The sequence below is a fragment of the Staurois parvus genome, unplaced genomic scaffold (assembly GCF_062004578.1).
Source record: "Staurois parvus isolate SC_StPar_1 unplaced genomic scaffold, SC_StPar_1.0 ptg001051l, whole genome shotgun sequence".
Classification (NCBI taxonomy): domain Eukaryota; kingdom Metazoa; phylum Chordata; class Amphibia; order Anura; family Ranidae; genus Staurois; species Staurois parvus.
Genome location: NW_028318847.1, coordinates 2,133,316 through 2,277,494, shown reverse-complemented (window position 1 = coordinate 2,277,494; position 144,179 = coordinate 2,133,316). Strand labels below are relative to the sequence as shown.

The window sequence follows — 144,179 nt, the reverse complement described above, 5'->3', positions numbered from 1 at the left end:
GCCCACAACCCTATGTGACACCCTCTGGTCAATGGCTAGCAGCAGAATAATCATTTGGCTGGGCTCATTTCTCCCAGCGGATAGCTGTGATTTTCTTCTGAGATGAGCCAGAACTGGAGGTACTGGGAGGTGCTTCCTCTTTCTCCTCCATAAGTCTGAGAATGAATTCTCTGGTAATACAAGTGTACGAGTAGATCTTTGCATGATCATATTGCACCTGCACATTTGACAAACACCTAGGGGTTTATTTACTAAAGCTGGAGAGTCCAAAATCAGACTCCCTTCTGCATAGAAACCAATCAGCTTCCAGGTTTCATTGCCAAAGCTTCATTGAACAAGCTGAGGTTAGAAGCTGATTGGTTTCTATGCAGAAGGGAGTCTGATTTTGGACTCTCCAGCTTTAGTAAATAAACCCCCTAGTGTCTTTGGCCAGCTTTGGGCTCACTACAACATTACACTGCTTATTATGGTGTGTGAAAACTAGCATCAAATGCTGGAGCTTTAAAGGACACCGCCACTAGTTTTTGTTCTTTTTTAACAGCTTTTCTTGCCCATTTCTATTAAAACAAACAGACTTTCAGAAAAGAAAATCAATGAGTTTCCTTTACAGGGGTTTTCAGAATTTCCATTCAAAGAAATACACATTCAGCCTCCAGGCTTTTACATGCAGCACTCCTGCTCTGGCCTTACCCTTTAGGTCCTTTGTCTGCCTCCCACAGTCTTCATACATAGCTCTATGCACATAATTTGCAGCCCCTTGCTGCTTTGGCTGGAAGCAAGCATCTGGTCATATTGTAACACTTTAATACATTTATTTTGTCTACTTCCCATCCATCTCTCCGTTTATTATTTTTTTCTGGAACATAGCAGCAGTAGTAAAGGAAACTCTTTTAGTATCTCCAGGGTAAGAATAATATTGTTTGATCCCTCCTTCTTACCATGATTTATGGTAGGAACAGTTGTTTTTATTTAAACTAAGAAAATAATTGGTAACCGTAACCCTTTACATAGTTTTTTGTATAGCTAAGGGGAAAAAAATTTATTGCTAGCATTGCTTTGTCTGCCTCTGTTGGCAAGTATGTAAATTTTCTTATTTAAAGGACTTCTATGGTCACAGCATGATCTCTGTGTATCCCACACAATTTGTGTCACATGTGACTCTCCTGCACGTCATGTAGGGTGGGTCAAGGGGTTGATTATTGACAGAGGAACAGATCCCCTTCATTCTTATCCTCATCCTGCATACATGATGTCAATCACAATCATTGAGCTGTCCCACATGACGTGGAGTGTCTCAAGGAGCAGCTCTGATAGCTGTAAATAAAGTTTAGTTTTTTCATGGTTAATCTTCAAATATTAAAAAGACTAGTCCTTTCATTAGTTATTTTTTCTAAGAATAGTATTAACATTAGGATTTTTTTTCAATATGTCACATATATGACATGCCACCAATCACCTCTGGCCGGACCAAGGCTAAAGGGGTTAACACATTGTTGTGACATGTACATGATATGGCACAGGCTAGAAATGTGCATCACCCACAGATTTATCTTAAGCACAGAAATACAAGCCTAGGATCACATGGTCAATTAACTTGAGAAAGAAAATAAGGTATTTAAAATTATTTATATTCAACAATATACTGTATGTACTATCTGTTTAATGACAGCATACACTAAATTTAGACCAAAAAGAGACCTGAAAATGGGGATTTTTGAGGCACAACATAAGTATAAAAACATGATTTATTTCATGTAAAAATCCAATGTATAAGACAACATTCTATTTCACATCAACAGTACTAAAACGTATAGAAAATGAAAAGTTTACAATATCAAGGAACAGCGAATCTCTTCTCATGTAATCCAATTCTTTGTAAACTTTAGGCTCATTTTTTCGGCTTAAGCTCAATGCGTTTCATGGACTTGATCCACTTCTTCAGGAGCCATCACCTTATAGACATTTGACTACTGATATAAGAATAAATACAAACAATAAAAAAAATCAAACATATTTTCTCACTCTGGTACAATAGAGCATCATATTGCAGGTGCACCGGAGAGGGGGGTCGAGGAGGTTGTTGTCGTTTAGGTAAGAGCTTAGGCAATTATAGACTAAGCGCTCAAGGAGTTTGGATGTAAATGGCAGCAGGGAGATGGGTCTAAGGTTGTTCGGGTCGGTGGGGTCCAGGGAGGGTTTTTTAAGTATGGGAGTGATGTGCTCATGCTTCAGAGGGGAAGGGAATGCGCCAGAAGAGAGGGAGAGATTAAAGATGTGGGTGAGGGAGCGTAGGATGGAGGAGGGAGATCGTAGTTGTGAGGGGACAGGGTCGAGGGGGCAGGTGGTGAGGCGGGCTTCAGAGAAAACCTTAGTGACCTCCTCAGTGGTAGTAAGGTCGAAGGAGTGGAGTGTTGAGGGGGCTTCAGAGTGAAGGATGTTAGGTGGGGTGGAGGTCTGGACCGTGGTGAGGCCAAGGGAGAGGGGTGTTGAGGGGGTTACCGTGTGAGAGGTGATAGGTGCTGTGGAACTCTGAGCAGTGGCGATGTCCTTGCAAATTGTGCCAATCTTGTTTTTGAAGTAATTGGCAATCTCGTGGGCGGAGAGTAAGGTACTGGGTGGAGGTGGGGACGGAGAGAGTAGAGATTTGAAAGTAGAGAAGAGCCGGCGAGGATTGGAGGAGAGGATATTGATGAGGGTCAGAAAGTAGGCTTGTTTGGCAGCGTGGAGGGAGGAGGTGTAGGTGTGGAAGGCAGATTTATAACGGGTGAACGCTAGTTGGGATCTGGTTTTGTGCCATACTCGCTCCAGCGCACGACTGCGTCGTTTGAGAGTTTTGGTGTGATCAGTCTGCCAGGGCTAAAGCGGTCGGGGTCTGATGCTTCGTGTGGTTAAAGGCGCTAGCGACTCTAGAGCGGTTAACAGCGAGTTGTTATAGGCAGTCGTGGCCAGGTCGGGGCAGGACAGGGGAAGGATGCTGTCGTAAAGTTGATCAGCTGCAGAGTGGAAGGGGGCAGGGTTCAGGTTGCGGAGGTTTCGGCTGGTAATAGTTTGACATTTAGAGGGGTAGGTGTTTGAGGACTAGGAGACAGAGAAAGTAATAAGGTTGTGGTCAGAGAGAGGGAAGGGGGTGTTTGTGAGGTTGTCGGGAGTGCAGAGATGGGAGAAGACAAATTCCAGGATGTTCCCGTCGGAGTGGGTGGAGGATTGTATGCACTGTGCGAGTGCAAAAAAGGAGGTTAAGTGGAGGAGTTGGGATGTAGCCAGGTTATTTATTGTTGGGATAGCAGACACGTGCAGGTCCCATCTAGAGGGGAGACTCTCAGGATGAAGTTGACGCGTTTCGAGGGTGATCCCTTCTTCCTCAGAGCTACTGAGGAGTATACATCTCAATTTAATAAAATCACCCTTTACTCACTGAGGTAATGCGCAAGGTTGGTGCATTTTTGTTTTTGTTCTTTGTTACAAGTGGCTGTAATGAGACCAGGGAGCCAGCAACATCTAAAGGTGAACATTTAGCCTCAGTCACAGTCATGGGAAGAAAGGTTAGAGCTGGGCGCCAGTGCCTCTATGGAAACCCTGAACAGCATCCTAGTCAGGAAGCGCAGCTACAACTCCAAGGACCTCCTTCGCTTGACATGTGCAGTTGGGAATGCGTTTTGAGGCATACACATCCTTTTGTCAGCCTGACTACACAGAGCTACCCAATGACACAAAATAGCTGCATCAAAGAAGGTAAAAAAATTGTGAGTTGGAGGCAGACCCCCAGTGGCTGAACATTATGTAGAATTAACCAGCAAAAGACACATGAACACTGACGGCCCACAGGACTGAATTCATATTGAAAATTAATAATACTATAACTTGATAAAGTCCATTTTGTAAAACAGGCCCTTCTTATAATCCAATACAACTGTACAGAAAAAGACCTGCATTGTCAATCAATAAGAAAAGAAATTAAACATTTTTTTTTTATAATAATAAAAAACAATGATATTTAGACACTAAATTGAAAGCCTCATATTCAAAAGAACCACACTCCAAGATGATGCATGGCATATACTAAAATATAATTATCTGCATATATACAGTATGAATATACAGAATGTGTCATTGTACTCGTAACACAGATAGCCCATAAAAATAACAATAATATAATTTCCGGGTCTTGGATGCTGTTCAGCCTGCAATGTTTCTTCCTTTCTGGATGAGTGGGAACCTTCACAGATATCTTATTTAATTGTTAAGAACCTACAGTAACTTTAGAGTATGATGCCCATTGTACTTGTTCCCATGCAAAAAAATGTGGGACATTTATGAAAGGAGTTGTGTACCGATGTGTAATTCCTGTGCAAAACTGTTATCATTGACCTTTAGGTCTATTTTATAATGCACACGCACCCGAACAACCACATGATTCATCAGACCACAATTCGTAATGAGATCTCCAGTGTCAAGCTTCCTCCTCCAACCAACATACCAGGCCCAACACCAAACTCAACACTCTCCTCCTTCGACCCTGTTACCACCAAGGAAGTTACCGAACTCCTTTCCAAGGCACACTTCACCACTTGTCCCCTGGGTCCTGTCCCCTCACAACTGTTGCAGCCTGCTTCCTGCTCTATCCTAAACTCTCTAACCCACATCTTCAACCTCTCACTCTCCATGGGCACCTTTCCCTCCCCACTCAAACATGCACTGGTTACCCCCATCCTCAAAAAACCCTCGCTGGACCCCACCTGTTTGAATAACTTAAGACCCATCTCCCTGCTCCCGTTTGCCTCCAAGCTTCTCGAGCACCTTGTTCACAACCATATGAACTGCTACCTCATTGACAACAACCTTCTTGATCCCCAACAGTCTGGCTTCCGCCCACAACATTCCACAGAAACTGCCCTACTAAAACTCACTAATGACCTACTAACTGCTAAAAACAACAGCCATTACTCCATACTCGTACTCCTTGACCTTTCCACTGCCACAGTTGACCACCCGCTCCACCTCAGTAAACTCCACTCCATCGGCCTCCGTGACTCTGCTCTCTCTTGGTTCTCCTCTTACCTTTCTCAGTGCACTTTCAGTGTCACATACAACTCCTCCTCCGTTCCGCTTCCTCTTTCTGTTGGGGTACCCCAAGGTTCTGTTCTTGGGCCTTTCCTTTTCTCTCTCTATACCTCCTCCCTGGGCCAACTGATAACCTCCCATGGCTTCCAATACCACCTCTATGCTGATGACACCCAGATCTATCTCTCCACTCCCCAGCTCACCCCCTCAATCTCCTCACGTATCACAAATCTACTAAGCGACATATCAGCATGGATGTCACATCACTACCTCAAACTCAATCTTTCAAAAACTGAGCTTGTAATATTTCCTCCTCCATGATCCCCCACTCACGACTTTACCATTAAGGTCAACAGCACAACCATTGGTCCTTCCCTTCATGCCAGGGTGCTAGCCGTAATCCTAGATTCTGACCTCTCCTTTGGACCCCACATCCACTCGCTGACTAAATCCTTCTGCCTTAACCTCCGGAACATTTCCAAAATCCGCCCCTTCCTGACCAATGACACCACAAAACAACGTATCCACGGCTTGGTTATATCCCGCCTCGATTACTGCAACTCCCTCCTCACTGGTCTACCGTTACACAGGCTATCCCCACTTCAGTCTATTATGAATGCTGCTGCTAGACTCATACACCTTACCAACTGATCAGCGGCTGCTGCCCCTCTCTGCCAATCCCTTCACTGGCTTCCACTAACCCAACGTATAAAATTCAAAATACTAACCACAGCTTACAAAGCCATCCACAACACTGCTCCTAGCTACATTGCCAGCCTCATCCATAGATACCACCCAAATCGCCCACTCTGCTCCTCCCATGATATCCTCCTCTCTAGCTCCCTCATCACCTCCTCCCTAGCTCCCTCATCACCTCCTCCCTTTAGATTGTAAGCTCCACGAGCAGGGCCTTCACATTCCTTCTGTACTGAAAGTATTGTAATTGTACTGTCACCTTATATTGTAAAGCGCTGCACAAACTGTTGGCACTATATAAATCCTGAATAATAATAATAATAATCAGACCAGGCCACCTTCTATTGCTGCTTGGTCCAGTTTTGACGCTCATGTACCCATTGGAGGTGCTTTTGGCTGTGGACACAGGTCAGCATGGGCACCCTGACCAGTCTGCGGCTATGCAATCTCATACACAACATATTGCAACGCCCATTTTTTCTGCCTTCAACACATCAACTTCAGGGACAACATGCTTACTTGCTGCCTAATATATCTCATGGACTTTCAAATGCCATTGTAACAAGATAATCAACACTATTTATTTAACCTGTCAGTGATCATAGAGTTATGGCTGATTAGTGTATACGCCAATCCAATCATTCACTTTCAAAGTCTTGTACGCAGTTGATAGTGCTAGTGAACGGTAAACATGTTGGTAATTTTCCTCTCCTTGCTTCCTGATGAAACTTGATATGGGAAATGCACAGAGAAAGGAGACTGCTGTGAATATTTAAGCAAAGTGAAACCCCTGAACTACTTGATACATGTTTTGGGGTTGTCCATTTAGTAGTAGTCTCACCAAGGAGGAGGAGCATTGGTTGTATTCATTTATCAAGTAATGCTTTGATAAAGTGGTTATAGATTTGTGTATATTTTAAACAAATGTGTCATAGCAAATAACAAATGTATTATAGAAGACATTACAATATTTGAATCTTTAGACTCTAGAGTAAATGTAAGCATCCTGAAAAACCCAATAAGCCAGTTTGGAATTTGAATTTGGTTAAGCCTTGAATGCAGTTCAGCCAAAATCCCAAAAGCTTTTAACCTCCTCCATGCCATAAGCTCAGCACTAGGAAGAGGACCGGGCCCTCGGCAGAGAAGATTTTTATACAAAGCAAGAGCCTCCACAATCTGGGACACAAAGGTAAATGATGTGATTGCAACTATAGGAAAAAAAATTTCAACTAAACCTCAGCTTTTACTATTGACAGTCCTAAAGTTCAATTTCGAGCACACTAACCTTACCATGGTTAAAGCAGTTAAACATTCTTAGTTACATAGTTAGTCTGGCTGAAAATAGACAAAAGTTCATCCAGTTCAACCATTAAAAACAAAAAGAAGTTGGGGGCGTGTCCAAGATGGAGCCGGGTGCGGACGTTTCTCCCTGAGCTCCGGTACCCTGACCTTCCATCCGCTGCCATCCAGAGCACAGTGGCCACTCACGGCTGATCCCCGGCTGCCCGGACCTCATCTGACACCTGAGGAGGAGTGTAGAGTTATTCTGCCCCCTTTCTGAGCATCTGGGGCGCAGGGCGGTTTGAGGCCTACCGCGGCGTGTGAAGCCGCGGTGTTTCCTAAATCCGCGGCTGGAGCGGATCACTGCCGCGGACGGATCGCCGCATAGCCGCACCACCGCCCTTGTACATCCGACCCTGGCATAAAGGTCAGTTTTTGAGATAGGTTGGGGGGACCCCCCCCCTGATCCTCCTGGTGGCCCTGTGGATCGCATCATATCCCTGCAGGATCCCAGTGTGACCCCAGGGATCTGAATTGCTGCAGCAGCAGCACTGGATGGAGGAAGATGTTTTTGTTTTTTTTTTCATAACCCCCTTCCCAAGTGGATAAATCAGGGGTGTCGGGGATACATTTCGGTAGCCTCTATACAGTCTGCACACTCGGCCTAGTGATTATAACCATCTACATTTCACTGGCTACAGCGTCATGTTGAACCTTCTGTGAACACCTCCCCGATGGGGGACGCGCACACGAGCCAGGGGGAAAATGCCAGAGTGACCTCCCTGTGCCGTGCCACCGCGACAATTTCCTTGGCCATTAGGCTTCTACACCCTAACGTATCACTTCAATAATCTGACAGTGCTTTGGAATCCTGTGGACTACTCCCGGCTATGCACCGCACTCCCCGCACTAAACCTAAACATCGGGCCCAACAGCACTTCCCTCCGCAGGGCCACGTCGCTAAGTTGATACCTAGCCCGCCTGAGCCGGATGACAATACCCAGCTTCCAGGTGACTCTGAGTCGGATGGCGATAGCCAGCGGCAATTTCCATCAGGGATGGCTGATTCTCTGGATCACAATCCCGAAGACTTGCTACACAAATTCCGTGCTATAGTGCGAGAGGAGATTACAACTGCCTCACGTAAATTATCTTCTGATTTGGCAAAGGGCCTAAAGGAGTTGGGCCTTCGCGCCCATCAATTGGAACAACGTATGGATCTGGCGACTACAGTCTTGGAGGGTCATGAACAGGAAGTTGAGGACCTGCATGCTGAACTGGATACTTTAAAAGATAAGCTGGAGGATGCCGAGAATAGAGCACGCAGGGATAACCTCCGCGTCCGCGGAATCCCAGAGGCAATCACTGATTTACAGGGTACTGCCACTGCTCTTTTTCAGGAATTGGCTCCTGAGATTCCCATGGAGCGTCTGGAGTTTGACCGTATTCATAGAGCTTTAGCACCCAAGCCCATGGAGGGTCCTCCCAGAGACATTATTATTAAATTCCACTTTTATCGCACTAAAGAACGTCTACTGCAGGCGGCCTGGAGCTGTTCGGTTCTGGAATTTCAAGGTCATTCTGTTCATCTGTTCGCGGATTTGTCCCCAGTCATGATTGCCAAACGTCGTACCTTAAAACCCTATCTTCAAATTCTTCAATCGGCTGATATCAAGTACAGATGGGGCTTCCCTTTCAAGCTTTTATTCTCCTTTCAAGGTCGTCAATTCCAAGCCTCTTCACCAGCGGATCTTCGGCGTCACTTTCGGGAGCTTAAACTGAAACTGCCACAATCCCAGAGTGAGGAGACTCCAATCCCTACGCGTCTTCGAAATTCCCAGTCTTCGCGTAAATCTCCTTCTAGTCAAAATGGTCCACAGGCCCTCCAATCCCTACGGGCCCAACGTTTCAGGAAGTCTCCGCGACTTGATGTTTAGAGGCTGGCCGTCAGTATGTATTATTATTATTATTATTATTACTACGAGTTTATATAGCGCCAAAGGGTTTGCTCAGCGCTGTACAATAGGGGGGACAATACATGGCACAGTACAACAACAACAAACAATGTACGAGGGGTAAGAGGGCCCTACTCTTACGAGCTTACAATCTAGGAGGGAGGGGGTAAAAGGTACAGTAGGAAGTGGCTGAGGGGGATGAAGTGGTGGGGGGAATGAGGGAGGGTGGCCGTTAGGTGAGGGTGGGGTAGGCTTCCCTGAAGAGATGGGTTTTGAGGGAGCGCCTGAATGTGAATAGGGAAGGCGACAGTCTGATGGATTGGGGCAGTGAGTTCCAGAGGATGGGGGAGGACCTGGAGAAGTCCTGCAGTCGTGCATGGGAGGAGGAGACCAGGGAACAGGATAGAAGGAGGTCCTGTGAGGAGCGAAGGGTACGGGTAGGGTGGTACTTGGTGATAAGGTTGGTGAGGTAGTCAGGGGCAGTGTTGTGAACGGCTTTGTAGGTCAGGGTTAGGAGTTTAAATTTGATGCGTTGGGCAATCGGGAGCCAGTGGAGGGAGAGGCAGAGGGGGGTGGCAGAGGTGGAGCGGGTGGTGAGGTGGATGAGTCTGGCAGCTGAGTTCAGGATGGTCTGGAGCGGGGAGAGCCTGCACTTGGGTAGGCCAGTGAGGAGGGAGTTGCAGTAGTCAAGGCGTGAGATGATGAGGGAGTGTACTAGAAGTTTGGTGGTGTCTGGGGTGAGGAAGGAGCGTATCTTGGCAATGTTGCGAAGATGGAGCCTGCATGTGTTTGTGAGTGATTTGACATGCGGTTGGAGGGAGAGGTTCGCGTCAAGAATGACGCCAAGGACTTTGGCTTGCGGGGCGGAAGTGATAGTGGAGTTGTTGGTGATGATGGATAGGATGGGGGGGGGGGGTGTTGGCAGGGGGAAAGACGAGAAGCTCGGTTTTGGAGAGGTTGAGCTTGAGGAAGTGTAGCGACATCCAGTCTGAGATGTCAGTATGTAGCTTAGTCCCATGTGGATTTTTGCTGCCACCTTCTGGACTTGATTCTGGATCTGTCCAGGGATTCTATATCTCCGTGTGTTTTATCTCTTCCAATCCAGAGTAGATGTTTCTTTTTTCTGCACTGATTGGCTGAGATCTCTATAGTTCTGCGAGTTTCGGATTGCTTATTTACGGGTGTATTAGCCTCAGTTGTTTGTATAATATTTTTGTATTTTATATCAAGGCCGAGTTGTTCCGGTGGATGGTCGTGTCCCCCACCGAGCTGGCTAGCGGTCTGGTCTTCTCTTCTGTCCCGCCCGCTACCTAGCCTTTATGTGGGTGTTTTACCCACAGTTGATAACTATATTGTTTGAATCAACCTCCATGCTTCACAAATATCCTGCTTGTATATCAGATGTCTTCTTGTCTTCTCTTTTCTTTTTTGTCTCTTTCTCTTTGTCCTTTGTCATGTGTGTTTTGTGTTTTTGTAAATTTTTTTCCAGGGCTCCCGGGGACCGTGGTGGATTTATTCTTCCTTTTTTTAGATCACCATGTCGTTGAACTGGTTATCACTGAATGTCCAGGGGATGAACTCTCCACAGAAACGGGTAAAGATATTTAAGTTTCTCCGGGCTCGCCAAGTTGACATTGCTTGTTTGCAAGAAACTCACTTCTCCACTAATTCTGCCCCAAAATATTTTGATGCACGTTACCCTCAGATATTTCAAGCTAATGGCCCAACTAAACAGAGAGACGTATTGGTCGCCTTTCATAATAAAACTCCATTTGTCTGTGTGAGGCGTATTGCTGATCCCAGTGGCAGATACCTTCTGCTCCAGGGCACGATTCATGGAATAGATGTTACCATACTGTCCTACTACGCTCCTAACGTTAACCCTGGGCCTTTTCTGTCGCACCTATGTTCCCTTCTGGCTACACACCAACGGGGTACGCTTTTGATGGCAGGGGATTCAAACTTAGTGCTAAACCCTGTATTAGATAAATATCCAGTAGAGCGCTCTGACCCTTCTGCATCAGCGAAGTCCTTTGTACGCATGTTAAATACCCATGATCTGGTAGATTTATGGCGTGAATTTCATCCTCGGGGGAAAGACTACACTTATTATACACACCCTCATCATTCTCATTCCAGAATCGACCATGCCTTCGTTTCACGTAAGCACCTCCCTTTAGTTCGCTCTATTTCTATTTTAACGGTCCCATGGTCAGATCATGAGCCTATTTTGGTAGTCTGCCGATCTCTCCTATGTAGGCCGGCCTCCTCTTCGTGGATAATGAATGACTCCTTGCTTTCGCTGAAGGAGATTCAGACGGAGCTACATCGTAAGTCTCAGGAATATTTCCAATTAAACTCGGGTTCTGTCTCTTCTTCAGTGACATTATGGGAAGCATACAAGGCGGTTCTTAGGGGACATATTATCCACATAGCTTCAAGGCGAAAGAAGGAAAGACAGTTTAAACAACGTCAGTTGGAATCGAAGTTAGCTTCTGTGTCGGCCCAATTTAAACAGTCACCTTCCCCGTCAAATCGTAGACTGTTGGATAAGGCTCGTTTGGAATTGGATCTGTGCTTAACAGATGAAGCTGAGCGCTCCTTACGTTGGACTCGCCAGAAATGGTATAGCAAAGCAAACAAACCAGACTCTATGTTGGCCCGTAGATTGCGTTCTTTCGCGCAACATCCCAAACCGATATCTTTACGTACTCGTCACAATACCATTACCAGCAACCCTGTAGCAGTCTTAGAGGAGTTCCGGCACCGACTAGCTAAACTTTACTCTGATCCCACTAGGGCTGACCCTCAGTCCATTTCTGACTTTTTAGCTCGTCTGCCCCTGCTTACTTTAACGCCGGCCCATAAGGATTTGATGGACCGTAATATCCAAGTATCTGAGGTTTTGCAATGCATAGCAGACCTGAAAACGGGCAAACGCCCAGGTCCTGACGGATATAAGGCACTATATTATAAGAAATTAGCTGACGTGCTCACTCCCCACCTTGCCGCTATGTTTAACGCGGTGAAGGGAGGTTCGAATTTTTCCCCGGACTCCTTAACTGCTAATGTGGTTATGATCCCTAAACAGGATCGAGATCACTCTTCTTGGGCAAATTATAGGCCTCTTTTCAACATCGACATGAAGATTCTTACTAAGATCTTGGCTACTCGATTGAATTCCTTCCTTTCTCGTCTGATCAAAAAGGACCAGGTGGGATTTGTTCCCCACAGGCAGGCTGGAGATGCCATCAGATGTATTTTACAATTGCAACATTTGGCCCATACTCGTAAACTCGATATGATGCTCTTATCCTTAGATATCAATAAGGCCTTTGACACTTTATCCTGGCCGTATCTCTTATCGGTCCTTCACCGCTTTGGCTTTGGCCCTTCCTTCTTACGATGGATCTCTTCGCTATACACATCTCCTCAAGCGAAGCTTAGATACTACAGATTTGAGTCTTCTACGTTCTCGGTTGCCAGAGGCACTAGAGAAGGTTGCCCGCTTTCCCCTTTACTTTTTATCTTAGCCTTGGAACCGTTGGCTGAAGCCATCTGTTTACATCCTGATATTAAGGGGATTGATGTGGCAGGTTCCCAACATAAACTGTCTTTGTTTGCGGATGACATATTATTGTCAATCTCGAACCCGGGGATTACTTTGCCCAATTTTCATGAGCTGACTGAGTTATTGTCCTCTTGGTCTCATTTCCCGCTTTCATGGTTCGGCAGAATTAATGCAATCCGTATGACCTACAGTCATGGCCGAAATTGTTGGCACCCTTGATATTTTTCCTGAAAATCAAGTATTTCACACAAAAAAGGTATTGCATTAACACATGTTTTGCTATACACATGTTTATTCCCTTTGTATGTATTGGAACAAATATAAAACAGAGGCAGAAAAGCAAATATGACATAATGTCACACAAAACCCCAAAAATGGGCTGGACAAAAGTATTGGCACCCTTAACTTAATATTTGGTTGCACACCCTTTGGAAAACATAACTGAAATCAGTCGCTTCCTATAACCATCAATAAGCTTCTGACACCTCTCACCCGGAATTTTGGACCACTCTTCCTTTGCAAACAGCTCCAGGTCTCTCTTATTGGAAGGACACCTTTTCCCAACAGCAATTTTAAGATCTCTCCACAGGTGTTCAATGGGATTTAGATCTGGGCTCATTGCTGGCCACTTCAGAACTCTCCAGCGCTTCTTTGCCATCCATTTCTGAGTGCTTTTTGACGTATGTTTGGGGTCATTGTCCTGCTGGAAGACCCAGGATCTTGGACGCAAACCCAGCTTTCTGACACTGGGCCCTACAGTGCGACCCAAAATCCTTTGGTAATCCTCAGATTTCATGATGCCTTGCACACAGTCAAGGCACCCAGTGCCAGAGGCAGCAAAACAACCCCAAAACATCATTGAACCTCCACCATATTTTACCGTAGGTACTGTGTTTTGTTCTTTGTAGGCCTCATTCCGTTTTCGGTAAACAGTAGAATGATGTGCTTTACCGAAAAGCTCTATCTTGGTCTCATCTGTCCACAAGACGTTTTCCCAGAAGGCTTTTGGCTTACTCAAGTACATTTTGGCAAACTGTAGTCTTGCTTTTTTATGTCTGTGTCAGCAGTGGGGTCCTCCTGGGTCTCCTGCCATAGCGTTTCATTTCATTTAAATGTCGACGGATAGTTCGCGCTGACACTGATGCTCCCTGAGCCTGCAGGACAGCTTGAATGTCTTTGGAACATGTTTGGGGCTGCTTATCCACCATCCGGACTATTCTGCGTTGCAATCTTTCATCAATTTTCCTCATCCGTCCACGACCAGGGAGATTAGCTACAGTTCCATGGGTTGCAAACTTCTTGATAATGTTGCGCACTGTGGACAAAGGCAAATCTAGTTCTCTGGAGATGGACTTGTAACCTTGAGATTGTTGATATTTTGCCACAATTTTGGTTCTCAGGTCCTCAGACAGTTCTCGTCTCCTCTTTCTGTTGTCCATGCTTAGTGTGGCACAGACAGACACACAATGCAAAGGTTAAGTGAACGTCTCTCCTTTTTATCTGCTTTCAGGTGTGATTTCTATATTGCCCACACCTGTTACTTGCCCCAGGTGAGTTTACAGGAGCATCACATGCTTGTAACATTCTTATTTATCCGCAGTTGTGAAAGGGTGCCAATACTTTTGTCCAGCCCATTTTTGGAGGTTTGTGTGACATTATGTCGAATTTGCTTTCTTTCCTCCCTTTTTTTGTTTTGTCCCAATACACACAAAGGGAATAAACATGTGTATAGCAAAACATGTGTTAATGCAATACGTTTCGTGAGAAATACATGATTTCCTGGAGAAATATCAAGGGTGCCAACAATTTCGGCCATGACTGTATCTCCCAAAACTACTTTACCTATTTCGTGTTTTGCCAGTTCCAGTACCTTCGCATATACTGCGTATCCATCAGCGAAAACTTTTGTCCTTTATTTGGAGCTCTTCTCGACCCAGAATTAGCAAACATATCTTATTCGAGCGACGGAGTGCGGGCGGGTTATCTGTTCCGAATCTCCAGTCTTATTATTTGGCGGCTAACATTGCCCCCTTGGCTCATGTTCATGCATCTCACCACTTCCCTCTGTGGGCTGTTGTAGATATGATGGACTCTCACCCGATACCGCTCTCCTCCTTACCATGGCTTCCTATTTCTCAACGTCCATCTACCCTTAGCCCAACGATGACGCTTTCGCTACGTCTTTGGGATTCTATCAAATATTCCGAGGGCCTTATCTCTCCTCACCTGCCGCTGTTACATCTGTTGCATAACCCATTATTCCCTCCGGGTAGGGATAATCCTAGACAGTTTGCATGGTGGCAGGCGCATGGTTTTTATGATGTTCACTCACTCCTATCTCCCACTAGAATAATGACCTTTGACGCTCTGCGCTCTTCTTATAATATCCCCCTTCGAGAACATTTTGGTTATCTTCAACTTCGTCACTTCCTAAAAACACTAACACGTACGCATTCGGGACCTTATCGTCTGTCCCCCTTTGAAAGCCAGTGCAGACATAGACCTCATGCCCCCGGGTTTGATCTCTTTGATTTATTCTTCCATTATATCTTATAGAACCCCTCCGGTTCGTTCCTATCATCAGCGTTGGCAGTCTGAATTAGGGGGGACCCTGGATCAACAGGACTGGCAGAACATGACCCAAACACTATCTAAATGTTCTAGGAATGTCATTATCCTTGAGAATGCCTACAAAATTCTATACCGATGGTATTATACACCTGCTCGTCTAGTTAGTTTTATCCCTACCTATTCCCCGGTCTGTTTTCGGGGTTGCCAACAATTGGGCACCATGGCTCACATCTGGTGGACTTGCCCTAAAGTAAGCAGATTATGGATTAGGGTGTATGCTCTCCTCCGCACTATCCTTCACACAGACATTAAGCGTAACCCGTATGAAGCGCTTCTATTTAAACCACTGGAGGGTCTTCTCCGTTCTGAACGGCAGCTGGCATCACACTTATTTATGGCAACTAAATTGACAATTGCAAGGGCTTGGAAGACTCCTGTCCTTAGTTTTGAGGCTGTCAAAAACCGGATGAATTTCATCATGGTTAATGAAAAATTGACGACCATATTGTTGGATACCCATACAAAATTTTTGCAGATATGGCGTCCCTGGTTGGATATAGCTCAACCCTCGAGATTCGACCAGTCCCTTCTGTCGATATGAGGATGGATTTTGCTGTGATCCCCTTGGAGCCCCAACCTCCCCCCCTTCTTTTTTTTTTTTTTTGTTGTTGTTTGTGTTGTCCATGTCTCTCTACTGTATGTCTTTTCCTACCCTGTTGTTCAATCTGTCCTTAAATATATTTTACGGATTGTGCTTGCTGTTTTCTGCGCTACATCCGCAATATTATCTACGCAAATTTAGATTTCTTTATACACTCTAGGATATGAACATGTACAGTTTTTTGGAGAGGCCTCTTCTCGTGCCTCTCCCGTTTTCTATAATGTTGATGTAGCAAAAATTCTCTTTGGAGTTTACATTATCATTGACCCACAAAGGTTTGTTAATCATTCCCTTATAACCCCTTCCCCCATCCTTTCCTACAGGGCTCCTATGTAAACTCTTCAGCTTATGCCTTTATTGATGCATGCCTTGAACCAGCTAATCGTCATTTAATATGATTTATAATTGTTGGTCATTGAATTTATGCTTGGACTGTCTGTTTATCTTTGCTTAATATTCAATAAAGCTCTTTGTAAAAGAAAAACAAAAAGAAGTTATAATCCTATACCCACAGTTGATCCAGAGGAAGGGAATAAAATCCAGCAAAGCATGATCCAATTTGCTCCTGCAGGGGAAAAAATTCCTTCCTGATCCCCCGAGAGCCAATCGGATATTCCCTGGATCAAATTTACCTATAAATGTTAGTATCCAGTTATATTCTGTGTATCTAGGAAATAATCCAGGCCTTTTTTAAAGCAATCCACTGAGCTGGCCAGAACCAACTCTTGATGGAGTCTATTTCACATTCTCACAGCTCTTACTGTGAAGAAACCTTTCAGTGTTTGGAGATTAAACCTATTTTCCTCCAGACATAAAGAGTGCCCCGTTGTCCTCTGTGATGACCTCAGGGTGAATAGCTCTACACCGAGTTCATTATATGAACCACTGATGTATTTATACATGTTGATCATATCCCCTCTTAATCTCCTCTTCTCAAAAGAGAATAAATTCAGTTCCTGTAATCTTTCCTCATAGCTGAGCTCCTCCATGCCTCTATAGATAATTCTATTGCCTCAAAATCAACCTTTCCGTCATTTAAGCTTTCTCCTATGTCCAGTAAATCTACTTGTTTACATGCTGGGATTTGGACAGCTCCTGCTACACTTCCAGGTTACTTGGATGTCAGTACTGGAAGTCTCATAGATCCCAGCACTGCAGCCACACCTTCTCCTCCTTGCCATTCACAAAACAAAGCCTTGGAGCCAGAAAGCAGAGACAGTTGTGTGATTGCTGGAATGAAGGAAAAATTCAGGTATTTCAAGGCTAATGTTTTAAAACTTTGCACACGTGGGTGTATTTACAAAACATTTGCATTACAATTTGCTCTGTGAAAATGCATCTACATTTATTTTGTGTGAATTTAAAAAAATAAATGTTATTAGGTTATTTCCTGTGCTGTCATAAATGATTTTCAGTGGTTTAAAAAGGGAAAAAAGATTTGGCCACTAGACGGTGTCACATGTCATAGCAAACTCCTATGATGCTAAGCATCACTAGTGGTCAAATGCAATATTTTGAAATCAATGAAAAACATTCGACCACCATAGGAAATAGCTTACTAATAATCATTTCTTTTTCCCTCTCCTACAAAATATACATGCACTTTGCTGGGCAAATTGCTATGCAGATTTGTTTATACATCCCATAGTATGCAGACTATATAGTTGTAGAATATCTTGCAAGAACCTTACCATTTTCTTTTAGATCTGCGCCTGTCTTCCTCCCTAGGCACCTGCTGACAGTCAACTTTGTCTCTCCCAACACCCCCCCCCCCCAATGTAATCAACCCTGCATGTTCTTACCCTTTTTCTTCTCCAATCTTCCTCTTCTCTTTTCCAACAGCGATATTTTTCTGGTAGCTTGGATGGTAAAAATCCAGTGCCAGGCTGCCCACACCTGTGATCTCTTAAATGGAACAAAGAGATGTAGGTATATAAGAACCAGAAGGGGAATTACACAGATTACTGTATTGCAGGGGCCGCAAAGGGGGGCTGGGAGATTTTTTTTTTGTATTAATGAACTTCTTTAACAGTACCCTAGCAAAGATTTCAATCTTTGGCAAAGAAACCATTTCATAGTTACTTGTAAGAGAAATGTTTAGCATTGTTTACATTTTATACACTTTCTGGATAGGTCCAAATGAAGACCTAAACATGCACACTTTTTTGTAATACATTAGAAGATTTTATTGTAGAATATAAAATGTATTATTCATTTATCCAATAGATGGCACACATCAACAGAGTTTCCTTAATGTTGGGTTCCATCTAGTGGCCATCTTGATCTTTGCAGTTTTGTATATAAATTTGTTTTAATTATTTTTATGTGTGTTAATTTATTTATTTCAGGTACTTATATAGCGCCGTCAATTTACACAGCACTTTACATATATATTGTACATTCATATCAGTCCCTAACCCTCAAGGGGCGTACAATCTAAGATCCCTAACTCACATTCATATACAAGGGCCAATTTAGACAGGATCCAATTAACCTACCAGCATGTCTTTGGAGTGTGGGAGGAAACTGGAGTTCCCGGAGGAAACCCATGCAGGCACAGGGAGAACATGCAAACTCCAGGCAGGAGGTGCCGTGGTTGGGATTCAAACCAACGACCCTAGTACTGCCAGGCGGAAGTGTTATCCATTTAGCCACTGTGCTGCCCGTGTTGTATTATCATATACAATAGAAGAGGGAAGCATTTTAGATTTGTATTTTTTGTGTGTGCTTACCTTCTAGGGCCCATTCACAGCTATGCATTTGGGTAAAACCCGCATAGTAACATAACACATGGTATTTGTATCATCAGTAATTTTTACTACCCAACCAGTGCACATAAGCAAACAAAGGCCTACAGCATAATGAACAAGAACATACAGATGTGAATGTTCTGTGCATTGTAGTGTGCTGCCAAAAAAACAATTTTTCATGTGCATAAATGCATACAAAATGCACATTAACATCTGTAGCCATCAACATTAACAGCTGCAGCCATGATCCTGGTATCAAAATCTGCAGCTGGCGAAGGTTTTTCCTGTAGAAGTGATCCAAGTCTCTTCAGCCGCCTGATCACTTCTACAGGGTGTGGTTTGATCAAATGTTTTTGATATCTCAGTAAAGAGTACCTGTCATTGCCCGTCCTATCACAAGAAATGCTGTGATAGCAAGAATGCTGATCTAAAAAAAAAAAAAATAAAGAAATGGTGTATAAAAATAAATGTACATAAAATAAATAAGATAATTTAAAAAAAAAGGAGAAAGCGCCCCCTTGCTCATACACAAATGCAAACACATATGTAAGTAGGTCTGGCATGCATTTATAAATGGCGAGGGATGTTGTGATAACAATAAAGTTGATCCAAAAAAATTAAAGAAACAGTGTATAAAAACAAACGTAAAAACAAATAATATAATAAAAAGCGCCTCCGTGCTCAAGCGCAAGTGTGCATGCAGAGTTAGGTCCTGCATGCATATGTAAACAGTGATCGCACCACACATGTGAGGTATCGCTGTAAATGTCGGAGTCAGAACATTAATTCTTGTGCCAGAACACCTGTTTAACTCTAAACTGGTAATCTGTAAATGCTTTTAAAAGGCTGCTAATGGATAATTTAATGAAACATAGTTTGTCGCCATTCCATGGGCATGCACAATTTACTCGGCGTAACATCATCTTATATGATGAGTGCTATAGTGCAGCTTGCTATAGTGGGCACTCAGCAGGGGGAGGAGCACTGGCGGGGGATCCGAGAAGAGGAGGATGGGGCTGCTCTGTGCAAAACCATTGTACAGAGCAGTGAAGTATGACATGTTTGTTATTTTAAAAAAATGTGTTTACAAGAACATGCTGATAGCACTTAAACTGAGGGTTTCATTTTTTTTTTAAACTGACAATGTTTTCTCAATTTTTCACAGTAAGTACAGGGTGACTGTATATATCTTGGTACAACTGTACTTATCATTTAAAGCAGGACAGTTGCATAACATGTAGTCATACTTAAAAAAAATCAGTGCAATGACATCAAAAGTTAAATGTACATCCCTTTACATACAGAGGGGAAAATACTTGCTTGATCCCCTTCAGATTTTGTAAGTTTGCCCACTTACAAAGAAATGAAGGGTCTATAATTTTTATCATAGGTGTATTTTAACCACTTGCCCTCCCGAGGATTTACCCCCCTTAATGACCAGGCCTCTTTTTGCTACTCGGCGCTGCACTAATTCAACTGATAATTGCGCGGTCATGCAATGCTGTTACCAAACGAAATTACGTCCTTTTTTTCACACAAATAGAGCTTTCTTTTGGTGGTATTTGATCACCTGTGCGTTTTGTATTTTTCATGCTATAATCAAAAAAAAGACTGAAAATTTTGAAGAAGAAGAATTTTTTTTATATTCTGCTATAAAAAAAAATATAGTAAACTCAAAGTTAGTTATAAACTTAGGCCAAAATGTATTCTGCGACATGTCAACTCTGTATAGATACTGCAATTTACGCCATTTTTTTACTATACAGCGTGCTCTGTTTTGTTACTGTATTGTCTCATGTACTGTCTCCATCTATAATGTACAGCGCTGAGCAAACCTTTTAGCGCTATATAAATACTGTATAATATTAATAATAATAATTAGAGATGAGCGAATTTCTCAAAAATTCGATTCGGCTGATTCGGCGAATTCCAGTGTGAAATTCGATTCGATGCGAATTTCTTCGCTACGAAGATGACTTATAAAAAGGGTTTCTAGGCTTCAGAGAGCCTTTAAATTAGTGCAGAACACTGTACCTTTAATTTAAATGCCCTTGGAGATGAGGAAAGAGAAGGAGAAGGAGAAGGAGAAGGATGAGAAGAAGGAGAAGGATGAGAAGAAGGAGAAGGAGAAGGATGAGAAGAAGGAGAAGGATGAGAAGAAGGAGAAGGATGAGAAGAAGGAGAAGGAGAAGGAGAAGAAGGATGAGAAGAAGGAGAAGGAGAAGGATGAGAAGAAGGAGAAGGATGAGAAGAAAGAGAAGGATGAGAAGGAGAAGGATGAGAAGAAGGAGAAGGAGAAGGATGAGAAGAAGGAGAAGGATGAGAAGAAGGAGAAGGATGAGAAGAAGGATGAGAAGAAGGAGAAGGATGAGAAGAAGGAGAAGGATGAGAAGAAGGATGAGAAGAAGGAAGAGAAGAAGGAGAAGGATGAGAAGAAGGAGAAGGAGAAGGATGAGAAGGAGAAGGATGAGAAGAAGGAGAAGGATGAGAAGAAGGAGAAGGAGAAGGATGAGAAGAAGGAGAAGGAGAAGGATGAGAAGAAGGAGAAGGATGAGAAGAAGGATGAGAAGAAGGATGAGAAGAAGGAGAAGGATGAGAAGAAGGAGAAGGATGAGAAGAAGGAGAAGGAGAAGGATGAGAAGAAGGAGAAGGATGAGAAGAAGGAGAAGGAGAAGGATGAGAAGATGGAGAAGGAGAAGGATGAGAAGAAGGAGAAGGAGAAGGATGAGAAGAAGGAGAAGGAGAAGGATGAGAAGAAGGAGAAGGATGAGGAGAAGGATGAGAAGAAGGAGAAGGATGAGAAGAAGGAGAAGGATGAGAAGAAGGAGAAGGAGAAGGATGAGAAGAAGGAGAAGGAGAAGGATGAGAAGAAGGAGAAGGATGAGAAGAAGGAGAAGGAGAAGGATGAGAAGAAGGAGAAGGAGAAGGATGAGAAGAAGGAGAAGGATGAGAAGAAGAAGGATGAGAAGAAGGATGAGAAGAAGAATGAGAAGAAGGATGAGAAGAAGGAGAAGGATGAGAAGAAGGACAGTTCTGTGACAGTTTCTGTCTATTTCTGACAGTTCTGGGACATTCACTCCATACAGCTGTTTCAACCGCTGTATGGAGGGAATGTCATGGAACTGTCAGAAATAGACTATTAATGACAGTTCTGGGACTGTCCTTCCATGCAGCGGTTGAAACATTGTATGTATTTGTTTCCATAAATGGATCCATTTATGGAAACAAATACATACAATGTTTCAACCGCTGTATGGAAGGACAGTCCCAGAACTGTCATTAATAGTCTATTTCTGACAGTTCTATGACATTCCCTCCATACAGCGGTTGAAACAGCTGTATGGAGTGAATGTCCCAGAACTGTCAGAAATAGACTATTTATGACAGTTCTGGGACTGTCCTTCCATACAGCGGTTGAAACATTGTATCTATTTTTTTCCATAAATGACATTCTGCAAATACACTTAGAGGAGCGCTGCAGATACACTTTTTGCCGCCGGCTTGGAATTAATCTTATTTTCATCCTACTTCTTCTTCTTCATCCTCATCCTCATAAGAAGAAAAAGAAGAAGTAGGATGAAAATAGGAATAATTCCAAGCCGGCAAAAAGTGTATCTGCAGCGCTCCTCTAAGTGTATCTGCAGAATGTCATTTATGGAAAAAAATAGATACAATGTTTCAACCGCTGTATGGAGTGAATGTCCCAGAACTGTCAGAAATAGTCTATTTCTGACAGTTCTGGGACATTCACTCCATACAGCTGTTTCAACCGCTGTATGGAGGGAATGTCATAGAACTGTCAGAAATAGACTATTTATGACAGTTCTGGGACTGTCCTTCCATACAGCGGTTGAAACATTGTATGTATTTGTTTCCATAAATGGATCCATTTATGGAAACAAATACATACAATGTTTCAACCGCTGTATGGAAGGACAGTCCCAGAACTGTCATAAATAGTCTATTTCTGACAGTTGTGGGACATTCACTCCATACAGCTGTTTCAACCGCTGTATGGAGGGAATGTCATAGAACTGTCAGAAATAGACTATTAATGACAGTTCTGGGACTGTCCTTCCATACAGCGGTTGAAACATTGTATGTATTTGTTTCCATAAATGGATCCATTTATGGAAACAAATACATACAATGTTTCAACCGCTGTATGGAAGGACAGTCCCAGAACTGTCATTAATAGTCTATTTCTGACAGTTCCATGACATTCCCTCCATACAGCGGTTGAAACAGCTGTATGGAGTGATTGTCCCAGAACTGTCAGAAATAGTCTATTTCTGACAGTTCTGGGACATTCACTCCATACAGCTGTTTCAACCGCTGTATGGAGGGAATGTCATGGAACTGTCAGAAATAGACTATTAATGACAGTTCTGGGACTGTCCTTCCATACAGCGGTTGAAACATTGTATGTATTTGTTTCCATAAATGGATCCATTTATGGAAACAAATACATACAATGTTTCAACCGCTGTATGGAAGGACAGTCCCAGAACTGTCATTAATAGTCTATTTCTGACAGTTCCATGACATTCCCTCCATACAGCGGTTGAAACAGCTGTATGGAGTGATTGTCCCAGAACTGTCAGAAATAGTCTATTTCTGACAGTTCTGGGACATTCACTCCATACAGCTGTTTCAACCGCTGTATGGAGGGAATGTCATGGAACTGTCAGAAATAGACTATTAATGACAGTTCTGGGACTGTCCTTCCATACAGCGGTTGAAACATTGTATGTATTTGTTTCCATAAATGGATCCATTTATGGAAACAAATACATACAATGTTTCAACCGCTGTATGGAAGGACAGTCCCAGAACTGTCATTAATAGTCTATTTCTGACAGTTCTATGACATTCCCTCCATACAGCGGTTGAAACAGCTGTATGGAGTGAATGTCCCACAACTGTCAGAAATAGACTATTTATGACAGTTCTGGGACTGTCCTTCCATACAGCGGTTGAAACGTATCTATTTTTTTCCATAAATGACATTCTGCAAATACACTTAGAGGAGCGCTGCAGATACACTTTTTGCCGCCGGCTTGGAATTAATCTTATTTTCATCCTACTTCTGCTTCTTCATCCTCATCCTCATAAGAAGAAAAAGAAGAAGTAGGATGAAAATAAGAATAATTCCAAGCCGGCAAAAAGTGTATCTGCAGCGCTCCTCTAAGTGTATCTGCAGAATGTCATTTATGGAAAAAAATAGATACAATGTTTCAACCGCTGTATGGAGTGAATGTCCCAGAACTGTCATAAATAGTCTATTTCTGACAGTTCTGGGACATTCACTCCATACAGCTGTTTCAACCGCTGTATGGAGGGAATGTCATAGAACTGTCAGGAATAGACTATTTATGACAGTTCTTGGACTGTCCTTCCATACAGCGGTTGAAACATTGTATGTATTTGTTTCCATAAATGGATCCATTTATGGAAACAAATACATACAATGTTTCAACCGCTGTATGGAAGGACAGTCCCAGAACTGTCATTAATAGTCTATTTCTGACAGTTCTATGACATTCCCTCCATACAGCGGTTGAAACAGCTGTATGGAGTGAATGTCCCAGAACTGTCAGAAATAGACTATTTATGACAGTTCTGGGACTGTCCTTCCATACAGCGGTTGAAACATTGTATCTATTTTTTTCCATAAATGACATTCTGCAAATACACTTAGAGGAGCGCTGCAGATACACTTTTTGCCGCCGGCTTGGAATTAATCTTATTTTCATCCTACTTCTTCTTCTTCATCCTCATCCTCATAAGAAGAAAAAGAAGAAGTAGGATGAAAATAAGAATATTTCCAAGCCGGCAAAAAGTGTATCTGCAGCGCTCCTCTAAGTGTATCTGCAGAATGTCATTTATGGAAAAAAATAGATACAATGTTTCAACCGCTGTATGGAGTGAATGTCCCAGAACTGTCATAAATAGTCTATTTCTGACAGTTGTGGGACATTCACTCCATACAGCTGTTTCAACCGCTGTATGGAGGGAATGTCATAGAACTGTCAGAAATAGACTATTAATGACAGTTCTGGGACTGTCCTTCCATACAGCAGTTGAAACATTGTATCTATTTGTTTCCATAAATGGATCCATTTGTACAGCGGTTGAAACATCTGTATCCTAAATGGAAACTAATAGATACAAATTTCTGTCAGAGAACTGTCAGAAATAGCGGAGCTCACTGCAGGGACACTTTTGCCGGCTGATCGGGAAATGTTCGATTCGCGCACCCGAAGTAGGCAAAATTTCGGTTTCGCCGCGAATCGAATATTTCCTGAAATTCGACTCGAATTCCGGTTCGCCTGGTTCGATTCGCTCATCTCTAATAATAATATTGAGTCCATGGAAGAGTAATGTTTTTTTTCCACAAATTTCAGGAAAATGACAAAAACATTTTTTTTTTTTTACACAAAGTTGTCATTTAAATTATATTTTTCTCGCAAAAGCCAAGGGTATATGTGGAATTACACCCAAAAATACATTCTGCTACTTCTCCCGAGTGTGGGGATACCACGTGTGTGAGACTAGCCACATACAGGAGCCTGAAATCCAATGACCACTTTGGAAGCCTGAAGGTGCGTAACTTCCTCATTTCACTTCCTCACTACCTGAAATGCCAGGATATCACCAACTCCCACCCACCCCAATGACCACTTTTTGGAAAGTAGATACCCAAGGAATTTAAAAAGAAGCATGGTGAGTATTTTGCAGATCTCATTTTTTCTCAAAAAATGTTTTTGTTTATTTTTTCTTAATTTTCCAAAAACTTGTGGTAACAAACGAGATCTGCAAAATACTCACCATGCTTCTTATTAAATTTCTTCAGGTGTCTACTTTCCAAAAAGGGGTCATGGGGGGGGGGTGCTATCCTGGCATTTCTGGGCCTCAGAAACTGTGATAGGTAGTCAGGAAGTGTAATGAGGTAATAAAGCCCTTTAAAAGCCTTAATGTGCTTTTTGGATTTTGGGGTCTTGTACTTGGCAAGACTGCCAAAACGTCTCTCACATGTGGTACCCCCATACTCGGGAGAAGTAGCAGAATGTATTTTGGGGAGTAATTCCACATATACCCATGGTATGTGTGAGCAATAAATCATTTAAGTGACAATTTTGTGTTAAAAAAAAAAACATTTTATTTTTTGTCATTTTCCTAAAACTTGTGGTAAAAAAATAAATTCTTCTATTGATTCAACATGCCTCTCAGCAAATAGTTTGGGGTGTCTACTTTCCAAAAAGGGGCCATTTTGGAGGGTGGGGGCATTTTATGCCCAGCATTAGAAGTTTATACCACGCATCATTCACTCTTCTAACCACCTGAAGATCAAACCTTTTTTTGACACTTTCTGTTCACATGAAAAAAATCTGTATTTTTTGCTAGGAAATTAATTTAAACCCCCAAACATTATATATTTTTTTAAAGCAAACACCCTAGTGAATAAAATGGTGGGTGCTGTAATTTTTTTATGTCACATAGTACTCACACAGCGATTTTTCAAACACAATTTTTTTTTTGAAAAAGTACACTTTTTTTACTTTTAGTTAACAAAAACACAATGTATTGGCCAATTATTTGGTATCATATAAAAGATGATGGAATGCTGAGTAAATAGATACCAAATATGACATGCTTTAAAACTGCACATGCCCTGTGCAATGGCGACAAACTGCATACGTTTTAATATCCATAGGCAACGTTTTAAGATCATTTACAAGCTACCATTTTAGATTTACAGAGGAGGTCTAGTGTTATCATTACTGCCCTTGCTCTGACGTTCATGGCGATACCTCACATGCATGGTTCAACCGCTGTTTACATACCGGCACAGGGTCAACCCTCGTGCACACAGGTGTGCGAGCGCGGGGGGGTGAGGGTGCTTTTTTTTATTATTTTTTTAATCACTTTTAATGCTATCACAGGGAATACAAATATCCCCTATAACTTCAATGGGCATTTTCATATATTCTTTTTGAGAAATCTGGGGTCTATCAGACTCTAGATATCTCCTCTGCCCTTACATTATCTAATCAAATCAAAATCAGTGTGATCAGATGCTTTCCCAATTTACAAATGGTGCTGTTTATATCCTGCAAAACTGAAGTGATGAAATGCTCATAGCTTCTGATTTCTTAGGCTATAGAGATGATTGGCACCATTCTGGTCTCCAGTCAGCTCTAAGGTCAGCTGGCAGAAACCTGCATTCTCACGTTCCCCTGATGGCATGGGACTGCCCGAGAAGGCCATGGAAGGCAGCAGGGGAGGGGGTCATCATCTTCCGCTGCTTGTAAAAGCAATCCTGCAGCTAATTAGCCACTAGGATTGCTTTTGCATGAAGACCGATCACTGGCTGAAAAAATTATACCAGGATGATACCTGCAGCTGTAGGCGTCATCCTGGTATACCCATTCAAAGACCAGTGATGTACCGGTACATCGCTGGTCCTTGTTGGGTATATATGCGATGTTCTTTTTTTTTTGTATGCAGCCTGTGGGCTGAATGAAAAAAAGAGAAGAAATCTCTGCCAGAAAAAGGGTGTGGTATGCCCACCATTAGAATATACCGCCCTGTATCCACCCACTTCTAATGGTAGACACACATTTGGTCACACTTTGCCACAAGCGCCAGTTCCAAGATTGTACAAATGTCTAAATAGTGGCATGCTTGAATAAAAATTGTCCACGTATAAGTGGTACCCCATATGGAAAAAGGATGAAACCAAGTCCCAAACTATTTTGCCACTACTCCCCATGTAGTCTGGGCATCCGGGGGGCTCCACGTGACTATTTTTCCCTCATAAATCTGAAACTTATATGTATAGCCTGTTGCCCTCTCACAGGTCTTCTACATCTTGACCCCATATCTGGCACGCTTGCTGGCGAGAAATTGTTTGAATGAGGTTAAGGTGATTTATGAGGGGCTGAATTTTGTGAAGCCGGTCAAATTCAGGGTCACCTCGAGGACAACAGAGTGTATTGTCATTGAAATGCATAAAACACATTATACTTTCATATCTATGCCTGGCCATGGCAGCAGAGAACACGGGCATATGATGAATCGGGTCTGTGGACCAATACAACCCCAATTAATTTCTTTTAGTAATGCCCATATTGAGGGTAAGGTCCAAAAAAAAATTTAATTCAGAAGCCGTAATGGGTTTCCATGCAAATGGTCTGGCAAGGTTTGAATTTGGGTTGGCAGCGATAAATTGTTGTGCATATAAATTGCTTTGATCCACAATCAATGCATACAAATATTCCATGAAAAACAGCTACAAAAAAATCAAGGGGAATAGTTAAATTTGCTGTTTCCACCAGAATTCCGGGGTGGGCAGTGAATGGGGGAAGTACGTGTGCTGCAGAATTTGTGGACTGCCAGCCGGGATTTGCAAACACATCCGGAAAGATACTAGGGGCTCTACAGGCCTGTGTGCAAATTCTTGGTGGTTGTGGGACAATACTTGTGCTCGCCACTCCACCAGCTTGTACTGCACTTATGGGACTCGCCATATCACCAAGTGATACTGCAGTGCTGGTGGGGGGGGGAAGCGTAGGGGCTAAACGCAGGTACTGGCAGGTGCTGGGGCTGATCCCACTAATGCTGTGTTTTTGGGGACGCTATACTAATGTGAACGCTGGTATAGTGCTGATCTGATCAAAGATATTGATCCGTTCAGAGGTTTATTGTGTATGAGCGTGTTCCTGGCAATCAAGGGATTAAATGTGATGACGGGTAATCTGAGCTATCTGGGAAGGATGTGAAAACCATGGGAGCGCGAATCACGTATATATACGTGATTTTGCGCACCCATGCCGCACTGTAGCAGTATTTCTGCTATAGAGCGGTCAGGAAGCGGTTACATAAGCGGTTTGTGTTACGGTGCTGCGTTACTTTGACTGACAATTGTGTGGTCATGCAATGCTGCACCATTTACAGCCTTTTTTCCCCATGAATTGAGCTTTCTTTTGGTGGTATTTGATCGCCTGTGTGTTTTTTGTGCTATAAAAAAAACAACTTTGAGAAAAACAATATTTTGGACTTTTTGCTATAAAACATGTCCAGTAAAAAAATTTCAGAATCAAATTTTGTCATAAATATCAGTCAAAATGTATTCTGTGACATGTCTTTGCTGAAAAAAATCTCAATACATGTAAATTAATTGGTTTACGTGAAAGTTATAGAGTTTACAAATGGCAGTATAGATACTGGATTTTTATTTTTTTTTATACTAATAATAGCGGTGATCAGTGACTTATGGCAGCAATCAGTGACTTATGGCGGCGATCAGCGACTGTGGCGAATATTCTGACACTGGGGGGGGGGGGGGACTAACTTGGGATCACTGACATCCCCAGTGACACCAATACAGTGATCAGCGCAAAAAAAAAGCACTGACACTGTACTAATGGCACTGGGGAGGAAGGGGTTAACATTACAAAGCAATCAAAGGGTTAACTGTGTGATGGGAGTGTTTCACTAGGGGGCCGGGGGTCTGAGCTCATCCATCCGGATCAGTATGCTCAAACTGACAGGGAAGAGAGCTGCATTGGAAACAATGCAGCCTTCTTCCCTGTCAGTGTTTGCCGGCAATCACCGGGCTCCGGTGGGTAATCACTGGCCGGGACCCGGTGATTGACTCCCAGGGCCGCGATCGGCGCCATGGGTAGGACGGACGCGCGCCCCCTACCCCGAAATGCAGGATGATGTTTATAAACCTGATCCTGCGCACAGAGGCCGCCTTTCTGCAGTATATGTACTGTGGGCGATCCCCTAGTGGTTAAATGATAAAGACAGAATATTAACCAAATATCCAGGAAAAAACACATTATACAAATGTTATAAATTGAGTTGCAGTTCAGTGAGTAAAATAAATATTGATCCCCTACCAACCAACAATAATTCTGGCTCCCACAGGCTGGCTATGTGCTCATGTGGCACACAGATTAGTCCTGTCAATTTAAGACGGGGTTCCTAACAACAAGTCGTTATGTGTATAAAGGACACCTGTCCACAGAGTCTCTTTCTTCCACTTAAATCTCACTACTATGGGTAAATGACAGAGCTGTCAAAGGACGCCAGGGTCAATATTGTAGACATGCACAAGGCTGGAATGGTCTACAAGACCATCAGCAATAAGCTTGCTGAGAAGGAGACAACTGTTGGAATAATTATTTGCAAATGGAAGAAATATAAAATAACCATCAATCGCCCTCGGTCTGGAGCTCCATGCAAGATTTTGCCTGGTGTAAGGATCATGAGAAAAGTGACGGATCAGCCCAGAACTACATGGGAGGAGCTTGTGAATGATTTCAAGGCAGTTGGGACCACAGTCACCAAACAAACCATTGAAACACAATACACCCCCATAGATTGAAATCCTGCAGCTCCCGCAAGGTCCCCTCCTCAAGAAGGCACATGTACAGGCACATCTGAAGTTTGCAAATGATCTAAATGATGCAGAGAAGGATTGGGAGAGAGTGCTGTTTTTAGATGAGATCAAAATTGAGCTTCTTGGCACTTGACTCGCTGTGTTTGGAGGAAGAAGAATGCTGACTTTGACCCCAAGAACACCATCTCTACAGTTAAGCATGGAGGTTGAAACATTATGCTTTGGGGCTGTTTCTCTGCTAAAGGTACAGGCCAATAGACTGGGCCATTTATTATAAAAGCTTGGATGAGAACCTTTTTCCCTCAGCCAGAACACTGAAGATGGGTCGTGGATGGGTCTTCCAGCATGACAATGACCCAAAACATATCGCCAAGGCAACAAAGGAGTGGCTCAAGAAGAAGCACATTATGGTCATGGAGTGGCCTAGCCAGTCTCCGGACCTTAATCCTATAGAAAATGTATGGAGGGAGCTGAAACCTCAAGTTGCCAAGCAACAGCCAAGAAACCTTTTGCTTGGAGATCAAATACTTATTTTATTCACTGAACTGCAACTCTATTTCTAACATTTGTATCATGTAGTTGTTCTGGATTTTTGCTTCATATTCTGTCTCTATCATTTAAAATACACCTATAATAAAAAATATAAACCCTTCATTTATTTGTAAGTGGGCAAACTTACAAAATATGCAGGGGATCAAATAATTATTTTACTCACTGTAAGATTATAGAAGGAAGAGGGAAAATGAGAAAAAAATAAGGGGAGAGAAAAAATTAAAGTAGAATAAAATAGGTATAGAGACAACATGAGTAGAGATAAAAAAAAAAGCTTGGGGGGGGGAGTGCATAAATACAACAGCTCCCAACCAAAATTCAGAGTTGACCATAGCCATGTGGCCCAAGTGGTTAAGAGTTGATTAAATGAGGGAAGGTTTCTAGAAAATCCCACAATTCCCAGGCCTGTTTGTAGTTGTCTAAAGAGCTGTTAAGAGAGGCAGTAAGGTATGCCATCCTCTAAGTCCCATATCCTCGTCTGACCATGTGACCCACAACAAGGGGTTCTAGAAGATCCCACAATTCCCGGACCTGTTTGTAGTTACCTAAGGAGTTAATAAAAGAGGCAGTAAAGTATTCCATCCTTTTTACATCGTGGATCCTTGCAGGAAGTTCAGCCAAAGAGGCAGGCTCCAATATTTTCCCATTTAAGGGTGACTAGGCATCTCGTTGCTGTCAGTACATGTGCTAACAATTTTTTGGAGGTTTTAGGAGCAAGTCACAAGAGGGAAGTTTAAAGAGTAAAGGGGATCCAGGATCCAAAAAAAAGCATTGAGTAGGGTGTGAACAGCTTGCCAACAGGATTTGCTTAATAGATAACTCCAATATATGTGCTGTAACGTGCCTAATTCCTTCCTATACTGACAATAGCGATTATTATCTGCAGAGGGATATATTGAGTATAGCAGTGCTGGGGTGTGATACCAATGGAAAAAGGTTTTATACTGATTTTCTTTATATAGGAAACAAATTGAGCTTTTAGAAGCTTGCAACCACATGGTTTGCCACATTTCCAGAGAGATTACTTTACCCAGAATCCGCTCCCACTTTTTCATACATAGGTTCTTATAATTAACACTTTTCTTTCAAATCTTTTTTATTGAATTTTAACAAATATACAGTATCAAAATAGAAATTATAACAAGGTAGAAATTAGTACAAACAAAACTAAAAAGCATTCACGTATTAGGTCTAATCCCCCAACTTTGGTATGCGTGGGCATAACAAATCAGCAAATGCATAGTTAATGTTAAACAATATTAATAGCAATTTAGATTTATAATACCGGCATATTGTACACAGTGCCATCACAAATATCTCAGGAGCGTAGACCAGGTTATAGTCCAGCTCCCAGATAATATCAACTCAATGAACAATAAACAATAAAAAACACAAGAAAGAGAGGGAAGAAAAAGTGAGGAAAGGAAAAAGAATATAGAAAGTTAAGAGTTAACAGAGCACAAATTCGAAGAGATATTAATTCTGACTAATACGCAATCATCTGTGGTTGTATGCATGTTGTAATACAATCTTATATATTTACATTATGTAGCATAAACATATCTTTCCAGCAAGACCATCTTAATTCAAATAGCCCCATGTTCTGGGAGGAAATGGCAACGGCCTTCTCTCAGATGAAATGAAAATGCACTCTGTGGATAACGTCAGATATGGTAAAAGTTTTAGATGATTTCCAAACAGCAGTAATTAAAAGCCTGGCTGCAATTAGTATATGGCCGATTATCATTCTGAATTTCATGGGAAAAAGATTTAAGGTGAGATTTAGTAGCGCCAGGTGGGGAGCTGGTCTTGTAATCATCCCAGACACCCGAGAAATTAGCGCAAAACGTCTTGCCAGAATTTATGTAAATAACTGCATTCCCACAAAATTTGTAGTAGATTGCCCTCTTTGCCACAGTTCCTCCAACATAATGGTGATGCGTTAGAATACATCCTAGATAGTTTATATGGGGTAAGGTAGCTACAGTGCAGGATTTTTAGAGAACAATCCCAATGATTTGTGCATTTGGTAGTACTCATATTATGGCTCATAGCTGCGTTCAATTCATCTCTGGTGAACGATCTTTGTAGATCCCTTTCCCATCTACCTATGCAGTTCAGGGTAGATATGTTGTTTTCGTCTTGAAGAAACTTATAAAACCATGACATACCTTTTTTTAACCTAATAGGGTTGGATAATGCATGCCACATTTTGAAATCTATTTCTACCCACTTCCTCGGATTTGCTAGGTGGTAATCTCTAATTTGTAAAAATGGGTACATGCCACCTCCCAGCACTGTATCACCTATCTCAGTAAATGTACTATATCCCAAGTTCCTTAAAGGACTTGTATTAATATTTGGAATAAAGTGTTCATATGCTAATAAAGGGATATCCATTCTAAGCTTAGGAGAGGAAGGGTTTCTTTTGTTCAGGCTGATTGTCAACACTTCAAGCATTACTGAAACAGAGGGGAGAAATGTATTTAAAAGTTTAGGTGTAATGGTTCTGGCTAACAATAGGGTTTGAAGGTCTCTATTTGGGACTGTATTCTGTTCTATTTGTACTCATAATCTATCCGAAGGGATGAATCACGCTGGAAGTTGATCTAGAAAAGCTGCATAGTAGTAGGTAGAGAGTACTGGTAAACCGATACCTCCGTTAGATTTATGTTTGGCGAAAGACAGAAATGGGATCCGCGTTTTTTTCCCTTTCCAAATATAAATTTTAATGTCGCTTCCAGCTTCCTGAAATAGGTATGAGGTATAATAAACGGGATCGTTCTGAAATAATACTTTATTTTTGGAAATATCAACATTTTGAAAGCTGCTATTCTATCTATCTAAGAGATTTCAAATTTTTCAAGTCGCTGCAATTCCACTAGGATCGACTGGTACAATTTTTCATAGTTATCTTTAAATGAGTTAGAAGACGGGGCAGAAATACATACAGTCAAGTCCATAAATATTGGGACAGCGACACAATTCTAACATTTTTGGCTCTATACACCACCACAATGGATTTGAAATGAACAAGATGTGCTTTAACTGCAGACTGTCAGCTTTAATTTGAGGGTATTTACATCCAAATCAGGTGAACGGTGTAGGAAGTACAACAGTTTGCATATGTGCCTCCCACTTGTTAAGGGACCAAAAGTAATGGGACTGTAATGGACCACCTGACAGCACCTCTATCAGTCCCCTGATAGAGCCTCCCCAGAGTGCGGAGTCTAAGTACCGGAGCACTTGTTCACCAGGGCCCCTGATGGTGGGGATGGACTTGGAGCGCTCCGGGACCAGGTCGCAGCTACCGGGTATCTCTACCAGAGGTAGAGGAGTCTGCCAGAGGCTCCTGTGGGTTAAGAGTCTGATGTGAGGGAGCCCGGGGATCCCTGAGGGATGGATGAGCAAGATCAAACAGGCCGTGTCGGTAACTAGCGGGTCGGTGCGGTACAAGACGATAGGCAAAGGATAGTCGGGTCACATGCAGGGTCAATACCAGAAGATCAGATCTATAAGGGAGCATCCAGGAGCAGAGTCAGGCAAGCCAAGGGGTCAGGACAGGAGAAGGCAACAAGGTCAGACAATCCAGATCAGAGTACTCACAACACAGGCAACAGGATACGCAAAGACCATTTGGCAACAAGTGTCTGTTCAGGGCTGGTTTAAGTAGCCCGCCCTGCACCTGACAGGGGCAGCCTAGGTCCTAGTGCCTGCCCAGTACTGTCATAGACGACGGGTGCGCCTGGGTCCTAGTGCCCTGCTGCCTGCATGTCTTGACAGACACCTACGCATGTGTAGACCCATGCGTCGCGATGGTCCCTGACAGGGACAATTGGCTTCTCAGCTGTTCCATGGCCAGGTGTGTGTTATTCCCTCATTATCCCAAGTACAATGAGCAGATAAAAGGTCCAGAGTTCATTTCAAGTGTGCTATTTGCATTTGGAATCTGTTGCTGTCAACTCTCAAGATGAGATCCAAAGAGCTTTCACTATCAGTGAAGCAAGCCATCATTAGGCTGAAAAAACAAAACAAACCCATCAGAGAGATAGCAAAAACATTAGGCGTGGCCAAAACAACTGTTTGGAACATTCTTAAAAAGAAGGAATGCACCGGTGAGCTCAGCAACACCAAAAGACCCGGAAGACCACGGAAAACAACTGTGTTGGATGACCGAAGAATTCTTTCCCTGGTGAAGAAAACACCCTTCACAACAGTTGGCCAGATCAAGAACACTCTCCAGGAGGTAGGTGTATGTGTGTCAAAGTCAACAATCAAGAGAACACTTCACCAGAGTGAATACAGAGGGTTCACCACAAGATGTAAACCATTGGTGAGCCTCAAAAACAGGAAGGCCAGATTAGAATTTGCCAAATGACATCTAAAAAAGCCTTCACAGTTCTGAAACAACATCCTATGGACAGATGAGACCAAGATCAACTTGTACCAGAGTGATGGGAAGAGAAGAGTATGGAAAAGGAAAGGAACTGCTCATGATCCTAAGCATACCACCTCATCAGTGAAGCATGGTGGTGGTAGTGTCATGGCGTGGACATGTATGGCTGCCAATGGAACTGGTTCTCTTGTATTTATTGATGATATGACTGTTGACAAAAGCAGCAGGATGAATTCTGAAGTGTTAAGGGCAATATTATCTGCTCATATTCAGCCAAATGCTTCAGAACTCATTGGATACCGCTTCACAGTGCAGATGGACAATGACCCAAAGCATACTGCAAAAGCAACCAAAGAGTTTTTTAAGGGAAAGAAGTGGAATGTTATGCAATGGCCAAGTCAATCACCTGACCTGATTCCGATTGAGCATGCATTTCACTTGCTGAAGACAAAACTGAAGGGAAAATGCCCCAAGAACAAGCAGGAACTGAAGACAGTTGCAGTAGAGGCCTGGCAGAGCATCACCAGGGATGAAACCCAGCGTCTGGTGATGTCTATGCATTCCAGACTTCAGGCTGTAATTGACTGCAAAGGATTTGCAACCAAGTATTAAAAAATCCCATTACTTTTGGTCCCTTAACAAGTGGGAGGCACATATGCAAACTGTTGTAATTCCTACACCGTTCACTTGATTTGGATGTAAATACCCTCAAATTAAAGCTGACAGTCTGCAGTTAAAGCACATCTTGTTCGTTTCATTTCAAATTCATTGTGGTGGTGTATAGAGCCAAAAATGTTAGAATTGTGTCGATGTCCCAATCTTTATGGACCTGACTGTATACCCAAATAATCTAATTTCTTATAGGTCTAGCTATAAGGAAATTTATCTTTGAGATATTTCAGAGGGCCTCTTGCCACTGCTACTGGTAAGGTGCAGGATTTTGTTATGTTGAGTTTATAGTAAGAAACAGCACTAAATGCCTGCAAAGTAGCTGACATTTCTGTTAATGAATTTAAGATATCCGTGACAGTAAGTATGACGTCATCTGCAAATAATCCTATTTTGTGAGAATAATTTGCTATTTGGATGCCAGAGATCAGTGGGTTGATTCTAATTGCTGCCGCCAAAGGTTCCATCACCAACGAAAAAATAATAGGAGACAAGGGGCAACCCTGTCTTGTTCCATTGGTGATACTGAAGGCTTCCGATAGGGCGTTAGATGTAAACACTTGAGCGGTGGAACTGTGTATTAAGGCCGTAATGGCCGATTTAATATATTCACAGATACCAAAATTATGTAGAGTAGCATACTTCCAGTGATCTCTATCAAAGGCTTTTTCAGCATCCAAGTCTAAGAATCTACGAGCCTGCGATCTACGGGTTTCAACAATCCTCATCAAATTAAGTATTCTACGGGTGCCATCTGCTGCTTGTCTACCCTTAATAAAGCCTACTTGATCTGCTTTAATGAGAACGGGGGTTATACTTAATAGGCGGGTTCCTAAAATTTTGGCATAGATTTTAAGGTCCATGTTTAATAGAGATATGGGCCTGAAATTTTGTGGGCGGTCCAGTCTTCCCTGGTTTAGGTAAAGTGACAATGATTGCCTTTAACATCTCAGGGGGAAAGGACGCCGTGGTCACTGCTTCATCATAAGTATTTTTAAGGTGAGGTAGTAACGTATCTTGAAATTCTTTATAATATTCAGCAGAGAAACCGTCCGCACCCGGCGATTTCCCTACTGGTTGGGCTTTAATAGCGGCTATTATCTCACGCTCCATAATAGGTTGATTAAGCTCCTCTAACTTTTGGTGGTCTAGTTTAGGCAATGGTAGATTCTCAAAGAAATGGTTAATCAGGTCTAAAGTAGGTTGAGGGGTATTTGGGTAGTCTTTAAGATTATATAGTTGAGAATAGTAGGAACGGAAGGCGTCCACTATTTTGCTGGTGTGATAAGTTGGTTTATTCGATAAAGGATCCAACATCGAGGATAATTTAGATTTAGATTGTCTAGCATTAAGGTAGTTCACCAGCATTTTACCCGCCTTATTTCCTTGAGTGTAATATTTACGTTTTTTCCTATGTCTTAGCAATAAGAGATTCCTAAGCGCTAGTCTATTAGTTTGTAGTTCCTGTAAAATATTAGGTGATAAAGATTGTTTGTGTTGGGATTCCAGCCTAGCTATTTTATCCATAATTTCAGAAAAGGCTCAATTCCTTTGTCTTTTTTCCTGAGAAGCCAATTTCAACAACAAACCCCTACAATAGGCTTTGTGGGTGCACCACGTGCTAAAAACATTTGTATCGGGAGAAGAATTAATGTCAAAGAATTCCTGCAAGGATTTAGTGAGAGTAGAGTGGAAGGCAGAATTAATAAACATAGAGGTATCATTATGCCATAAAAACACTGGAGAGAATTTTAAAGTCTCTTCTATAGTCAAAGATATAGGAGCGTGGTCCGACCACGTCATTGGATGTATTTCTTCTTTAGAAACATTTTGCAGTAAGTGGATATCCGTGAGAAAAAAATCAATTCTTGAATATGATTTGTGAGGGGCCGAATAGTATGTAAAGTCTTTTTCAAATGCGTGAAGACATCTCCAAGGGCCGTATATATTAGCTTCTTTTAAGCCAGGAGCCAAAGAATGCCTCAGGCTTCTGAAAGGGTTCGAGATGTCTAACGATTTGTTTATGATAGCATTACAGTCACCACAGAACAGCAGAAACCACCTCTGGACTTTCGCAACTTTTTTCCTTAGAGAGTTCAAAAAAGGAATTTGGTTGACATTGGGAGCATAGACGTTTACAATAGTATATAGAATATTGTTTAGGTCAAAACTATAATTAAGTATCTGCCTTTACTATCCGTCACCTGTGAAACCAGCGAAAAAGCAACAGAATGTCTAACCACAATAAGAACTCCACATTTCTGCTCCGGACCGTTAGCTGTATAAATATGTGGGAACAGTCTATGTGAGCAACGCGGTGCTTTAAGAGAGGAAAAATGCATTTCCTGTACGCAAATCACATCCCCACAAAGCCGCTGTGTGTCCTTCCACACCATCTGGTGTTTGAAAGGGCTATTGAGACCAATCTTCAGTACCATATTAGAATTAACAGATCAAATGCTTTGTCGCCCTACATAGTGACATAAGTAGGAATTGCCTATCAGTGTACACAGACGGTATAGATTCACTCACAGTATTCAGGTTCATCCAGCGAAAATAGAGAGACCTCGGCCATCCTGAATGGACAGGGAACATCATAGCAGTTCCGGAGACGAAGCGGGCATTGTTGCTCTGTTAAAACAGCTAGAAAAAAAGTATAGTGAAAACTGGAGAAAAACAAACAGTAAATAAACAAGGTCATGTGAACCAAATCACTTCAGCTGGTGGGGGGGGGGGGGGGGGTGTAAATACCGAGAGTCACTGGCTATGAAATATGCAATCCGAGTAAATCGCAAAATACTATAGAAAACAGTGCGTAAGCGTAGACATTTATCCACATCATCCTGCTGCTTGTTCCCATTTACACAATTTTTTCCTAGGGGAAGCTTTATTGGATACAGGCTCCTCCTCTGCGGGCAGAATTCCCCATTTTTTGGCTAATTGGAAATCCTCCTCTTCAGAGCTAACAGTTATCTTTTGTGATCAGCAATTTGGTAGGGAAACCCCATTGATATTTCATGTTATTATTCCGCAGTAATTTCGTGAATTAGATCAATTTGTTGCGGGCAAGAATGGTATGTTGAGACAGATCAGTGAAGAGGGAGACCCCATTATAGGAAGCTAGGAGCAGATTGTTCTTCCGAGCAAACAGCATTAATTCTTCCTTGACATGGTAGAAGTGAATTTTTGCTATTATATCCCGAGGGATATGGTCAGGAAGAAAGGACGGTTTTGGCAATCTGGGCGCCCTATCCACTATCACCTCTCTATTCGGCATGTGTGGTAGCAGGGTGGATATAATTTGTTGTACATATCTTCTGAGGTCTGCGATAGGGACAGTTTCACTGACCCCCTAAATTTGATATTATTTTTGCAGGAGCGGTCCTCCAAATCTGCCATTTTCAATTTTAAAGCTTTCGTCTTCCACGTCATTATGGGCATCAACTAATTCGTTATGAGCTGTGGCGAATTCACCCATTTTTGATTCCACGTGTCACCCACTCACCCAGATTTTCAACCTCTGAATTGAGTATTGTGAATAGGATCTGCAGAGCTGGAAGTTTGCGGAGGGGAGCTGTGTTTGTCTCTCTCCACTTGTCCCTGCTGGTCCGGAGAAGAGCAGGGACCGGCGCCATTTTGGGAGGAGGGGACACCCGCCGGAGTAAAGAACTCCGTCAATTTGTGGGGTATCTACTTTATTTTACGCTTCCCAATGCCTCCGGTTTTGTGCCCCACACTCTCCGGGTGCAGGGGATGATGTGGGATGTGTTTCCCGCTGCCCCCTGTCACTGTGCTCCGCTGTGATAGTCGGCGGTTCCCAGAGCTCTCCTTCTAAGCGGCCATCACAGTCTGCTGCCGGCCAAGCCCCCCCATAATTAACACTTTTAAGTGTGACATCAGTAAACTGCATCTGAACGATACAGTATGTGTTTACAGAACTTAACCTTGCCCTGCTTACAATGTTGGCAATCATAATACTTGTCTTTAATTAAAGGTTAACACTCAGCAATGGAAAACAGACTAATGTATTCACGGCTGCCAGGCAAAGTCTAGGTTTTTCTGGATTTACACAGTAGAACAGTAATAAAATGTAGTATAAAGACACAATGGGGTTGATTTACTAAAGACAAATAGTCTGTGCAAGGCAAATGCCCTTCAAGTGCAGTTGCTCTAGATCTGAGGGGAAGCGCTGCTGATTTCTATCATCCAGTCATGTGCAAGCAAAAATTTGTTTTTTTTCCTTGCATGTGATTGGGTATTCTTTGCCAAGTGAAGTTTTGCCTCATTTACTACAGTTGCAAGAAAAAGTATGTGAACCCCTTGGGATTACATGGAGTTTTGCATGAATTGGGCACAAAATGTGCTCTGATCGTCATCTAAGTCACAACAATAGAAGAACACAGTCTGCTGAACATAATACTACACAAAGATTAGATGTTGCCATGGTTTAATTGCACATAACATGTAAACATTCACAGTGCAGGGAGGAAAAAGTATGTGAACCTTTGGACTTAATAACTTGTTGACCCTCCTTTGGCAGCAATAACCTCAACCAAACGTTTCCTGTAGTTGCAGATCAGACCTGCACAACGATCAGGAGTCATTTTGGACCACTCCTCTTCACAAAACTGTTTCAGTGTAGCAATATTCTTGGGATGTCTGGTGTGAATCGCTCTCTTAAGGTCATGCCACAGCATTTCAATGGGGTTGAGGTCAGGACTCTGACCGGGCCACTCCAGAAGGCGTATTCTGTGCTGTTGCAGCCATTGTTTTGTTGAATTACTTGTACGCTTTGGGTCATTGTCTTGTTGCATCACCCATCCTCTGCGGAGCTTCAGTTGGCGGACAGATGGTCGTACGTTTTCCTGCAAAATGTCTTGATAAACTCTGGAATTCATTTTCCCATCAATGACAACAATCCGTCCAGGCCCTGAGGCAGCAAAGCAGCCCCAAACCATGATGCTCCCTCCGCCATGCTTCACAGTGGGGATGAGGTTTTGATGTTGGTGTGCTGTGCCTTTTTTTCTCCACACATAGTGTTGTGTGTTCTTCCCAAACAACTCAATCTTGGTTTCATCTGTCCACAGTATATTTTGCCAGTAGTGCTGTGGAACATCCAGGTGCTCTTTTGCAAACTTCAAACGTGCTGCAATCTTCTTTTTGGACAGCAATGGCTTCCTCCGTTGTGTCCTCCCATGTACTCCATTCTTGTTTAATGTTTTCCTTATTGTAGATGTGTCAACAAAAATGTTAGCATGTGCCAGAGATTTCTGTAGGTCTTTAGCTGACACTCTGGGATTCTTCTTTACCTCATGCAGCATTCTGCGCTGTGCTCTTGCAGTCATTTTTACAGGACGACCATGCCTAGGGAGAGTAGCAACAGTGCTAAACTTTCTCCATTTGTAGACAGTCTGTCTTATCGTGGACACATGAACATCAAGGCTTTTGGAGATACTTTTGTAACCCTTTCCAGCTTCATGCAAGTCAACAATTCTTGATCGTAGGTCTTCTGAGAGCTTTTTTCTGCGAGGCATGGTTCACATCAGACAGTGCTTCTTGAAACCAGTAAACCCAAAACAGGTGTGTGTTTTTTAAGGGCAGGACAGCTGTCAGCAATACATCCAATATCATCACACTGATTGGAGTCAAGGTTGGCTCACTCCTGGCTCCAATTAGCTCTGGGAGAAGTCATTAAGCTAGGGCATCACATACTTTTTCCTCCCTGCACTGTGAATGTTTACATGTTATGTGCAATCAAACCATGGCAACATCTAATGTTTGTGTAGTATTATGTTCAGCAGACTGCGTTCTTCTATTGTTGTGACTTAGATGACGTTCAGAGCACATTTTATGACCAATTCATGCAAAACTCCACCTAATCCCAAGGGGTTCACATACTTTTTCTTGCAACTGTAAGCTCTGGAGCAACTGCACTTGCAGTGCACAGTATATTTGCTTTTAGCAAATCAACCCCAAAATGATATCACAATCGCATACATCAGTTTTTAATGAACATAAAATATGAACAATTCAATACAAATGGTTACACAGATTCGTGTTTTTATTAAAACAATAAAAACATGCACAGATTGCCTTGTTTTACAGTTTAGTTCTGTCACACCTGAACTCCAGGCAGATATAAAAACTGGCATTTTATCAAACTAAATATTGATTAAAAAAAACAATGCAATTAACATAGAGAAAACTGTTCTTTTATCATCTGTGACAAGCTAAGGCGGGTACTGGATCAAACTATGTTACTTAAACTAGACGTCAACCCAGCCATCAAAACCTGATAAAATTTTTAACATATTAACCATTTAGCCTTCACCCCCTCTAACAGCTTTGAGTTCTGGGACATTTGTAGTCTACTCTAAATATATTTTATTTAGAATTTCCGTCAAAACAGATAGGGCTATCATTTTATAGCAGATTTGGATACATGTATTTACACTCACTGGCCACTTTATTAGGTACACCTGTTCAAATGTTTAGTAACACATATTGCAAATCAGCCAATTACATGGTAGCAACTCAATGCATTTAGGCATCTGGTTGTGGTGAAAACAACTTGCTGAAGTTCAAACCAAGCATCAGAATGGGGAAGAAAGGGGATTTAAGTGACTGAACGTGGCATGGTTGTTGGTGCCAGATGGGTTGATCTGAGCATTTCAAAAACTGCTTATCTACTGGGATTTTCACGCACAACCATCTTGAGGGTTTACAAAAATATAAAATATCCAGTGAGCCGCAGTTGTGTGGAGAAAAATGCCTTGTTGATGTCAGAGGATAATGAGCAGACTGCTTTGAGATGATAGAAAGGCAACAGTAACTCATGTCAATAAGGACCAAAATCTTTGATGAATTTTTTCAACACCTTGTTGAATCTATGCCATAAAGAATTAAGGCAGTTCTGAAGGCAAAAGAGGTCCAACCTGGTACTAGCAAGGTACCTAATAAAGTGGCCAGTGAGGATCTAATTAGGAAAAATGCATTTTCCTATTTTTACTGGCTGCTGATGCTCACTGTGCAAGCCTACCCTGGGCAATGACATGCAATGGCTGTTGAGCACACACGTGTTAAAAGAATGTGGCTGTGAAGGTGATGCAGAAGATCACCAGTGCTGCAATACAAAAAGGATGAAAAAAGTGAAAATGGAATTTTTAGCAAAAATAAAACAAGATACAGTGCCTGGGTACACTAGTAAAAAACTAAGGCCTGCTGGGTACAGTGTGCTCGAGCAAACTAAATGTCATCCAATTTATATACAGTTTACTTTATTGTAGTCCGAAGGGACATCAAATACCAAACTGTGCTGCTAGGCACAATAAATAAATAGTAAAAAGAGTAGTAAGAATGTAAAGTTAGTAAACATCATAGATTTGAAAGTCAGTTAGTTTGAAAAGACCTTTTGGGCATAATGGTAAACGTTAGTAACAGCTGTACAAGGTTTTTAATGCCATAATTGAGCATATTTAAAATAATTCCCTTGTCAAAAAGATGTGTGGATTATGCTGGAAATAATGTAATACTATGTACAAGAATTAACAGGCCTCTAACGTTGGCACATGTAACGTCAGCTGGAGACCTCAGTGTACCTGACCAACTACTCTTGCTATTCCTTGCTTAAGCTAAGTGGCCCATTTTGTAGAACTTAAAGTACAACTGTACCTATTTAAGGTATGATCACTTACTCTAACATTTACCTTTTCCCCTATTCTACCCAGGAAGGGATAGGCAGAGATTAAGGTATATTGCAACCTCAGACTGATGCATATGAATACCAGAACAACAAGAAAATGAGCAAAGCCCTCCATATCAACACCTGAATGTGTTTCTTTGGTCTGACAGAGAGACTCTGCAGGACCTGCCTAACCTTGATCCAGAATATCCACCCCAGTAAAGGTAAGCATCCACAGTTAGTGAAGGGACCATCTGCTCTAGAGAACCAAACTTATGGCCCAAGTATGGGAACACCATGGCAAGTACAGTCCACCCAGGGCAGGGGAGAGAGGCCACCAATTCACTTGAAGAGACTGGTGGGTAACATCAGGGGCTATGTGAAGACTTGTGTCCAACCCTGTGTCCAGGAACAGAGGAAAAGGCTGAAAAAAGAACAAGATTTAATGAGAAAAGGGAAGACTAAGTTAAGAGAGTATTTCGCCAACATCCTACAAACTCCCCTGATGGGGAAGAAGGGGAGAAATCCCTGACAGCAAAGGAAGGGTAGACTGACACACAGGATGTAGATTTTTTTTTTACTGAGGATTTAAGCTGAGTAGCCTTTTGCGCTGATGAAACAAAAATACTCATCAGTAGATCATTACCGGATCAAAGCTTGCAAGTGTTATGCCTTCAGGGATCTGACTACAAGGGTCCAAAAAACTGACCCTCTTTAGAGAAAGTCACTGAGCATTCCACAATGGAGATGCCAGGAAAAGGCACTAGGGTAACCACAATATACACCACTATGAGAAGTAGCTGATGCCTTCGAAGTACACTAAAAAGGCCAAGTCCATGTTAGGGTAGGAAACTGCAGGGATACTTGAGAGTACCAGGTACCATGAGGGATTTAACAGTACCTATGGATATAAGATTCTACTGGAAAGGGGAGTGGGAGTCTAGATAGAGTACAATGTAAGACAAGGTCAAAGGATCCCAGAGTACTGGGAGCTCAGGAATACCTGGAAGGTTGCACTGCTTAATGCAGTAGCACAAGAAAGACAATAAGGGGTAAATAAAAAAGGTGGCAGACATATAGGGTTAAACTGTAGGCTAAAAGGCTATGGCGCTATATAAGTACCTGAAAAAAATAAAATAAATCTCAGCACCCAAATGCTCTAGAAGTAAACTACCAAATGACCAGGCTGGATGTACAAACAACCCACCCACTTGTGGAAGTTGGAGCACACCTTCATGCTGAAAGGCTTTTCAGTGTTAACTAACCTCTGGCTTTGAGTAATGCAGCCTGAGTGAGAGTTAGGCTTTGACGCCCTATAAGCACCTGCTGCCAAGGTAGATGAAAAAGCAGGGTGGAAGGGCAGACCTTCTGTGTTGAGGTAAGACCACATTCTCTCCAACTGTGGCATTGCTAATAATTGAGTTAGATACTTCTTGTATACAGCATCAGTGGGAGGGCAGAGGTTCCTCCTGGGTATACAAAGAAAACTCCCCCAGAGAGGTCACCTATGGTAGTGGGTCTTTGTTTTCTATATGGTGTAGAAGTAATTTGCACCTGCATGGTGGTATGTAAATAAGCCCAAAGTGAGGCAAAGCCTCAGGCACTCACAAACCTAGGCAACTGATGCTAATGAAGGTTCTTTTGCAAGTAATTGTGACCAGATCACTGTAGTTGGGCAGTGTAAGACTGAAGACCAACATGGTACTATAGGAACAGGAGCGGCATGGTGCTCTCTCCATGCCGAAAGGCAGAAAAGAGCATGGAGAGAGTGTACACACAGCCTCCACTCAGCTCATGTGAAACTTTAACCACTGTAATAATGGAGGTGGCACACATTAGGAAAAGGTGTCTAGCAGTGCATCAGTGAGGCAGCTCTAAGCACATCATGTTCTGATAGACCACTTCAGGCTGGCCCCTTTTGTATAGCAATGTAAAACAAATAAGTAACTATATTGTTTAAAATCCAGTAATACACTGTCTCACGCTGCTCTGCACATGCTCAGTTGCTCGCTATTTTTCGGCACTGTGTCAAAAATGTAGAGGCCGATCTGCTGACAGCCTAAAGATTTACTGCTGCTCAGGGCATCAGGGCTTCAGCAAAATACCAGCTTCTGGCAAGAAGTAACAATGGCAATTTACAGCACACGCTAATTTTGGCAGCCTAATTATTAATGTGTAATGTATGTTCCTTGCTAATGAACATTATTTTTTATTACGTTGTTATGGGTAACTTTCTGCTTTAAGCCTGAAAAGGCATTAGCCACAAAATGAGTCTTCGCAGGTACCAGGGGTTGTGCCATAATAATTCTAGACCTTGAAATGCACCATGGCTAGAAGTGGTCTGGAAAGTGCCACAATGCAGAGACCATTGCCTGAAGGTCACATTCCAGGCTAGCCCTGCACATCTAGTACAGTGGGGTCCAGGTATACCCTCCCAAGCTAGGTTGAGAAAATGCTGATCCTGATGGCTGATATATAGAGACCATCTCAAGCAGTGGTGTCAGTAAGGAATCTTGATTGAAGTCACTGAGGAAAAGATTCCACAAATTATAAAAGGCTACCAGCAGAGCTGAAGAAAAGGCTGTGGCTTACAGTTTTAAAATTTGCCATGCCCGAACCTCCTTTGGTATAATCTGACTGTTTCTGAATTCCTATGTCCCTCAATGGACAAGAAATAAATATATATTTTGAGCCAAGTGCATGTGCCTTTCTATGTGTTTCAATTTTGCCTGGGGGAACTGTTTTTCCCTGCCTATATGTAACTTTAAAGCACATGTTGTAGAAGACATTTTTTGTGTACACAGGACAAGCATTATAGTAATCCATCAGAGAATGCATTCCTCTGTTTTCCTCCTGAGACATCTATGTTAGTTGAGGCATTTAGGTTTAGCATCCATCATCAACAACTGTCATAGAAGAACTGATGGCTGTATCTAGAAGTTTTGAGATATCTTGGACATGGTGAATGGACATGACAGTAGTATACTAGAAATCCAGTGCCAAATAGAAACAAAAATCTGAGCACATAAAACACAAATGAGAGCAGGACAGTAGCAGACAGAGTTCCAGTACACAGTGACAGACAGTTCTAACCAAGAAGAACAGAAAGCACGTACAAATAAACAGCAAAAGAAGCCAAAGCCAATACAGACAACAAGGCAGATCAGATGCCTAAGCCAATATAGGTTAGTCCAGGATATACAAGGCAGAAGTGCCTAAGGAGATCATTGCAACAGAGGGCCCGTGTTCTGTATTGTACTCAAAGAAACACATTTTAGTGATAAGTCAAAAATCCTGATTCTTAGTCGTGCAGGACATGGGACCTTCAGTCTTTAACCAAGGGATGTTATGAATGGGGTAAAGGGGGGAGAGCAACACAGCACACAATGCCAGCAGGCCCACATAACAAAGGGTCAAAAAGGGCTCGATAGGACATCTTACACCTGAAACTAGAATCAGAAGAATCCTGAACATCAACCTGGCAAAATTTAACAAATGTAAGAACAGATGACTAGGTGACAGCCTTGCAAATCTGAGAAACCAATGTCTGATGCTGAAAAAAGCCCATTAGGTGCTAACAGATCAGGTAGAGTGCCTTTTAGGAAAAGTGAGCAACTCTATCCTTTAGACCAGGGGTCTCCAAACTTTCTAAAAGGGGGCCAGTTTACTGTCCTTAAGATTTTAGGGGGGCCAGACTGTGGACAGTGGGGGTAGATAATGCCTCAGGCTTGGTGGTCAGTGGTAGTAAAGAAAATACATAGCACTCCTGTTGTTAGGTGGAGGAGGAATAGTTCACAATCACTGGTATTAGTGGGAGGAATACAGTCCCCATCATTTGTGTCAATTTGAGGAATAGCGCCCCATTAATGGTGTCAATGGGAGGGATAGTGCCCATCATTGGTGTCAGTGGGAGGAATAGTACCCTATCATTGGTATCAGATGAAGATTTAATGCTCATTCATCATTGGGCTGAGATTCTGCACATGAAATCAGGCATTTTGGCAGAAAGCTTATCTCTGGACAGAAAGGAGGAAGGCTGTGTGCATTTACCTGAACAGAGGGTACTAGGGCCCTGTGGTTAGAGACTACCAACCCTTCTCGAAGCCATGTACTGAGTTGACCTGCTCTGCTTTGTGCCATGCAAACTGTCCCCAGAGGGAGCCAGGGCAGTATGGTGCTGGCAGAGGGATGCACGCCAAGGGAAATAAACTGACCTGAGTACCTGCAATACGCAGTAGTGGTACACTCAACAAGACTTGCGCCACACCACAGAAAAAAATGGTGCCAAATCTGAATGGACAGTGAACCTGTTCCATGTTCTGAGTAACATTCAGTCTTGGGTATCTGAATAGCTGATAAAACTAGCACTTTTTTAGGTATATTAAATAAATAAGGTGTTCATCCTGCTCTCCTTTGTAGCCCACCATTATAAACTATTGTATCCATTTAGTTATATAAACCACAACATCAAAATACCCAGTTACATGTATCAACAAGTGATATGCAAAAAGCCAACATGTCCATGTGGGTTATTTTTCAGTTTAATAGTTTTTAAAATTAAACTTCAAAAACATATAATACTTATACATAGATATATTTTCAATAGGTATATAGTACATACAGTTGTGTTCAAAATCATAGCAGTGTGTTGAAAAAAGTGAATAAAGCTTAAAATCCCTCTAATAGCTTTTATTCCATACACAGAAATGCATAGGGAACAATACACGTTCTATTCCAAATCACAATGAAGAAAAATATATCAAATTTGTGTAGTTCATCTAAACAAATTGAAGAAAAGTGAATATTAGACTTCAAAAAAATAGCAGTGTTTGTATTCTTCTTTACAAACTCAAACATTTACTATATAAACTGAAAAATGTTTGAAGATTTTGCTTTCCTTTGAATCACTTAATTAATATTTAGTTGTATAACCATTGTTTCTGAGAACTGCTGTACATCTGTGTTGCATGGAGTCAACCAACTTCTGGCACCTGTGAAGAGGTATTCCAGCCCAGGATGCTTGGACTACATTCCACAGTTCTTCTCTATTTCTTGGTTTTGCTCAGAAACTGCATTTTTGATATCATCCCACAAGTTTTCTATTGGATTAAGATCCGGGGATTGGGCTGGCCACTCCACAACGTCAATCTTGTTGGTCTGGAACCAAGATGTTGCACATTTACTGGTGTGTTTGGGGTCGTTGTCTTGTTGGAACACTCATTTCAAGGGCATTTCCTCTTCAGCATAAGGCAGCATGACCTCTTCAAGTATTCTGATTTATTCAAACTGATCCATGATCCCTGGTATGCGATAAATAGGCCCAACACCGTAGTATGAGAAACATCCCCATATCATGATGCTTGCGCAACCATGCTTCACTGTCTTCACAGTGTACTGTGGCTTGAATTCAGTGTTTGAGGGTCATCTGACAAACTGTCTCTGGCCACTAGACCCAAAAAGAACAATCTTACTTTCATCAGTCCACAATATGTTGCGCCATTTCTCTTTAAGCCAGTCAATGTGCTCTTTGGCAAATTGTAACCTCTTCAGCACGTCTTTTTTTCAACAGTGGGACTTTTCGGGGGCTTCTTGCAGATAGCTTGGCTTCACATAGGCGTCTTCTAATTGTAACAGTACTCACAGGTAACTTTAGACCTTCTTTGATCTTCCTGGAGCTGATTGTTGAGTCCTTGCCATTTTGACTATTCTTCTATCCATTCGAATGGTAGTTTTTCACTTTCTTCCACATCTTTCAGGTTTTGGTTGCCATTTTAAAGCATTTGCAATAATTTTAACTGAGCAGCCTATCGTTTTCTGCACTTCTTTATGTTTTCCCCTCTGCAATCAACTTTTTAATCAAGGTACGCTGTTCTTCTGAACAATGTCTGGAACAACCCATTTTCCTCAGAATTTCAGAGAGAAATGCACTGTAACCAGCATGTATAACATTTGCTGCCTTCCTTCCTTAAATAAGGGCAATAAGAATGAATGACCTCACTAATAGAACTCCACACTGCTATTATTTTGAACATGCCCCTTTCAATTTGTGATTTAATTACACAAAATCAGCAGCATGCATGTCATGACTGTTGGGTCTGTTGGATTTCTGTTGGATTTCTATTACTCTACTACACCTGCTAGTAAATTATTTGCCATGTAGAAAGATCATTTCTACCAAAAACAGTGATTGATCAGGTTAGTGATGTCTGACTGCTATTATTTTGAACACAACTGTATATTCAAAGAACAATAAAGCCAAGTATAATGATACAGCTCTGCTTTCAGTTGTTTACAGCAGAATTTTTTCATCTTTTGCCATTAGTCAAAGAAATAAAAAAATACTGAATAACTTAAATTAGTAGCTGCATAGCTTTTCACATTTTAATATAATTCTTTCTATGTGCTCCTAATCCTTTATACACTATATACAATACAGTATGTCAAGCTCTGTGGCACAGATTCATACATTTCTAATTTATACCAGTATACTGACTGTTAAGTTTTCTAAGAGAATTTCCATTAAGGAAAGGAATATCTCACATCAACTTTGCATATATCTTGATGGCCTTAGATCCAGCTGAGTGCAAGTGGTTAGGCCCCTCACATAGAGTGACTCAAAGTTCAAACCATTCACTAGGGTTTTTTTTTACTTCTGAATGAATGGATATATGAATGGAGATCATGTTATGTTTGTGGGGAAGGAGGAGGGCCAGATTGGGAGGATTTTGAAGAAGTGTTGCACCAAGCAGGCAACACATTGAAGATCTCGGAACAGTAAGTAACCATGTGGTTACATATGGTAATTGGAGGAAAGTTCCAGAGTTGCCGTGGGCTTAGGTCAACCCATTCCTCCAGATCCATAGGACTGCACTTTCTTTTGTGAATCATCCCAAACACACAAGTTAGCATGGTGGCAGTGAGATACATAGCAATTTGATGTTAAAATGTTAAAAGTTGCATTGCAATATTTGACATAAGGGCAGTCAAAAATCCTTTTGTATGTAGCAGATAAATTATGAGTAGACCATGGTGAAAAATCATTTATTATCTGTATTGATGGTTTCTATAGTCATCTTCAATGCAAATGTAACTTCAGATTATCAAAGAAACCTATTTTGATTTCTTAACATTCTTTATGGCCTGGTGAATGAATATGCCATTGGTTATTCAAAATAATTTCATCACTTAGAATGAATACGTTTATAACTTAAAATGAAGGAAAAAAACAATGTTCTTGACAACCTCCCTGCTTGTTTTATTTCAGAGCTTCTTCATCTTCTGGAGAGTGGTTCCTGACAGAAGTTTCGGTATCTGCACCTGCCACCTGAAAAGAGAGTAAAGTTTAATTCATTAATGCAGAAATGTAAGGGGATGGCAATAGTTAAGGTTTTTAAATTACCTACAGAACTTCATCTTTGGAAAGTTACAACTAAATATAACTTGGGCTTGCTGGGGTTGGACTCCTGATAATGTTTTGAGCATTCTCTAACTATCTTTGGCTACATCCTAGAGGATAACTATTGTAAACTACTTTGGGTTCTTTTGCACTTTTTATGTTATTCCAGATGCTTTACTCAATTACGTATTTAGGGCAACATAAAATATGTTATTGAAATACTAAAAGCAGGATTTACTTAGGTTTGTTTTGTAGACTGACATGGCTGAGTGCTGGAAACATTTTTTATTTGCTCTATAAATTAAACTGGCTTAATGCATTTCAGAAAGGATGATAGGATGCTGCAAAGCTTCCGAACAAGTGGTTGCCATTGCATTGCATGGCCTTGAATCACTGCAATTTTGTGAACATACCCAAATTCCAAAAACGTTAGGATGCTGTGTAAAATCTACATGAAAACAGAATGCAATGATTTGCAAATCTTATAAACCCATATTTTATTCACAGAAGAAAACATCAAAATGTTTAAACTGAGAAAATGTACCAATTAAAAAAAAAAGGTAATTTTGATATTGATGCAGCAAAATGTCTCAAAAAGTTGGCAAAGTAAGTGGTATTAACAAGGAAGCGCTGGAAGAACATTTTGCAACTAATTAGGTTAATTGGTGAAGATCAGTAACATGACTGGATATAAAAAGAGAATTTTTGAGGGTCAGAGTGTCTCAGAAGGCTTAGTTCACACCTTTGCAGCTCTGCAAGCTGCGTTCATATGGACACATTCAAATGAATGGGCTGCTGTGCCTGTGTTCCTGCACCTTTTTTAAAATGCAGCGGCAGGGAAATCACATGGTGCTTTTGCACCATGCAATTTCATGCACGTTCCTGCATTTTTAGATGCCAGAATGAATAGAAGCCCTGTACGTCTGTTAACATCAGCACTTTTGGCTATGGGTGGTTGTTGGTGTGGGAACAGGTGCAATTCTTGCACCCGCAAACACTAGCCAAAGTATAGATGGGCGGGTTGAACAATCTGTGAAAATCTGCATCTAAAAATTCAAACAATTTCAGAATAATATTCCTCAACAAAAAGACTTTAAATATATAATCATCTACAATACATAGCATCATCAAAAGATTGCAAGAATCTGGAGTAATCTCTGTGCGCAAGGGACTAGGCTGAAGAGCAATATTGGATGCCCAATATCTTCAGGCCTTCAGATGGCACTGCATTAAAAACAGGCATGATTCTGTGTTGGACATCACTGCATGGGCTCAGGAACACTTCCAAAAATCACTGTCTGAACACAGTTTGCCATGCCATCCAAAAATGCAAGTTAATGCTCTTTAGTGAAAAGAAGAAGCCCTATTTGAACATGATTCAGAAACACCACCATCTTCTCTGGGTCAAAGCTCATTTAAAATGGTCTGTTACAAAGTGGAAAACTGTTCTGTGATCACACAAATCTAAATTTGACATTCTTTTTGGCAACTATGGATGCCACATCCTCCAGACTAGAGAGGCGAGGGATTTTCTGGCTTGTTATCAGCTCAGTTCAAAAGCCTGCATCTCTGATGGTAAGGGACTGCATTAGTGCGTATAGAATGGGCAACTTGCACATCTGGAAAGGCCCCATCAATGCTGAAAGATACATCCAGGTTTTAGAGCAGCTAGGGGACCTATTTGCCAGTCCTTGATACATCAGCTGAGCCTGATAACTGCGCTGTTTGACCAGTCCTTTGGGTGGTCAAACTTTCTGGTAAGAGCTCAGACAGGTGCTACTAAGTTAGATTAATGAGTGGAGTAGAGGTGGTCTTTTTAAAGGCACAGTAACAGGTCTTTGAGAGCCAGAATTCTTGCTGTTTCTTAGGTGTTCAAATACTTATGTTCAGCAGTGTGAGACAAATAAATTCTTTAAAAATCATACAATGTGATTTCCTGAATTTTTTTTCAAATTCTGTCTCTCAGAGTGGGAATGCACCTACAATGTGAATTTCAGACCCCTCCATGATTTCTAAGTGGGAGAACTTGCAAAATCGCAGGGTGTTCAAATACTTCTGTTCCTCACTGTATATACCACAGTACCTGGCTTTAGTGGTGTTTTGTCCTGCATTCTAGGGCTATCTGAGGGATTAAATAAGATAAGTATAGATACCTCTTTTTAGCTTTTAGTAACTACCATTGACAGGTTTACTTAAGGGTACCAATAAAGACATTGGCTCAATTTTATTTTTTTAACAGTTATTTTATATCTATCTTTCATATTTAAAGAAAATATTTGTTTTGCAAATAAATATTTATTACAGGGTACACCATAACACAGGGTTTACAAACCATTATGGTTTTCAAAAGTGAATGTACATCATTAACAGTTTTATATAACAAAATTGTGCACCGCTAAAAAGTGAGTACATAAATAACAAAAAACATAAATGACAAAAAGTCCATAAGATGTGGATGACTGCCACACAGTGCATGAAATAATGAGTAAATCGATGATCCTCTTCCACAATCTCGTGTAAATGGAATCACCACGTGCGAATCACCAATTAATCAAATGGCTTACCAAAAGCCCTGTGACCCTCATAAGAGAAGTCAACAAAAGCTTTCATGGACTGAAGCAACAGCCGCCAACCGATCATCAGCAGATAAGAGACTTAATACCAACTCTTCTCCCATGAACGCATAATATTGACATAACATTCAGTCCCTGGTGGCTCAGTCAGCAGCTTCTGAAGCTTTTGTTGACTTCTCTTATGAGTGTCACAGGGCTTCTGGTAAGCCTTTTGATTTATTGGTGATTCGCACATGGTGATTCCATTTACACAAGACTAGGGAAGAGGACCATGGATTTACTCATTATTTCATGCACTGGGTGGCAGTCATCCACATCCTATGGACTTTTTGTCATTTGTGTTTTTCATTATTTATGTACTCACTTTTTAGTGCTGCTGCGTTATATATTTGCCGAATATAGTGTATAGTCCTATATTTGGTGCTGGCAGCTACGTTTTTTGCAAATTTTTTATATTGTTAGTCACATTTTTTCATTATTAGCATGGCTTTCTTATTCCATATTTGATCATTAACAATTTGCCTTCAGGTTCCTTTATACTTATACAGTGGTGAAATTAATTCACATAAAACACTCTGCATTACTCCGTGTGATCCCCTCACCCAAGGATTTTAGCAGCTGAGCGAGCTTATATTTAAAGTATTTGACATAATCATTATATATCCCCATTTGCCTAGCGCTTGCACAGTATAACAGTGACAAACAGATAATGCTATATGTAACCATCTGATATAAATATATACAGTCAGGTCCATAAATATTGGGACATCGACACAATTCTAACATTTTTGGCTCTATAAAACACCACAATGGATTTGAAATGAAACGAACAAGATGTGCTTTAACTGCAGACTCTCAGCTTTAATTTGAGGGTATTTACATCCAAATCAGGTGAACGGTGTAGGAATTACAACAGTTTGCATATGTGCCTCCCACTTATTAAGGGACCAAAAGTAATGGGACAATTGGCTTCTCAGCTATTCCATGGCCAGGTGTGTGTTATTCCCTCATTATCCCAATTACAATGAGCAGATAAAAGGTCCAGAGTTCATTTCAAGTGTGCTATTTGCATTTGGAATCTGTTGCTTTCAACTCTCAAGATGAGATCCAAAGAGCTGTCACTATCAGTGAAGCAAGCCATCATTAGGCTGAAAAAACAAAACAAACCCATCAGAGAGATAACAAAAACATTAGGCATGGCCAAAACAACTGTTTGGAACATTCTTAAAAGGAAGGAACGCACCAGTGAGCTCAGCAACACCAAAAGACCCGGAAGACCACGGAAAACAACTGTGGTGGATGACCAAAGAATTCTTTCCCTGGTGAAGAAAATACCCTTCACAACAGTTGGCCAGATCAAGAACACTCACCAGGAGGTAGGTGTATGTGTGTCAAAGTCAACAATCAAGAGAACACTTCACCAGAGTGAATACAGAGGGTTCACCACAAGATGTAAACCATTGGTGAGCCTCAAAAACAGGAAGGCCAGATTAGAATTTGCCAAACAACATCTAAAAAAGCCTTCACAGTTCTGGAACAACATCCTGTGGACAGATGAGACCGAGATCAACTTGTACCAGAGTGATGGGAAGAGAAGAGTATGGAGAAGGAAAGGAACTGCTCATGATCCTAAGCATACCACCTCATCAGTGAAGCATGGTGGTGGTAGTGTCATGGCGTGGGCATGTATGGCTGCCAATGGAACTGGTTCTCTTGTATTTATTGATGATGTGACTGCTGACAAAAGCAGCAGGATGAATTCTGAAGTGTTTCGGGCAATATTATCTGCTCATATTCAGCCAAATGCTTCAGAACTCATTGGACGCCGCTTCACAGTGCAGATGGACAATGACCCAAAGCATACTGCAAAAGCAACCAAAGAGTTTTTTAAGGGAAAGAAGTGGAATGTTATGCAACGGCCAAGTCAATCACCTGACCTGAATCCGATTGAGCATGCATTTCACTTGCTGAAGACAAAACTGAAGGGAAAATGCCCCAAGAACAAGCAGGAACTGAAGACAGTTGCAGTAGAGGCCTGGCAGAGCATCACCAGGGATGAAACCCAGCGTCTGGTGATGTCTATGTGTTCCAGACTTCAGGCTGTAATTGACTGCAAAGGATTTGCAACCAAGTATTAAAAAGTGAAAGTTTGATTTATGATTATTATTCTGTCCCATTACTTTTGGTTCCTTAACAAGTGGGAGGCACATATGCAAACTGTTGTAATTCCTACACCGTTCACCTGATTTGGATGTAAATACCCTCAAATTAAAGCTGAGAGTCTGCAGTTAAAGCACATCTTGTTCGTTTCATTTCAAATCCATTGTGGTGTTGTATAGAGCCAAAAATGTTAGAATTGTGTCGATGTCCCAATATTTATGGACCTGACTGTAAATTAAACAAAATTGTAAAATTAAACAGACAAAACATGAAGCCCATGAACTTATTCTTAGGTGCAATGACATGAAGAAGTAACCTGGTAATAACTGAGCATGTACAGCTTTGATGTTATCATATTAGGAAAATTCTCCGGAGATCTGCAAGGCGTGGGCTGCACACATGCTGTTTAAACTGTGTTCCTAAAGCACCATCCAATGGGAGTTTTAGTTCTGTTTTAATAAGCAAAAATATTTTAAGGATTTCATTTTATGTACATTTTCTTGCCTTCTTTATGCTTAACTGCACAAATGCTTTTTGACCTTTTTTTGGGGCCTTTGCACAAGTTCCATTATTTTTAATGGCACCCCAAATACATCTGCAGTATCATGCCATTTCCTGCAATGTGATCTGAAAAAGTAGTGATTGCACTACACTTTTTGTGTATTCCCCAATGTCTTCCAGCCCATTCAAATGAATGGACTGTCCAAACTGGATGGCATGCGAATGCACATGTTCCAGTGTGAACCTGCCCTTAGGAATTCACAGGCTCAGTATTTTGTTTGTTTTAATTTACTGTTTATATAGAGCTGTGAAAATGTGGAATAGACTCCCTCAAGAGTTGGTTCTGGCCAGCCCAGTATATTGCTTTAACAAAGGCCTGGATTATTTCCTGGATTCACATAACATAACTGGACACTAACATTTATAGGTAAAGTTGATCCAGGGAATATCCGATTGCTTCTCGGTGGATCAGGAAGGATTTTTTTCTCCTGCAGGAGCAAATTGGATCATGTTTTGCTAACTTTTTTGTCTTCCTCTGGACCAACTGTGAGTATAGGATTATAACTTTTTTTATGGTTGAACTAGATGGACTTTTGTCTTTTTTCAGCCAGACTAACTAACTATATATATATATATATATATATATATATATATAGTGTATATATAAAAGGGGCTGACTACAAATACACGCCACACTTTTCAGACATTTCTTTGTAAAAAATTTTGAACACCATTTATAATTTTCCTTCCACTTCACAATTATGTTCCCCTTTGTGTTGGTCTATCACACATAATCTCAATAAAATACATTTACGTTTTTGGTTGTACCATGACAAAACGTGGAAAATGTTATACTTTTTCAAGGCATTTTGTGTGTGTGTGTGTATATATGTATATATATATATATTGTCAGGGCAGGGGCCAAGGAACGGACAGGCAGGCCTAACAATGTAACGCACTGGCTGACGACAACCACTACCCACAGACCGAAGTCCCTCAGGGCGCGGAGTCTAAGTCCCAGGCTGCCCTTCACCAGGGCCCCTGATGGTGGGGATGGACTTGACGCAGCCAGGAACCAGGTCGCGGCCCCCGAGACACCTCAGCTGCGGTAATGGCCGCCGCCAATGGCGTGTAGCTGGTGGAAGAGACAAAAGAGTAGTCAGACAAGCCGGGTCAACAACAACAGGACAAAACAGTACAGGACAGCAGACGAGAATCACAGGTCACGAGCCGGGTTCAGCAACAGAGGATCAGATCAAGGGAGAATACAAAGAATAGTCAAGTCACAAGCCGAATCAGATACCAGGAGAGTCACGAGAGTCAGAACAGAGTAATAGCAACACAAAGACACAAGACACAAGTGCAAAGAGCATGTGCGGGCCACAGGCTTATATGTCATCAGCCACACCCCTCTGGGGGATGGACCACAGAGACCTGAAGGCATAAAAGGATTCCCATCATGCACAGCAGAATCCAAGATGGACGCCAGCACATGGAGTAACATAACCTCAGGGAAAAGGTAGGACCTTGACATATATACACATACACAAACCTTGTTTAGAGGTGCACATGCATCTTGCAGAGCAGGTTGTGCAGAAGAGGAAGATCAAAAACCCAGAAGTCCAAGAATCAAAAGTCCAGAATGGTGGTCGGAGCTTCGTCGAAACAGTGACAATAAAAACACTGCTGTTTTTGATCTTCCTCTTCTGCAAGACCTGTGAGCGCCTCAATACCAGTTTTGGATTTATATGGATTTCTTTGTGGGTGAGCAACTGGGCATTTACTTATATATATATATATATATATACAGTGGGGAAAATAATTGTTTGAACCCCTGCACATTTTGTAATCTTACCCACTTACACTGAAAATAAAGGGTCTATAATTTTTATCATAGGTGTATTTTAAATGAGAGACAGAATATCAACTAAAAATCCAGAAAAAAAACATGATACAAATGTTCCAAACTGAGTCGCAGTTCAGTGAGTACAATAAGTATTTGATCCCCTACCAACCAACAACAATTCTGGCTCCCACAGACTGGCTATGTGCTCATGTGGTACACAGATTAGTCCTGTCAATTTAAGAAGCTGCTCCTAACGACAACTCACTATATGTATAAAAGACACGTGTCCACAGAATCTCTTTCTTCCATTCAAACCTCGCCACCATTGGTAAGACCAAACAGCTGTCAATGGATATCAGGGACAAGATTGTAGACCTGCACAAGGCTGGAATGGGCTACAAGACCATCAGCAAGAAGCTTGGTGAAAAGGAGAAACCTGTTGGAGTGATTATTCGCCAATGGAAGAAATATAAAATAATCATTAATTGCCCTCGGTATGGAGCTCCATGCAAGATTTCACCTCATGGGGTAAGGATGATCATGAAAAAAATGAGGGATCAGCCCAGAACCATATGGGAGGTGCTTGTGAAGGATCTCAAGGCAGTTGGGACCACAGTCACCAAACAAACCATTGGTAACACAATATGCCACCATGGATTGAAATCCTGCAGAGCCCACAAGGCCCCCCTCCTCAAGAAGGCACATGTAGAAGCCCATCTGACGTTTGCCAATGAACATCTAAATGATTCAGAGAAGTACTGGGAGAAAGTGCAGTGGTCAGATGAGACCAAAAATTGAACTCTTTGGCATTAACTCGACTCACCGTGTTTGGAGGAAGAAAAATGCTTACTAAGACCCTAAGAACACCATTCCTACAGTCAAGCACAGAGGTGGAAACATTATGCTTTGGGGTTGTTTTTCAACTTAAAGTACAGGCTGACTTTGCCGCATTGAGGAGCCAATAGAAAGGGCCATGTATTGTAAAATCTTGGATGAGAACCTTCTTCCTTCAGCCAGAACACTGAAGATGGGTCGTGGATGGGTCTTCCAGCATGACAATGACCCAAAACATACTGCCGAGGCAACAAAGGAGTGGCTCAAGAAAAAGTTGCTGAAGCGCGCAGTGCACCGAAGTCGCCAACTGTTTGCAGAGTCAATAGCTAAAGACCTTCAAACTTTGTGTTGCCTTCAGATTACCACAACAGTGCATAGAGAGCTTCATGGAATGGGGTTCCATGGCCGAGCAGCTGCATGTAAGCCTTACATAGCCAAGTGCAATGCAAAGCATCAGATGTAGGGGTGTTAAGCATGCCGCCACTGAACTCTAGAGCAGTGGAGACATGTTCGCTGGAGTGACGAATCACGCTTCTCTGTCTGGCAATCCAATGGGTGTGTCTGGGTTTGGTGGTTGCCAAGAAACTGGTACTTGCCTGACTGCATTTTGCCAAGTGTCAAGTTTGGTGGAGGGGAGATTATGGTGTGGGGTTGCTTTTTAGGGGTTGGACTTGTTTACATAATAGCTTACTCACCAGAAGACCTGCACAACATGTACAAAGACAAATGACTGCAACAAGGAATGCCAGAAAGATATATTCAAAGATCAGAATTCCAAATGCAAATGTATATGCTAAATCATTGCAGCGTCTTGGATTGTCCTGATAGATTCGAAAGACCCAGACACTACCTAAAAGAAAAAACAAGGGAAAAAAGATGAAAGATGATAGTTTTCAAATGGAGAAATATAATTTTTCAAACTCAGTAAGGGTCAGAAAAGATGCACAGTCCACAAAACACACAAAACTAAGTCTCTAAAGAAGTCTATAGGTGAGGATTTGTGGCCAGATTGGGACACAGCCTATTATGTATGGTATCTGCTGAGGTGGCTTTTCTCCTAATAAGCTAACACCAGTAGTATTAATAATGTGCCCTCAATCACCTCTCAGAACAGGCTTAACATAAATGTTTGCATGCTATCTCTTGCTGTCATAATTTGTCTCCTTTAACACAGCATGACCTCTTCTATACTACAGGCAAATGAAATCACAGTGGTGGAGGTACTGGCAGTAGATTACACTCTTGATAAGTAGGGATCTTTATTTTAGCCACCTGACCGTAATTTTCAAATCACAATGGACTCAACTGAAAATAACCCACATTTTCAAAATAAAATTTGTCATTGATCGGGTGGTACAGAAAGTACAGGGAAAATGGACATTGCATGAGGTATTGCCTATCATTACATGCCCTCAGAAATCGACCAGCATGCTGGTGAATTATCGCAAGAACCCCAAAAATGACACAAGCAATAATATCCACATTGCCGCAACCCACAAATTACAGGACAGGCTTGTGGGACACCTTACTCCTGACACCGTTGGTCAGAACACTGTGCTCAAGTAGACTGGCACACAAGCTTTTACCATACACTGCACTTAATAGATTTTACAGATTAGCTAAATCAGGCAATTCCAAGAGTTAGTGCAAACATACACACTCACAATCTCTTACTGCCAGCCACCATTAGAGGGAGACACTACTAAAGTCTAGCTGGCTGGGAACACACAGTCATATTCAAATCTAGCATACAATCAGGTACACTCTAATGGCTGTGTAACAGCTAAGTGATTCCCACATGCTACCCAAGGTATTCTGTAAGTTGGAATCTTTATGCAGTATCCTTTCATACTGCACACACAGATCTGTTTGTCAATAAGACCTGTCCCGATAACTTTCACACATTGTATCCTATAACAGTTAAAATAGCACCACTCGAATTCCCCTCCAAACCTGTGTCAGTCAGATCAGCATGTGAAAAGAATGGTGCAAGACAGAATTGGCTTGTAAAACTCCAATAGACTTCAACAAAATGATGGCCGTGTACACACAGACACTGACTCCCTGTTGCATAAATGTAATGAGATGTGTAAAACAGTACTTCAGCTCCTGTTCTTCACCTGTAGAGAACTCCTCAGATGCATTTCACCCTTTTTGGGCTTGATCTTAGAGGTGCCTCTATGATTAAGCCCCAAAGAGGGAAAAATGTGTCTGAAGAATTCTCTGATACTGCTCTTCTAGACGGGATATATTATATTAGTATATTATTTATTTAGTTAATTGAGGGATTGGGTACCACTGAAGCTATGTTTTTATAAGCATATAAACCCACCCTTTTCTTTTTACATTCAAACTTGAAGAGTGTGCTTTTTCCCCCACAACTTCCTTAATGAAGGTGTCTAAAGGCTCTCGAGAAAGTCGTTCTCCATCAAACAGAATCCTTTCCAGACTTTTTTTTTTTTTTTACAGACTGTCTCCACAGATCATTTCCACAACCAGAGAATCCTGTGCATCTGAACAGACATAAGAACCAGGTGAGAATTTTGGTTCAAGGAATCCATCGAACAGTCTACAGAGTAGTGCAGAGCTTCTGGGAGTAGCTCTCATTTTTGAGTACCGAAGGATCCATCAGGATTAATCCTGGGTTGCACACCAAGTGTATGCTATTAAAACAGAGCAAAAGCGGCTTTATGGAGGGTCTCTAACCAGTTGTCCACTGTGTCTTTGAAGACTGGGACATCCTCAATCAAAACAGCTAGGGATTTCATGAGGCGGGAAAAAGTTGGGTCCACAACTGGAATTTTCTGCTTTTCATGGTAAGTCTCCTCAACTGGGTACTGCTGAGCAAACCTCTTGGGAAGCACTCTCTATGTAGTGTAATCCCGAACTCTGCACTCTATACATAATGCACTCCTGAACCCTGCACTCTGCACGTAGCACACCCCAGATACAATAGTCTTTGCAGATGACACCAAGCATTGCAGTGGAATAATGTCCTTACAGGATGCCTCTAACTTTCAAGCTGACCTCAATGTACTATTTAATTTGGCAACTATGTGGCAAATGAGGTTTAATGTTGATAAATGTATTATTTAATATTGTTTAGTTTATTTTCGGTACTTATATAGCGCTGTCAATTTACGCAGCGCTTTACATATATATTATACATTCACATCAGTCCCTAACCCTCAAGGGGTGTACAATTTAAGGTCCCTAACTCCCATTCATACATACTAGGGCCAATTTAGACAGGAGCCAATTAACCTACCAGCATGTCTTTGGAATGTGGGAGGAAACCCACGCAGATACAGGGAGAACATGCAAACTCCAGGCAGGTGGTGCCGTGGTTGGGATTCGAACCAACAACCCTAGTACTGCCAGGCGGAAGTGCTAACCATTTAGCCACTGTGCTGCCCATGTAAATTTATTTACTTGGGGGCTAAGAATATACATGCATCCTACATACTAGGGGGGGTACAACTGGGGAAATCAATGGTAGAGAAGGAACTGGGAGTTTTAGTAAATTGTAAGCTTAATAATGGCATGCAATGCCAAGCTGCGGTTTCCAAAGCGAGTAAAATCCTCTCTTGTATTAAAAGAGGTATAGACTCCAGAGAGAGAAATATATTTTTTACCCTGTACAAATCATTAGGAAGACCTCATCTGGAATATGTACTTTAGTTTTGGGCACCAATTGACAAAAAGAATATGGGGAACTGGAGAAACTGCAGAGAAGGGCAACCAAACTGATAAGAGGCATGGAGGAGCTCACCTATGAAGAAAGGATTAAAGTAATTGAATTTATTCTCTCCTGAGAAGAGGAGATTAAGGGGGGATATGATCAACATGTATAAATACATCAGTGGTTCATATAGTGAACTCGGTGTAGAGCTATTCACCCTGAGGTCATTACAGAGGAGAAGGGGGCACTCTTTATGTCTGGAGGAAAAAAAGATTTAATCTCCAAATACGGAAAGGTTTCTTCACAGTGAGAGCTGTGAAAATGTGGAATAGACTCCTTCAAGAGTTAGTTCTGGCCAAATCACTAGATTGCTTTAAAAAAGGCCTGGCTTCTTTCCTCGCTGCATATAATATAACTGAAAACTAACATTTACAGGTAAAGTTAATCCAGGGAATATCCGATTGCCTCTTGGGGATCAGGAAGGAATTTTATCCCCTGCAGGAGCAAATTGGACCATACTTTGCTGTGTTTTTTTTCCTTCCTCTGGATCAACTGTGGGTATAGAATTATAACTTTTTTTTTAATGGTTGAACTATATGGACTTTTGTCTTTTTTCAGCCAGACTAACTATGTAACTGGCCCTTTGGGGGTAATCATACTATTAAGGCGGCCCACATTTAAAATGATTTTGGAACCCCTGAATTTAAGTGTTGCAGTATCCCTAGAACACACTGCTCTCAGCCTAACTAGGCAATGCTTCTCCATAAGCAGGAGACAGAGTCTTTGAATCTAAGAACAACCTCAAAAAACGGTAAGGATTGGATAAGAACGAAGGTTGAGGGATGGGGAACCTACAGAGGGAGGGGTACCAGAGGAGAACCCAGCAGGAGAGGACTCCCCACTTTGCCCACTTTGGGAGGGCATACCCCCTTCTGCATGGAGAGGGTCTTTAGGGACTGGGTCACACCAGTGCAGATCTACACTGCCCTGTACATGCAGAACACCCTGTGGCAGCACCTCATTGTACTGTTCCAAGGGTGAGCACCAAATGTGAATTTGTGGCAAAGGCAACATTACACACCTGCCCAGGATCTTCAGCTAGGTGGAGACCGGACCTCCCTGTGTGAAAAACTGTGCACAGTCTTCCCAATCTTCCAGGTAGAAATCGAAGTTATATGCCAGAAAGAAGCCTTCTCTTAGTATAGAGAGGTTGTCCATTGCCTAAGGACACTAACAAAAAACTGAAGATTGCCGTGAGTGGTAGAAGTTATATGGGTGGTCCTGACAGTTTTTATAGCATTTACCAGTGTCCCCACTTGAAGGTGGTACCATATATTTTATGGTCTTGATTAATGTGTCATGTACTGTATGATTAAGTAATTTACTTTTCACAGGAAATACAGTATATACAAGAACTACTAAAATCCTATATTTCTCACAAACTGATATTTCATCTCCATCTCAAATAGTATGACTAATAATCTTTTTGAGCTGACCCAACTAATCAGAACTAACATTCCTGAAGAGCACAACAAAATAAAAAAAAGGTCTTTTTGTTTGCTGTGGGTATTGCATCTCCTTCCATTGTTTTATTAAGTATGTTTGTGTAGAAGTCAAGTGTGAACAAGCCCTAAGAATGCATCTTGTATTTGCATTTGCAATTCCCATCTGCATTTAGTATAACATCACAGGATTATGCAATTTTCTCTTTATGTGCAAGTAATTTCCTATTAAAAATGATTGTGAGGTTTATAATAAAATCCAACTACATGTACCTGCAATAAACCAGGCAAAAGAAAAGAGACCCAGCACACTCTCTATACCATACGCCACTTTTTCAGCAACCAACTTCAGTGGGATAAGGGCAAATGCTAGAAGATGAAAGACACCAGCTACTATCAAGTAGATTGGGATTTTGGGTTCAGCTGGGCAGTTGTCAACATGCATGGACCCTGCAGATAAAGGGAAACAACAATGTCAATTTTTGCTTTAATGATAAAATGAAATTGACAAAGAATGTAATATATTTTAAATAGGTTCTCTGTTTATTACCTATGATAATCATGGCAAGGCTGAGTGCTGTCCAGAGCAATAAAGTGAAGAGTTGTGAGACTGAAAAAGATGACAAAATGCATGTTACAGAACATTTAAATTAGCCAAAGAATTTATAAGGAATGAAAGAATATGAAATACTTAAGTAAAAAAATGAATAAAATATCATACTGCATGTTCATGTCTTTTCAGAGGGCCCATATTTTGTGTTATCAATTACAAAATGCTTACTTTAAGGCAAGGATCATTTCACACTAGAACGGAGATTTTCACGCTCTCTGGTTAGCTTTGACAGCTCGTGCAAAAAGTAGTGCAGATGAATTCTGCAAAATGTGCCACACCAAACAGCATGGCACTGCGGTTTGGTGGTTGCAAATGTGCTGCATCTGCAAGATACATTTTGGGTGCCATAAAAGGAGAAGTACAGCCAAAAGAGCTCTTTCTGTGCATCACTATTTGTTCTGCACTCCTATGACCCATTTTTAGCTGACAGTGGGCTGAAGCCCGCTGACAGCTGACATCATTCAGCCGGTCCAGGTTGGGGAATGATCCCGAATGACCCCAGAGTCTGGAACGGCACCTGGCTCAGCCTCTCTGAGAGCTCCTTCCCCCTCCACCCACAGCCCAAAGCTCCAGTGCGGGGGGGGGGGGAGCAGACAGGGGTGACTGACAGTCCACTCAGCAATCAGTGGTCATGTGATCGCTGATTTCTCACACTTGGAGCCGGCGGGGGCAGATGTAGCTACATACCGATGCTGTTTCTACCTAGGTAATTATTACTTGCCAATAAAAACCAAAGCCATACTTCTCTTAACAACATACAGTGGGATGCCAATTGGCTGCAGCCATAGATCAGCAAAAGTTTTCCAGTGTGACCTAATGGTCAACCTCTGTCAAACAGGAAGGGCCACACATATTCATTGAAATTCAGGCAGTGCCTGCTGAAGCAGACAAATTTCAATCTGTCTATGGTCATCTTTCCAGTTCAGGATCTAGTACAGTAATGACAGTGGGTCGCTGGCTCTCCACCTCATTCATCCTCTTACAGCAGTGTATTGGATGAATGAAATCAGTTTTACCTAATGTAACTGCATCCACACACGACGCACCCGTCGTTAGGGGCAATTTATTTTATAACAGCAAAATATCCAAATGTTTTATCCTGGAGGTCACTTTTGCATGCTTGCCCTTCTATTTTATGTTCTGGTTTTAATTCAAATAATTTGTAGATTTTCTACTAAAATGTGCTTTCTATGGTCCAATGGAAGCCCTCTGCTCTGTCTGAGGTAAAGGTGGGCAAACCACTGCAAGTCTGAGGTTAAAAATAAAATAAAATGAAATACTAAAAAATGGCTCTTAGATTCCTCCTTAATCTAGCTTCACATCTATGGGGACTGCATGTAAATTGCAAGTGTTGCCCCATGTGTAGCAACACATTGCTGTTTAGAAGACACGCGGGGGGTGCCATTAATTTTTAATGACCCTGCCACAATTGGAAAACTATATTTCAGTTTTCCACACGCACAAATGCATAGTACCATACAATTTCGATGTGGCTGCGATTTTAGAAAAGGTACAGGGACCTTTTTTCCTGTGTTTCTTGCAGGTACAGCAGCCCATTAAAATCAATAAACTCCTGTGCCTGTGCAAATGTGCCCACAGGGAAACCACATAGATGTGAACCTTGCCTTAGTCTGGAATGTGCCAGTTTTTAAGATACCAAAAAATCCACCAAGAAAGAACCCTATGCCCCCCCCCCCCCCACTGTGGAACAGTACCTGACATAATTAAGAACAGAATAAATAGTATCAATATATAATCAGAACTGTACTGTTGCAGATAGCCACCTAAAGGGAAAGGAAAAAATAAGGGGGCCCCTCAAAAAATGGCTGTGCAGTGCTCCATAACAAAGTGTAGTAAACAGTCACAAACTTCACACAATGCTGAACCACACATATCAAGGTTGTAAGGCCAGTAACACACCTCCTGTATTACAGTGCCCTCACTCTGAATAAAAAAGCACATGGGGCAGCTTTGGACAGCAGCATTGTCAGTCTGGGGGGAGGGGAGTGCTAGATGCACTAACTGGTTTAGATACACTAACAAACTAAAGCTAGACTTCAGTAAATACTTTATAATCTGTTACAGCAAACACTTTTCTTTCCTTTTGGAACAAAGGTTTTACATAAATAAAAGCTGATCCTTGTAAGCATCCCTGTCAGTGGCAAACAGTTTGTCTCATTCCTGTTAACTAATATATTCCACTGGAGAGCTTGTTCTTAAAAAAAAACAGACTTACTGGCTGGACCACCAGAATAGAAGAAAGAAAACCTAAAAAACCAAAACTTTGCAGCTATCACATCTAAGAATTGATAAGCTGCAAATTAATAAAATGGTTTCTTTTGGGTTGATTACCTCTCTCTAATGTCCAACAGCGCATATTCCTAAATGATCCTGTATCGATCTACAAGAACGGAAGCCATATTCAAGTAAAGGCGAATATCTGCCAAGTGTGCATAATCAATATGCACATCCTAATGCTGAAGCAAGCATAATGTGGTCTAGACAAGAATATGCTTCACAGCATGGCAAGCCCACTGTAACAGCCAATGTTTCCAGTCATCCAATCAAGTCTAAGAAATGTGCGGAAGTTCATTATGCATTCTACTCTAAAGCCATGAGCAGTTCAGCTTGTAAGTTTTGTATACAGAGTGCATGTATACTTATCAATCAGTAACCAACCCCCTTCCTAAACACATACCTCAGTCCTCTCTCCATCCAATGCTGTGCTTGTCTGAAGCAACGCTGCTCTCTCTTCCCGGTCAAACACCGAATAGCCACTTCGGCTCAGTTAAAATCAGTATTCTTTTTGCTATAAAGTGTCTTAAAACCCCCAAACATTATATATATATTTGTACAACAGAAGCCCTAGGGAACTGGTGAATTTTGCATTTTTTTCATGTTCCACAGTATTTGTGCAGTGGTTTTTCAAATTAAATTTTTTGAGAAAAAGTAAGCTTTTTGGAATTTTAGTGCAAAAAACCACAATACATAACCCAAGGAAGGCAGGAAACATCCTCTCCCGCTGCTTGTACAAGCAATTGAGCGGCTAGTTAGCTGTTCGGATTGCTTGTACAAGAGAGACAACCACCGGCTCTAAAAAAACGGTACCAGGGTGATGCCTGCAGCTGTGGGCATCACTTCGGTATAACCACTTGAAGTCCAGCAACGTATGGGTACATCGCTGGTCTGCAAGTGGATAGTCTATTTAATCCCTTCCCTTACTTCCCTAAACTTCCCACTACTCTGTTTTACTGCTAGGGGAAAACAGAAATACCTGACATTTCCAGGTACGGAGGAGCATGTGACTCCCTCGCCTTCCAGTCCTAGGCTCTTCCTCTCTGCATTCCCAGTGGCCAAACAAAATAGTGGGTAATGAAAGGAAGGAGCTAGTGGGGCCACCATTAAAGTGAAACTAAAGCTCAGACCACAATAGGATGCTGACTTTTTTTTTTAAGTTTTTAATAGCGTGATAATTAGCAGCCATCTGTAGCTTCCACCTGTGGAAAGGCTTCTTCACAGAAAGAGCTAAAAATGTGACACAGACTCCTTCAAGAACAGGTTCTGGACAGCTCAGTAGATTGTTTAAAAAAATAATACACAAAATATAACTGAATATTAACATTTATGGATAATAACACCAGGGGTACTTGATCCAGAGAATATTCGATTGCCTGGGGGATCAGGAAGGATTTTTTTCCCCCGCTGGAGCAAACTGGATCATTCTTTCTTGCGGGGTTTTGCCCTTCTCTGGATCAACTGTGGGTATAGGATTGTGTATATGGAGGTTTTCTATTTGTTTTTCGTAAGGCATTTGATTTTAATTCTTTACAATAAATAGCTACGGTATTACACTATGGGAGCATTTCTCTTTATTGTTTTTGGCTGCATGTGAATTGGATGATCCTTTATTGTACTGCTCTGGAGAGGGTTCCTGTTGTGCCAGTATCCACCAGTGAGAGAGATTTATACATCGCTGTACCTGATACGTTCTGATGTGGGTCCTGGTTGGTGCGATATTGTGTGAGAAAAGCTTTTTGGCCCTGTAGGGTCACTCCATGGAGGTGAGAGGGCATTTCACCTAGTTTCGGATCTCCTCCTTTTTGTGTGTATTCACCTTTAAACACCTGCACCATTTAGAACTACAGAACACCTTCACCGTTTACAGTGAATTGGATGTTATGTTATTGGCTGGACTATACGGTTTTTATGTGATTTATTATTTTCTGGGTCATTTATATATTTTGGGGGCTATTTCTAGTCCGTATAGTCTATGTCACTTATTAAAATATTTATTCACAAATCCCTGTTTTAGCGGGTCACTGATTTTGGTTTTTCACTTAAATCTATTTTCACTTATAATCCGTATGTTTTTTGTTTAGATTATCTTCCTTAGCAACTTTTCAAGTTGCGTCGCATAAGTCTTGTGGTTTATCTTTACATTACAACAAGCACTATCTTTTTGGGATCCTGTTTTATGGATCATATCACTTTTATGTTGGCACGTTCAAATAGATATTAAGTAGTTTTATTTTCACCCACAGTCACCTATTTATTGTCAGTGGTGTACTTAGCTAATGCCCTTTTATGTTCGGGTGTTTATCACTTTTACTATCCAAATTTTTAGATGATTAATGTCCATTTTATTTCATATTGAGGTCTGGTGTTAATTTCTGATTTGGTTTATATAACTTCTTTATGTTTGTTTATATTTATGAATTATTACATTGTGAGGGGGGCTTCTTTAAGGCGATCATATTATATGTTCTTCTAATACTTGGAGATAGCGCAGCACCAATTAGCCTTAAATTTCTGTATCTTATGAACCAATTGCCTACTGGGCATGTTTACCCCCTTTTCTGCCCAGACCAATTTTCAGCTTTCAGCGCTCTCATACTTTGATTGACAATTTCACCGTTATGCAACACTGTACACAAACTACATTTTTATCATTTTTTTTTAGACAAAGAAAGCTTTCTTTTGGTTATATTTTTTGCTAAACAAAAAAAAACCCAACAATTTTGAAAAAAAAAAAAATGTTAGGCGGCACTGGAGGGCACTGATAGACAGCACTGGAGGGCAGCACTGATAGGTGGCACTGATTCAACTGATGGGCACTGATTGCCAGCACATATAGGCACTGATGGGCACTATTGGCTGCACTGATGGGGCTACACTGATCATCAGGGCACTGATGATCAGTGCCCTGATGATCGGTGTTGAGTTCTGCATGGCACCTGCGATCTGCTGGTTGTGGGTGCAATGATTTCTAGGCTCCTAGTAAAAAAAATAATAAATGCACATTTTTTTTACCTGAAAAAATATGTGCATTTATTATTTTTTTTTACAAAGGTGAACTTATCCTTTAAATGTCAGTAGTTAAAAGAAAATATTTAAGACTGGTATTCAAGACTCATTCTTATTCTGAACCACGCACACACCTTTTTGGTTACTGTAACTTCACCAAAACAGTACGTTTTTGGACACTCAAAGTAAGAGTATCAGACTTACGAATTTCAGCACAAATTACTTTTACCCCATATGTTGAACACTTTTTACTAACATCTCTAAGTCAGCATACTGATGGGTAGTCTGTGTATTATTTAATTTGTACCCCTCCTCTGTGTTTCTACATTTTCCTCCTTTGTGTATTAGTGGATCTGATGGGCATTTCACCTACCTTACCTGGATGAAAACCTGATGGTCCACCGGTGCTTCCAGTCCGCCTGGACATGTTAACCATGCACCTTCGATACTCTCAGTGAAGCTGGGAAGCCATCAGAGGGGTGGTGGATAAGATGATCGGTTTGTCTTTTGGTCCTTGGAATGCATTCTGTTGTTCCAGCTCCTGGCCCAGGGCACTTTCGGTTCTGGCTATATGATTCCGCCAGTTACAATGCATGTTTGTGCACCAGGTAGGACTTCCGAAGGCTGGAAAATGTGCAATACCACCCTCCCAATTATTCAGAAGGTGGAAATGCAAAGTAATTGGTCACAGTTTTTAAACAGTGTTGCAGCAGATCTGACGTTTTACAGTCGCTTGCCAGTGTTTGTGAGTTCCAGTACCTGCCTCCTGAGACCTTGCCCTCCAGCTGCCAATAGGCATGCTAATTTCTATTCAGCCAGCCAGTGCTAGCAACATTTAGTACATGACAACATACTAATGGTATGCAAGCTTTGTATGGTATGCAAGTCGGTGCAGAGAAGATACAGTAGGTGAACACTTCTTCGGTTTGGGTTACATGTTTTTGTGGATCTTCAGCCCCACCAGATGGATAGAAAGATCTATACACTCCTCCAGAATTAGGTTAAACAAATCAACATCTTCGAGATGCAGAGCATTCAGGGAGAAATGTCACTCTAGCCATCTTTACAGAGGATGAAGGTCAAGGTCTTTTTAAAGGCCTCATCACTATTCGGCAAGATCTTAAAAGCTAAGTTCTCCTTTTCAAGCAGAATTTCATTTTTCATAATAAATAGAAGACTTTTCTACTGTCTTTTATGCCCACGCCATCCCAAAGTACTTATCTCTCACTTACCTAGCCCATGGCAGCCTTGTCTCTGCACCTCTCTTTTAAAAATTTCAAAAGATGCACCTGAGGCATTGATATCCCATAGCATTATGTGACCATCCAAGAAACTTCATATCCCATCATGCACTGATTTATTGCATCAGTGATTAGGGTGTGTTATGCCTCTCTGGACAACACCTCACACACGCTTTTTTGATATAAGAACACCTTTAATGTCAAGGCACCACATTCCATTATTACACTCTATAGACATTTACAGCTTACCTTTACATTTCGTTTTTAGAGAGAAACGAGTTTCACCATGGCTTCCTAATGAAAAATGGAAATATTGAGAATAAGATATTTAGAACAAAATATGCTGGAATGATGTTTAAAAAGCACTACCACTTGCATTAGATTAATCGAATGATAGAAAATCAAAGAGTAACATGAGCTAAAAAGTGTAATCAATGATCTACTAGAGCTATCTAAGAAACACATCCAGTATGATAAGTAGAAGGGGTCAGGTTTCCATTTTGCAACAGGCATCATGAAATGTTCTTGGTAGCACATTTTTTTTTTTATCAGCCTTCATTTCTCCAACTGTACTTCTGTGTCACCTTGCCTCCCTGAATTGTACACACAGCCAGAGAGCAAGAAGGGTAGATGATTAAGAATGTTATATAAAATCTGCCAGCAAAATGGAACAAAAGTCAAGCTGTTCCCCCTTTACAAATTCAATTTTTCATTTTTCCAAACTAAAGATGAAAGTCAACTGGTTGCTGTGGGCTATACCGTAGCTCCAGTTTCACTTGATATCATAGTCCTTTGTAAAGGAAAAAAGTAAACATGATCGATGCACTCCTTGTTTCCTGCCTAGTTATAGTGAATATTCATTTGAAAGATCACTCTCCAAACATTGTACTTGATGAGTTAGCAGCATTGGACATGCTCTGGAGGCAGGGATTAAGGGTTGGGTGGGCATACAGACCACTAAATTATTAAAGTGGCTCTAAAGTCTATTTTTTTTACCTTAATGCATTCTCTGCATTAAAGTGATATTAAAGACTGTTTATTTGTTTATTTTGTTAAAATAAAAAATATGTTATACTTACCTGTTCTGCGCAGTGATAATGCACATAGCGGTTCCTGCCAGCGCTGTCTGCTCCTCTCTCCTCTTGGTGATTCCTCAACAAGCGGGACGCTATGGAGGCACCTGTGTGCACAGCTCCCAAGCTGAGCTATGTGTATACACTGACACACAGTGCTGGTAAGCCATGCCCCCGCTCCCTCTTCACAAGAGTTTAACTGACAGCAGCAGGAGCCTGTTGCGAAAGGGGAGCGGTTCTGTAGCTGAGACAGCTCTGGACCAAAGATAGGAGTCAGGTAAGTGTTCAGGGATGGGAGTGGGTACGTCAAGTAGTAGGGCTTTTTGCCTTAATGCAGAGAAGACATTAAGGTAAACAAAAAATAGACTTTAGAACCACATTAAAGTATACAGGCTATAAATTATGCCTGTTTGATTTGCAATTTGATTAAAAAAGACTATGGGGGGGGCGTGAACGGGTGTAGAGCAAAGCATACGCTATGAGTAAAACCTCCTGCTATCCAGTCATCTATTTCTCATCCTGCTTATCATCCTGGGACTGTTTCCCTCCTACCGTTCATGGATCGGGTAACGGAATCCATGAAGCATTCCATTATGCGGTCCAAGATTAGGTCTGCCTCCCCAACACCTGGGAAAAAGCCTCCTGTTGCCCCAACCACGTGTGCCGACGCCATCTTGGCTGGTAAACTGCATGCATTGCTGGCAGATCTTGACATCTCGGAGGGCATGGAGTGCCTGGCTGCCCCTCCGGAACCAGAAACCACAGAAGATACTGCGCTCACCCTCTCGGCCATAGAGCACAGCAAGTCCTTGCTCCTCACCAAGATTGATCACCTTGCCAAGGAATGCAATTTGATCAGGGGGTACCTGGACAAGATCAGGGGACACATTACAGAGACTGGGGCCCGCAAAATCTTTACCGAGGACACCACTAACCGCCATACCCTGCAATTAGACACTGGAACGCACTGAACAGTCCTTCCTTGCCAAATCCGATGATGCTGAAAATAGGCTCCAGCGGAATAATGTTACAGTGTTGGGTCTCCCTGAGGGTTCTGAAGGGAACTCACCTGCTGAGTTTGCAGAATCCTTTTTTAAAGATCTGCTGGGCCTAACCTCGGTCTCTACAACATATGTGGTGGAACATGCACATAGTGTGCCCACGGGCCGTCAGATACTAGGAGCCCCTCCATGTCCATTTCTCATGAGGTTCCTCAATTTCAAGGACCGGGACCACATTCTGAGCAAGACCAGGAAACATCCTTATCTTGCCTATGAGAAAATGTAATTCTTGGCTGAATTGCAGAGGAAACGTAAGTCCTTCCAAGATATCCGTAGACGTCTCCGGGAGAAAGAGTTGCCCTACAGCATGCTATATCCCAGTCGGTTGAGGTTCCCCATGTCGGCTCAGTTAGATTTTTTTAATTCCCTGGAGGAAGCCAATGCCTGGCTGTCCACCCTGAGGTAAGACCATTCTCTGTTAACTTTCCTGGTGGTGCCCTGCATTTCTGTCTGTCCTGTCTCTTTTTCTTCCTCCTCTTCACCAGTAGGCAGTCATGCCACTCGTGGCTACGAGCCTAATTGTCCAATCCTCCTGGTTGGAGCAATGGACTACACCTGAAACCCTCACTATGCATATTGTTAGGATACTGTACTGTTATTAAGTGGGAATATCTTGCAAAGAGACTACCGTTTCTACAGGTCGCTCTGCTGTTGAACAGAAGCCCCCCCTCGAGTCTGTCTTTAGTTGCACAGGACTTGTAAAACTTAGTTGCTGTTCTTTCTAGTATTTTTTAATTCACTTTTTGGATGCACTGGACTGCTACCTTGTTTTGAAGCATCTATTTAAAAAACAGACCAACCTGCAAATGGTTCCACAGCTTGGTAAGTTGTTTTGCTTGCTACCTTCTGGCCCAACTTCTTCAGGTGCTATGCCCATTGGCGCAACCCCCCCCTCTTTACATATATTGTGCCCCCTGAGCTGACATCTTAGATGGAGTCCTCCTAGTGTACTATGGTGGGCCATATGCATCATTTATAGCGTGATCCTTACCAATCTTTATTGCCTAACACAGTATGGAACGTAAGCTGCTCTCTTAGAATATCCGGGGAGTGAATGATACGTATAAAAGATCCTTATGCTTAAGTTCCTCCAGTCCAACAAGCCACATGCCCTGTTCCTATAGGAAACCCATTTAACTGGCAGCAAGGTACTGGCTCTCCTCAAGTACTGGCTGAGACAGTCCTTCCAAGCCACCTGCTCCAACTACTCCAGGGGGGTCTCTATATTATTGAACAAGTCTTTAAGCTGTCAGGTTGAACATGTTATTACTGATCACAAAGGTCAACACATTATATTACTCCTAGAGACTGGTGCATGCCTATGTTAATGTCTATGTTCCTCCTCCTTTCATGCCTAATATTTTCTATAAAATTTATGACAAACTTGCTATTTTTCTGTCTCCCGGGTGGTCATACCTGGGGACTTCAACAACATTCTGGATGGAACTCTGGACACTTTCAATCCCTCTAGTGTTAGATTTGAAATTATCTACCTGGGCTGATACCCTCACTCTAACTGAAGCTTGGTGATGGAAACATCCGCTGGCTCTGAGATGAGAAAGTGGAGGAACTTATGCAAGGGAAATTTGCCCAGTACTGGGAATCAAATGAACATTCAGCAGCCCCTTTGGTAACTTGGGAGGCTATTAAGGCCACAATGAGAGGTGAATATACTTCAGCCATTAAGGTGGCGAGGGTTGAGTGTTCCTCCAAAATGGTTGGGTTGAAGTCGCAAGTTAGCAACGCAGAGGCTTCATTTGTCGCAGATCCCTCTTGGGAGGCGTACTCATCCCTTGCCCATGCTAGAAGGTCACTAGCCATGCATCTTTCAGAGGCAACTTCCTCTGAGGCTAAACTTCTGATGGCCTGACTGTTTGAATCTGGGGACAAGAACGGTAGGCTCCTTGACAATCTGTTAGCTTAACAGAAATATCAAATGGTGATACCTGTAATATGCAGCTGGGGGCACTGTCTCCTCTGACCCCTCTGTTATACTCCAAGCATTCGGTTCTTACTAAGTCTCTTTATACAAAGCTCCTTCCTCTAGTCCAGAGGAGATACACTCTGTATTACATAGTTTGTCCCTTCCTATTTTATCTGACACAGGTGTGAATTTGCTGGAGGATGAGATCTCAGAGAAGGAAATCGAAATTGCCATCCTTTCTTTTACCTCCCCAAAAAAACCCTGGTGCAGATGGCCTACTTGGTGACTGGTACAGACTGTATGCCCCTGAGTTGGCGCCACATCTCCAGAGGCTATATGCGGCCTGCTTTCAAGAAGGTAGTCTGCTCCCTTCCATGACCCAAGCTCATATCGTTTTAATACCGAAATCTGGTGAGGATGGCACTTGCTGCTCTGCATATTGGCACATATTTCTTCTGAACTATGACCTGAAAATTCTCACAAAAATTCTTGCTGCTAGGCTGATTGGGATCCTCCTGTCTTTGGTGAACATGGACCAAACCGGATTTATGCTGGGAAAGTCTACAGAGGTTAATCTCCGTAGAGTTTACACTCATTTACAAATCCTTACCGACGCTCAGGGCACCAGGATGTTCTTAGCATTGGACCTTGAAAAGGCATTTGATTCCATCTCCTGGCCCTATATGATGATGGTTCTTGAAGCACACGGGTTTGACCCAATTTTCAGCCAAACCCAATGGCCCAAATTAAATTTGGGGGAGATTTGTCCCCTGCCTTTTCCATTGAAAGGGGGATCAGACAGGGCTACCCATTTTCTCCAGCATATTTGCTCTGGTAGTTGAACCCATTGCTACGGCACTTAGGCGCTCTGATACTGTTCAGGGTGTTCGGGTCAGATCCATTGTAGAGAAGGTGGCTTTATACGCCGCTGACATCATTCTCTTTCTCCGGGATCCAGGCCCTTCACTCATAGCAGCCTTAGACCACCTCTCTAAATTTACCAGACTGTAAGGACTGAAAGTCAACTGGGATAAATCCCTGATGCTGCCCATCGATCCCAATGTGCTTGGAGAGTTGGACCCCTCACTTCCTCTGCGAACTGCGGACACTATCAAATACCTTGGTATACATATTTGCACCAAGATTCAGGATTTTTGTAGACTTAACCTTTTCCCACTGGTTCACATTTTTAAAACTAAATTAAAAGACTGGGGCAAATTGTCCTTGTCCCTGATTGGTAGAATAAACATGATTATAATGAAACTGCCTCCTCCTTCGCTGTATGTTTTATGCCAATCTCCAGTGTGGATTCCAAAGTCCCTTTTTAAAAGCTTGGACCTTCCTTTGGGGATCTCGCCCACCCAGATTCCGGGTTGCCTCTTCTTCAAAGACCCTGGACCAAGGGTGGTCTGGCCTGGCCGGATTTCCACTCCTATTTTATAGCAGCATTACTCCCATGCTCACAATTGGCTGATCTCTGATGACATAAATTCGGCAGTAGTCCTTGAGGCTGCCTACATGGGGCTGATCTCTGATGACACAAATTCAGCGAAACACTGCGCAATGCCCTATTTTGCGGCGTTAAAGCCCCATTTCCCCTCACAAATTCTATGAAAATAGTTATCAAGGCTTGGAATCAAGTCATTCCTCCTGCTGGGAATTGCTTCAGGAATTATTCTCCCAACACATCTCTTCGGAAGAACCTATCACTATTTTACTATTCCTGATCTGTCCCTTTGGGCTGTTGGTGGTGTGCGATATTTGTCCCACATGTGTGAGAATGGAGTTTTAAAAACTTTTGACTCTTTGAAACAATTCAAATGATCTAATTCCCACTTCTTTAGATTTCTCCAAATTTAGCACTATTTACCTCAATTTGGTAGTGCTCCCCTGAGTGTACTAGAATTTGAAATAGAATCTCTCCTACGGGACAAGACACTTAAGAAACCTCTCTAGAACATCTATAAAGCTTTAAAACCCACAACACATCATGGGTTAGATTCTTTGCGGTCCTACTGGATGGTTGTGATACCTGAACCAGATGGGGAGGACATATGGAAGTATCCATTTCGGCAATTAGTATCCTCTAGAGATCAGTTAATCCAGTTCAAAATACTGCACAGGTTCTATTTGACGCCATCTAGATTATACAAAATCTATCTGGACTGCCCCCCTCAGTACTGGCGATGTACACCGTGTTCCAAATTATTATGCAAATGATATTTTTCTCATTTACCTAGATAATTGATGTAACTAACAGTCAGCATAATTCTCATGTTATCAACTATTAAGAGTACAATTCACATTTTATTGAACAAACCTCCTAATGATAACAGTATTTTTTTTTAAACATAAAACACTTACAATGCACTGTTCCAAATTATTATGCACAGTAAGTTTCAAAACACTTTATAGGTTGTAAAGAACTGAAAATTGTCATTTGTTGTGTTTGCAGCATATTTACTGAAATCAAAAGCTATTTCAATCAAACTTTTAACAACAATTTAACTTTTTAAACATTATAACAGGTCACGTTACATTGTAACATAGGACCCCTTATTTGATAGCAGCTTTACAAGTCTTGCATCCATTGAACTTGTGAGTTTTTGGACAGTTTCTGCTTGAATTTGTTTGCAAGATGTCAGAATAGCCTCCCAGAGCTGCTGTTTGGATGTAAACTTCCTCCCACCCTCATAGATCTTTTGCTTGAGGATGCTCTAAAGGTTCTCAATAAGATTGAGGTCAGGGGAGGATGGCGGCCACACCATGACTCTCTCTCCTTTTATCCCCATAACAGCCATTGATGCAGAGGTATTCTTTGCAGCATGAGATGGTGCATTGTCATGCATGAAGCTGATTTTATTACGGAAAGCATAGTTCTTTCTTCTGTACCAGGGAAGGAAGTGGTCAGTCATAAACTCCACATACTTTGCAGAGGTCATCTTTACACCTTCAGGGGCTCTAAAAGAGCCGACCCGCTCTGTTCCCATGATTCCGGCCCAAAACATGACTCCACCACCGCCTTGCTGACGTCGCAGCCTTGTTGGAACAGGGTGGCCGTCCACCAACCATCCACTACTCTATCCATCTGGACCATCCAGGGTTGCACGGCACTCATCAGTGAACAGGACTGTTTGAAAATTAGTCTTCATGTATTTTTCTGCCCAATGCAGCCGTTTCTGCTTGTGAGCATTGGTTAGTGGTGGCCGAATAGAAGGTTTATGCACAGTTGCAAGACTCTGGAGGACTCTACACCTTGATGTCTGTGGGACTTCAGAGGCACCAGCAGCTTCAAATATCTGTTTGCTGCTATGTAATGGTATTTTAGCAACTGCTCTCTTGATCCGATGCATGGATCTGGCAGAAATCTTCCTCAATGTGCCTTTATCTGCACGAACCCGGCTGTGCTCTGAATCAGCCACAAATCTCTTAATAGTGCGATGATCACGCTTAAGTTTTCATGAAATATCTAATGTTTTCATACCTCGTCCAAGGCATTGAACTATTTCACTCTTTTCGGCAGCAGAGAGATCCTTTTTCTTCCCCATATTGCTTGAAAATGGTGCTCTGCTTAATAATGTGGAACACCGTCCTTTAGTAGTTTTTCCTTAAATTGGGCTCACCAGCCAATCTAACTATCACAGGTGTCCGAGATTGTTTTCAGTGATCAAAAGAGCCCTGACGCACAATGCCATCCATGAGTTAAACTGAAAAACAAAATATTTCATCTTTGTGACACTTAAATAGAATTTGCATAATAATTTGGAACGTGGTGTAAAGCAGAAGTAGCAGAATATATCCTAATGTTATGGTCTTGTCCAACTCTTCAAGTCTTCTGGACGGACATCCTCCGGTTTACTACAGATTTAACTACTATCCCTATTCTTCAGAAGGTTGATGGGTGTCTTCTTGGACTGGTGGAGGCTTTGGCACAATCCAGAGCTACCCGTACATTGTTAAGGCTATTATTATTCAATGCTAGGAAATCAATTGTGCTTAAATTAGAATTGGCGAAGTCTGCGGTGATCAGCATCTTCATAGGGTGCGGTGCCCACGAGGAGGGAAGAAGTAGTTTATATTCGGAATCATGTGCCCATAAGCCCCTCTTTGGGGGAATTTTTGAACTCCTATCGGAGGAATACATTTATATTACGCTACAAATGTGCTGTGATATGTGATATCAGTCTCATATATATCTTAAAGGAACTGCATCATTTCTCAGTAAGAGTAATTTTTGGAAACCCTGCTTTGGGTATATATATTCAGGTACATACTGCCTGCTATAATCTGCCTGGACTTTATATGTATAGACCACCTGGTTTTCCACCCCCATATTCATCATCAGAAACACAAAGACCTGATCTAATTTTAAGTGAGGTGGAGTCTCCTTGATCTTATATATGGTAATATATTTTTTACCCTTATATTTATTCTATTCAGGTTATTTGTTTTTTATTCATGATTTATATTTACACATTCCTAGAATCACTTGCTATTGTGGATTCATTTACATTTGGGGTGGTCACCCAGGAAGGCTCTACATTCATTTTTTCATGATGGTCAAGCTCATAAGAAGTTAATGGAATTATTAGTTTACCACCAAGTATGGTTATCCTGTTTTAGTACATGATCAGTGCATATATTTTTTATGTTTCCACTACAATTAACCCTCTTTGGTTTCCATTATAGGAAGTCATTCCATTTATTGTGGTGTTTACCAAAGAATATTTCTGAAGAATGATCTCCCTATCCAGATACCATGTGGAACCATATGGAATTCTTTGATTATGTAGTTAGGAAACTTCATTGCCTTATGTGGATTCCTTTTTGCCGACAAATAACCAGATTTGAAGACATCAAATGTTTTTTAATTTTTAGATTTTATTATGATTTGTTCACCGTGTCAATGTCTAACCTCTTTATGATCTATGTGATCAAATAAAATATTTGTGTAGCTATTATCTATGCAGTTACATTACTCCGCATGGGTTTTCAATTAACCACTTTTTGCAGGCAGTGCTGCACTTGTCATACTGCCATTTTTTCTATTTAGTATCTTGGGTCTATTATTATTATTATACAGTATTTATAAAGCGCCAATAGTTCGCTCAGCGCTGTACATTACAAAGGGGGACAGAACATGTGACAGAACAATACCAATACAATGCAAAACATGAGGGGATTGAGGGCCCTGCTCTTTCAAGCTTACAATCTAGGAGGGAGGGGATAGTGGCACAGGAGGAGATAGCTGTGGGGGATGGAGTGGAGTGGAGGAGGTCGGTCAAGTTAGCAGGGGGTGGGATAGGTTTCCCTGAAGAGATGGGTTTTCAGGGTGCGCCTAAAGGAGAGGAGAGTAGGTGATAATCTGATGGGTTGGGGCAGGGAGTTCCAGAGGATGGGTGACACCCTGGAGAAGTCCTGGAGGCGGGCATGGGAGGAGGAGACCAGGGAACTAGAGAGAAGGAGGTCTTGTGAGGAGCGGAGTGTGCGTGCTGGGCGGTACTTTGATATTAGGTCAGTGATGTAGTTCGGGGCAGTGTGGTGGACGGCTTTGTACGTCAGCGTTAGGATTTTGAATTTGATCCGTTGCGCAATCGGAAGCCAGTGGAGGGATTGGCAGAGGAGGGTGGCGGAAACGGAGCGGTTGGAAAGGTGAATGAGTCTGGCAGCCGTATTCAGGATCGACTGAAGCAGGGATAGCCAGCGGCGAGGCAGGCCAGTGAGAAGGGAGTTGCAGTAGTCGAGTCGTGATATGATGAGGGAGTGGATGAGCTGTTTAGTGGTTTCTAGGGTTAGGAACGTGCGTATTTTGGCGATGTTGCAGAGGTGGAGTCTGCACGAGTTTGTTAAAGATTGGACTTGGGGCTATAAACCCACATTTATATTGTAAGTGAGACGGAGATATCATTATGACACGGATATACGTGTCAAATTAGGTGGCTCTTTTTTTTTTCTTTTTAAATTGGAATTGGCTCCTACCCTGGGGTTTTGGAAAAGACTGGTTAATACTGCTATACCTCTATACAAAGAAACATACTTCTCACGCGGCTGCCCGCAAAAATTCCACAAGCTTTGGGACATATGGTTTGAATCAAGCACCACCACTGAAGATCAAGGAGACTCTTAGGCTGTGGCTGGTTCCGCCTGAGCACTGGCTTATTGTTTAGTTCTGTTTTGAGAGCTCTGCTGCAGCCTACCAGTCTGACTGGACACCAGGGGGCAATTTCTTAGGATAAATGGAACCCTTTTGTGTTCATGGAGGGGGTGGTAGGGGAAGGGAGCCTTGGGATGACCTACTCCTGTCATTGGCTGGATTATCAATGTAGCATTATTTGCCTTAATAGCAAGCATGGAAATTTACTTGTCTTTTGTTTTGGTTTTTGTTCTTTTTTTATTGTGACTTTTACTACAGTTGTACTGCTTTTAGCCAGGGAATTGTCCCGGAGGCTATGTTTTGTACACCTTTTTCTTGAAACCAATAAAAAAGAATTAAAAAAAAAAAAGACCAGAAGATTGTCCAACCAGGCTCATTGCTTTGGTATTAGTGGAAAACAGTTTCAACCCAGCAATTTTTACCAGGTATCCTGGCACTGTATGGTACCTGTTTGTCTGTGCCGTTTAAAGCCCCTTTCACACAGGCGTTTAGTCTAGATCCGTCTGTCAGTTTTTCAGATGGATCTAGGCTGAAACACAATGTATGTCTATGGGTGGGTGGATGTAAACGGATGATTTTCAGTGTACATCCGCCTACGGTACATCCACGTCAGTTCGGATGTTTTTTTTTTAAAGGGAACAGCCAACGTCCAGATCCGTTGAAACGGAATAGAACGAATGTAGACTGATGTAAACTGAATAGAATTGAACTAATATAAGACAATGTAAATTGGACTGAATTGAACTAATATAAACTGAACTGAACTGAATCGGTTGATCATCCTTTCACAACCGTTGGTCCAAAGAAATACATCGCTGTCCGTTTTTCATCTGTCAACTGATGGATGAAAAATGGACAGATGGTCCTCCTGTGTGAAAGAGGCCTTTGTATAAAGTGAAGCTATAAATTTGTCAACCAGGTCACTTTTAGCAAATAAACGAAAGGACTTTCTGCAAGCTTTAGGACAGGTCCTCAATGATATGTGTTTTGTAATGTAAGCAAAAAGCAAACTTGTGAACTGTCTTACCTGTCAAAACTATTCTTAATTCTGTTCAGATTACAATTACTAGACACATCCAACTAGACACATCCAACTAGACACTATGCAAAGTCCTGTCTATTTATTTTTTTCTACCACAGTTCAATAATGAAACTTAGTCAAGACTGTGATTGGAAAGCGAAGAAGCAAAAATCACTTGCTCAAATCCCCTAGGTACCACTGAAAAAACATCAACTTCTGTATAGAGTAGAGGAGTCTCTGGTTGGAATCCAAATGTTAAACTACAGAGATAAAAACTTGCTTATGACTCAACTTCATCTCTTTCACTGAAAAAAAGTAATATATTTAGAAAAACTTCATAAACAAGCCAGAGATCTGTGTACAAAAAAACAAATACACTTCATTCACATTTAAATTGAACAAGATACCTACATGCAAGCTAAAGAACTTGGCCAAGAGACATTTAGAATAAAGTGCAACCACTTCCACCTTGTTCTTATCATACTCCCCTCATTGTTTTTGCATATAAGGTATTGAGGGGTGTGAGTAAAGGCTCCTGTTATCATGAATTGTCTCCAAATGACAAATATCCACAAGCAAATATACAACCCCAATTCAAAAAGAGTTGGAGCCCTGTGTAAAATCTACATAAAAACCAAATGCAATAATTTGCAAATCTCACAAACCCATATTTTAATTACAGTAGAAGACCGAAACACATCAAATATTTAAACTGAGAAATTATACCATTTAAGAAAAAAGTAAGGTAATTTTGAAACTGATGGTGGCTGCCACCATCAATTTCAAAATTACCTTATTTTTTTCTTAAATTGTATATTTTCTTAGTTTAAATATTTGAGATGTTTTGGTCTTCTACTGCACGTGCTGCACGTCTCAAAAAAGTTGGGCAGGCAACAAGAATCCAACAACTTAAGTGGTACTAACAAAGAAGAGCTGGAAGAACATTTTGCAACTAATTGAGCATAAAAAGAGCATCTTAGAGAGTCAGAGTGTCTCAGAAGTAAAGGTGGGCAGAGGTTCACCAATCTGTGATAAAGCTGTGTCTAATAATTGTAAAACAATTTCAGAATAATGTTTCTCCATGTAAAATGAAAAAGACTTTAAATGTATCATCATATACAGTACATAATACCATCAAAAGGTTCAGAAAATCTGGAGAAAGCTCTGTGCGCAAGGGACAAAGCCAAACCACAATACTGGATGCCTATAATTTTGGGCCCTCAGACAGCACTGCATTAAAAACAGGCATGATTCGTTGATGGACATCACTGCTAGTGCTCGGGAATACTTTCAAAAATCACTGTCTGTGAACACTGAGCTATCCAAAAATGCAAGGTAAAGCTCTATCATGCAAAGGAGAAAAGATATCTAAATATGATCCAGAAACAGCTCCATCTTCTTTTGACCAAAGCTCATTTAAAATGGTCTGTTGCAAAGTTGAAAACTGTTCTCTGATCAGAATAATCAAAATTTTACATTCTTTTTGGCATTCATGGGCACAGCATCCTTCAGGCTAAAGAGAAGAGGGACCTTTCAGCTTGTTATCAGCGCTCACTTCAAAAGTCTGCATCTCCGATGATATGGATGTGCATTAGTTCATATGGAATGGGCAGCTTGTCATTGGGAAAGGCACCGTCAATGCTGAAAGATACACTGTTGGAGTTATGCTTTACCTAATATAATGAAAATGTTTTTTTGAAATGTCTTTTTTTGTGGTATATATATATAACATATTAGCTGTTGAGGATGTAGGAAATTTCTTCCTTTGTTATCTGCACTATGGCATAGTACCACTGGATTGGCGTAAGACCAATATGGTGCCAATATTTAAAAAGGGGTCATAATCTTTACCAAGTAATTATAGACCTGTTAGTTTAACTTCTATAGTTGGGAAGATACTGGAGAGTTTAATAAAATACCACATAGATGAGTTCTTACTGGAAAAAAATATTTTAAGCAAGACAGCATGGATTCATGAAAGACAGAAGTTGTCAAACAAATCTGATTTCTTTTTATGAGGAGGTGAGCAAAACCTTGTACAGAGGGGTGGCGGTGGACATGGTATACTTGGATTTTGCAAAAGCGTTTGACAGTTCCCCACACACGGCTAATGTGTAAGGTAAAGTCTACAGGCTTGTAAAAATCCGTATGTAAATGGATAGAAAACTGGCTAAAAGACTGTATTCAAAGAGTAGTTGTCAATGATTCATACTCTGAATGGTCTAGGGTTGTCAGTGGTGTACCCCAAGGTTCAGTGTTGGGACACTTAATTTTTAATATATTTATAAACAATATAGGGTCTGGGATTAAACATACCATTTTAGTCTTTGCACATGACACCAAGCTGTGCAGTGGAATAATGTCCTTACAGGATGTCTTCAACTTACAAGCCGACCTAAGTGCACTGATTAATTGGGCAACTATGCGGCAAATGAGGTTTAATGTTGATAAATGTAAGGTTATGCACTTGGAGGCTAAGAATATGCATGTATCATACATACTAGGGGGAGTACAACTGGGGGAATCAATGGTGGAGAAGGATCTGGGAGTTCTGGTAGATCACAAGCTTAATAATGGCTTGCAATGCCAAGCTGCGGTTTCTAAAGCGAGCAAAATCCTCTCTTGTATTAAAAGAGGCATAGACTCCAGAGACAGAGATATTATTTTACCCCTGTACAAATCATTAGTAAAACCTCATCTGGAATATGCAGTTCAATTTTGGGCACCAATTCACAAAAAGAACATGTGGGAACTGGAAAAAGTACAGAGAAGGGCAACCAAACAGATAAGAGGAATGGAGGAGCTCACCTATGAGGAAAGATTAGAGGAACTGAATTTATTCTCTCTTGAAAAGAGGAGATTAAGGGGGGATATGATCAACATGTATAAATACATCAGTGGTTCATATAGTGAACTTGGTGTAGAGCTATTCACCCTGAGGTCATCACAGAGGACAAGGGGGCACTATTTATGTCTGGAGGAGAAGATATTTCATTTCCAAACAAGGAAAGGTTTCTTCACAGTGAGAGCTGTTAAAATGTGGAATAGACTCCCTCAAGAGTTGGTTCTGGCCAGCTCAGTGGATTGCGTTAAAAAAGGCCTGGATTGTTTCTTAGATACACAGAATATAACTGGATACTAACATTTATAGGTAAAGTTGATCCAGGGAATACATGATTGCCTCTCGGGGGATCGTGAAGGAATTTTTTTCCTTGCAGGAGCAAATTGGATCATGCTTTGCTAGGTTGTTTTGTCTTCCTCTGTATCAACTGTGGGTATAGGATTATAACTTTTTTTTTTTTAGTGGTTGAACTGGATGCACTTTTATCTTTTTTTCAGCCAGACTAACTATGTAACTAATGAGAATGTTTATACGTGCACAGAACTTTGGTATTCTATCATGTCATATGCCGCCCTCCCAGAACCGGACAACCGCTCTGTAGCCGTAATTCTGCTATAGCGCGGTTGGCAAGCTGTTAAATGTGGAGAATTAGTATACTGGAGGAACCAATGCCCAAAGTGCAAGGGTGGTACTTCAGGATATAATCCTGGAAACTACCCTCAACAAAGACAGCAACTCCAGGGTAATAATGAGCAGCCTACCATTAAATACCCATTACAATGGCATGGAAAACCACAATAGGGTTGCCCAGAAGGCAGTCCACTCATGCTCCCTCAGACACCCTCTCAATATTCTGATCAGCCAACAATACCTTTAATGGTAGACGGCATATTTCTCTATTTCATAATTGACACGGGAGCAACCCGGTCCACAATATAATCAGAATCATATGAAGGGTACCTATCAGAGTGTAAAGCTTCTGTGGGAATAAATGGGGCACTGACTCGTACCTGGGAGACCCCACCCCTTGAGGTAAACAACCATTATAGTAAAGATAACATTTTATATTTCAATAATTTTTATTGGAAATTTTTACATAAAAATACAAGATATACCCGTATGCAGTAGATAAACATTCTAAAGTCATTGATAAAATTAGAGAAAAAAAAACAGGTACACACAACAGAGGGAGAAAAAAAAATCATAAAAAGTCCAGCGATTACAGAGATCACTGGGTGCGGGCCCCTGGGGGCATCCAGGAGGGTGTGTTCTGGGAGGACGTCATATGACGCCCTCCCAGAACCGGACAACCGCTCTGTAGCCATAATTCGGCTATAGCACAGTTGGCAAGCGGTTAAATGTGGAGAATTAGTATACTGGAGGAACCAATGCCCAAAGTGCAAGGGTGGTACTTCAGGATATAATCCTGGAAACTACACTCAACAAAGACAGCAACTCCAGGGTAATAATGAGCAGCCTACCATTAAATACCCATTACAATGACAGGGAAAACCACAATAGGGTTGCCCGGAAGGTAGTCCACGCATGTTCCCTCAGATACCCTCTCAATATTCTGGTCAGCCAACAATACCTTTAATGGTAGACGGCATATTTCTCTATTTCATAATTGACACGGGAGCAACCCGGTCCACCATACAATCAGAATCATATGAAGGGTACCTGTCCGAGTGTAAACCTTCTGTGGGAATAAATGGGGTACTGACTCGTACCTGGGAGACCCCAACCCTTGAGGTAAACAACCATTATAGTAAAGATAACATTTCATATTTCAATAATTTTTATTGGAAATGTTTACATAAAAATAAAAGATATACCCGTATGCAGTAGATAAACATTCTACAGTCACTGATAAAATTACAGAAAAAAAAAACAGGTAAACAGAACAGAGGGAGAAAAAAAAATAATAAAAAGACCAGTGACACATAACGTTTACATTTAAAATGTCAAAGCTTAGAGAGATCAGATAAAGAACTTTCTACAAATGCGAGGTGTTCACACAGGTGGGTTTGTTTGGTACTATCTGAACCAAGATTGCCATAGGGCAAGTACTTTTCTATATTTACTTTTGCTAGAGGCCATCACAAGTTTATAAGAACAGTGCCTGTGAACTAATGCGATAGCATCAAACGCAGTGGGCGGATGAGAGGTTTTCCAAGATCTAGTGATACTCAATCTAGCTGCCAAAAGAATGTGGGTGACAGAGTGTTTAGCATGGGGGTTAATACTGTCAATATTTAAATTCAGTAACGCTAAATCAGGATTTAGGGGAACAGAGGACAGTGAAATAGCAGATATAATTTGAAAAATTGTAGACCAGAAGTTGTTTAGGAGCGGACAACGCCAAAAGATGTGTATAAAGCTCCCAGGGTTCCCGCAGTTCCTCCAGCACAAAGGGGATATGTGGTTATTAAGTGGGAGTTAGATACCATCTAAGGGATATTTAATTGTTAATTCCCATAGTGTCGAGCAGCAAGTGGCTCAGTAAATTGATTGAAATGCGTGAAGCCATTGTTGCTCAGTATAAATGTAGGCAAGATCATCCTCCCATTGGAGAAGTGGTTTAACCTTAGTAAATACTTTCTTTTGGTTTAAGATATTGTAGAAAAGTGAAATACCTTTGTGTCACGGTATAGGGGCCCGGCCAATTATTAATTCCTGATTAATGATCCGGAGTGTCACGAGTTCTCTGCCAGCCCAGTTATTAATTCCCAGTTATTCATTCCTTGTTCCTTTAATCCCTCCTGGCCATAGGAAGAGTATCCTCCAATTAGTATTCTACTCCTGTAATTAACATGCCCCCCTCCACAAAAGGTCCTAAATTCAATTAGTGTATCCTCCCCATTGTTATCCTGTTTACAGCTACAAATCCAATTATTGTGTTTCCTTTTCCATCCTGTCTTGTGCCCAGATGCCCTACATCCCTAATTAGTGCCTTACTTTTATAATAATATATTCTCCCAACTGTCATCCTGTTTACAGCTACAAATTCAATTACTGTGTCCATCCTGTCTTGTGCCCAGATGTCCTACATCCCTGATTAGTGCCTTACTTTTGTATTAATATATTCTCCCCACTTTTATCCTGTTTACAGCTACAAATCCAATTATTGTGTTTCCTTGTCCATCCTATCCAACCAGTCTTTTGCCTAAATATAATATCCTCCCCACTGTCCTCCTGTTTACAGCTACAAATTCAATTACTGTAATTCCGTTCCTGTCCATTCTCTCCATTGTCATCCAAAATGTGCCTAAACTCAATTAAGGCAGTCCCTCCATTGTCATCCTGCTAATGACCCCCCTTCACCTCTCCTCCTGCTCAGGGGATTTAAGAGGTCAGTGTTGGTCTCTCCTGTTGAGCCATTCTGCTGTGCAGCCACTGAGGGGTCCAGCTGCGGCTGGACTCTAGTGGCCCAGGCTCTGCCTGAGCCCCACTGGAGGAAGGAGGACCCCAGAAGCCACATCAGCCCTGCCTGAAATGCTGTCAACTTTTCCTGAGACTACCACATCAGCTTTGCCTGTGACTACCACATCAGCTCTGCGTGAGTGTATGCTTCCCCTGTGTTATCTGACTGCTTATGAACTGCCTCCTACCTTCCTGTTGGATTACAAACTGCTGTAGAGACTTTAACTTTGCCCACTGGGGCTGGATTTCAAGTATTTTGGACTCTCTCTCTCTGCACTACTCCCCATTGAGAAACTGTTGTCTGTTTTAATAAAGCTTTAAGTGTTTGCCGTCTGCCTTGTGTGTTCTGTTCTGCCTACCCTCCGTCACACTTTGGTTTTAGTAGTAGAGCGAAAGATATAGTTCCAAACAGGTTTAGGAAGTTTGTAAAACGGGTAGCATTGTTTAGATAGGCAATGGGATATCCTAAGGTAGGTGAAAAGTAATTGGGGAGGTAGGTGGAATTCTTGTTAAAGAGACGTGAATGATTTAAGGGAGGAGTCGTTAAGAAAATCCTGAATGTATGCTATGCGGACAAATGGCGTATAGGAATATCTGGGGTAAGATGTGCAAAGGAAGATTAGGCATCACTGCTTGCATGGAAGAACAAGGAGCACAGATGAGAATCCGCCATGCAGAGATTGTCGCTAAAATAGGTGGGGAGAGAGTGGGTGAGATCGGAATCCCTAGGGATATTCCCAGGAGCCATGCACTTAGGTTCTCTCTCTGAATGTAGGTAGATTCTATTTGACTCCACAATGTAGCAGTAGATGAGGTATTAAACGATTCTCTCAGTTGTGAAAGTATCGTTGCTGTATAGTAATCACTAAAGTTAATATATCCAGAGCCTCCTACTGATCTATGTTTTGTAAGTGTTGCATGAGCGCAGCGGGGTTTCTTTCCCTTCCATATGTATTTGTTTAACGAGGTTTGTAAGGATTTGAAGTACAAATGTGGGATAGGAATGGGGAGGATTCTAAATAAGTAACGCAGCTGGGGAAGAATAGACATTTTAAAGGCAGCAGGCCTGCCAGCCCAGGAAAGCTCATGTTGTTGTAATGATTGCAATTCTTGTTGCATTTTTGAGAGAAATGGAATGTAGTTGGCCGAAAACAGACCTTTAACTGATTTGGTTAGTCGTATTCCTAAGTAAGATATGCCAGAGTCGACCCAAGCAAAGGGGAATTGATTCTGCAATATATTCCTGGTGATACCATCTAGACCTAGATCCAATATTACGGATTTATTCTCATTGACTTTATAATACGACACTTTGCTGAACAAGTTTAGAGTACGATATACCTCGGTCAAAGAGGAAGCTGGATCGGAAATGAAAAGGATAATGTCATCGGCAAACAAACTTAGTTTGTGGGTGCGATGACCAATAGAGAAGCCTTTTATGTTTGGGTTAGAGCGTATATGCTCCGCTAGGGGTTCCATAAGAAGATTAAAAATTAAAGGCGATAAAGGGCATCCTTGCCTTGTTCCGTTTGTTATGTGAAAGGGACGCGATAACATGTTCAAGGAATAAACCTGAGCTGAAGGGGTAGTATAGAGGGCTAAAATTGGATAGGGCCCTAAAATCCAAATATAAGTAGTACCTGATGAAGATAATTCCAATGGATCCTATCAAACGCCTTCTCTGCATCCAGGGATAGAAGCAGAGAAGGCGTTTGAGAGACCTCGGCGTGGTGTATAAGATCTATCAATCGTCTGGTTGCATCCGAGGTTTGATGAAATTTGGTGAAACCGGATTGGTCACGATGTATTAGATGAGGAAGAATATTATTCAATTTAGTCGTTATTAGTTTAGCATAAATTTTCAAATCAAGGTTCAGTAAAGAGATTGGTCTGAAATTTTGCGGGGATGTAGGTTCCTTGCCTGGTTTCGGTAGTGTAATTATGCGGGCTTGGAGCATTTCAGAGGGGAAAGATGAAGAGGAAGCGGAGAAGTTGTAAATGGAGCATAGATAAGTTGTTAGAATAGAGAGGAATTGTTTGTAGTATTCAGCCGTCAGACCATCAGGCCCCAGAGATTTGCCAATAGGGAGAGATCGAATTGTGGAGATAATTTCTTGGTGGGTGAATGGGGCATTGAGAGAATTAAGTTGCGTTTCCAATAAGGAAGGGAGTTTTATTTTTTCAAGAAAAGTGTTAATCTCGATCAGAGAAGGTTGGTGTATGTAATCATCCAATTTGATATTGTATAGTGGACTGTAATAGGAGCTAAAGGCATCTGCAATGTGCTGAGGATTAAAAATTTTGGTATTTGAAGTAGTGTCATAAAGAAATGGTATTCTGGATTTAATTCTACGCGCTTTAATTTTACGAGATAGTACTTTCCCTGCCTTATTAGAGGTGGAATAGAAGATGGCTTGCAGCTTACGTTGCTTATGTTCAAAGGAGTCCAATAGGAGAGATCAAAGTTCTTGACGCAAGAATGTTAATTTTAAGAGCTTGGGTGGGCTGTGCTTTATTCTGGGTTTCAATAACTAATAGAGTTTAGTAGGAGATCTACGCATTGTGACTTTTTAAATTTTTCTCTAGATCCCATTTGAATTAACAAATCTCTAATAAATGCTTTGTGAGAGTTCCATACCACAAAGGGGTCAGGGACCGAGTTTATGTTTTGAGCAAAAAATTCAGAAAGAAAAATTGAGAGCTTTGAGGCATACTCTGGATGTTGCAAAAAAAGTTGTTGGCTCTCCATACAAAGGTATTTGGTTTCAAGGAGGTGGCTGTAAGTGATACTGAGATAGGGCCATGGTCCGACCACGTTATGGTATGGATCTCAGACTTATGTACTTTTTGCAATAACCATTTGTCAAGTAAAATCAGATCAATTCTAGAGTAAGAATTATGACAAGGAGAGAAATATGTGTAGTCACGTTCACTGGCATGGTAACACCTCCACGTGTCAAATAGCTCATTGGCATGCAGGAAGGATTGAAGAGATGGGGAGTAGGGTTTTGCCATAGCAGATGAATCCATCACGTTATCTGGGACAATGTTAAAGTCTCCACAAAGGAGTAGATGTCCTTGTTGTATTTTCCTAGCTTGACAGATAGTTTTGGTGAGGAAAGCTGTGGGTTTCTTGTTAGGTGCATACACATTCATCAGAGTATATGGAACGTTGTCAATCGTACAGATCAGAATAAGAAATCGACTATTAAGGTTGGCGACTTAGTGGTATAACGTAAATGAAACCGAGTCCTTGATCGCTATCAAGACCCCTCTTAACAGTGAAACAGGCATTGTAAACATGGGGGAAGTTCTTATGTTGGCAATATGGTTGGGCTGAACGGGAAAAATTTGTTTCTTGTACGCATAAAATGTAGCATTTATGGTCATGTGCGGTTTTCCATAATGAGTTCCGTTTTGCAGGATGGTTTAGATCTCTGGTATTTATAGACAAGAGTGAAAGTGGCATTATTGGTGGTGTGAATGTTCACAACGGGAGATCGAGGAGTAATTCACAGGGTGCTTAATAGCAAGATAATTTATGGCCAATGGCAGCTGTAGTTGGTGGCATTTGGGGTTTAAGTCTACTTCACTGATAATCTTCAAGCCAAAAAAAAAACAATACAAAATAGTCGTGTCACTGGAAAGTAGCAAGGAGTTACGTACGAGAGTCAGTGAGGAAGTCAGTGAGGATGAGGAAGAGCAGATAACCGCAAACAATACCAGAAGTGAAAAAACTACGAAGAAAAAGCTCAGGTTGATTCAAACCGAGATGCTACAGATCAAACGGGGTGAGTTTTACTTAAACAGTAACTTTGAGCAATAGGCCAGAGGGATAACAGTGTATTACAAGTGTTGACCTCTATGTGAAATCACACACTATGTCTACGTCTACCAGGTTGCGGTTGTCCAGGGTGATGTGAAGCATGAGGTGAGGGTGGAATGTTGGACTCCTGGGGTGGGTCCAGTATGATTCCCCATGTATGAAGAAGGTGTAATCCTTTATGGAGGGAGTTAATAGTGTGCACATTGCCACTATGGGACATCAGCAAGGTAGCTAGATGGCGCCATTTGTATGAAATCTTGTTATTCTGGAGAGCTTTCATTACTGAATTCAGCTGTCGTGGAAGGTGTGTTTGGAGAGATCTGAGAACAGTTGGAGATCTGCAAAAGGTGCAGGCAGTGTAGTCATGGATCAAGTGGAAGAAAGCAATTGCTCTTTTGTTTGAAAGAAATGTACTCTCATTAATACATCTCTAGGTATTGAATCCGCCAATTGTGATGCTTTAGGAATACGGTGGATACGATCAATTGTAAGGTCAATAGGTGCAGTTTCAGGGAGAATGGCGGACATCAAATTGCGAGCATATGCATGTAAATCAGATTGATGGATGGATTCTGGGATTCCCCGTAGTTTAACGTTGTTACGTCTGGATCTGTCCTCAAGATCCGCGAGTTTAGCTTTAATCCATGAATTATCTTCTTTAACTTCTTCATACGCATCTACTAGGTCATTGATGGTTTCTGTGCATTCACCCATTTTATTCTCTACAAATTGGACCCTTTCTCCCATGTTATTTAAAGCAGAAGAAAATTTGTGGAAAAGAGAAGAAAATTCTGAGATTATTGAGGATTGTAGGGAGAGAAGCATTTCTTTCATGGTAGAGTCAATTACAGGCTGACCAGAGGTAGGGAAAGTTGCTATAGATGAGTGTGAGGCTGAATGGGGATGTGAAGGGTTAATCTCATGGGCTTGTGCTGATGATACTGATGTTCCAGATGTAAGGGGCTCTAGCCTCATGCATGTTTTTGCTGGGCTACAGGGACCTGGGCTGTGTGTTTGCAGCTGTCTGGGGGAGGACTGTGTTTTAGTCACAACAGAAAATTCCTGCTCTGCATCTGGAAGATCAGTGTAAGAGGCAGCAGCAGTAGTAGAGGAAGCAGCGATGCCATCTAGTGAGAACGCAGCTTCCGGTGAGCGGTGATGCATTTCCGGTCTACCACCATCTTGGTACACCTGATAGTGAAGCTCACCCATGCAGTACACCCATGCATGTGAGGAGGATACCAGCCTGTAACTTATAATCTTGGAAGGAGGCGCACTAGTGCTCATCCTATGTAAGTGCTATTCCATCTTTATTAAAGCACTGCCTAATTAGACTACTACACTATCAGAGTCTTTTTATCCTTTATTATCCTGTCGAGTGGCATAACCAGCGGTGGTCAGGAGCCAAGGTGTCCAGTGCATTATCTCCACTTGAAGCAAGGACTGGAGGAGCTTGTCTGGCAGCATATGTGGTCAAGATCCCACTTAGTGATCTTGAAGGCGCATAGACCCAGTGGGTCATTGCAATAAGGTGAGGGGGCATTTTGGCCGGAGGAGGATTGTCACTCACCATCACCTGAGTTCTACCTATGCACCTTGCATGAAGTTGTGTGCGTTGTTGGCACCGTCACTTATTTGATTGAGAACTTTTAATGATTTATTTATTTATCACACTCACCGAATTATTAAGTGGGAGTGAGAGGGGCACTGTTACCGTTACCATTAACTCCTACCATTAACTCCTTAACTCACCAATTATCCATGTGTTGTTAATAGAGTGTATTTTCTATGGTCATTGTTAAGCCCTGCACTATTTTTCTATACAAATGTTCAGCAGACTATGTTCTTCTATTGTTGTGACTTAGATGACGTTCAGAGCACATTTTATGCCCAATTCATGCAAAACTCCACGTAATCCCAAGGGGTTCACATACTTTTTCTTGCAACTGTATTCCAGGCTGCCCTGTAAATTTACTTGGAAGGGACTTATTAGGCAAGAGCAGAATTGAGAGCAGAATTGAGGTAGACCCTAATGGTGGCACACACATGGAATCACCTTATGGCTGTATTAACACATAACTGCATTATTTTGTGCTTTTTTTATGTGTATAGAGGCCAGCTTTAGATAACAGGATTTACATAGAACGTTTTACTGAGGCTTTTGATATAACTAGTGCAAGTTTGCCTACTTGGTTTATTTATAACATCTTTTTGAATTTGTAGCTTCAACTTACAAAGCAAAGTACTAATTAAAATGCACTAATTACAAGTTTAATTTTGCAAAGCAAATACACTTAAAACATCTTTTGTATTGCTAGTTACTACATTGGGAAACTGCATTGTTGTAACAAAAACATCTCAGCTGGAATTTTTTCAAAGTAGCCAACTTGTATGTTAAGGGTAATTAAGGTCCTGCTATTTGCATTCTGTAAAGATTTTGATCAATATCTCAATGAGCACAAGAACAATTTCCAACATCTTGGCAAAACTGAGTTTTGTAGAACATTTGTTTAGCTCATTACATGAAAGAAAGGTTAATAACATACCTTCAATTTGAAATCTTCAATTTCACTCAAATTAGTTGATGCAAAAATGAATACACCCCACAACAAAAACAACTACATCTAGTATTTTGTATGACCTCCATGATTTGTAAGGACAGCACCAAGTCGTCTAGGCATGGAATGAACAAGTTGGAGTCATATTGCAACATTTATCTTTTTCCATTCTTCGAGAACGACCTCTTTTAGAACCTGGATTCTGGATGGAGAGTGATGCTCAACTTGTCTCTTCAGAATTCCCTATAGGTGTTCGATTGGGTTCAGATCAGGAGACATACTTGGCGACTGAATCACTTTCACCCTGTTCTTCTTCAGATATGCGACAGTGGCCTTAGATGTGTGTTTTGGATCATTGTCATGTTGGAAAAGTGCATGACGACCTAGGGCATGGAGTGATGGTAGCACCTTATTTTTCAATAAAGAGCAGTACATCTGTGAATTCATGATACCATCAATGAAATGCAGCTCCCCGACACCAGCAGCACTCATGCAGCCCCACAGAAGGACACTGCCACCACCATGTTTCACTGTAGGCACCATGCATTTTGTACTTCTCAGCTTTGCGATGCCATACAATTTTGAAGCCATCAGTTGCAAAAACATTTATCTTGGTCTGATCACTCCAGAGTACAGTGTCCCAGTAGTCTTCTTCTTTTACAGCATGGATCCTGGCAAATTCTAGGCAGGCTTTTTTTGTGCATGGGCTTTAGGGCAGGCTTTCTTCATGGACGAGACCTATGCATGCCATTCCTCTGCAGTGTTAAGTGTACGCCATATTGTGTCAACAGTCTCCCCAGTTCTAATTGCAGTAAAAGTACATAGCGATTTTCTTCAACCATTTTTATCAGAAGTTGCTCCTGTCAAGGTGCTAACTTCCGTGGACATCCTGGACGTCTCTGTGAGATGATTACAGTTACATTGTTGTTAAATTTCTGTATCACAAGGATCCTTCTATTCAGGAGAATTATCCCCCCATTGCCCTGTTAAACTCTGATTATAAAATATGTACTAAGATTTTGGCCAATAGGCTTTCCGGATTTATCTCCAAGCTCATACACAGGGACCAAGTGGGCTTTGTGCCGGCCAGACACGCTGCGGACAATACCAGGAGGTCTATTGACCTGATCGACCTGATTAACAGAACTTCATCCCCTGCTATATTGCTGAGTTTGGATGCTCAAAAAGCTTTTGATCGCCTTAGCTGGCCCTATATGTTTATGGTCTTGGAGAGATATGGTTTCCGGGGCCTGTTTGTGATGGCCCTGAAGGTCCTTTACTCCTCCCCGTCCTCAGAGGTCAGATTGTCTTTGTTTCTTTCACCTTCTTTCAGGATGTCGAATGGTACAAGGCAGGGATGCCCACTTTCCCCTTTACTGTTTATCCTCTGCCTAGAGCCGCTGGCCATTGCCATTCGATCTAACCCTGACATACGAGGGATACATTCCCATGGGCGTGAATACAAATTGTCCCTATTTGCAGATGATATCCTTCTTACTCTAACTAGTCCTTGCACCTCTCTTCCGGTTCTTCATAAAACCTAATTATTTGGGTCCCTGTCAGGCTACAAGGTAAATACACCCAAAACCGAAGCACTCCCACTTCATATCCCACCCAACATGTTAACCTCTCTCTAACCGTCTTACCAATATCGTTTGTGTACCCACTCGCTGAAGTATTTGGGTACCAACCTTACTTCCTCCTACCATTCCATATATGAGGATAATTTCCCCCCCCTATTTGTTGCTATTTCCCGTTCCTTAAAAGTTTGGGACACCTTACCTATTTCCTTTCTTGGACGTACAAATGTTATAAAAATGACCGTACTGCCCAAACCTTTGTATCTATTTGCAACTCTCCCTGTCCCCATCCCTATGTCTAAGCTACATTCCATCCAAATATCTCTCTTACATTTTATTTGGCACAACAAACAACATAGAATTGCAAGTACTGTACTCCTTTCTTTACGTTCTAGGAGAGGCTTGGGAGTACCGGATATTGTGACCTATTACTATGCCACCCTCCTTCGTTTTTTAATCTCCTGGTCCACCAGACGCCCTTCTAACAAATGGACTGAGATTGAAACCTTGCAACTTACTCCGACCCATTTATGCTCTCTGCTCTGGGATATGTCAGCGGTGGCCATCGCTTCTCACCGACACCTTTTACTTGGACCCATGCAGTTCTCCTTGTCTATCTGGAGGAGATGTAGGGCTAAATTCCTTTTGTCCTCCGAGTACTCAGATACGCCATTTTTTCTCCACCCTGTCACCCTCATTGACTCTGGAGAAGCCTACACCCTTTGAGCGCCTGTGTATTCAGGGCCCACATCAAAAGGGCACAGTCTCCAATACATATAAGCTCCTGCTGGATGTCCCTCCCTTAACTATTGATACCCATCGCTATATGCGTAAGTGGTCCCAGTTTCTCCGCTTTGACATTGACTTGTTGCAGTGGAAGAAAATATGGGAGAACGCATCCAAATCCTCTATGTGTGTAGTTTATAAGGAAAATGCTTACAAAATCATAATGTTGTGGTATCGAACCCCTGATGTGCTCCATTCTTGTAACCCAAGTGCTTCTCCTGCCTGCTGGCGCTGAGGGAGGGAAACCGGCTCCCTTTTTCACATTTTTTGGGATTGTAGATTTATCACTCCCTTTTGGGAAGAGGTTTTGGCCTTACTACAACTGGTATTACATACCTCTCTCCCTTTTGAGCCTCTATTTTTTATTGGGCCTGCCCTTTCTAGGAAAAATGGAATATCTAACCGCTTCACACGCCGATTCTATAATCTCATTTGAAGCTGTGTGGAACCCGTGGGATGTTTACACCTCTGGTCAACCTGCTTGACTTGTGTGGACTTGATCATCCTTCCACTGTTGCCCTATTGTCATTGCATACTGTTATTTTTCTACCCATGTTACTAGCATCGATGATCCCTTTGTTTTTCTTTATCTTCATTTCTCTTTAAAATGTCATGTATGTAAATACATGTGGAAAATTTAATAAAATGTTATTCATAAAAAAATTTCTGTATCACATTTGCTGCAGTATTCTGACTGATATGTAAAGCCTTGCTGATCTTTTTGTAGCCTTCACTTTTCTTGTGTTAAGAAATTATTTTCTTTCTCAGGCCTTGGGACATTTCTCTTCCATGTGGTGCCATTGCTGACAGCATGACAAGGGAAGGGGTTTTCTTTGTTAAGTAATGCCCTTTTATAATCAACTGTCTGCCGGACATCTGTTTGATGAACAATTAGACTCACCTGTAGTTTAATTCTTGTTAATTAGGATTTTGTTGTTTAATATTTAGCTTCGCTCCTAAGACTTTTATTTGGGTGTATGCATGGTCTTTGTGTTTTTTTGTGTGTGCAAATTAACAAATCTTGTTTGTAATTAAAGGCCCGCATTTGTGGGAGTATTTTGTAGTATAGTGTCCCATAGGAAATGTTGATTCTGAAAGGAAAGGAAAGGTTTTCTGACAAACCTGTTGGGATGTACTCATTTATGCTCACCTGTGTGTGTGTGTGTTTGTGTGATTGTTTGATAGTGCTGCACAATAGTTGAGCTTTACACTTGGTGCAAGTCTTTGGCAGGCCATACATTATGCAATTTTCCTTCTTTTATTCACCCACAGGAAAGAAAATTGCTTGATTCCTCCATCCACACATTTATTGTTGATGGGGGAATCCCTTCTGTAGAGTTATTGAGTTCTGCCAGAGGGGAGAGCAGAGATCCTTTTCCCATTGTCCAAATACAATGATCAGTGCTGGTGGCTTTAGCTGCCAGCAGTGATCAGGGGAAAAAAAACAGACAGACTGGTTGTACTGAAGTCAATTGATAGACTGGTTGTACTGAAGTCAATTGATAGACAGTCTTCTGAAGAAAATTCAGCATCTGACACACTTCTGGGTTTAAGTTAGACCTTTTTTCTAATTTAAGGATAAGGTCAATCGAGAAGCAAAAATAAAAGAGGCGTCAATACAAGGAACTAATTTTAGTGCCTGTATGTTGTGTCCCTTGTGCTGAGATTTGTATTATTTTATTTGGCTGAACTTAGGCTTTAAATCAGTGCATTAGTTCCTTTTTAATACAAATAATTGCACATTTTATTATATTCTACACACTGAAATCACAAATAAGGTGTAGGCAATTCTTTTCTTGTTTTACTACAAAACCAAGCCATAAGCCATTGCTGAAATATACAGTATAACTAGCAGAGTGGACATTGGGGTTTATTTACTAAAACTGGAGAGCGCAAAACTGTATAGAAACTAATCAGCTTCCAGGTTTTATTGTCAAACCTAATTGAACAAGCTGAAGTTAGAAGCTGATTGGCTACCATACACAGCTGCACCAGATTCTGAGCGCACCAGTTTCAGTAAATCTACCCACTGCAACAGTTCTAAATTACATTAATGGCAACCTATTTGAGTTTAGGACACTTTAGGGTGATTTGGAATACTAGAAAAGAAGGAGCACCCGATGTCCAAAAGAATGCACTTTTAATGGTAGATTAGAAGGCATCTATTGAGAGTAACGACAAGTACATCAACCCAATGCTTTTTGGGAGAAAAGACTCTCCCTTCTTCAGGGCTGTTGCTGCATGCTATTAAATGGGAAATATTCCTACACTGGTTAAATATATTCTAGGTTTCGGAGGAAAAAAAATGACAGAGTGACCGCTGTTATTCCAGGGGCAGCAATGAGAAAGGTGATTGGTGCCTCCTAATCTACCATCAAAAGTGCATTCTTTTGATCATTGGGTGCTCTTTTGTTTCTACTATTCCAAGTATATGTGTGAAAACGACCTCAAGGCCGTACCGGAAAGGCAACAGCCCAAACCTTAAGAGGGTTTACCGCCAATATCCACCATTGGGTACCACTGACTGGAGGGACTTCTCCCTAGACACCTACGTAACCACCCACCTATGACCAGTGACTGATCCAGTCAGTCCTGCACAGTCTCTAGCACAACCTTTAGGGTAATTTCAATTTTGCCATTAGTGACACATCACATCTGTCATTGACAACCACTGACAGACAGGAAAAAAAACAATGATTTGAAAAACCCCACTGCTCAAGAACCTCCTACCGTGAGGTAGGAAGTTCTTGAGAAAGGGCCTTTTTTAATCCCCGAACATTGTTTTTTTCCTCCATTTTCTTTTCACCAGGGTCTGGCTCTAGCTCAGCTTTCCTTTCCATTACTCTATTCTGGGTCCTGAATTCCTGTATGCATTCTGAACATCAGCTCTTACATGTTTTAAGTGTAGCTCATTGCACCTATATGCATGCACATTCTTTGCTGTGATTCAACAATGCAGTGTACACCTTTGTTGTATTATGCTTGATGTTAGATGACATACTTGGTTGAATTTTTTTTTATACTAGTAATGGCGGCGATCAGCGACTTGTAGCAGGACTGTGCTATTGCGATGGACAGTCTTTATGAGAACCAGTGACACTAATACAGTGATCAGTGCTAAAATTATACACTGGCTCTGTATATTAAACAGAATTTCCACTTCCACTGGCCACAGTCCGGCCCCCCCTAACATTTGAAGGACAAGAAACTGGCCCTTTGTTTAGAAAGTTTGGAGACCCCAGTCTTCAGGGATTGACGTTGTTTATCTTTATCACTTTCCGTCTGCCCTATACCAGATTTACTGCTACAGGGTGGACAGCGTGGTCATTAGACACTGGCTTGGAAGGAGTTAAACATCTAGGGCGATCAAAGGGTGAACTGTGTGCCTAGCTATGTGCATTGTGTACACAGTGTGTGTTTTTTCTAGGCAGTCTGCTGCATTTTATTCCCTGCTTTGCAGTGAAAGAAAATCTAGCAGATCGCCACTGACAGGACACAGCTCTACCTTCTTTATATAGGTAGAGCTGTGTCCTGTCACTGTTTTGACCATTAACGGCTGCTGGAGCTCATCCATTGGCTGACACCTGTTGATCGGCTTTTGCTGTGTCCAATCACAGCAGAAGCGGCACTCACACGCCCCCTACAGCGGAAGTGCAAAATCATGTTTATATACTTGATTTTGCACAGAACGTCCACCCTGTAGCAGTAAATCAAGTATAGGGCAGACGGAAAGTGGTAAAGATAAACTACTTCAATCCCTGAAGACAGGGGTCTCCAAACTTTCTAAACAAAGGGCCAGTTTCTTGTCCTTCAAACGTTAGGGGGGCCGGACTGTGGCCAGTGGGAGTGGAAATTTTCCTGGCATCAGTGGCAGTAAACACTTCCACATGTGATATTAGAGGGAGGAACAGTGTCCTAGCTTTGGGAGGAAGACCCCATTACTGCTGTCAATGAGAGAAATGGTGCTCCATTGTTGGTGTAAGTTGGTAAAACAGTGTCTTGTAAGTGAGGGAGGAACAGTGCCCCAAGGGCCGGATAAAGGCAAGCAAAGGGCCACATCCGGCAATAGGGCCAGAGTTTGGAGACCACTGCCTTAGTACGTACCCATATGTCCTCGGGTTCAAGTGGTTATACCAGAATGATGCCTGCTCCTGCAGGTGTATAATGTATGGCCAACTTTATACACCTAAAATGAACTAGTTGTGCTTTCAGTGCCATTAAACTGAATTGTCAGAATCAGCCTGGAGTAAAGCGGTTTAAGCAAAGCTAATTTTACTGCAATTATCACTGAGCAACAGAGTCAAGTAACTAGAGACAGTGTTACATACACTTGAATATTGGCAACATTACATCCGCACAGCTGCTCACTGATGACACAAAAGTGTCAAAACAGGTTTGGATTATGTATTAGGTTTTTATGCTGAGCACAAGTTTTTGTTACTAGCTGGGAATGGTAGGGGCACAAATATTATGAAGTGGCTCAATGGGATTTTCAAAGCCCTGCACCTGTCTATAATAATAATGGAGTTTAATAGATTGTTATAGAAAGTTCTGTTGTTGGGCAATTTTTGGCTGTTCGTACTGTATGTTCCAGGTCTCCTCCTTCTGGCGGCTACTAAGCAGGGATAGTGTATGCAACGGTTGCTGGGAGGATCTGTCAGCTAATCTCAGGGAAGACTGATCTGAGTATTTTTGGCAGGCAGTCTGTCAGCCAATCACAGTCTACTCTTACCTTTAAATATTGTGTTTCCTTGGATTCCTTTCAGCAGCTGGATCTTCAATCAAGAGGAGCTGCCTGCCCTCGCACTCTTGATTGTGGCTATCCTTTGTTGGGGGTATTATTTGTTGGGCGTATTATCACTATCATTTGTGGGTGGAGAGTGTGGGTAAGTACAGTCTAGTGTTTCAGTTAGGGCCTCAGTTATAGTAGCCTAATGCTACAGACATGTAGGGTAGGGTGAGCGGCACCAAACGCACACTGTCTAAAGTAATGGCAGAAAGTATACCAGCGCTAGGTAGTGCAGGAAAAAGCAGCTGACATAAAGGCAAAACCTCTTAACCTTCATAAAATCCAATAATAAATATGCAGCACTAGAATTCAAATAACACAAATGATATAAACTGATATATCAGCGCTGTGAGGCGCTGAAGTTAAATTCAAGTGCAATGAACATCTGCGGACGTTATATTGTGCAGGTGGTGAACTTCAATATCAGAATGTTACAAATAAGCACATAAGTTCCCAACTCCATATAGAAGTGCAGATCTTGACTCCAGTGATGTATAAATAAGTGTAGATTGCACTAACCAGATAGTGCAATCATATGCGCATTTGAGTACTTAAACCACTAGGGAGGAGCCAGGGTGTGACGTCACGCCGCTCGGGCCACGTGTCAGGCTGGCGGCAATCTTTGATGTTCTATTCACACTAAATTTCTGTTTGGGCTCGTTTGATTGCAAGCACCCCCCCTTAAGATGAATTTTGCTACTGCTCTGTACCTGCCATTGAGTGAGATCCCCCTGCTGGCTATTTATGATACCTGGTACCTGGAGTGTGCTCCCCCTGGTTGATGGCTGAGTGATTCCTGATCCCTGGAGGCTGATGATGACCCTACAATTACTTGTCCTTCTGCTGGTTGGCCAGTTGATCTGTGGATGTTCATCCTTCTTTACCCAGAGGACCAGGAGTGGTTTAAGTACTTAAATGCGATATTATTATTATTATATCGAGTTTATATAGCGCCAAAGGGTATGCTCAGCGCTGTACAATAGAGGGGGGGGACAATACATGAAACAGTACAGCAACAACAAACAGCACACGAGGGGTTAGAGGGCCCTACTCTTTCGAGCTTACAATCTAGGAGATCTAGTTAGTGCAATCTACACTTATTTATACATCACTGGAGTCACGATCTGCACTTCTATATGGAGTTGGGGACTTATGTGCTTAGTTGTAACACTCTAATATTGAAGTTCACCACCTGCACAATATAACGTTCGCAGATGTTCATTGCACTTGAATTTAACTTCAGCACCTCACAGCGCTAATATATCAGTTTATATCATTTGTGTTATTTGAATCCTAGAGCTGCATATTTATTATTAAACGCACCCTGCCTGCTTTTGGGGGTTCCTCACTCACCCTTGTACCCCTGTCACATTAGGACAAGAGGCTGTGTACATACAGCTGTTGAATCTCCATAGAGAAACATGGGCTGCTTCCACGCAGCTCCAGCTGTATAAACAAGGCACTATTCATGTTGTACAGGCCACAGTACCCATGTCTACTCAATAATATAAGAATATACCTTGTGCCACCTTCAAAAGTAACAAATAAAAGAAATAAACAAATAAAATGTAATATAAGCTGCAACTTTACTAGGTGTGATCTACACTTACATAATCAAAAATCAATAAAAAATAGGGCATCAGATAGACAAAACACACAGAGGTTTCATCTTCGCATCCAGTTCCGGTACGTCACATCCGGAGCAGCGCACGCTGGCTCTAGTGGTAAGCGGACCAGAACCGCTGTTTACATTGCTACCAAGCCGGTTATCTTGGTGCTGGGCTGGGGCATCTGTAAATGTGAGAGCAACATTTTTTTAATGTTTTTTGGCATTCTCTCTATGTAGCCATAAATACTGCACTACAAGATTATTTCTTGTGGTCCCTATCTGTTGGTGATCTGATATAGGATATTTAAAGAGGCTTTTAATGCTACTAAGGAGTAGTGGGGGGAGGATCTTTGGACCAAGAGGAGAGCGTGATCTGGGTTTATAAATGCAGCGTTTATTGACCTTCCTACTGTTAAGGCTCCATATACACTGCAGCTGATAAACTCACGTTCAGGAGCTTTTCTGCGTTTTTTTCAGCAGCCCCTGAACTCTGCCTATTGTTTTCCTATGTGTCCATGTACACAATGTAGTTAACAGGCAGTTGAGTTTACAGTCGTTTTTTTTGAATGCACCAAACTTGCATTCAGGAGTAGATTTTATCAGCGTTTCAAACGCTAAATGCTTGTAAACGCGTGTAAACGTGGCTGACCGCATTTATAAATATTTGGAAATTTTTTTATTAACTCTTCCATTTCCAGATGCTGTCGAGATCCTTTTTTTATCATGAAAAACACATGCAAAGCGTTTTCCCGATACTCAAAAGGACCTGGTACACCATACTTTGAGGTTTCACATGAAAGAAAATATGTTATATAATATGCTATGCTATATGTTATATAATATGCTACAATAATCTCTGCACAGAAATGAGCTGGAACACATCCAAACACCACAAAAAAAAAGACAGCTAATTTCAACATATACTGCTCTCTCTGCTTCTGCTCTCTCTATTTCTCTCAAAATGTCTGAAATAGTTAACTTTTTACTATATTTCAGTGCATTCTTGGCATTTTGGAAGGTCTCCTGAGGTTATCTTTAACCAATTCCCATCCAACCACTGTATATAAAGGGCTGGACGGTGGCAGAGCAGGGGCGGGTTGCCGTTCATAAACGGCGCCTGCCATTTTGGATTGTGCGTGCTCCCTGGGTGCGTGCGGCACCGCGATCCAGTGTCCACTGTGTCCTCCTCTGTGTGAGGTCCCGATCATGTGATCACTGATTGGCCAATCAGTGATCACATGAATAGGTGTAAGCAAGATGTTACGTCTGACATCATTGCTTACTATGTGCGAAATCTGTGAATGATCACAGAGATCACATGGTACAAGGCTATTAACAACAGTTTTGTACCATGTGACAAGCTGTGACCAACCACAGCTCACATAGTATTTCTCAATGGCTGCAAGAATGGCTGGAGAAATTATTGCTTTTACAGCCTTTATGGATGTTGAAGCAATCAGTGTAAACCAGGGTGGATTTGATTTAAATCAAACTGATTTAAATCACAATTTAAATCACTAGTCAGTAAGGCTTGATTTAAATCATAGTTTTCTACATAAAGACTAATTCTTGCTGGTATAACTTTAATATGCAAATAGATGAAAATTTTTAGAATAACAACTTTTAATATTAGTTTTTTAGTTATCCCCAGTTTAATAGGTTAATCATTCATATTTGGACAACTTTTCTGTTGTACTTAGGAAGGAGAAAAATAATCATTACCTTAATAATAACAATTTAAATAGATTTATTCAACTGAAACAATAACATTACAGCATATGTTATTTGCTTAAACAAACATCCATGTTTGTTAACTAATTTGGCTAAACAAAATATATATATTTTAAGAAATGTAGACTGTCAGCCCCTTCCTCCTCACACTTAGTTTCACTTTCTTCTTGTGCACATATATTCCACTCCAATCAGAAAAATATTGTTTCTGTTCTATTCACTGAACTTCTTGAAATTTAGCACTGAAGGGGTTGATTCTGTATTCATAGGTTTGTAGAAGTTAGGATTAAGGTCTTTTTCTTAACTCTGTTTATGTTATAACATTTTTGCTGTGAAGAAGAGGCATGTGATCTCCGCTGAGTCAAATTCAGTTTTGAGAACTGCAAAGTAAACCAAGCATCTGTGATAATATCTTGTAGGCAGAGAAATTGCCCAATAATCTTACAAAAACCTCTGGAAGAGCATGACATTGTGAATGGATTAATGGAATTTATTTACCAAAAAAATTAAACGTATATAGCCTTATTCTACATAATTAAAAAACGAATCTTTATTTCATGATGGATAACCTTTGGATGGTAATATATTTTCCTCAAAAAGCATTTTATTTAAAAAAAATCTGATTTTTTTTTTATTTTTTTTTTAAAAAATCATTGATTTTTATCCACCCTATGTGTAAACATAAAAATTCTTCATCACCCCCCACAAGTAGTAAAGTGTCACTATGTAAAAGAAAAAAACATAAATAGTAATGTAAAAAATAAAAATGTAAAAATTTTTTGAAAAATTATAATTTTTGGTTATAAACTAATTTGGGTTATTTTTTTTTACTAAAAAAGATAACTGAATAAATGTTGGTCAAGTTTTATGAAAAAATATTATTTATTTGCAAAATTTTATAAGAAAAACACTTTTTTCAAAATATTTGGACTTTTTCATTTATATAGCAAAAAAAATTAAAATCCCAGTGGTGAATAAATACCACCAAAATAAAGTATTATCTGTCTCAAAAAAATGCTAAAAAATTCATATGGGTACAGTGTTGAATGACCACGCAATTGTTATTCAAAGTGTGACAACACTGAAAGCTGAAAATTGGCCTGGACAGGAAGAGGGTAAAAGTGTCCGGACATGAAGTGGTTAAAAAACGCTTATAAATGTGGTATGCAAGCACGGCTAAACAGACATTTTGTTTAACCTACGTTTTCCAGCTGTCAGTTTACATCATTCAGAAGTGTCCCGTGTACATGGAGCCAAAGAGGTGATAAGGTTTTTGTGTGTCACTATACATATATTTCAGACTTTTTTGCAGTTAGTACTGAACTTTCACTATAATATGATTATATGTAAACTATTTTGCACATTTGTTTATTAGTTAGTGGTTGTTTGCCTAGCATTGTTTTCTTTGTTATTGATATACATTATGTGCACATAGCGCCTCTTTCTCACAAAGGGTTAGTTCACCTTTTCATAAAGAATTGATACCCTACACCCTCCCCACCCAGTCACTGCTTGACTACATACTTCAATCAGCTGTTTGCATATCTGTAATACACACACATGCGAACTGTTGCACCTGCCAAGAGATTTGTGATCCTTTTCACTTAGCCTTGTGATCCAAACCTACCTGTCCAGCACAGCCAAGTTCTACATTCCATGAGGACTTTGTAAAGACTACATTGCAGCCAAACAATTCAGTCTCATCTAAAACCATCTCCAGTCTGGCACTGAACAGAGAGGGTGCAGCAGTATACCATGGTCTCTCCTACTGTCAGGCAGCTCTTAGGGCTCACACACAAGGAGCCTATAAATGCCACTTATACAGCCATTCAGCATTTTTTTTACAGCCTGTAAAAGCCCACATAGATATTTACAGGTGTATTAAAAGAGGAGTGTTTATAGGTAGAAAACAAAATCACATTCTTCAGAGAAACTTAACACGGTTGTAAAGGCTGAAGTTTTTTTACCTTCATGCATTCTATGCATAAAGGTAAAAAAACCTTCTGTGTGCAGCAGTGCCCCCAGACCCCTCAATATTTACCTGAGCCTAATCGAGATCCAACGATATGAATGACAGCCTCAGCTGTCTCGGGTCTCTGCCTCCTCATTGCTGACACAGCAAGTGGGAGCCATTGGCTCCCGCTGCTGTCAATCACAGCCAGTCAGCAAATGAGGAAAGAGAGGGTGCATGAATGGACACACGGAGCACCGGGTGCCCCCATAGCAAGCTGCTTGCTGAGGGGGCACCCGACAGGAAGGAGGAGCTGACAGAGCCTGCAAGGGACCCGAGAAGAAGACTATCTGCTACCACTGCACACAGTAAGTAAGTATAGACATGCTTGTTATTTTCCTAAAACCCCCCCCCCAAAAAAAACAGACCTTTAGAATCACTTTAAGAGCAGAAAAAACATGTTTACGTGCCTAAATGCACATAATTACTATATGCATACAATGTATGCGTATGTAATGCATTCCACTGGCCAGAACAATTTAATATTTTGGCCAGTAGAATGCATTTGCGCTCATATGCTATATGCACATAAATGTGCATACACACGTGTGCAAGCTTTTAGGGTGTTTTTATGTCACAATTTCCTGCCAGCAGTTCTGGCATTCACGGGGGCTTTTTCAGACGCCTAGTGTGCATGAAGCCTTAGTGTCAGGTGAACAGCACTGTGCAATGCAGTAGAATCTGATTAGCTTTTCCAGTGTGGCCTCATAGCCTAAGGACCCTTTCACACGGGCGGTTTGCATTTTGATCAGCAAGGGATCAGCTCATACAGTAGATGCCCTGCTGAGCAGAGCAGGCGGATGACAAGTTCATGTCCACTCAGTTTCTGCAGAGCGGACCCGGACAGACCCTACTCTACTCTATGGGTGGCCAGGAGTAAACGAACTCCGTTTTCCGTTTACACCTGACTGCCTCCGATACAGTCTGCCCAAACGGAAGAGGACACAGTCCTCCATTTTTAGTAGGCCTGATTGGACCTGGAGGTAAGCAGCTAAAACAGTTTACATTTGCCAGTTCATAGGAATGCATGGACCGTCCGATCAGGTCCACCTGAAAAACTGACAGGTGGACCTGATTGGATCATCCATGTGAAAGGACTCTTATGCTAGGTTCACATCTGTGCAGGTGGTGTCGCTGTGGATCCGCACAAAAATCTGTGTAGCCGCACCACCCGCACAGAGAAATGCGGACCCGCGGGCGGGTGCCATTAGTTCTAATGGCACGCCGCCCGCACTGGAAAGCGCAACGGTACTGGGAACTGAGGTTCCCGTGTGGGCTGCTGCATTTTCAGAAGAAGTGCAGGTACTTCTCCTCTGCGTGTCACGGGGCACAGGAGTCCATTCAAATGAATGGGCTCTCGTGCCCGCGCAAAACGCGGCCGCATATATGTGAACCGAGGCTTAGGGTGTGCTCACTTCGGACATGGTTGAACTGAACTCGTACCAGTCTGATTGTTCCCCCCTCCCCACTCCCACACTGAGCTGCACTCACACTGAGCTATAAGTGAGAATTCCCGGACACACTTACATCATCACCTCTACTATCCAGACAACAGTGATCCCTGCTACTGTGCCCAGTGCTCTATGGAGAGTTCTGTGCTCTGGCATGATTTGCGCTCACATTGGATTCACTCCCTCGCACAGTTCAGAGCATTCACACTACACAAATGAACCAGACCAAGAGGGTGAACCATGCCCCAGTCAAAACTGCCAGTGTGAGTCCACCCTAAGTGCAATGTCAAGATGCATTCAAGCATTAATTGTTATGAAACCAAAACTGGTTTAAACAGTGGAATTTTAAATTGGGTGGAGCTCACCTAAAAGGCTTCAAATGTTCGTAAACCTCAGACATGAAATATGAACAAAGCAGATCCCTCTATAGTGTGTACTTGTCTTAATCCAAAGCACTATCTGCAGGAATCACTTCTGACAAGATTTCCTGACACCAGGGGAAAAAAAGGTGACTGGGGAGGGACCTCCTGCACACAGCCTGTGATTGACAGCCTCAGCTCTCTTCCTGTGTGCTGTGTGGAAGGGGAGTGTATCTTCCATCCAATAAACTCTCAGAGCTCTACTCACTGAGCTCTGCAGTGTGTAATTTTAGTTTTCCGCCCCCAGTTTCCTGAAAGCTCATACAAGCTCTATAAATTCTAGACTTAGATGTGGAGAATAGAGTACTACAGATAAACAGGTACAACTTATATAGGAGGATTTGTTTCATCTCTGTGTGTATCACCTGATGCTAATCATTTCACTAGGTAAATGTATGGATTTACAACCACTTTCAGCCACCTTACCTCACATTTAGCCAGAAGTTAGTAAATGGTTTTAAAAGTAAAGTGTTACACTGGATTATGACTACACAGGTGACCTACATGTTTTTGCTGCAGTCAGGGGCATCATGTGCATTGCCTTGTACAGTGGAATGGTTATTTTGCTAATTCATTTATGATACAGACACACTAGGATAACCATAGATGAAACGATTAACGTATGGTATCCTTGATTTATGTAAATAGTCAGCCTTTCAGAACTAAATCCTTATAAACCTTTAGCTCAGTAAATATTGCAGAATTGTTAAATAGTTGTTTATAACCTATTGCAAATATTACTACACACACGCGCAAACATTTCTTACTTATGAAAATTGAATTTGTTCTGTGGGCACACCCTAAGTAAACAACCAAATCTAATAATCAGTGCTTAACAGTGATAGACTCTATGGGGGTTTATTTACTAAAGCTGGAGAGTCCAAAATCAGACTCACTTCTGCATAGAAACCAATCAGCTTCCAGGTTTCATTGCCAAAGCTTCATTGAACAAGCTGAGGTTAGAAGCTGATTGGTTTCTATGCAGAAGGGAGTCTGATTTTGGACTCTCCAGCTTTAGTAAATAAACCCCTATATGTCTATACCTGCCAAAGTTCTAATTATTGGCACAGGGTCTCTTTCTTCAACATAATGTTGTAGAAAAAAAAAAAACATACACTTCCTTGCATTTCTTTCTAGACTAGGGAATTCTCAGAAAAACTGTAAATGAGAAAGAGAGCACACTGCCATGGTGTAAGATCCTCAAAACATATTTGATTAAGCATTTGCTGCCTTCTCACCTACATCTGAAAATAAGCATTTGTTTACTACATGGGCTGTGGCACGTCCTCTTTATGAAGAGACTTGGGGTCTAGCAGACCCCAGATCTCTCCTCTGCCCTAAAAGCATCTGATCAAACCGAGATCAGTAAGCAACCATCTGAAACTAGAAGTGACAAAATCCTCTTCACTTCTAGTTTCATATAACATAGAGATGATCAGGGAAGGGAAGGTCCCCCTTGATCTCTTTGTTGTGCAACCCCGACTACCCATTTCAGTCCTGGGTCTGGTGGAATGGGAGAGCCTGGGAAGGCGGTGGAAGGCTGTGTGTGTGACCTTCTGCAATATGTAAAAGTGATCTGGAGGCTGTATAGCCGCTCAGATCATTCTTACATTAAAAAGCATTGCCAGCCAGGGTAATTGTTGCAGCTGCAGCCATAATCCTGGTATAACCACTGAAACCTGAGAATGTATGGGTATGTTCATTTCCGAGAAGTGGTTAAATTTATCAAACTCACAAAAGTTGGTATAACCACTTTAGTACCATGCTATGGCTGAAAGATGACTACCGTTCGGCAATCTTGTTCTGGGAGAGTGTTCATAGACGTTCTCCCAGAACACTGCCCCGTGCTCACCCCCTGGGACGTGCATCACCCATGCTCTGTGGCCACTGTGTCCAAACAGAGCAGCCCTTTACCATGTGATTAGCTGTATCCAATCACAGCTGACCACATGCAAATAGACTTGCCGGTTATCGGCAGTCTTTTCCTCACACACTGTTTCTGTGTAAGAAACGGACCCCCATCCATCTGCTTTTAGCAGATCAGATGCAGGCAGGTGTAAATGGACAAATGTCAAATGTCCATTTACATCCACCGCTCCACAGAAGGCAATGGATGATCAGATTGGGTCTTCCTGAAAAATGGATAGGCAGACCCGATAGGTTCGCCCATGTAAAAGGGGCCCAAATTATGAATTTTATCATCAAATCTTTATTTGGGTTTCCCAAAGTATTTGCTTTATTTTTAGCATGTTAATGTCTTTCTGAAAGTGGCAGCTTGCCAAAAATCTATTTTTCTTTCTCCTCTTTAATTGTCTCTCAAAGAACCCTTAGTAAACCTAAAACTAAAAATGGAGCTTATTGCAGCTTACCAATCATTACTGTAGATGTTCTGGCAGCACAAGTTTCCTTTTTTTAGGCTTCTTTCCCTTTGTTTTCAGCTGGTGATCTGGTATTAGCACACCTCCTTCTGGAGAGGGGACAGGCCCAGCTGTCTTTAGCTCTCAGCCATACACTGGGAGCTAGAACCAGCTGTCAATCAGGCAGTGGATGGATTCCGATAATATGATTGGAGTGGCTCTATGATGTCAGCTGACAGTGGGCTTTAGCGCTTTATGAATAGAAATCTGTGCACTTGAAAAAAAAGGCTGGTAAAAATACATAAATAAATATTAAATAGATTAGGGCTTGATCAAGTTTAGTGAATGCCAGTGTTAGTGTCAGTGTTAGGCTACTTTCACACTGATCCGCAGCATTTTTGCTTAATTTTTACAAAACGTAAAAATTTTGCTTAATTTTTTTGAAACGTTTTTACTGTGTTTGTGGTGAACATGTGACTGTTTGTGGTGGACATGTGACTCAAACACCGCACCAAAAATGCAATGCAGGGGAGATGCATTTGTGCTGCAAGAAACCTGCACCAAAAATGCAGAAAGCACCGGACTCGCAGTGGATCAGTGTGAAGAGTTCCATAGGAATACATGGTCACACGTTTTTCTTCCACTTTTTTTAATGCAAAAGCAGAAGAACAAGCAGGGTCACAGAGTTTTTGGTAGAAAAAAAAAAGTTTTAAATTTAGTGTCAGTGCGAGTGTCAGAGTCAGTATGTTTACTGTAGGTAGGACAAAAAAAACAGTCTTACTGGCCCTACTATAGGTACAAAGAACAAATAACGCACATACAGTATATGTGGTATCTCCACAATCATCAGGCATAGAAGAATGTTTTTTAGGAGTGGTGGTGGGTCATGGTAATAGCATACAAAATACAACTAATTATAAAAAAAATGATAATATTTTGGGGCTGTTTGATAATAAAACAACGTCAGGAGATATCCGTTAACTTTTACCACCAAATGAAAGCTTATTTGTCCAGAAAAAACAAGATATAATCCACCTGGTTATACTAATTGTTTATATATGTGCAGTTTTACTAACATATGTCAAAGCTAGAAAGTTGGTTTTGGGCATTAAGATTTTTTAGGGCTTTGGTCATGCATGGGGTTAAGATTTTATTATATTTAATCTGAAATATTTTTCAGCTGCCAGAGTTTAGCCCATTTTATGTCTTCTAATGCTACTATAGTGATACTGATGCAGCAAGTATAAGTCTGCTGGAAATGCTTTCTTCTCTAATTAATAATTCATTCTGCATCTAAACAGTTTTAAAAATATTATCCATGGCCTCGCTTAAGGAAAAACTATAGTGATCCGAGAGATAAGCATAGTTCAAAAATAATTCAAATCCTATTACAGCATGTGTTAAAGTTGAATTCCAGAATTCCTATGCCCCCACCTTCACAAAATAAATGATTCATAAAATTTATGTAAATACTTGGTTACTTGATTCACATTTCCCTTGACTATTTTAAGCACAGCATTGTAAGGCAAGCCATAGATGAATCAATGTTCTTTCCTGCCACCACAGATGGAAGGAAACAAAATATCTCGATTCCCCCAACACTCAACACTGACTGTGTTTCCCCGCAGCACTATTGGGTTCTGCCGCCGGGGTGGGGGGTTACAGGGAGTATTCCTGGTCAACAGAACACCGTCAATGGATCGACTTGGGTACAATCAGCCTGCCCACTGATCAATCAAATCTCAGCTGGTCCCTGCTGAACTGGCCAAGATTCCATCCATCTATGGCTGGCTTAAGGGGACGGGGGCTGGAGTGACAGCACAACTACATCCTCTATTTTTGACACAGGTGCCACTTTAGGACTGCTTTATATGCAGTTACCTTCAGGTGATTGAACAATGGTAAAAAATTAAGGCTGCAGGGACATTCACCTCGGTAATAGAGGAGTCAAGCAGTAAAGGAACAATTGAATTGCTGCATGTTCCAGAATGTTGATTGGAAGGCGGGGTTCCCCCAACAACCAAGACCCCTGCACTGATAGTATGTTCAGGAGTGCTCCTCTGACCAACAGGCTCACATCCATCTTGAGAACCTTTCCATTCAGGAGAAGCACACACAATAGTTTCAAACTTTGCATGGCTTGAGAGCCAAATTGGCACCAAAACTTAAAATATGCCCTGGCTTTCTGGCTCTTACAGTGACCAACTGAAGGGTGGACAGTGGTTCCAATGTATCCAAAGGGAAAATCTGGACAAGGGGAGCTCCCACAACAGGATCCTGTTTAAAGCAGCAGTACAGGCCAGGGTTGCATCTGTCATCAAGAGAGGTCCTGACATGGTTCGCCAAGGTTCTGCTGAGTAGTCCAACAACAAAGAAAGATTGCCAGCTCAACCAAATTGTCCTGTCTAACAGTTCACTTTAAAAACAGGGGTTTTGCTTGCACACTAAACCCCTGTTTTTAACGTGAACTGTAGACAGGACAATTCAGTTAGTTGCAGGCTGGTTGGTAAGTTGAGCTGGGAATCTTTGTTGTTTGACATGGGTCGCCCTTCCATATGCTCCTTGCTGCAAAGGCCAGTTATATGCTGGGGCAGTTGCTATTTGTTTGTACTGTTGGTGTATTGGTGAGGGGACGAACTGGACACCTTTGCTGCCACTGTGCTGTATGCTGGGTGTCCAGTGCACCTCTGCGCCTTTAAGGAGGGCTGGGCTCCCTCCAGGCTTACTTGCGCTCAATCAATCCATTATTAACATGTGCTTCTACTATGGCTCCCAAATGTATAGAGTTAGGACTGCAGAATACTAGGGTGCTGTGAAGAGGCTCTGCAGCTCACACATGTACAGTGGGTAAAAGAAGTATTGAACACATCACCATTTTTCTAGGGAAAAATATTTCTAAAGGTGCTAATGAAATTTTTACATTTACTTTGACTGAGCCCCCAAGCAATGGCCTCACACAATCAGTAATGTCTTTGGGATAACCCAAAATTTACAGAGGTAACACCATTTTATTAAGCATCTGCCTCTGCTTTCACCACCATTTTCGGTTATCCCATTTGTGGGGGACCAAATGATGCTAAACATGCATGCATGGAATTGGAACAGTGTTATAGGGACCTACACAAACTGGGGGCATGGGCAGCATTTTATTAGGCATTATTCAGCGCACAGTTTTTATATTCTTGCCCCAGGCACATAGACTGCTATTGCTATAAAACCTGAGCACTATCTTGACAGAGGCCAACTAAAAGGAAAACTAAAACTCAATTTTACTTCTTATATTTGTCTTTTACAACACCTATAGGGTTTCAATTAATGTGATAACAAAAAAGGAACTCCATCCTAAACATTTTTTTTTTATTCTGGATATGATGTGAAATGATCAAAATCTTTTCAGGTGACCAAGGGTTCTTCTTTATGCCATGCAGGCAGGGGACTGGCTTTTCTACTCATGTAATGGCTACTTTCCAAAGAAGTCTAAAGCCTTAAGCAAGGAACCGTACTGTTGATGTGAGATGAGATCTTGCAGAGTGAAGTGTGGACACGGTCTTACTCAGCAGTTTACTGGAATTCAGCGAGATGCATTCACTTTTATATTCTTTGTGAGTGATTTATTTTTATTTTAATAAAGTGTGTCTTGATGTTATTACACTATTGGAGTCATTTTGTTTCATGACAAAACAACTGATGAGGATACAGGAGGAAAGATCTGTTAGTCCATGAGAGGGAGACTGCAAGAGTGAATAACCATTTAGGGCCAATTCACACTATATGTGGTGACATCTGTCAATACAAGGAAACACAGAAAATAATTGTTTCCTATGTGTCCCACTCACACTGCATTGCAGCATGTGGCTGTGCTACAACGCGCTACGCTAAAATGCAGAAATGCTGCATTTTATCACAGCACATTGTGCTGAATCACATGGTATATACAGCAAGACAGTGCATTGCACTTCTGTACATTGCTCTGAATGTAATGCAGGTTTTGTACACTTTAAATAAAGTTTGTATAAAAAAAAAAGACACTCTGGCAGTACACCGTTTAATGTGAGTCACCCAAAAGAGGAAGTTCTACTTTAAGTCCTCCTGCCCCCTCTACCACATTTGGCATATAAGTTTTTTGTGAGGGAGTAGGTACCTAGTTTTGACAGGTACCCGTTCTCAATTCCACTCTGATCGCTTAGGCGATCCGAGTGAAGGTTCGGCCCCTTCTCTCTTCACCTGCAGCTTTCCCGGGACACATCACATGTCCCAGAAGATTGCGGGATCATTCACGAAGAGCAGCATGGCTCGCACATGTGCAGTAGGAAGCCAACAGTGAAGCTGCAAGCAGTCACAGTTGGCTTCCCACACTAAAGATGTCAGCACCAGGAACCCAGAAACGAGTGAAGATTTAGCCCGGGTGAGGACAGTGATGGATCTCTAGATAGGTAAGTGTCCTTTTATTAAAAGTCAATAGCTACAGGATTTGTAGCTGCAGACTTTCATTTTATTTTTTTTTCCAGACTGAAGAATGGCTTTAATCCCAAGTCTAACATGCTGTTCTCCAATGAGAGGCATGGTTTTTTGGCAAGGTGGCGAAGGCACTGAGCATTGTGTTGCTTGATGAGGTTTTTTTTGGGGGGGGGGGGGTTTGCACATAACAAATCACAGTGGGACTTTATGTATTTATATGATTTGATGGATTATTACATTGTTTCACTTGATGTTTATAATTGAGAATTATACCCCATAAATATTATATTTATTGATGTTATTTTTTATGTTTTTGGAAATTGATCCTTAGTGTGCTGCACTGGGGATCTGGATGTTTTTGATTGTTTCCTTTTTGTATATTTGAGGGTAGTTGAATACTGTCACTTTTTCACATCTTTTGGGATTTATTCTCAGTGTAGAATGAGTTTATAATACCATTTAAGTATTATTTTAGTTTGAAATGGGAATTTCTGTAATTTTTGGGGCTGCCAATTAAAAAATGTCCTCTGTCAAACTTTTTGTCAACAACAAAATTTGTGGCAGGTTGACAACCCTACTCCAAAACTATGAATAAAAAAAGTGGCGGCTTTAGTAGTAATGGGCATTGTTCCTGTAGGAATGTAGAATGAGCATTAGGCAGAGTTGTGAACACAAGCACAAGACTCACCCGATGATGTGGTTGAAATCTCACCCATTGTTGCTAATCCTGAAAGAAAAAAAGAGAATAACTGCCACTGAAAAGACAACAGGAAAAAATAACAGTTTTCAGAAACATTTGAAATATTGTATTATGCATAATGCCTGTTGCTCCATTTAACAATGCTAACACAGATGAGGATACTTCCTTTTTCCCGATTAGGGTATTTGAGGATTCTTTTACACTCAACATAATATCTTCAAGGATTAGCACCACTTTCCTATAAGGGCCCTTACACACTGGTGCACTTAAAAACGCATTTTGGGTTTTGCAAAAACATATATAGTGTTTATATCATGTTTTCAATGCATGTTTGGTGCGTTTTCTGGAATCTGTCTCCCAGCATGCACCTGTGAAACTTGAACATGTGACTCAAAAAATGCACCAAAAAAGCACCACCAGTGCATTTTTGGTGCGTGTTCATTCATTTCAATGGAGAGATGCATTTTTGTTTTTTAACCAATAGCCGCCTGGCCAATAGCCGTTTGGCGGCCGGCAAAATGCTGTAGATTTCCGGGTGGACGCCATATGGCGTACTCCCAGGCATGCGCAGTTTTCACGCTTGCAGAGCCGCGCAGCGGCGCGATCTGTCACCGGCCGTGTACCTCGGACATGGCCGATGACAGATCTGAGTACTGGCCCCCGTTGCCGGTACCATGTGACCTGCTGTGACCAATCACTCAACATAATATCTTCAAGGATATTAAACCCCTGCGGTGATTAAATACCACCAAAAGAAAGCTCTAGTTGTGTGAAGAAAATGATAAAATTTTAGTTTGGGTACAATGTTGTATGACCGCGCAATTGTCATTCAAAGTGTGAGAGCGCTGATACCTGAAAAATGGCCTGGGAGGGAAGGGGGTAAAAGTGCCCGGTATGGAAATGGTTAAATATACACTAACAATGCAGCATGCAGGGCTTAAAAATGCACTACAATAGCAGAGCATTGGTGTGAAGGGTTCCATAGGATTTAAAGTGATATATTTTTCATGCATTTTTGTTCCGATTTTAAACCCCAAAAGCAAATAAAAAACTGATCAGCGTGAAAGGGCTCTAAATGTTTCTCTTCCATCAGTGTGCTTTAAATGCTACATTCTCTTTCCGAGTGTCCAGGGCTGGATTCTGTATACAGCCTCCCACACAATATGGTACTGACTAGGCCTGTATGCTTAGAACCAAACTGCCAGCAGGATAAAGTGACAGTTTCCCCCTCTATTTTAGTTCTAAGTATACTGAGCAGAGTGAGCCAATTGACTCTTTCAACCCTTTCTGCCCCTTGCCTTGGCATGCCTTGCATTGCTAGGACATTTAATCCTATTAGTGTGGTATTAGTGGGAATTAGCACAATAAAGTAGGGGGCATAAAATTGGTCCAAGGAGAAGAAGTCCCACACTATTAGTGTTTTTTTCTTTCAACCAGCAGATTTCTTCATCCACACAAATGAGGTGGAAGTAGGAATACTCTCTCCCCCCGACACCTGCAGCTGTTAGAATACACCGATCAGCAGCTGCAGTTGATTAGCTGCAACAGCTGATCTAGGAAAATTATTAACACGTCCCTTTCACAGAAGTCAAAGGACTGACTTCTGTCAAGAGGGGGCGGCCACATGCTGATTGCAAAACGGCAGGTTCCTGCTGAACCAGCCAACTGTTAATCAGTGTATGGCCAGCTTTAAGTAATGTTTTCCTTTGCAATGTGGCCCCTTTTCCCTGGCTCTTTCCTCCATTCAAGCTATGAAATGGTTATAATTGTTCATGTGCTCTCAATGCTTATATCCACAGGGTATGCTGGGTGGGTCTAAGCAGTACTTGAACGCAGAGTGCACCGGTCAGGAGTAAGCAATGCACAGTGCAAGGGTCAGGAGTAAGTAACACAGAGTTCAGGGGCCAGTAGCAAGTAATGCAAAGTTCAGAGGTCAGTAGTATGTAATACAGGGGTCAGGAGTAAGTAATACCATATTTGAAAAGTTTTACGAATACAGCCATATTACTGAACCCTAAATGTTGCTATCTTGGTGGCCATATTAAATACTTATTAGAACATGAGAAAACACCCAGCATGTTTGTAAAACTTATATGGGACCATAGCATATGGCTCAACTGAGATGATTCTGGAGCAGCCATAGTATTAATCCATCAATCTCCATTTTTCCCAAAACCTTCTCACAAATTCTTCATGTGCACTGATGTAAGCCACAAACTAATAGTAAATACTCCAAACAGAAGAACAAATGGGGCATTGGATTCCAATTTGTCAATGAAATTGTCACTTAGCACACTGGCTACTGTTTTCCGGTACTCCACAGAACTGGGACAACCTTTTCAGATGGGCAGTGCTGGAGGTCATGCTCCCACAGGTCATGAAAACTTCAGTACTTGGGATATGTAGTTTATTCATTCATGTAAGTGTTTTTAACTGTTGTAATAAACTTTTTAGGCTGGGGTTCACACTATTGGTGCGTGGTGGCTCTTTTTTCTTCCCTTTATGTGTTTGGGATCCTTGGAGATGTACTGGAGAGGAGAGTGGTGGAATCTTGTCCCCTAGTGACTGGAGCTTTATTTAACCAGGTGAAGTATGACTCCTCATGCTGTGAAGGTCATATACTCTCTGGTAAGCCTTTATGTTTTGCATGGCAAAGTGGTTATATGGTGGAAGCAAGATTTCTCACCTTTTAAGCATTTAATGTGTTAATGTGTTATTTACATGGACTTTTTATTTTGAATAGTACTTGCACATCACACTTATTAGGTTATTTGGATTATATTTGTTAATTATACATGATCACAGTCTGGAGTATTGATTATTTTTATATATTTGTATTGATTGGGAATTATATTGAATATCATTTTAGGATCAGCACAGCACTTTGTGTTTTTTGAGATCCTGCCAGTAAGTCTGTTGTTTTTTAAAAGAACAAGCTGTTATGCAAATGTATCAGTTACAGTGATGAGACAAACCATTTACCACTCATATGTGTGCTTAGTTATTTATGTAAAACATGTATCACAAAAAGAAATAAATTAAATTATAAAGTGTTAGCTGCAGTTTGGCTTCAATTTGTTTAGTGTACCTAAATCTGTTAAATGCCACTTTAACACCTTCCCGCCCGGCATATAGCAGATTGACGGCCGGGCGGGACACTCGTTGTGACTGGGCGTCATATGACATCCTGTCAAAATGAGGCGGGGGGAGCAGCCTGAACATGGCGGCTGTGGGGAGCGAGCGGCACTAGCTCCCTGCTAGGTCCCGCTACCCGACCTCCCCAGTGACCCTCTGTAGGTACCGACTCACCGGAGTCTGGAGGGCAGTGGAGCAGAGACCGGAGAGCTGGAGATGGGAGCTGGACGGAGGCTGCAGTGACGCACTGGTCCCCCCGGCGCTTCACGAGGGAGAGATCCGAGCGGCTGGGAGGCGAGGTGACGTGGCGGGTGCACGTGACCAGCCGCGGAGGAGCTCTGGGAGAAAGAGGAAGCCGGCCGGCGTCCCAATGTGACAGGGAGCCGCCGGCTTACTTCTGCCTATACCCCCCAGCCGGCTGATCGATCCTTGGTCAGGGAGACCCAGAAGTATCAGGAGACCCACCCTGCTTCCCTGGGACGAATCCCAATAAATAAAAAAGAACAGCACTGGAAACCCAGAGGAATCCCCCCTAGGACTGAGCTGATGTGAATGCCCTTCACTCAAGGCTTGGAGCCACCGTCCGGAGAAGAGAAGGGTGAGTGAGAGCTGTTGGGGGCTAATTGCGTAGTGGACCCCTGAGTGACATAAGGGACTAAGGGGTGAAGGAGGGGAGGGGAGAATTCCCAGGGTTAAGAAGAGAAGAAGAGAAGAGGCCCAGGTGTCCTAGGAGAGCAAAATATAAGAAAAAATAGCAAGCCTGTCTGGTTCACAAATTATAAAGGATTGGTATAACCCCATCTTGAGAATATAGAAGAAAATAGATATACAGAGGATATGAAGAATAAAGGTCCTAAGGGAGCAGGGCCCAAAGGGTCTCAAACAGGCACGATAAAGAAATTTACATCACATGGAAACATTACGCCAGAAAGGGCCCAAGGCGCAAGTGCAAAAGGGCAAATGGACACTAGCTCAGGAAATAGTCCTAGATTATCACTGGGTATGAATAGCAGCTGTAGCCAACAAATAGCGGATGGCTCGGAAAAAAAAGAATTTGACGGTGAACCACAAGTACCAAATAAGAAGGAGATGATAGAAATGTTTCAAAGTCTGGAGAAAACGATAAAACACGAAATGACAGCTATTCGAAATGATTTAGGGCATCTGCTATCGAGAGTGGAAGAAACAGAGGAGAAAGTTAAAACCCAAGCCCAAACCATAGATAATCTGCTAGGCTAATACTCTGCACGATAGTAGGACCTAATAGGAGGAGGCGAATTAGAGGAGAGATAGACAGAACTAAGAAGGATGGAAGAAATACAGTTTATAACGTATAATGTGAATGGGTTGAATTGTCCTGGGAAAAGATTTAAGTTGTTTAAAGAGTTATATCATAGGGCAACGTCAGTGGTATTTTTACAGGAGACACATTTCAAACGTGAAATTAAAATCGAAATATTATCCAACATGGTATTACGCTGACTCTCCAATTAAAAGAGCAAAAGGGGTGGCAATAAGATTGGCAAAGAATATGAGATTTGAGCTGGAGGACAGAAAGACCGATCCGGAGGGGAGATTCCTGTTCTTGAAAGGTAAACTACAGGGAATCGAGTGTACATTGGCCAATATGTATTGCCCCAACAAGAAGCCGGAGATCTAATTGAAGGGTCTGTTGAAAAAATTGATAGATTTTAAAAAAGGGCGTTTGATAGTAGCAGGAGATTTAAATTTCTGTATGGACCCACAAAAGGATGCAACCTCTTCTGTGCAGAGAGAGGGTGGTAGGTCTCTGAGAGCTTTGAAAAAAGCGATCCACGAGTACCAACTTGTGGATACTTGGAGAATAATGCATATGAAAGACAGAGACTATACCTTCTACTCTAATGCACATGAGATATACTCGAGACTGGATTATATTTTAATAGACCATCAACTCATTGAACTGTTGGTTAAAATAGAAATAGAGACAAGAACATTCTCGGATCACGCCCCTGTCGTAATGAAAATGGGATGGGGAAGACGGTGGACGGGAGGCTTAGGATGGAGGTTAAATGAGGCCCTTCTCCTGGATGAGGAAATAGCTCAGAAGATCGGGGAAGAGATCAAGGTATATTTTAAGGAGAATGAGACAGAGGAAGTATTGACAGCTACAGTATGGGAGAGCCATAAGGTATATATAAGAGGAATCCTGATTGCGATGGGAGTAAGGAAGAAAAAAGAAAGGAGAGAGAGGGTTAGTGGGCTTCTAAAAGAAATCCTGGACTTGGAGCAGATACATAAGAAGAAAATAACAAAAGAAACAAGACAGAAGTTAATGGATAAAAAAGATGAGCTAGAGATGTTGATGGAAGAGGAGAGGAGAAGAGTATTAAGTCTTAAGTGAGAGATATAGATGGGGAGATAGAGCAGGAAAATACTTAATGAGAGCTCTGAATAAAAAGAAAAATAGGAATTACATAGAAAAGATAAAAAGCCCTAAGGGGGAGTTGGTCCACTCAACCAAAGAGATTATTAAAGTGTTCACGGAGTATTATAGAAAGCTGTATAATATTAGTCCCCAAGGTTCTCCAAATGAAATGGGAGAGGGTATCAATGAAAAAAGGATAATATATTTAAAAAACGCGGGATTACCAAAGCTAAGTGAAGAACAATTGAACTCCTTGGATGTGGAAATTTCCCAGGAAGAAATAAAAGCAGCATTAAAAAGTACAGGGGGTGGAAAAAGCCCAGGACCGGATGGTTACACAGTTAAGTACTATAAAAAATATAGTGAATTATTGTTAGCTAAACTGAAGAAGTATATGAACGCTCTGGGAGGTGGGATGGAGGTGAGGAGAGAATCTCTTCAGGCCCATGTGGTACTTATTCACAAGGAGGGAAAAGATCCTTCTCAGTGCTCCAGCTATAGACCAATTTCATTACTGAACACTGATACCAAGTTGTACGCAAAGGTTCTAGCAAATAGGTTGAAAAACCTAATGCCTGAATGGATTCATGGAGATCAGGTGGGCTTTGTCCCAGGGAGAGAGCGTAGAGATAACGGGTTGAGAACTATGTTGCTTATTCAGAAAAGTAGAAAAGGGAAAGCCCCGGTGGTGCTCTTGTCAATTGATGCCGAAAAGGCGTTTGATAGAGTGGACTGGGGCTTTATGATGGACAACTTAGAAGCGCTGGGGATTGGAGAGAGAATGCGTGAGTGGATAGGTAAATTATATAGGGAGCCCACCGCAATCACTACGGTAAATGGGGAGAGGTCGGAAACCATTGGATGTCTAATGGAACAAGACAGGGCTGCCCATTGTCCCCTTTGTTGTATGTTTTGTCATTGGAACCCCTGTTGTCAATAATAAGGAATAGTGGAGCGGTAAAGGGAATTCAGACAGAAAATATAGAACATAAAGTAGCCGCCTTTGCGGATGACCTATTGTTTTATGTGGGCAACCCCCGAATAACACTACCAAATATAATGAAGATCCTGAAGGAGTATGGTGAACTATCAAATCTAAAAATTAATCCAACAAAAACAGAGATTCTGAACATTAATATACCAAAGAGCGAAAAAGAAAAGCTACAAAGGGAATTCCCCTTTATATGGAGAGAAAGAGATATAAAATACCTAGGAATAAAACTTACTGTCTCATATAAGCATTTATATAGATTAAACTATATTTCTTTGATAAATGAGATCAAGGAAGAATTAAAAACATTAGAAGGAGGAAATCCATCATGGATAGGACGTATAAACCTAGTTAAAATGGTAATTATACCTAAAATACTGTATAGATTTCAAATGGTTTCAATCAAACTCCCAGAGCCTTTTTTTAAGATAACAAAAAAAATGTTAATAAGATATATATGGAGGAATAAAAAACCAAGAATATCATATGAAACATTAAGTAGGACTAAAGAGAAAGGGGGAATGGGACTGCCTGATGTCAAGAGATACTATAAAGCAGTAATCTTAGCAAGAATTTATGACTGGACATTTAACCATAAGGGGAAAAGTTGGGTAAAAATTGAAAATGAACTTAGTGGAATTAGTTTGAGTAAGATGATATGGGTTCCAGCACATTATAGAAGAATTAAAGAAAGCACAAGTATCTACACTTTAAACGTTTTAAGGGTATGGGATAATTTACACAAAAATATGAAATGGGAATTCAACTCTATATTAATGCCTCTTGCAAACACTGAGTATTTCCCCCCAGGAAAGGATGAGATTATCAGGGAGATGGTTTAAAAAGGAAGATATCCAATTGAGAGATGTTCTGGTTGAGGGGGAATTGAGACCATTTAACCTCCCTGGCGGTTTTCCCGAGTGTAGCTCGGGGTAAAATTTCTATACAAAAGCGGTAACCCCGAGCTACACTCGGGCTTACCTTGCGGCGCTGCATAGGGGGTCCCTGCAGCACTTACCTTGTCCTTCGTTCCCACGATGTGTCCCCTGCAGCGTCCCCGGCCATCTCCTCCGGCCGATGCCGGCATCCGGCTTCTGTGTTCCGGTCCCCGTGACGTCGGGACGTACGGGCGCCGGCGGCGGCGGGAAATTTAAAAAATTTAAAAAATGTCATTTTTTTTTTTCAATTTTAAATAGTAAAACATTGCTGTTTCATCCCATTTCACATACATATTGTCCCTAGTGCTTTGTCCTGTGCCCTGCCTGCATTTTGTCTGTTCCTTCTGCCTGGAAACTTAGAAAAGTCCATGGCGTCCAAAAAGCGTCCCTTTACGTCAAAAGCGGTTTTAGACCGGCTAGAGAACAGCGATAGTAAATCAGAACCACTTGCAGAATTGAGTGATAATGATTTGTGGGGAAATTTTCCTAAAAATTACAGCCTACAATAAAAAACTATTTCCATGCGAAAAAATGGTACCGCTTTCAGCACAAAAAATCGGAAGGAATCATACCGCTAGGGAGGTTAAAGAATTAACCACTTGAGCTCCTGAGGATTTACCCCCCTTAACCTCCCTGGCGGTATGATTATTTCAGATTTTTGGTGCTGAAAGCGGTACCATTTTTTTGCATGGAAATATGTATTTTTTTTATTGTAGGCTGTAATTTTTAGGAAAAACTCACTGAAATCTGTCCGAACAAGAGTCTAGTAAACATCCCGGGTATGATAAAATTTGAAACACAAAATCATAAATTATAATTTAATAAATAATCATAAAAATAATATAAAATTAATAAAAAATTTAATTCAATAATATAATCAAACCAAAAACACTGAAATGTGAAATATAGCGCCAAGTTCGCACATTGCTGAGCTCAGTCGCAAAATTGTTTTCAGTTTCTGATGACGACTTTCCCCCACGAATCATTATCACTCAATTCTGTAAGTGGTTCTGATTTACTATCGCTGTTCTCTAGCTGATCTAAACCGCTTTTGACCTAAAGGGACACTTTTTGGACGCCATGGACATTTCTCAGTTTCCAGGCAGAAAGAACAGACAAAATGCAGGCAGGGCGCAGGACAAAGCACTAGGGACAAAATGTATGTGAAATAGGTTGAAACAGCAATGTTTTACTGTGTAAAATGAAAAAAAAAAAATGACATTTTTTAAAATTTTTAAATTTTCCGCCGGCGGCGGCGGCGCCCGTACGTCCCGACGTCACAGGGACAGGACACAGAAGCCGGATGCCGGCATCGGCCGGAGGAGATGGCCGGGGACGCTGCAGGGGACACATCGTGGGAGCGCAGGGTAAGGTAAGTGAAGAACAAATGCCGGAGCAGCGCCGCATGGTATTCCCGAGTGTAGCTCGGGGTTACCGCTTTTGGTACTGAAATGTTACCCCGAGCTACACTCGGGAATACCGCCAAGGAGGTTAATGACCAGGCCTCTTTTTGCTACTTGGCGCTGCAGTAATTCAACTGATAATTGCGCGGTCATGCAATGCTGTACCCAAACGAAATTTACATCCTTTTTTTCACACAAATAGAGCTTTCTTTCGGTGTAATTTGATCACCTGTGCGCTTTTTATTTTTCACGCTATAAACAAAAAAACGCCAAAAATTTTGAAGAAAAACAATATTTTTTATTTTCAGCTATAAAAAATATATAGTAAACTCAAAGTTGGTTATACATTTAGGCCAAAATGTATTCTGCTACATGTTTTTGGTAAAAAAAAAATCCCAATAAGTGTATATTGATTGCTTTGTGTGGAAGTTATAGCGTCTACAAACTATGGTATAAATACTGCAATTTACGCCATTTTTCTGCTATACAGCGCTGCGCTAGTTTAACAGACAATTGCGCGGTCATGCAATATGGTAAATAAATGAAATTTACATCCTTTTTTTCCCCACAAATTGAGCTTTCTTTCGGTGGTATTTGATTGCCTGTGCGGTTTTTATTTTTTGCGCTATAAAAAAAAAGGCTGACAATTTTGAGGAAAAAAAACAATATTTTGGACTTTTTGCTATAGATATTCCCTGGATCAACTTTACCTATAAATGTTAGTAACCAGTTATATTCTGAGTATCCAAGAAACAATCCAGGACTTTCCTACAGCAATCCACTGAGCTGGCCAGAACCAACTCTTGAGGGAGTCTATTCCACATTTTCACAGCTCTTACTGTGAAGAATCCTTTCCGTGTTTGGAGATTAAATTTCTTTTCCTCCAGACATAAAGACTTCCCCCTTGTGATGACCTCAGAGTGAATAGCTCTACACTGAGTTCACTATATGAACCACTGATGTATTTATACATGTTGATTATATCCCCCCTTAATCTCCTCTTCTCAAGAGAGAATAAATTCAGTTCCTCTAATCTTTCCTCATAGCTGATCTCTTCCATGCCTCTTATCAAGTGTGGTGCAGAAAAATACAGACGTGCTGCACTTTTCCGCACTTCAACACACATAACGCTAGCAATGCAGTGTGAAGAGAGCACTTTGGCCCAAGGATTGCAGCAAAGAAATTTGCTCGATTCCCCTATCAACACAGACTGTGTTGACCGGGGAATCCCTCCTGCCAAATCATTGTACATTCAGTCTGCCCATACATGGTTCAAATGTAGGCTGGTTCCTGCTGAACTGGCAGAGATTCGACCGGTCTATGACCAGTTTTAGAAAGGAATTGTTTTCTATGTGCTCTAGCAGTAATCTGTGATTATCCAGTGTGGAAAAAATGCAGGTCACCACATCTAGTGTGAACAGGTCCTAAGTCTGACAGTCAAGGAGCATGGGTGTCTGCAGGGATCTGTTTGTTCTCAACACACTCTTGATACACAGAGCTAACACTCTACATTTACACATTACATAAACAATAGAATGGATTTCTTGAAAACAAGTGCATATTCCTAAAATGTGTGCTGGTTCACACTAGTGCGACTTGAGTCACAGAAAATCACATTCTAATCAATGGTGCCTATTCAAACCAATGCAACTCAGCATGGAGCGATTTTGGAATAGGTTCATGTGCTACTTCGGTGTAATTTAGGGTCCCTTCACAGGGGACGGACTCATTTAGTGGATCCGCTTGCTCAGCAGTGGATCTCTCCACTGATCCCCGCTGAGCAAGCAGATGACAGCTGTGTCCACTTCACTGCTGCACAGCTGACACAGAGCTGCTCACTCTCCTCAATGAGCGATCGGATGAAAACGGACCGCCTGTCCATTTTCATCCAACCAGATCTGATGGACGGAAGGGGAAAAGGATCACCATCCGTCCCTTTTTGGCGGATCGAATTGGATGTCAGCGGGTGTAAACGGACACATATCCATTTATACCCGCCGCTCCATAGAGAATGGAGGTTCCGATCGGGTCAGGTCCGGCTGAAGAAACGGGCAGGCAGACCCGATCGGTACATCCGTGTGAAAGAGCCCTAACAGTGGTACTTGGCCCCATAGAATAAGCAGAAACGGTGTACCAAAGTCGCACTACATAATCGCCCTTAACATTGCGTCAATCTCGCATCGCAGTAGTGTGACCTGAGCCTAAATTAAACACCACCCTCATGAATCTCTCATCCTAAGGTTTAGCAGACCCCTTTAAATCTGAAGTCTGCCATAAGACTGCATCTTTCCTGTGGCAGAAACCTGCAGTGCATCATTGCCAATACAATCCTACTGTAATCCTACCGTATGCCATCAACCACTCCCTGCTGTCTGTATCAGAACTGGGGGAAGTTAGGGAAGTCTGCTGTCCCTACATCACCCCATTATTTCTGTGCCCTGTACAGGGATCCTGATCACAAGAATCTCCAAACATCTGCTGCAAATAATCAACTCCATGCAGGGATCTCTGACAGCACAACCAGCAAAGCCTTCATCCTCAGGATGGGAAAAGGTTCCAGAAACGAACAACTCTGCAGTTCTGTTCCTGGCAGAGGTCCCTGGCTGGGCTATGCAAGTTGGTGAAGGTTACTGACGTTGATCGGTTTATCAGTCCAATAAGTGTATCATCTGCTTCTTCTAGCTGCATGAATTAAAGCAGGAAAAGTGTCGATCTCACCTGATCACAGAGTGGTGAGGACTGGCCGGTCCCTCCCTTGTGCTGTCTCCGTCCTCTCTGTTCCGGACATAGTGATGATGACAGCACGAACAGCTGCAGGCCCTTCCCAGGGACGTCCTCACTGCAGTGGGAAGGGCTGGCTGGAGCTGGGGCTGGAGCTGGGACTGGCTGCTGCACTCCTTCTACACAGCAGGCTCTGGGAAGGGGAGACTGGGTGAAGTGGGCACTGCATATGGGAACATATTGGAGCTGGAGGCAGCACATTCCAAGGATGCAGTGTAATATATCTCTGCAAACTTAACCCATTACTGCCAGCAGAAACTGCAAACAACAGTGGACGTTCAGACCAGGAGGTGAAACTTCAGAGCCAGGGAGATGAGAGAGAGAATATAAAAAGTCTACACACCCCTGTTAACTACTCGCCCTCCAGAGGATGTACCCCCCCCCCCCCCAGGGGCGGATTGATCATTTGGAAACTCGGCCCGGGGTCAGTAGGGGGCCCCATGAGATGCCCTTGGTACCTTTTTCATAGGCTTTTTTGAGTTTGGGCAATGACACAGGGGCCCCATGATCCCCTATTGCCCGGGGGCCCCATGAGTTGTCAGTCCGCCCCTGCAACACCCCCCCCCCCCCCCCCCCCCCGCTTCCTGACGCTGCACCCAAATAAAGTTTGTGTCCTTTTTTCCCCACAAATTGAGCTTTTTTTAAGTGGTATTTGATCGCCTGTGTGGTTATTTTATTGCGCTAAACAAAACCCAATATTTTAGACTTTTAATGTATTCTACATGTCTTTGCTAAAAAAAAAATCCTAATACATGTAAATTAATTGGTTTACATGAACATTATAGCGTTTACAAATGGCGGTATAGATACTGTAATTTTTTTTTTTATACTAGTAATGGCCGCGATCAGTGACTTATTGCGAGACTGCGGCAGGCATTCTGACACTGGGGGGGAACTGACTAACTGCCAGTGATATCCCCAGTGACACTAATACAGTGATCAGTGCCAATAAAAAGCACTGACACTGTACTAATGACACAGGGCAGGAAAGGGTTAACATCTGGGGCGATTAAGGGTTAACTGTGTGCTGTGTGTGTGCTTTGCACAGTAAGCACATGGCTGTGCTATGCAGAGCCATACAAAGCAGTGTGCAGGAGCTGACAGGAGAGATCTGTATTGTTTATATACAGGTCTGTCCCCCATTGGAGATACACGGCAATCACCAGGTGCCAGCGGGGAATCTCCCGGGGGGACCCGGTGGTCGACAGGTGAGGCCACCAATGGCGGCGTGGTCTCCTACCCGGAAATGCAAAATCATGTAAGCAGTTAAACATCAGAGCCATAGATAGTGTGAATGTTTGTGTGTGTGTGTGTATATATATATATATATATATATATTATAGCTATGGTTATATCATGTTTATGGGCTGCACTTGCACACTCTCAGGTTTAATTTGAGGGTATGTACATCCAAGTTGGAGGAATTACAGCTCTTAAGAGTAGCCTTCCGCACTTTTTCAAGGGACCAAAAGTAATTGAACAGTTGAATCTAAAGCTGTTTCATGGCCAGGTCTGGGGTACTCTTTCATTATTTATTCATCAATTAAGCAGGTAAAAGGTCTGGAGTTAATTATAAGTGCGGTATTTGCATTTGGAATCTATTGCTGTGAACCTACATCAAGTAATGCCCGTAGCGTAAAAGAAAGAAAAGAAGTAGCGCAGGGCAGGCATGTCTAGGCCTAGAGTGGGAAGGAAGACTAGAAAGGGTTAAGTCAGTGCCAGGGGGTTTGAAAATATATAGGTGGGAGCTGGTTGGTAGAGGGAGAGCAGGGGTGGTCTCTTTGGCACCTTTGGGTGGGGTGTCCTGGGTGGGGGGCAGTCAGTCGGAGCTGGACGTTGGTGAGTGAGCTTCCCTCCCACCCTGCCCACACCAGCGTATTGTTCGGGCCTTTTCCCTGAGGGTCTCGGTGCAGACAGTGGGGCTGTTATGGATAGACTGGTGGCCCAGCTGCTTGAGGCGGCAGCCTCACATGGGATAGAATGGCTGCAGAGCCGGGTCTCTGCCTTGCTGCAGGACCCGGGCTTGTCACAGGACCCGGGCTTATCACAGGGCCCAGGCTTATCACCAGAGAAAGGGGGGCGGGAGCGCCCACGTGCTCGGAGGTCTCGACCTCCGGAGCGCTTTAGTCCGGACTCCCCCTCCCCCAGAGCTCAGCGCTGCATCGGGAGCCCCGCTCGGGACCCTCCGGCCCCTCAGGCAAGGCACTCTCTGGCCTTTGCTCGCGGGGGAGCCGGGAGGAATCCCCATCTTCGGCGGAGCTCGGTGGGCGGGGTTTTTCGTACGGAGGAAGCCCCTCCCCCCGCCCGCACGGCAACGGAGACAGGACGGCAACAGCTCCTCCAATGACCAGGTGCCTCTCAGGGAGGGAGCCCAACGTGGGAGAAGGAGCGCTGCGGCTGCCGGGCTGTCCCCTGCAGCAGTCGGCGGGCCCCCTGGGAAGCATGGAGCTGCGGCTTCGAAGAGGCACAAGGAGAAGTAGGGCAGCGCTGGGCAGAGTGAGTGAGTGTGCCGGGACGGAGACCAGGGACGTCGATGGGAGTGGCTGGTGCCGGGAGGCGGAGTCAGCAGCGGCACGGCCCTGAGGGACCCGTGGCTCCTGGGATGGGGAGGCCATGCAGCCGTCAGGAGGAGGACGTGAGATCGGAGGGCGAGCTGTCGGAACCCAATGCGGGGGCGACAGCTGACCGCTCGACTTCGCTGGAGTTGGGACGTGCAGCTGATGGGACATCTCCTGGGCAGCCTGGTGAGTTCCCTGTTTCCTTTTCCTATGCACTTCGGGACCTGTTGGGGGGCGGTGGGGGCGTGGCCTCTGGGGAGAGGGCTGCAGGCGTTTCCGAGTCGGGTTTTAGGGGGAGTCCCGGCGATTTAATGGTCAGTTTGCGGGATTTGTTGCGGCGTTTTGAGTGGGGCGCTGGTGGGGGCCCTGGGCCTGCTTCGGCGTGGCTTCCGCCGCCGGGTGGGAAGGGTTCAGGGTCCTTGCGCAGGAGGGTGGGGACGTGCGGAGCTCGGGGGCTTCTCCTCCTCCGGGTTCTGCGCCAGGGGTGGTTACGGCGGAAACGGGTGCTCTGGGTTCCGCGGTTTTGGATTGGGGTGCTGGGGTCTCCGGGACGGTCGGATTAGCGGACTCGGCCAAGTGCGAGGTGTACGTATGCTTCGAGGACCCTTTGGGTGCGCACTTACCGTCGGAGGTTCGAGAGAGGATTTGGAGAGGGGAGTATGTGGAGATTTTCACGCTCTTGCCTTTGGAGCGTTTTCCTTTAGATGGGTCGCGGGTTGACGAGGGTCGGTGGGAGGAAGCTGAGAAGCGGCGTTTTCACTTTATCCCGCGTACCTTTGCGAATTGGCCGCAGGCGTTTGCGATCATGGCTAGTGTCATTGGGGAGAAGGCTCCTGAGCATTGCTCAGCTCTTTTTTGTTACCTGAACGCCATTAGCGAAGCTCACAGGGTTTACGGTGGGACCGCATGGCTTCGGTACGATAAGCAATTTCGGCAGCGGCGGGCTGTTCGCCCTTCGTTGCGTTGGGACCATAAGGACATTGGCCTTTGGATGCGCCTCTTGACTCCCGCGAGAGCTCCTGGTCCGTTTTTTTCAGGGCGGGGTCGGTGGTTCATTTTCCCCAGGACAATCGGACTCAAAGCGCAGGGGTTTCTGTTGGCAGTTCCAAGAGGGCGCGTGTCGTTTCGGGGGGTCCTGCCGTTTTAAGCATGAGTGTTCCGGTTGCGGCGGCTCCCATCCTTTATCTTGCTGTTTCATGCGGGGTAGAGGCCTTCCCGGAGAGCATGCGGGTAAGAGGGACGACTCCAGTGAGGGTGGAAAGGATGCGGCCTTTCCTAAATAGATATCCAGATAGAGCAGCCGCTGAGCTGCTGTTGGCTGGGTTTTCGGAGGGTTTTCGTATCCCGTGTAGTTTGACTTCGATCCCCCCTTTAGCTCGTAACTTACGGTCAGCCATGCAGCATGCTGCGGTGGTTTCGGCTAAGTTATGTAAGGAAGTGGGGTTAGGACGCATGGGCGGCCTGTTTTTCTTGCGCTCCGTTTGCTGATCTGGTGGTTTCCCCCTTGGGGGTGGTGCCCAAGAAAGAGCCGAATTCGTTCAGGTTGATTCACCACCTGTCTTTCCCGAAAGGGGGGTCGGTGAATGACGCCATTGATCCAAAGTCCTGTTCGGTGTCCTACACATCGTTTGGTGCGGCGGTTTTCTGGGTTCGTTGTTATGGGCGCGGTTCGCTTATGGCAAAATCGGATATTGAGTCCGCGTTTCGATTGTTGCCGGTTCATCCGGACAGTTTTCGTTTTCTGGGTTGCCATTGGCAGTGCTCGTTTTATGTTGATAGGTGCCTTCCCATGGGGTGTTTGATTTCTTGCGCGTTGTTTGAGCGGTTCAGTTCATTCCTGGAGTGGGTGGTGCGGGATGTCTCCAGGATAAACTTCGGTTATCCACTATTTGGATGATTTTCCTTGTGTAGGTCCGCCCGCTTCCAGAGTATGCGCGGTTTTGCTGGCCACGTTTGTCAGGGCAGGAGCCGAGGAACGGACAGGCAGGCCTAACAATGTAACGCACTGGCTGACGACAACCACCACCCACAGACCGAAGTCCCTCAGGGCGCGGAGTCTAAGTCCCAGGCTGCCCTTCACCAGGGCCCCTGATGGTGGGGATGGACGACGCAGCCAGGAAACAGGTCGCAGCCCCCGAGACACCTCAGCTGCAGTAATGGCCGCCGCCAATGGCGTGTAGCTGGTGGAAGAAACAAAAGAGTAGTCAGACAAGCCGGGGTCAACAACAACAGGACAAAACAGTACAGGACAGCAGATGAGAATCACAGGTCACAAGCCGGGTTCAGCAACAGAGGGTCAAATCAAAGGAGAATACAAAGAATAGTCAAGTCACAAGCCGAATCAGATACCAGGAGAGTCACAAGAGTCAGAACAGAGTAATAGTAACACAAAGACACAAGACACAAGTGCAAAGAGCATGTGCGGGCCACAGGCTTATATGTCATCAGCCACGCCCCTCTGGGGGGTGGACCTCAGAGACCTGAAGGCATAAAAAGGATTCCCATCATGCACAGCAGAATCCAAGATGGACGCCAGCACATGGAGTAACATAACCTCAGGGAAAAGGTAGGACCTTGACAACGTTGCAACACGTTGCGGATCGTTTCGGGATTCTGCTGGCTTTGGACTAGACAGAGGGCCCGGCTTCGGTGATGACTTTTCTGGGCATTGTTTTGGACTCGGACGCTATGGAGTGCCGGCTGCCAGGGGACAAGCTGTTGCCCCTACAGGGGGAAATTCGTGGGGTACTGCGTCAGCGCAAAATTCAGTTGCGGTCCTTACAGTCGTTGTTGGGAAAACTGAACTTCGCTTGTCGCATCCTGACGATGGGTCGGGTGTTTTGCCACCGGCTGGCGGTGGCGATGGCAGGGATTACTTCCCCTTTGCATTTTATTCGTTTGACGAGGGAGCATCGGGAGGACTTGCGGATTTGGCACACTTTTTTAGATTCCTTTAACGGACGGGCTCTGTGGATGTCGGGACCAGTCAGTAATTTTGACTTGGAATTGTTCACGGATGCGGCGGCTTCCGGCGGATACGGGGCATTTTTTAGGGGGCGGTGGAGTGCGGCTCCGTGGCCTCCTTCTTCGAGACCAGTGGTTGGCTTGCTTCGCCATTTAGTGTTGCGTTGCCTGCAGCTGAACGTTTTTCTCCATGCTGTGCATCTTCCCGGGGTTGAGAACACCTTGGCTGACGCTTTGCCTCGTTTTCAGTGGGACAAATTCCGAGAGTTGGCGCCGGTGGCGGAACAACGCGGGGTTTCCTTGCCCCGACTGGCTGTGGGAGATTGCCTTGGGGTCGTAGCAGCCTGGATCTGGCGGTCGGTGAGTGAGGCGACATGGTCGGCATACTCTAAGGTCTGGCGGGAGTTGCTGGACTTGTTACAACAGGTCGATATTGAGCCGTGGGGACCGGAGGTGGGGGTGGCTGTGTTGTATTATTTGGCAAGGAACTTGGAACGGGGGGTGTCGGCTGCAGCAATGGATCGGCAGTTGGCTGGGTTGGCCTTCTTCTTTAAGCTTGAAGGGTGTCGGGACTTCACAAAAGATTTTTGGGTACAACAGGCTCTTCGTGGTTACCGTAGGGCTTATCGCCGTAGGGATTCCCGTCGTCTGGTGTCATTCAAGTTGTTAGGAATTTTGTTTGAGCATCCGCGCTTTGTTTGTTCTTCGGACTTTGAGGTGCTTATTTCGAGCAGCCTTTGCGGTGGCCTTCTTTGGGGCGTTGCATATTGGGGAGCTTGTTAGTCCGTCCAAATCCGTCCTTGGGGGGTTGTTGGGGGATGATGTCGTGAGCTCTAGTGAATGGGTGGAGGGGGTCGTCTGCCGGTCCAAGATGGACCAATTGGGTCGTGGTGCACGGGTAAGGTTTTTGCCCTTCCGGCATCACTGGTGTGCCCGGTGCGGGCGGTTCGAGAGTTTTTGTCCCGTCGTCCGGTGGGGCGGGGGGGGGCTTTTTTCATGCATGAAGATGGGTCCCCGCTAACTCGTTTTCAATTTGTGTCAGTTTTGCGACGATGTTTAACGGTTGTTGGTTTGGATGCGTCTTTGTATGCTTCTCACTCATTTCGGATAGGGGCTGCTACTGAGGCCGCCCGGTGGGGTTTGTCGGATGAGGTGGTAAAACGTATTGGTAGATGGGATTCCCGGCGATTTCGTTTGTACATTCGTCCGCATATGTTGGGTGATTAAGGGCGGATCCCGGGTTTTTTGTTTCTGGGCTGGGGGAGTTTGTCCTGTCTCTATGCCGTTTTGTTCTGGTGGTAGTTTTTATTCTTTTATTTCAGATGGAGCGGTGCGCCTGGTTTGGATCCTGGGGCACTCCTACATTTTTTGGGGGGCCAAGCGGGCGGATGTGAGGCCTAATGGACGGCAGCTGGGGTTGGCTAGGCAGGAGGCTTGCGTGCGATGGATAGGTGTGCCGGGGATGTTGTGGGGTCGTGTGGTACCTGAAGTGCGGCATTTTGCTGGCCTGGATAGGCCGCCAGATGTTCTGGTGTTGCATGCAGGGGGTAACGATTTGGGAGTTCGGTCCATGCGGGAGTTGGTGAGGGATGTAAAGATGGACTTTCTGATATTGCGGAGGGATTATCCGGAGATGGTATTGGTATGGTCGGACATGGTAGCCCGCGCCTCTTGGCGATTGGCGCGGTCTGTGGAGCGGCTCAATAAAGCGCGGATAAAGGTCAACAAGGAGGTGGGGCGCTTCTTCATTCGTAATGGGGGTTGGAGGTAGATACCTGGCGGTATCTGCGGAGTGATGGGGTACATCTCAATGCAGTTGGGACGGATTTGTGGTCTCTGGGTTTACAGGATGGTGTGCAGAGAGCAGTCAGTTTGTGGTGGGGCACGCATGGGTAAGGGCTTACCCAGCGTGTTGTGGCGGTTTGTTGGTCTTTGGAGGCGGGTATTATCTTGAAGGTACAGAGAATGGTGTGGGACCCATATGTGGTATGGTGTGCCCGGGGACACTCCAGTTAACTAAGGTTTAACTGGAAGGTGGTGGTGCTGCACTGCGGACAGTAAGGTTGTCTCCGAGCTGGTTGGTTGCGGCTGGAGGCCTGGTGTTATATGGGGTCCGCAGGTGCATTTCAGATTATTTTTGGATGGTGCCTTCAAAGACCAACAACATATCTGTATGTTTTCTGTTATAAGGAATGGTTTGGTGTTTAAAACGTGTTGGTTAATAAAAGGCCGAGTTGGCCATTTTACTCCAAAATCGGTGTCATGTTTTTCTTTAAGTGGCAGTTATAGGTAGGGGGATCTGGATGAACCGATCTCTGGTGCACTAGTCAAGTAATGCCCGTAGCGTAAAAGAAAGAAAAGAAGTAGCGCAGGGCAGGCATGACTAGGCCTAGAGTGTGAAGGAAGACTAGAAAGGGTTACGTCAGTGCCAGGGGGTTTGAAAATATATAGGTGGGAGCTGGTTGGTAGAGGGAGAGCAGGGGTGGTCTCTTTGGCACCTTTGGGTGGGGTGTCCTGGGTGGGGGGCAGTCAGTCGGAGCTGGACGTTGGTGAGTGAGCTTCCCTCCCGCCCTCCCTATTTAGTGAGGATTGGGTTCCTCTAAGGCAGTGTTTCTCAACTCCAGTCCTCATGGACCCCCAACAGGTCATGTTTTCAGGATTTCCATTATTTTGCACAGGTGATTTGATCAGTTTCACTGCCTTAGTAATTACCACAGCTGTTTCATCTGCGGGAAATCCTGAAAACATGACCTGTTGGGGGTCCATGAGGACTGGAGTTGAGAAACACTGCTCTAAGGGGAATAGGGGTTATGCGGTTCATGTGCGGTTTGTTGGTCTTTGGAGGCGGGTATTATCTTGAAGGTACAGAGAATGGTGTGGGACCCATCGGTGGTATGGTGTGCCCGGGGACACTCCAGTTAACTAAGGTTTAACTGGAAGGTGGTGGTGCTGCACTGCGGACGGTAAGGTTGTCTCCGAGCTGGTTGGTTGCGGCTGGAGGCCTGGTGTTATATGGGGTCCGCAGGTGCATTTCAGATTATTTTTGGATGGTGCCTTCAAAGACCAACAACATATCTGTATGTTTTCTGTTATAAGGAATGGTTTGGTGTTTAAAACGTGTTGGTTAATAAAAGGCCGAGTTGGCCATTTTACTCCAAAATCGGTGTCATGTTTTTCTTTAAGTGGCAGTTATAGGTAGGGGGATCTGGATGAACCGATCTCTGGTGCACTAGTCATGCGTTCAAAGGAGCTGTCCATGCAAGTGAAACAGGCCATTGTAAGGCTTCAAAAACTAAACAAATCCATCAGAGAGATAGCAGCAATATTAGGAGTGGCCAAATCAATAGTTTGGTACATTCTGAGGAAAGAAGAATGCACTGGTGAGCTCAGCAACATAAAAAGGCATGGACGTCCACGGAAGACAACAGTGGTGGATGTTCGCAGGATCCTCTCTATGGTAAAAAAAAGTGCATTCACAACATCCAGACAAGTGAAGGACACTCTCCAGGAGGTGGGTGTCAAAGTCTGCAATCAAAAGCAGACTTCACAAAAGCAAATACAGAGTGTTCACCACATGGTGCAAACCATTCATAAGCCTGAAGAATAGAAAAGCCAGATTAGACTTTGCCAAAAAACATCTAGAAAAGCCAGACCAGTTCTGGAAAAGCATTCTTTGGATGGATGAAACTAAGATTAATCTGTACCAGAATGACAGGAAGAAAAAAGTGTGGAGAAGGCATGGAACAGATCATGATCCAAAGCACACGACGTAATCTGTAAAATATGGTGTAAGCAGTGTGATGGCATGTGCATGCATGGCTTCCAGTGGCAATGGGTCATTGGTGTTTATTGGTGTGACAGAAGCAGCCGGATGAATTCTGCACTGTTTAGAGATATACCGTCAGCCCAGGTTCACCCAAATGCAGTAAAGTTGTTTGGACAGCACTTCAGAGTACAGATGGAAAATGATCCAAAACACATTGCAAAAGCAACCCAGGAGCTTCTGAAGGAAAAGAAGGGGGATATTCTGCAATGGCCGAGTCAATCACCTGATCTCAACCTAATTGAGCATGCATTTCACTTGCTGAAGGCAAAACTAAAGGCAGAAAGACCCACAAACAAAGAACAACTGAAGACAGCTGCAGTCAGAGCCTGGCAAAGTATCAGAAAGGAGGAAACCCAGTCTTTGGTAATGTCCATGGGTTCCAGACTTCAGGCAGTCATTGCCAGTAAAGGGTTCTCAACAAAATATTAAAAATGAACATTTTATTTATGCCTATATTCAATTGTCCAATTACTTTTGGTCCCTTGAAAAAGGGGGGGGGGGAGTGGCTACTCTTAAGAGCTGTAATTCCTCATTTGGATGTACATACCCTCATATTAAACCTGTGCACTTTCAGCCCATATCCATTATATAACTATAGCTTGAATATGTTTTGGTAAATACCTGAAAAAACTAAAATTGTACCTGTGTCCAAATATATATGGACCTAAGTGTGTGTGTATATATATATATATATATATGGCTTTTTTGCTGAAGGAATGTGCCGGAATGCACATTCTCTCTGTCATTTATTGTATGCTGCTGCCTGAAAAAGAAACGGACTGTGGCCACAAAGAGATCAAACAACTGCACTGCACTCCACTGTGCCTCTTCCTGCAGACCAATCGAAAATTTGTTTTGACACCTGTCAATTCGCTGTGAGAGCAAGATGTGGAACAGCCACGTGGATAATCGGCGGATCTGGTGTCAGTTGCTAGCCTGTCCTCCTCCTGTTAACTGTTTTGTGCTGTAGAGACACTTTTTTTGGTGACAATGCTGCTGGTTGTGCTGTGCCTGCTGTGACTACCTCTTTGATGTGTTGAGCAGTCTCTTTGATGTGCCAGGCTGTCTCTTTGTGAGTCTGAACTGTCTGTTTGCTGGACTGGGCTGTCTCTTTGCTAGACTGAACTGTCTCTTTGCTGAATTAGGCTGTCTCTATGCTGGACTGAACTGTCTCTTTTTTGAAGTGGGCTGTCTCTTTGCTAGACTGAACTGTCTCTTTTCTGAAGTGGGCTGTCTCTTTGCTAGACTGAACTGTCTCTTTTCTGAATTGGGCTGTCTCTTTGCTGAATTGGGCTGTCTCTTTGCTGAATTGAGCTGTCTCTTTGCTGGACCAAACCATCTCCTTGCTGTATATTTGGGAATGTCTCTTTGCTAAATTGCTGAATATTTGAAGATGTTTCTTTGCTCAATATATGGGGCTGTTTCTTGCTGGATATTGGGGCTGTCTCTTTTCTGGATATGGGGCCCCCTGTCTCTTTTCTGGATATTGGGACTGTCTCTTTTCTGGATATTGGAGCTGTCTCTTTTCTGGATATTGGAGCTGTCTCTTGCTGGATATGGGACTGTGTCATGCTGGATATTGGAGATCTCTCACTGGATATTGGGGATGTCTCACGCTGGATATGGGACTTTCTATTCACTGGATATGGGGATGTCTCTTGCTGGATATGGGGACTTTCTCTTGCTGGATATGGTGCTGTCTCTTGCTATATATGGGCTGGAAGGGCCTCTGAGCTTCCTTTTAAGTGCTGGTTTTGTATGACCTCCATGATTTGTGAAGACAGCACCAAGTCTTCTAGGCATGGAATGAACAAGTTGGTGACATATTGCAAGATTGATCTTTTTCCATTCTTCAAGAACGATCTATTTTAGAGCCTGGCTGCTGGATGGAGAGTGACATTCAACTTGTTTCTTCAGAATTCCCCATAGGTGTTCGTATGCGTTCAGGTGAGAAGACTTACTTAGCCACTGAATCACTTTCACCCGGTTCTTCTTCAGAAATGCAACAGTGGCCTTAGATGTGTGTTTTGGATCATTGTCATGTTGGAAAAGTGCACGACGATTAAGGGCACGGAGTGATGGTAGCATCTTCTCTTTCAAAATAGAGCAGTACATCTGTTAATTCATGATACCATCAATTAAATGCAGCTCCCCGACACCAGCATCACTTATGAAGTCCCACAAAAGTACACTGCTACCACCATGTTTCACTGTAAGCACCATGCATTTTTCTTTGTACTCCTCACCTTTCGATGGCATGCAGTTTTGAAGCTATCAGTTTCAAAAACATTTATCTTGGTCTCATCACTCCAAAGTAGAGACTCCCAGTAATCTTCTTTTTCAGCATGGGTCCTGGAAAATTCTAGATGGACTTTTTTGTGTATGGGCTTTAGGAGATGCTTCTTTCGAGACTACACCCATGCATGCCATTCCTCTGCAGTGTACGCCGTATTGTGTCACGGGAAACAATCACCCCAGTTTGGCTTTTTACTTTATCTAACAGCAGTGAACTTGCATGGCGATTTTCTTCAAGCATTCTCATCAGAAGATGCTCCTGTCAAGGTGTTAACTTCCATACACGGCCTTGACGTCTCTGAGATGGTTGCAGTTCCATCTTTGTTAAATGTTTGTATCACTTTTCCTACAGTATTCTGACTGTATCAGCTTTGCTGATCTTCTTGTAGCCTTGACCTTTCTTTTGTAAAGAAATGATTTTCTTTCTCAGGCCTTGTGACATTTCTCTTTCATGTGGTGCCATTGCTAACAGCATGAAATGGGAGGGGCTTTCTTTGTTAAGTAACGCCCTTTTATAATCAACTATCTACTGGACACCTGTTTAATGAATAATTAGACACACCTGTAGTTTAATTCTTGTTAATTTGGATTTTGTTGAAGAATTTAGCTTTGCTCCTAAGACTTTAATTGGGTTGTATTCATTTTTGCAACATGGTCTTGAATGAATTTGATAGGAAAAAATACTTTTTTGTGTGCGCAAAATAACAAATCTTGTTTGCAATCAATGGCCAGCATTTGTGGGAGTATTTTGTAGTATAGTGTCCCATAGAAAATGTTGACTCTGAAAGGAAAGGAAAGGTTTTCTGACAAATCTGTTGCTGTGTACTCATTTATGCTGAGCACTGTGTGTGTGTTTGTGTGTGTGTGTGTATGTATATATATATATATATATATATATATATATATATAAAAATTTTAAACATGTCCTTCACCGTGTTACTCCTTTTATAAGTTCGCTTCAGATTACCTTTTATACTAGAAAGATTGCAATGTCCCAGCCTTCAGTGAGGTGATATTCCACACATGTGCAAAGACAAGGAAGGTTTAGGAACCCTGTGCATGCACAGATGGACAGTAAAACCAGTGCATGCATACAGGTGAAACTCGAAAAATTAGAATATCGTGTAAAAGTTAATTTATTTCAGTAATGCAACTTAAAAGGTGAAACTGGTGTTGGTCCACTGTGCTTCATTAAGTCCAGGGTCAATGTAGATTCTCTATGGGGTTCAGGTCAGGCGAGTTTGCTGGCCAATCAAGCACAGTAATCCCACAGTCATTGAACCAGGTTTTGGTGCTTTTGGCGGTGTGGGCAGGTGCCAAGTCCTGCTGGAAAATGAAGTCAGCATCCCTTTAAATAATTCTTCTAGACCAGCTTGAACCAAATACATTTTTTGCATGCCAGATTGGGCTGGCTGCTGCTTAAAGTGTTACTAAACCCCAGACCCTGCTTTCGCTATATCTGGTCTCCCACAGTACATAGAACATGGAAATTCAATTATTTTAGCAAATATAAACTGCTAAATACCTTTTCTCATCAGCAGTTAGAGCAGTTTTGTGACTTCAGTAGAGCACTGGTTAAAGCTTGTAGGAGGAGTTTTATTTCTGCTCTAGGAGGATGCAAAACCCCTGATCCTCTGTCTGGACAGTGCTGATTGGCCCTGTGCTGATCACATGCACACTACCAAGGAGAAAAAAAAAAAAACCTCTCTAGCAATACACACTAAACTGAGCATGTGCAGAAGGGCTACGGGTTCAGTCTGTCTTATCAGGTGGGCATCTGAACAAGAGGAGGGGCAGAGAAAACAGGATCAAACAGCCTTTTTACACAATGCGGAGGATTAACCCCTTAGGTTCCACAGTGAGTATAACAAGCATGCTTTACTGCATATACAGACTGATTTTACTGTTGTGGGTTTAGTAACACTTTAGGCTGTACTTGCTGTATGCAGTTTATGCTACCTACAGTAAGATGTGTTTCCCGTACTGTATCTCAGAATTTTACGAGTAGAAGCCTTGTAATTTTACAATGAATACAAGGTTTCCTCTGAGTGGCCATCCACCTCTTTACCTCAGCCAATCAGAGGAAGATTTGTTTTGATTGAAAAAATACAAGGCTTCTCCTAAATTGCATGGATGTATATTTGGTGGTAGAAGGGAAGACTCTGGCACTGCTGCTGAACACAGTGCTGCTTGCTGTATATATTGCAAGATGCTACAGTATAATACAGCCCAAGCAGCAGCCAGTTCAATCTGGTACGCAAATAATCTATTCGGTCCAAGCTGACCCAATTGAATTATTAAGTGCCAGGAAACCTGGAATTCTCTTTTATGTATAAATTGAAAACAGGTAACAGGAGATCTCTCAGCAATGTGAGTAGAGTACTAGGGACCAGTGCGAAGAATCTATATTATCAGAGAAAGTCAGCAGTGATGGGAATTAATGCTTAACCTTCAAATTCCAGCTCACCATTCTGTCCTCAGTAGCACTTCGCATGTGATTCGCACAGGAAGCCCTCCATAAGTAGAACTTAAATTCTGAGCAAATGGTTTGTGAGAAAGTCCCAGAGTCCAATAGCTTGAGCAGGAGGACAGATGTCCATGATGAACCGGCAGAAACAGAGAAGAAAAAACACAATCCTCACGCTAAATAACTGACTTAAATTATTTCTACCAGTAGGGGGTTATCATCCAGCTAACAGAAAAGGAACATAAGGCACTTCAACATATCCTTAGAATGATAATAGGGAGGAGCCCCTCCGTTGCATCAAAAGGATAAACACATTTTAGGCCTCACCCAAGGGTCTTCTTTCTGAAACAGTATCTCTGGGTAAATGGGCCAGCCTAGTCTAAAGTAAAGGCAAGGGCAAAGAAGTTCCCCTGCAACAATAAATGGCTGCCTTCTTCAGGCTGGAATCCTACATCAGCCCCAGTACATTCTGGGGCCAGGCAATCTAACAATGTCACCGCTAGAACTTCGGTCAGTCACTGAATAGCTCCGACTCAGCTGCCCAAGCTTGATGACCACCACACGGTCCCTGTAAATGGCCCTCCCCGGACTCCATTACCAGGTTATATCCTGAAATTGAACCCAGGCTTCTTGGTTGTGAGAACCCCGCAAAGGCTTGGGAATGGGCATATAGTCTCAGACCAGCTCTGCTTCCCACTGTGGTCTGGAGGCCTCAACAGTGTCCATCACACCCTGAGGGACATAGGGGTACCCTGAGGGACATAGGGGTAGTCCAGTCCCCACTCAAGGGCAATTCTTTCTTGGATTTCTTGTTGAAAGAGCGAAAACCTTGGAAGTTCCCGCTACTGCCTTGTCCAGCAAACACACAGGATTGTGGAGAACAGATAATACACTATCTAAAGGATGTGTTGGTCCTGGCTCAGGGGTTTGACAGTCACGACTGGACTCGTTATTGAACTTGGGTTGGTTCTAGCTGCAGCTTCTCAGCATGAAACAGCTGCTCTACTTCCCCTATCTTTCCAGCCATCTCTGGTGCGGTAGATCTCTCTGACAGTCCCGTCAGTGATCCGGACTCTTCTGGAATGTCCTCCAGTCCCATTCTTCCTCCGACTCACAGTCTGATTCCAGGGGCCCAAACTCTGCTTGCAGTCTCGGTGACCCCCAATCAACCTTTCCACCACTGCCACTCCCAACTGTCTCACCTACAGACGAGCTGTATTTGTAGTCTGGCTCTTTCCAGGTGGGGCTGACAAGGTGTATGGGTGCGGACCTCTTTTCTAGGACACTTGCTGGTTCCTGGTGGGCAGTACTGTTGGTACCAACCTTCAGCAGCATTGCTGAAAGAACTGTAAGTGGTGACAGGCATCCATCCTCCACCGTAGGTATATGTAATCTTCACAGTGGAATCTTGGTCCTGTGACTCGACCCCGCTCTCAGCATCAGCCTCCCAAATTTTTGGTTTTCCCTTTCTTTCTAACTTTCAGAGACTTCCTTACCGACTGCTTCATACACAGTCTTGACTGCAGGTCCACACTGTAGGTGATGAGTTCCAGATCGCTGGGTGTCAGCTTCATCAGAGGCTCCCCACAGTGCCCACACTTGATCCAGGTGCTGACTAGGGCATAGACCGTCCTCCAACTTGCTCCTCTCTCTTACTTTCTCCCCATGCTGGGTGTACTGGGCGGACTTAAGGGCATGGCCACGCCCCTCACTGAGACTTGTTAGCACCAGC

General features: G+C 42.4%; 1 protein-coding gene and 1 pseudogene across 2 annotated transcripts; both read right to left on the bottom strand.

The window, feature by feature from the left end:
- Nucleotides 1–41,619: 41,619 nt before the first annotated feature.
- Nucleotides 41,620–128,508, bottom strand: LOC149440822 (transmembrane protein 272-like). Of its 2 annotated transcripts, XM_089658042.1 has the most exons (7): nt 128,275–128,500; nt 116,671–116,709; nt 71,159–71,203; nt 64,302–64,361; nt 64,025–64,201; nt 59,263–59,417; nt 41,620–50,581 (listed from the first exon to the last, which is right to left on the bottom strand). In XM_089658042.1, exons 2-7 carry the CDS (start codon nt 116,696–116,698, stop codon nt 50,513–50,515), a joined length of 534 nt encoding a protein of 177 aa, XP_089514168.1. In that variant the 5' UTR covers nt 116,699–116,709; nt 128,275–128,500; the 3' UTR covers nt 41,620–50,512. The 2 variants fall into 2 exon arrangements, with proteins under 2 accessions (XP_089514168.1, XP_089514169.1); XM_089658043.1 differs by lacking the exon at nt 71,159–71,203 and having other exon boundaries at nt 128,275–128,508.
- On the bottom strand, nt 86,765–93,413 carry LOC149440823 (uncharacterized; annotated as a pseudogene).
- Nucleotides 128,509–144,179: the final 15,671 nt, after the last annotated feature.

Bases quoted from the DNA above. Each gene is read 5' to 3' on its own strand.
- LOC149440822 (XM_089658042.1), bottom strand. From the start codon at position 116,698: ATGGGTGAGATTTCAACCACATCATCGG. The intron at 71,204-116,670 runs GTGAGTCTTGTG...ATTTTTCATTAG, and splicing joins GATTTCAACCACATCATCGG to GAAGCCATGGTGAAACTCGT. The intron at 64,202-64,301 runs GTAATAAACAGA...CTTTATCTGCAG, and splicing joins CCTTGCCATGATTATCATAG to GGTCCATGCATGTTGACAAC.